This window comes from Plecotus auritus, assembly GCF_963455305.1.
Source record: "Plecotus auritus genome assembly, chromosome: 2".
NCBI lineage: Eukaryota > Metazoa > Chordata > Mammalia > Chiroptera > Vespertilionidae > Plecotus > Plecotus auritus.
Genome location: NC_137771.1, coordinates 155,641,435 through 155,785,613, shown reverse-complemented (window position 1 = coordinate 155,785,613; position 144,179 = coordinate 155,641,435). Strand labels below are relative to the sequence as shown.

The 144,179-nt window shown below is 40.9% G+C and overlaps 1 protein-coding gene across 1 annotated transcript; it reads left to right on the top strand.

The window, feature by feature from the left end:
• Positions 1-44,171: 44,171 nt before the first annotated feature.
• IFT57 (intraflagellar transport 57) lies at positions 44,172-118,148 on the top strand. Its single transcript, XM_080654748.1, has 11 exons — positions 44,172-44,496; positions 46,995-47,157; positions 48,014-48,132; positions 52,675-52,765; positions 60,599-60,667; positions 82,360-82,482; positions 108,493-108,564; positions 112,243-112,374; positions 113,950-114,012; positions 116,577-116,643; positions 117,709-118,148. Exons 1-11 carry the CDS (start codon positions 44,285-44,287, stop codon positions 117,885-117,887), a joined length of 1,290 nt encoding a protein of 429 aa, XP_080510874.1. The 5' UTR covers positions 44,172-44,284; the 3' UTR covers positions 117,888-118,148.
• Positions 118,149-144,179: the final 26,031 nt, after the last annotated feature.

Below are 144,179 nucleotides of genomic sequence, written 5' to 3'. Positions count from 1 at the left end.
AATGGTATCAGACAGTATATAACCTTTGGGATTGACTTTTTTAAACTCAGCATAATTCTCTAGAGGTTCATTCAGGTTTTGCATGTATCTATAGTTCTTTCCTTTGGATTGCTGAGTAGTATTCCATGGTATTGATATATATAATTTGTTTAATCATTTAGTAGTCAAAGGACAACAGGGCTATCTTTGTTTTATGACTGTTACAAATTGAGCTGCTATACATATCCATGCACAGGTTTCTGAGTGAACTCAGGTCTTCATTTCTCTGGGATAAATACCCAGGAATGCAATTGCTGGGATATTTAGTTTTCAAAGAAACTACCTTACTATTTCCCAGAATGGCTGTACCATTTCTATTCCCTCCAGCAATAAATTGATTCACTAGCAGTATGAGTGATCCAGTTTTTCTAAATCTTCACCAGCATTTGGTACTATCACTATTTAGCCATTTGGATACATGTATAGTTGTGGTTTTAATTGCATTTTTCCGATGTCTAGTAATATTGACCATCTTTTCTTGTGCTTTTTTACCATCTGTATATACCCTTGGGTGAAATTTCTGTTCATGTTTTTGCCAATTTTCTATTGGGATTGCCTTTTTGCTGTTGAGTTTGGTGAGTATTTTATATATTCTAGATACTAGTCCTTTGTCAGATCTGTGGTTTGCAAATCTTTTCTCTCAGTCTGTGGCTTGTCTTTTCATCTTCTTAACAGAGATTTTTGCAGAGAAAAAGCTTTTTATTTACAAGACTCTGGATCTTATTTCTTTATTATATTTTAGTGATTTTTCCTGCCACAGCTCCAGCAGAGAAGGCAGAGATGTCATTTCATCACTACTGACTGGGGGTGGAAGTCCAGACTCCCCAGATAGTCTCCACTGATGCTTGGGGAGGCAAGATTTGCCTTACTGCCTAGGAGGGATTAAAGTCCCAGTTTCCAATGTAGCTTTCTGATACCATCCCCATGGGAGGGTGTGGTACTTCCTTACAGTCTCTAAAAGATCAAAGTCTAAGCTCACCACCATAGCTTTTCTGTAATGTTTGGTATGAATAGAGAAGTTATTGTCTAAAAGTTTTCTGTCTCATCCTGACTGGTGTGGCACAATTGGCTGGGCATTGTCCCATGCACTGAAAGGTTGCTAGTTCAATTCCTGGTCAGGACACATATCTGGGTTTGGGGCTCCATCCCTAGTGTGGGGCTCCATCCCTAGTAGGAGGCAGCCAATTCCTGTTTCTCTCTCTGGCGCTCTTCCCTTCTCCCTTCCTCTCTCTCTAAAAATCAATTTTTAAAAAATCAAAAGTTTTCTGTCTTGCTAAGTTTTCCCCTTCCTGGTCTTCCTAGTAGAGAGAGAAAACTTTTGTTTGGGCCTTTTTGGTCTATGGCTGTTGGAATTTCCTGTTTGCCAACCCCTTCAGCTCCAAGTCTGGGATATGTGAGGCTGAAGGAAAACCCAGGGAACTCCTCAGTGTTCTCCTCAGGACCCAGGCTTCCTAGCCTGTTGGCTTTCTTCTCTCTACTTTTCAGAGCCTTATGTTTAATTTACATACAATGTCTGGGATTTTCACTGTACTTAGTGAGAGGAAAAGAGACAAGCACTTCTACTTGGTATTCCTGGAAGAAATTGAGACTAGCTACTTGACCTTTATACTGAAGTTTCTTCATCTGTGAAGTACGGAAAACATCTACCTCATAGGGTGGTGCAGAAGATTAAACAAAAAACATGTAAGGCATTTAACTCATTTTAAACACTGAAATATTGGCTTGCTTCTGTTTGCAATGAAATTATCAATCACCGGATTGTTCAAGTGCTTATTTTAAGACTTCCCCTGACTCTTTTAGTTCCAAGGAGACTCAATATCTGCCAGACCCCTCATATCCTCTCAATACATTAGGATCATTCCTGACTTCCCCCTTGGAGTTGGCTATTTTGCTCTGTACAGGAATGTGATTGCATTAGCAAAGCCTCTAGCACATATTAGACTTAAATGTCCATTCAAATGCAAGTTCCTCCTAAGCTATTGTGATGTTATAGTGTGCTTTGGGCCAAACCTCAGCAATATGGCCATTTTCTCAGTAACAGAACGGGATGACACCCAGACATCTACGTATCTCATAGGAACAAAATGGTTTACGTATCCAAATACTCTCTTCTGAATAATACCCTCAACTTTAACCAAAAAGGGGGGAGGGGCTATTATTCCAATGATGCAATAACATCCCACCACTATCACCAGTCTTGCCCTGGCTTTATTCCCAGTTTCCCATTGTTTTATAGCAGGGTGAAGGAGAATTATAGTGAGGCCAGCAGAATAACAGGGGGAGACAGTTATCAACAGAGCAAATGACTATTGTGTTAAGGGAATTACAGCCACCACAGGGGAAACTCAGGCCTCCATTCTAGCAGTCACAAATCCGGCTTTCCTTTACTATAAAACAGCAATATAGATACATAGCTAATGTAATGTACAGTACAGAGTCTTATTTCTCCTATGTTAAATTCTTGGATGAGCGCTACGCATAAGCAAATCTAAATAGTAACATTCCAGAAGCATATAACTTATTGGGTGAAGAATACTAACTTTTAATTAATTTTAGACCTCTATAACAATGGAGTACATAATGATAAATTCTTTAAATTATTAAATGGTTCAACGTTTTGGAGCTGGAGACAACTGTAATGTATACAATCACAACCCTGGGGTTAACTGGTTCAGCTTCTATATACTAACAAGTCAAAATGATCTGAAGGTAAAGATTCTTTTATGCATTTGGGGGAACCTTCCAGTGGTCTGTTTAAAATACTTAGATTTCCTTAAACATAGTAAATAAGTCCATCTAACTTTAACACATCCAGTTTTCTTTATTTTTCTGTAATTGTAAATTTTCTGGAGTCTCCTTCCCTATTTTGGAAGGGAATCACAGGATAAGATTCCTTAAGAACAGCCTATTTTGTGTGAAGACCAGATGTCTTCCTCTGTGGGAATGTATTTTGTCTCTGCTTGTCGCAGAAGGCACTACCAAACCCAGAAACATATGTTTGCCACCTCTACATGAGTCAGATGTACCCTCATATTTTCTCCTCCTATTCATCTGTAGAGGACAAGTGTACCAAAACTTAGGTTATATATATATTTCCTCAGTTACCAGGGGATGTGAAGAAATTCTCAAATCACAGGAGAACCATTTACTTTTCTAAAGGCTCCATGAAGACAAGGGTCATACTTATTTATCTTTGTCACTCTAGCACCCAGGCTTCTCATTGCCTAGCAACTATTAAACAGTTATTGAATGAAAAGGGTGTGAAAGTAGAAAACAACAACATACAAACAAAAGGAGTTAGCTCAAGCATTTATTTAAAGGTTGTAACATATGAGTGCTCAAGTTGAATGTTCCAGGGGGAATAATACACTTAAAGACTTTATAGGCTATGTTAAGGAAGATCAGATTTCATTGTTCAAATTCTTGAAAGGTATGGGGAAACAGAGGTTGTGTTAATCATAGGGTAAGAGGCAGGCACAACTAGATTAGGGCCATGACTTAGCAGCCATTGGTGGGACCACTGGGTTTAGCGAGGGATGTGATCAGTTGGGGCCAAGGTCTTGCAGGGGGCCAGTGGAAAATTTTTACTCCTTCAGCATCTTTCACAGGATTAATGTAAGTGGGATCCTTAGAATGGATGTTTTTACTTTCCAATGGATTGAATGCTGCTCAAACACAAGAGTATGAACAACAGAAGATGGAATTTTGACTCTAGAGAAAACAGAAAAGAGCAGGTCAGAGAAGATGCTCTAGAAGTAGAGCAGAATAAACCAGAAGAGGGTAAACTTTTGTTAACTTCAAGATTGTATTATATTAGATAACAAAGGCAAGCAGCAAGTTAGCTTTAAAACAAAAACCCTAAAAATTGGTTTTATTTAAAGTATCCAGTTACCAAAATATACAATTTTACTTCACAGGTAGAAACAATTGAAAAAAAATGTTTAGGATTTTATTAAAACCATCCTATCTAATAAAAGAGTAATATGCAAATTGACCTTACCTCCGCTACACCCCCAAGCCACATCCACCAGCCAATTGGGAGCAAGTATGAAAATTAACCCAACCAAGATGGCTGCGGCCACAGAGAGAGCAGGAGGCTTGGGTTTTCCCGGCAATGGAGGAAGCCAAGATTTCCACCTGCCCTGGCTTGCCTTGGCCTCCACTTAAGTTTCAATTATAGAAGATAAATAAATCCCAACAAAAATGGCAGCAGCCATGGAGCTGGAGAGAGCAGGAGGCTTGGCTCCACTGAAGGCTACAAAGTTTCAATTATAGAAGATAAATAAATCCCAGATACCAGGGAATCCACTTGGGTTGCTGGGGGGAATGGCCAGCCTGCAAACCAGCACAGGCCCCTCGCCCAGGCCACCCCACACCACAAAGGAACCCCCACCCTGATCTGGGACACCCTTCAGGGCAAACCAGCTGGCCCCCACCTGTACACCAAGCCTCTATCCTATCTAATCCTATATAATAAAAGAATAATATGCAAATTGACCATCACTCCAACACACAAGATGGCTGCCCCTATGTGGTCAAAGATGGCTGCCCCCATGTGGACACAAGATGGCTGCCACAAGATGGCCAGCAGGGGAGGGCAGTTGGGAGGGACCAGGCCTTCAAGGAAGTGCAGTTGGGGGTGATCAAACCTGCAGGGGAGGGCAGTTAGGGGTGCCCAGGCCAGCAGAGGAGGGAAGTTGGGCGGCGGGGCCTGCAGGGAAGGGCAGTTGGGGGGGACCCAGGCCTGCAGGGGAGAGCAGTTAGGGGTGACCAGGCCTTCAGGGGAGAGCAGTTGGGGGGGACCAGGCCTGAAGGGGAGGGCAGTTAGGAGTGACAAGGCCTGCAGGGGAGAGCAGTTAGGGGTGACCAGGCCTGCAGGGGAGGGTAGTTAGGGGCAAACAGGCTGGCAGGAGAGCAGTTAGGCATCAATCAGGCTGGCAGGGGAGTGGTTAGGGGGTGATCAGGCTGGCAGGCAGAAGCGGTTAGGGGCAATCAGGAAGCCAGGCAGGTGAGCAGTTGGGAGCCAGCAGTCCTGGATTGTGAGAGGGATCAGACCTAAATGGGCAGTTGGACATTCCTCGAGGGGTCCCAGATTGGAGAGGGTGCAGGCTGGGCTGAGGGACACACACCCCCATGCACGAATTTCGTGCACTGGGCCTCTAGTGACATATAAAGAGCTATGAATATTCATATTTTTAAAAGTATGATAGATTAAATATCCAAAACTACCCCTCCCAACTGAATCAAAGAGAACAAATCCTATGTAATAAAGAGGTAATATGCAAATTGATTGTCATGCCCTCGCACAAGATGGCTGCCCCCATGTGGTCACAAGATGGCCGTCACAAGTTGGCCGGCGGGGAGGGCAGTTGTGGGCAATCAGGCCAGCAGGGGAGGACAGTTAGGGGCAACCAGGCCAGCAGGGGAGGGCAGTTAGGGGTGACCCTACTGGCAGAGGAGGGCAGTTGAAGGCAACTGGGCTGGCAGGGGAGAGCAGTTGGGGCAACCAGGCCTGCAGGTGAGGGCAGTTGGGGGCAACTGGGCTGGCAGGGGAGGGCTGTTGGGGGCAATCGGGCTGGCAGGGGAGCAGTTAGGCATCAATCAGGCTGGCAAGGGAGCGGTTGGGGGGTGATCAGCCTGGCAGGCAGACGTGGTTAGGGGCAATCAGGCAGGCAGGCAGGTGAGCAGTTGGGAGCCAGCAGTCCTGGACTGTGAGAGGGATGTCCGACTGCCGGCAGTCAGACATTCCCCGAAAGGTCCCAGATTGGAGAGAGTACAGGCTGGGCTGAGGGACAACACCCCCCAGTGCATGAATTTTGTGCACTGGGCCTCTAGTAGAAATATAAAAAACATCTATAATAATAAAAGTGTAATATACTAATTAGACTGGATGTCCTTCTGGACAACGTTCTGGATGAAGCCTGGGCTGCAAGGGAAGCATGGGTTCCAGGTGCCAGAGGGAAGCCGGTGCTGGTAGCCGGCAGAGGGAAGGCCTACTCTTGCATGAATTTCATGCATCAGGCCTCTAGTATTTTATAAAGTGTCAATAAGCTGGTACAAAATTAAGAAATATGAAAGATTCCCCAGATTTTTTAAAGCCAGGAAGCTTAATGACAAAGCTGATACCAAACCAGTCTCTTGAAATCAGTTTTGGTGAACCCTGGGGATTCCTGAGCTTCCTCTTTGTGAGCAAATATGAGAAAAATAACGAAACCTCATGGCCCATCCATTAGGGTACCTTGCATAAGATTTTGACTCCTTCAGAATATAAGAGAAAAAAAGAACATTGCCAAAAAATATAATAGCAATGATACTTAGTGAAGGGAAAAGAAAACAAATTCTTCCCTGAAAACACATAAGCACAAACTAGTCTTCAACTTTACTGTCTACATTCAACTTACCTTTGTGGTCCAAGAAAACTCCAAACACAGAATTTAATTTGCATTTGTCCTGGATTAGGCATACCTCCAGGATACTGAGAAAAAAAAATACCAATCCTCTTTGAGAAACTTAACAACAACCCAGAACTCTAAGAATTTCCACAGATAAAACTCCAAGGAAACTGAGCAACTCCATATATACAACAAAATACAAGCCACAAACTAATAATGAAAACATGATACAAGTAAAAACCAGCAGAAGTAGACTCACAAACATTCCAGATATAAAAATGATCAATCAGAATAAAACAAAAATATTGTTTTAAAAATGAGATCCTTGAAGATGACCTCAAGGAAGAAGAGATTTTTAGAAAAAGAACCAACATATTTAAAACATAACCAAATAGCCCAGTCAGCATGGCTCAGTGGTTGAGCATCAACCTATGAAACAGGAAGTCATGGTTTGATTCCCAGTCAGGGCATATGCCCAGGTTGCAGTCTCAATCCCCAATGTGGGGTGTGCAGGAGGCAGCCAATCACTGATTCTCTTTCATCATTGATGTTTCTATCCCTCTTTCTCTCTCTCCCTTTCTATCTCCGAAATCAATAAAAATATATTTAAAAAATAAAATAAAAGGTAACCAAATAGAATATGTGAAAAGAAGAATACAGTACATAAAATGTAAAATTTAGAGTATGAATTTAAAAAATGATTAATTTTATTTGGCTTTATCTACACTGGAAGTAAAATTAGAAGAAAATTTCTGCAGTGCATCCTAGAAGAATCAATGTATAAATATAAAAGAGAAGGCAAGAGACGTGGAGAATAAAATGAAAAGTCTGTTGCCTACTCCAACCCCCACAATACAGAAGCATTGTTCATTTCAATACCTCCTCAAAATATATATACCCCAGTACATTAATGTCTAAAATTATGCAACAAAGGACAAACCCAAAAGGCTGCAGCCCTCGTTGCTGCAATGCAATTCCTTGAAAATTTCTGACTTTGCAAGCATCTATACCAGCCGTGGGCAAACTACAGCCCGTGGGCCGGATCCGGCCCGTTCGGCTGTTCTATCCGGCCCGTGGAGCTGAAAGAGCAGAGGGTTCTCTTGCTCTCCCCTCTGCTCCTTTACTTTGAATTTATATTAGTTCACACAAACACTCCATCCATGCTTTTGTTCTGGCCCTCCAGTTCAGTTTAAGAACCCATTGTGGCCCTCGAGTCAAAAAGTTTGCCCACCCCTGATCTAATAAAAGGGTAATATGCTAATTAAACTGAGAGACTGAATATCTTCTTACCAACTGGCTTCCTTCTGGACAAAGCCACGGTGGTGGGGGCCGAGGCGGAGGCGGTTAGGGTTGATCAGGCTGGCAGGGGAGGGCAGTTGGGGGCCATGAGGCCGGCTGGGAAGGGCAGTTAGGGGCCATCAGGCCAGCATGGGAACGGTTAGGTGGCAATCAAGCCGGTAGGCAGGCAAGTGGTTAGGAGCCAGCAGTCCCAGATTGGAGAGGGTGCAGGCCAGGCTGAGGAACCCCCTCCCCCGTGCACAAATTTCATGCACCAGACCTCTAGTCCTATATAATAAAAGTCTAATATGCTAAGTGTCTGGTTATCCAGTAGTCCATTCAACCAATCAAAGTGTAATAGACTAATGATATGCTAAGGCCACTCAACTGCTCACTATGATGTGCACTGACCACCAGGGGGCAGCTGACGGGTAGGTTAGCTTACTGCTGGGGTTTGGCCAATCAGGACTGAGCGAGATGGGCCGGACATGCCCTGGAGCCTTCCTGCAGTCCCTCCCTGGCTGGCCAACCTCCTGCATCCCTCCCCAGCCCTGATCGTGCACCGGTGGTGTCCCTTGGCCTGCCCTGCACCCTCTCGCAATCTGGGACCCCTCGGGCCAGTTTTGGTGAGCCAGGCCAGGCCGAGTGACCCACTGGTGCACGAATTCATGCACCGGGCCTCTAGTATTTTGATAAAAGATGGGTTTGCCTACTTATATATGCCAGTGTGAAAGGGTCAGACAAGAAGGCAAACTATATGAAGTTTATCCTCAAGATTGCTACAATTGTAGCAAAGGAGAAGAGAGATACTCAATATTTTAGTTTTAGATACTGATGTTTTAGATTTTTGTATTCATTGAATGGTACTTTACCATGCTTTATTTGATAACTGACTTAGAAATATTGGATCTTAAGAGAAATTGAACCAATTAATTGTCTTCTAACTCAGTAACACAGGGGAATATAGTCTGGTAAGCAGCAGGAGCTCCCAGTTACCAGCTATATTAATTACTCATCTTGGAGACAAGAATGCCTGGATCACTACACAAATAAGTACTTAGAAAAGGAGGTGTCACCATAACAAAAATCTCAGGTTATTTAGTTTAGGAGTTAGATAGCCAGAAAATAAATTTTGCAAGATGGAAGAATAGAATGAAAGGGAAGAGAAAGGATTCAGAAAGTCTAAGACTTGTAAGGTTGGGAAGTACTGCTTCTTATCCCCAGTTGGTAAAAGGTAAAAATAGATAGGCATTTTAGAAAAAAAAACCCAACTTATTAGAATTCAGCCTTACAGCAAGAACCAAAGTGAAGGCATGACTTTAGCTTAAAACTTCTGAATGTTTTGGTTATTTCACAGCACGGATCTAGTTAGGGTTATAGTACCTACTACATCACTTTAAGAGGACAAAGTGGCTCAGTTTTAAAAAGAGACAAAGGCTATCATTTTCCCACTAAATCCTTGTAGGTTTAAGCTGGGCATTTAATTAAATGTAGCCCAGTCTTTAAAATAATGTGGATGTGTCTTTTGGCATATGCTACTGATTAGAATCAAGCAGATGAGAGCCCAACTTGTAGTTGTAGTCCAAACAACAACAAGACAAGACCAAAATTTGATGACTTTTTGCAACTTAAAATGACTTGTGGGCCCTAAAGAACAAGCTGAGAAAACTTCTCAAGCTCCAAGGAGGGTATATTCTCCAAAGCACTCCTCAAATGTAATCAAGGAAGATAATGGAGAAAGAAAGAAACACCCCAGGTCTGATGTCAAGGACCTTGGAAAATGATAGACTAGGAAGTCCAAGTCCCTCATAGGAAGTAGGAATTAAGTCCTACTTAGAAACATCCTCTACTCACAGCATAAAGGACTCTCACAACACATTCTCAGAGTGATTTTAAGCATGCCATTGATTCCCAAATGTCCCTCTCTTTTCAAATCAGAATGACATTGTTGTCTCAGTTATGTTTTTTTATTCTACCAAAGTGTATTGGGTGGGTGCGAAACAAATACCTTGTGATCCTAAGTCTTAGGTTTCCAGATAATTAAGAACCAAACCTGGATCTGATATAGAAAATTTTATCACTCTGAGATGCTGGGCTTTGAGTTTGATGTACTGACTGGAATTGATTTTTGGATTGTATCTCTAAAGAAAGGCCAAAGTGTTTGGGATGCAGGAAAAAAAGTGATGACCTGCATATTTGGTGGTAGGAGGGCAGATGTTGTGATTTTTACTATTTGCATCTCTCTCTTTCTTGTACAATGGCAGAATTATACTTCCTGGTACCCTTGAAAATGGGTAAGGCCTCACGACTACTCTGAAACAATGAGTTGTAGACAACAGGGTCACTCCCAAGCCAAATACTTAACTGCCAGTGCTAGACCCTCCAGAATTTTATCTTTCCCTTTGTCTTAGCAACCAGCACAGCTTTGTGGAGTGGCTGATCCATCAGTCCCTGAGCAGCTGTGACAAGCAGTACTCCTCTGCTGATCCACAGTTGACATGTTCATTTCTCACTCAGGCATGTTGCCTGTTTTAAGCCACAAAGTTATGGGGATGTTTAGCATTGCAACATAATCTAATCCATCTTGACTGACTAAAGAACCAATAGGGAGGGTGGAGGGCAAGGTAATGGGCAGTTTTTTCTTGGCATACTATCACCAAAAGATATAAAATTATTGGCTTCTAATTTTAGGACCTGAATATTAAAGGTACTTACATTTGTTTCTCCAGATAAATTTTCAGTATATGAAATTGATCAAAAAACATATAGAGTGTATAATGCAGAAAGAGGAACTCTACAGGAGAAAATATATATTTGTGAAGTATATATCCACAGGCTACTTATGGGAAAGAAAACCACAAGCTAGCAAGTATATAACAAAATGCTCAAACTCATTAGTAATCAAAGCAATGTAGATTAAGAAAACAGATGATTTAATTCCTAGAAATAGAAAGCTAGATAATTTTCAAGTATTGGCAAGAATGTGGGAATACAAGAATGCTCAAGAACTATTGATGGGAAAGTGACTAGTGAAGTCTTTCCAGTGAACAACTAGTTACAACATAGTCAAATTAAGAATCCATAAAACTAGTTCTGGGTGTACAAGGTAAAAAGTAGAATAAAATATCCAGAGTGAGACAAAACCATTTCTGTAAGTTAATATATATATTTTGCAATATATATATATATACACATACATACATACATATATATATATATACATACATATATATATATATGTATATATATATATATATATATATATATATATTCCTATATAATAGGAGAGGAATATGCTAATTATCCATTATGCTGTGAGGCCTAACAACCGACCATGTAATGACTGGATCATGGATCTGCAGGAGGGTGGGGCAGCGAACTACAAGCAGGCGGCAGAGAGCTACAGGAGGGGGCAGGGCAGAAAGCTATGGCAGGGGGCATGGAGGGAGCTACAGGAGGGCGGAGCAGTGAGTGGAGAGCTACAGGAGGGCAGCAGCGACCTACTGGTGCACGAATTCATGTGCGGGGCTACTAGTGTATGTATATACTAGAGGCCCAGTGCATGAAAATTCATGCACTGGAGGGGGATCCCTCAGCCCGGCCTGCCCCCTCTCACAGCCGGGAGAACTCAGGAGTGGAAGGCAACCCAGCAATCAGGGAAAGGCGACACCCCATCACACCTCTGCTGCTGCCACTGCTGGCAGTGCAAGCCTCAGCTGGCCCTGGGCGGCTGGGGGGCTGAGGGGACTGGGGGACTCTGGAGGCAGGTGCACGGCAGGGCTGAGGGGACTGGGCACCGCCACCTTGTGGCTGTGGGTGCCGCCATCTTTGTGGGTGGGACAGTCAATTAGCATATTCCCTCTTTATCAGATAGGATATATATACTATCTAATAAAAGAGGAATATGCAAATTAACCATCACTCCACCACGCCCACAAACCACGCCCACCAGCCAATCAGGAGCAAGTATGCAAATCAACCCAACCAAGATGGCTGCTAATTTGCATATCCAGGAGTAGAGCAAAGACTGAAGACAGCGTAGAAGGAAGCCAAGCACTGCAGAAGGGAGCAAAGCTGCGGAGAAGCAAGCAAGTGGGGCTGCAGAGAAGGGAGGGAAGCAGGAGGGGCAGGGAAGAAGGGAGGGAAGCAGGCGGGGCAGGGAGAAGGGAGGGAAGCAGGTGGGGTGGGGGAGAAGGGAGGGAAGCAGACTGCCACAGGAAGCCCTATTGCAGGAATCATCCTGCAACGGGCCTCTAGTATATATATATATATATATATATATATATATATATATATATATATGCAGAACAGTACACATTTTCAAAGAACCTAGACATAAGTATAAACATTTTGTGAATTAAAATGTTTGCCAATATCAGCAGAGGGCAATGGGAGTAAAGAAATGAGGGTAAGAAAGGATATATGCACCCCTATGTTCATAGCAGCACAATTTACAATAGCTAAGATTTAGAAACAGCCTAGGTGCCTGTCAGCAGATGACTGGATCAGAAAACTATGGTACATCTACACAATGGAATACTATGCTGCCATAAAAAAGAAGGAATTACTACCATTTGTAGGCACCTGGATGGAATTAGAGAACATTATGCTAAGTGAAATAAGCCAGTCAATGAAAGAAAAATACCACATGATCTCACTCATTTGGGGATAATGAAAAACATTATAAACTGATGAACAAAAAGATAGATACAGAGGCAGTAAAGCATCAAACAGACTGTCAAATTACAGCGGTAAGGTTAGGGAGAGGTGGGGGAAATAAGAGATCAACTGAAGGACTTATATGCATGCATATAAGAGTAACCAACGGCTGCAAAACATTGGGGGGTGAGGGCATGTATGGGAGTGGGGTGGGGGGGCAATGGTCAGATATGCACACATATAATACCTTAATAAAAAAAATAAAAATAAAAAATAAAGAAATGAGGGTAAATGGAAATAGCAAAAGCCTTAATGATAATGATCCACAAACTGATTTACATCACCATCGGCACTAGAAATCTTTCCCCAAATAAGTAACTTTGTTACTTGCCTCATTCCAACTAAAAGTGGGTTATGGCAAAGGAGCAAATAATGGCCAAAGATGTCAAGCCCCAGAAAGATACCCTGAGACATTCAAGATCCTTTGAGCATCAGTAAGCGTCAATGGCCAGAGTGGACTCATTTTATAACTTTTAATGCAAATAAATGTTTAACAACTGGTTCTCAGATGCGGGAGTAGAGTCTTAAATGTTCCCACCATAGCTGATTTCAAAGTATCAACGATTTAAAAAACAAATGGCAAAATTCCTGAAAATTTAACAATTGGCCCTAATGAGAGCAGGATCTTGTTCCAAAGCACTGCCTCTGACATTCCAGAATTACAGCACAAGACCCACTGATTTAAATATAGATCTTGCCAAGGGTGGTACATAAAGTAAACACTTAAAAGTTTTCTGTCCATAATCTCTCAGAAAGTAACTCATTTTATTGAATCTTTAATATGAGCTAAGAGGAACTTCTCCCATCTTTCAGTTTGAAATCTTTGTCACAAAAAACAGACCTCATTATTTAATGGGGGGTCTAACTACAGCTAGACCTGAATCAAAAGGCTAAACCTTTGGTGGTATATTCTGTTCCTGCTTAGGGGATAGTCTTACCACTTGGACAAAAGACCTTAGATCAGGTTAGGTGATACACAGTTTCTGGACTTACCATTTCACAAAGGCTTTCTTTTTTCCCCAAACACTGATATCTTTCACCTAATGAACCTGCTTGCCTATTCAACAGCATGAGTATTCAAATCTGTTCTATTTCCAACATCCAATTTTCTCCTTGTTCCTCTTTTAAGCAGATACTCTTTTTCAACAGAGGTAGGAAAAGTTACATAATTTCTCAGGATCCAAGTTTCCTCTACTTTTAAGTGAGAAGAGTGAAACCTGCGCAGGGCTTTTATGAAGATTAGACTTGGAGGTATCAACAGTGCACTTGGGACATGGTACATGCTTGCATTTTAGTTTCCTTTTCTTCTTGGTTCTCGTGTCCTAACCCAGTTTTGTGGACTAATAAACAACAACAAATTGGGAGCAAGATTAGTTTCTGACCTTTCTTCTTTGCTAATAGTCAATTTACTCCTGTAGGGCATTTTTTGCACCCACCTTTGCAATATATGACATTTAAACTTTTCAACTCAGCTTTAAAACTCCCATGTCATGAAACATATGATGGCCTTGCCAGTAACCAGGAAATCATTACAGAATCCATTTGTCCAGACTTCAGTCTATAGGCTCAAATAGCTGAAACTTATAATACTCCTCCTAAATGGGCAGAAACCATCAATTTAGTTGAGGTTCTCAACAAGGCAGGTACTCTAGCCTAGGGTACCCCTTGGAAACATTTTTAAAAAAATATGTTGCTATTGATTTTAAAGAGAGGAAAGGAGAGGGACAGATAGAAACATAGATTCTAGAGAAACATCAATTGGCTGCCTCTTGCACTCCCTCTATTGGGGATTGAGCTCACAACCGGGTATGTGCCCTGACAGAAAATGAAACTGGAGACCTCCTGGTGCATGGGACAATGCTCAACTAACTGAGCCACACCTGCTGGGCCATGGGAACATTTTTGCTTGTCTGATGATTGGAGACAGAGACATGGAGTCTTAGGGTCCAGGGATGTTACATATTCTAAAACACACAGGACAATCTCATAAAGAAAGCATCTTCCTGAACAAATTTTAAAAAAATTTATAACTGATTTTATATTTTTCCAATATCACTATGTTCTGTTAAAAGCAAAGGAACAACAACTGGAAGAGGATAAGCAGCTTCATTCCACGATCCCTGCAGGAGACAATGATCAAGGAGTCCAAATGGCACTGTCAGGGAAGGTGTAGATTACTGACGAGGCTGCTGAACAAATGTTTATATCCATGGTGCCAATCTCACTACAAGTATCCTATATAATAAAAACCTAATGTGCAAATTGACTGTCACACCCCTCAAACAAGATTGCCGCCCCAATGTGGTCACAAGATGGCCACCCCCGTGTGGTCACAAAATGGCCACCACAAGATGGCTGGCAGGGGAGGGAAGTTGTGGGCCATCAGGCCAGCAGGGGAGGGCAGTTAGGGGTGACTGGGCTGGTAGGGGAGGGCAGTTGGGGGCAATCGGGTCAGCAGGGGAGGGAAGTAGGGAGTGATCGGGCTGGCAAGGGAGCAGTTAGGGGGTGATCAGGCTGGCAGGGGAGTGGTTAGGGGAAATCAGGCAGGCAGGCAGGAGAGCGTTTGGGAACCAGCAGTCCTGGATTGTGAGAGGGATGTCTGACTGCCAGTTTAGGCCTGACCCCACAGGGATTGGGCCTAAACTGGCAGTCGAACATCCCTTGAGGGGTCCCAGATTGGAGAGGGTGAAGGCTGGGATGAGGGATACCCACCCCCACTACATGAATTTCATGCACCAGGCCTCTAGTCCTATATAATAAGGAGCTAATATGCAAATGGTTGTCATGCCCTCATGCCTTCATGCTTGGACACTCAACACTGGGGAGAGAGGAATGGGGACCAGCCAGGCTGAGACCTGGGAGAGGGACAAGCCGCCCACCCCGTGGTCATGGGCGTCAGCACCTGTGGCTGCAGCCCAGGCAAAGCCAGCCCGGGTACTAGGTGCCTGCAGCCAGCCAGAAGGAGGAAAGCCCTGGTCCCAGGTTCCTGAAACTGACCAGAGGAGGGAATCCTGGATCCCGGGTGTGGGGCAAGCCAGAGGCGATTAGGGGTGATCAGGCCAGCAGGGGAGCAGTTAGAGATGATCAGGCCAGTCGGGGAGCAGTTAGGGGAAATCAGGCAGGCAGGCAGAGGTGGTTAGGGGCAATCAGGCAGGCAGGCAGAGGGGTTAGGCCCGATCAGGCAGGCAGGCAGGAGAGTGGTTAGGAGCCAGTCATCCTGGATTGAGAGAGGCAGTCAGACATCCCCTGAAGGGTCCTGGATTGGAGAGGGTGCAGGCCGGGCTGAGGGACACCCCACCCGTGCATGAATTTCATGCATTGGGCCTCTAGTAAATTAATAATACTTTAGTAGATGAGATACTGGAAATATTTTACATATGTTTATACAAAAAGTCAAAATAATTTAAGAGAAGCATGTTATAGAAAGAAAAGCTTAAGTGGGATAAAGACTATTCTAAAACTATTGAATAATTTACTTTCTCCACTAAATGCTGCATAGCATTTCAAGTGCATATTAGTCAAAATGGATTAAAGACTTAAATGTTAGATGCAAAACCAAAAAAATCCAAGAAGAAAACTTAGGCAGTAAAATCTCAGATATTTCTCATAGCAATATTTTTTCTGATATATCTCCTCAGGCAAGGGAAATAAAAGAAAAAAATAACAAATAGGTCTATATCAAACTAAAAAGTTTTTGCACAGCAAAGGAAACCATCAACAAAATAAAAGGACAACCCACTGTATGGGAGAACATACTCACTGATACATTTGATAAGGGGATAATATCCAAAATGTATAAAAAACTTATAAAACTCAATACTAGTAAACAATCCAACAAAAAAATGGGCAAAGAACCTAAATAGACTCTTCTCCAAAGAGGACATATAGAAGGCCAATAGATATAAGATGCTCAATGTCACTAATCATCAGATAAGTGCAAATTAAAACCACAATGAGATATCGCCTCACACCTGTCAGAATTGCTATCATCAATAAATCAACAAACAACAGTGTTGGTGAGGATGTGGAGAAAAGGGAACCCTCATGCACTGTTGGTTGGAATGAAGATTGGTACAGCCACTGTGGAAAGAAGTATGGAGATTCCTCAAAAAATAAAAAATAGAACTGCCTTAATGAACCAATGATTCCACTTCTGGAAATTTATCTGAAGAAACCCGAAACACTAAATGAATAGATGCACCCCTATTTCCATTGCAGCATTATTTACAATAGTATATATACTAGAGGACTGGGGCACAAAATTCATGCACAGGGGCGGGGGGGGGGGGGCGGTGTCCCTCAGCCTGGCCTGCACCCTCTCCAATCTGGGACCGCTGGCTCCTAACCACTTGCCTGCTTACTGGCTTGATAGCCACCTAACCACTCCCCAGCCGGCCTGATGGCCCCCAACTGCCCTCCCCAGCCAGCCTGATGGCCCCCAACTGCCCTCCCCTGCTGGACTGATCACCCCTAACCACCTCTGCCTCAGCCCCCACCACCGTGGCTTTGTCGGGAAGGAAGTCAGATGGTAGGAAGATGTCTAATCTCCCAGTCTAATATTAGCCTTTTATTAGTATAGATATTTTTACTGAAGGGAAAGGAGAGATATAAACATCAATGATGAGAGAGAATCATTGATCGGCTGCCTCCTGTATGCTCCTCACTGGGGATAGAGCCCACAACCCGGGCATGTGCCCTTGACCAGAATCAAACCCAGGACCCTTCAGTCTGCAGGCCAACACTCTATCCACTGAGGCAAACCAGCAAGGGATATATGTGTGTATATATAATCCTTACCCAGGGATATTTTTTCCAGAATTTTATTTATTTATTTATTTATGTATGTATGTATGTATGTATGTATGTATGTATGTATGTATGTATTTTTTGGAGAGAGTGGAGTTGGGGAGGAGAGACATTGAGAGAAACATCGACACCTCCATGTGAGAGAGAGACATTGATTTGTTGCCTCCCACACACAGTCTGACTAGGGCTGGTTATTTATTGAGCCTGCAACCGAGGTACATACACTTGGCCAGAATCGAACCAAGGACCCTTCAGTTTGTGGGCTGATGCTCCATTCACTAAGCCAAACTGGCTATGGCAATAGCCAAGATTTGGAAGCAGCCCAAGTGTCTACCATAGATGAGTGGATAAAAAGGAGTGGTACATTTATATAATGGAATACTACTTGGCTATAAAAAAGAAGGAAATTTGACCATTTATAACAGCATGGATGGACCTGGATAGCATTATGTAAATGAAATAAGCCAGTCAAACAAGGACAAGTACCATATAATTTCACTCATATGTGGAATCTAATGAACAAAATGAACTAACAAGCAAAATAGAGACAGACTCTATGAGTCTGTGTGACAGTTGTTGGTGGGGTGGTGGTGATGGTGGTGGTGGAAGGATTGAGAGGAGAGAGAGAGAGAGAGAGAGAGAGAGAGAGAGAGAACTTCTGGACACAGACAACAGTGTGGTGATTGCCAGGGTGAGAGGCGGTGGGGGGCGGTGGAGGAGTGTATAGGGAAATAAAGTAATGGATGGAGACTTGACTGGGCGTGGTGAGCACACAACACAGTGTACAGATGATATACTGTAGAATTGTGCACCCGAAAGCTATAGAATTTTGCTAACCAGTGTCACCCCAGTAAATTCAATAAAAAGGAAAAAGAAGGGTTTCAGTGCAGAAGTGCAATTACAGTACTGCAGAAATGAGGAGGCAGACTGCAACTATGTAATAGCTTTGGGACTCCTTTTAAGATACTTGATGCCAAATATTACTAAATTAGCAGAACATATGGGGACCTCACTACATTTCATTATAAAAATGTTTTTTAAATTTCACATTCTTACCATCTTACATTATGTTTATAGTACAAGGACAAAAACTTATGTTGTGAAAATAGCATTGTAATTATTGTGCGGTTGCCTGTTCTCAGCTCTTACCACAATGTTGTCCCTAATGGTTCATTACACAATGTCTCTATAGTCTCTTGTTTTATAGTTTATTTCCAATCCTTCCTATAGTCCCTATTGCTTACTGAGGAATATAGCTTCCCAGGCCATTTTCACTGAGACTGAATATATGCCCCAACAGGTAATGGAATTTCAAAATAGGATGAGATGTGACACTTTGTCACTATCATATCCTATGTCATAAGATAGGAAACTTTAACTCCATACTTGTAATGCTGGGTTCCTTTGCAAGAATCACATATCCCCCACTGTTTTCACTTCAATAATCTGTAATTTATTTTAGCACTAGAGGCTCGGTGCACAAAATTCATGCATGGGGGGGGGTGTCCCTCAGCTCGGCCTGCACCCTCTCGCAATCTGGGACCACTGGCTCCTACCCACGCACCTGCCTGCCTGATCACCCCTAACCATCTCTGCCTCCGCCCCCACCGCTGCAGCTTCGTCTGGAATGATTCTGGAAGGTCATTCGGCTATCCGGTCTAATTAGCATATTACACTTTTATCATTATAGATGTTATTCCTGCTTCAACTGGGGCTGTTTTCTCCCATTATATACAAATAAGTTCTCTTTCTCTTATACACAAGAGTAACACTAGATTTTATTCTAGTGTCCACCAGTATAACTGCTTCAGTTTCCCTATATGTCTTACATGGAATGACTCTGATCTTCTCACTCACCTATTCAAGAAGGTTCTAATACTTAACTATTTCATTGTCTGTTAATACAGTTATGACAATATTTTATGTGTTGGAATATATAATTTATTTTAAATTTTAAAAAGTTCTTCCTTATATTAAATTAAAAAGTGATAGCCAGAGGCAAAAGGGGGTGGGGAGTTGGTGGAGGTGGACAAAGGAGTGGGGAAATGGGGACAGAAAAAGACTTTGCTTGGAGCAATGGGTGCATGATATAGTGAGTTGTACACTTGAAACTTGTATGGTTTTGTGAACCAATGTCATCCCAACAAATTTAATAAAAAACTAGTTAGTTAGGTTATATTACTGATTAATTTCATTTTAGCATAGAAAAGAAGGCATTGCAAACATTTGTTGTAAGGGTAAGTTGGACGTGATAGGGCTAAGAACTATGAATTTAAGGGAGTGTTTACAAACATGGGCTCTTCTGGATCTTGAAGCAAATTTCTTAGCAGTGAGACCCCTCTTCAATTCTGTGAGGAGGCAAAGCCAATGGTTATTAGTGCCTTTAATTCTCCTGCGCTGCAAAATAATCTGTCTTCCAGTATATCTTTTAAAATGAAAATATACACATCTGCTACACATCTGTTTAATGGCAATTTTTTTTTAAACTGACAATACTAATTGCTTGTGAGGATACAGAGCAACAAGAACACTTGATCATTGCTGAGGGCAATGCAACAAGGTACAGTCACTTTAGAAGACAGTTTGGAAGTTCCTTACCATACAATCCAATAAGCAAACACCAAGATATTTACTCAACTGATCTGAAAATGTATGCCCACACAAAAATTTACTCATGAATGCATATTGCACCTTTATTGACAGTCACACACAAAAACTGAAAACAACCAAGGTGTCCCTAAATAAGTGAATGGAAAAACAAGATGTGTACATCTATACAGTGGAATAGTAGGCAGCTATATAAAAGGAAAGGAACTATCAAACCAATAAAAGACATGGATTAACTTTAAATGCATATTACAAAGTGAAAGAAGCAAGTCTGGAAAGGCTACATAATGTATGATTCCAATTATATGAGATTATGGAAAAGACACAACTATATAGTTCATATGTAGATCAGTGGTTGCCAGGGAGGAGGAAAAGAGGGAAGGTTGAACAGGCAAAGTACATGCATTCTATATTATAAGGTAATGGTGGATACATGAAATTATACATTCGTTGAAACCCATAGAAGTCTACAGCATAAAGAGGAAACTTAATCTGTGCAAATTTTTAAAAAATCACTTGGAAGAGCAGGGATTCCAGGATGGAATGCACACTGTGACAAAACAATCTAATTGTACTACAAATGCATGAAACAACTTCACTGATGGGTGTGGAGGGAAAGGTGCTGATTTAAATAACTCTGGAAATGAGTAGAGAATCTCCAACATTAAAGCTAAAGAAACCATACATAAGAATTATACTATAATTGGTAAATTGTTTCCCACTGGGGTACAGATGAACAATTCTGATACCACTATGCATGTATACTGGAACTAAACAATTAAGTAAATAGATGACTAATGATGAATGTCATATTTCCCACTGTTGGAAATTTACAAATAAGCTAGAATAACCCATATGTTAATGTATTAGAGTTAGAAATGTCACTATAAACTTGGGTTTAGCTTAATATAGCTATAGGTGGTTACATATAAAAATATTTATAGACTAGAAGCCCGGTGCATAAAAATTCGTGCACTGGAGGTGGTCCCTCAGCCCTGCCTGCCTCCTCTCACAGTCCGGGAGCCCTCAGGGGATGTCCTACTGATGGCTTAGGCCTGCTCCCCCCCTGGAGCGGGCCTAAAACACAGTCTGGCCTCCCTCTGCGGGAGGCAACCAGACAGATCACAGGAAGGCACCGCCCCCATCACCCCACTGCTGCTGCCACTGCTGGCCACAGCGGCTGAGAGGCCTGAGCCCCCGGCTTTGCAGCCACCAGGGCTCACAGCTGCCTGAGCCCTGGGCCTTGGAGCTGCTGTGGCTTTGTCTGGATGGATGTCTGGGAGACATCCACCCTAATTAGCATATTACCCTTTTATTAGTATAGATATGTATAGGAAAATTTTAGTACATGCTTTAGTGTAACACATACTTCCTTGCTCGGTAGGCTAAGAGTACCTAAAATCAATGACATTCCAGTAACCCGTACACCTAGTACCTAGGTCCTTGGTTTCTAATACAATTCTCCAATAAAAAAACCCAGAGCTCCTAGGACAGGGGCAGAAAATATCCTAGAGTGCTTGATTTTAGTACTGAGGCAGAAAATGAACCTGGACTTATATATAAACTGTAAACTTGTAAAACTTTCAGGAAAACATATAAGAGAAAATTTTTAGGAATTAGAGCTAGGGAAAAGTTCTTAGATTTGACACTAGAAGTATTCTTCATAAAAGGAAAAATTTACAAACTTGACTTCATCAAAATTTAAAGTCACACATCTAACAAAGAAGTTGTATCTAGAATACAGAAAGGACTTTGAAAGCTCAACAGTAAAAAAAACAAGGAATCCATAAGAAAAATAGACAAAGGACATTAAGAGACATTGCATCCAAAAGGATACATAGAAAGCAAATAAGCACATGAAGAGATGCTCATCATTAAACATGAGGGAAATGCAAATTAAAACTACAATAAGATAATCACTACACATCTATCAGGAAAAAAAAAACACAAAGAAAATTTAAAAGAAAATAAGTAAAAATTTAAAAATAGTGACCACTAAAATTTAAAAAATAATGACAATACCAAACACTGGTGAGGATAGGAAGAACTGAATCACTCATACATTGCTGATGGGAACATTAAATGGTAGAACCAGTTCAGATAACAGTTTGGCTGTTATTGTAAAAATTAAACATGCAACTATAATATGACTCAGCAATTACATCCCTGTGAATTTATCCCAGAGAATGAAAACTTACGTTTACACAAAAACTTAAAGAGTAATGTTCATAGCTGTTTTATTTGTAACAGTCAAAAATAGGAAATAACCCAGATGTTCTTTAGTGGGTGAATAGTTACACTGTGGTATATCTATAGCATTGAATACTCCTCAGTAGTAAAAAGGAACTAATTAATCATACATACAACAACGTGAATGACTCTTCAGAGAATTATTCTGAGTTTAAAATGCCAATCCTATTTATATAACATTCTTGAAATGACAAGTTATATAAAGAGAGAACCATTTCATAGTTGTCAGGAGTTACATGGGTAGGGAGTGAGATGGATGTGACTACAAAAGATCAACATGAGGGATTCTTGTGCTGATGTATTTTGACTCTATCAATGACAATATCCTGATTACCATATCCTATCTAATAAAAGAGTAATATGCCAATTAACCGTCACTCCATGACAAAAATGGCGGCCCCCATAGACACAAGATGGCGGCGCCCAGTCTTCTCAGGCCCGCTGGAGTCCCCCAGTCCCAGGGAGGGCTGCCAATGAGAGCTGGCAGCGTGTGGCCCGGGCTGTCGGCCTGTGAGGCGCCTGCACCCCCCACCCACCAGCGTGATCCGCTCCCAGCCGTGGCTCCGCGGCCACGCCCCTCCCCCCACAGCGATCAGCTCCCAGCCACAGCCAGGGGTGTAGGTCTGGGAGGCAGCTGTGCTCCCCAGAGCGATCCCCTTCCAGTGGCAGCCTGGGGTGTCAGCCGCCAAAGGGCCTGCGCCCCCATGGAGTGATCCCCCCCCCACACACCTATAGCCTTGGAACTTCCCTTGCCCCCAGCCAAGTGATTGGAGATGGGGGGTGATATCTGGGCAATGCTGCCCAGCAAACCTCTCCCATTGGGTAGAAACTTCTGAACAGGTTAGGGAGGTAAATGGATTTTGTTTAAAATCTTTAGAAACTGCAAAGGAAATATCTGAGGTAGGGTTTCACATCGGAAGTAACTTACAGCTAATTTCTGAAGGCAAATGGGGACATTGCGGTTACATTACTGGAGAATACCCCGAGGTCCGGACGTTGGCTCTGCAAGGGCGGTGGTGGGTGCTCCCCACCCTGGCTCCTCAGCACCTTGGGCAGGGCTTGAGCCCACCCAGGAAGGCCTTTTCCCCTACAGTTTTCACCAAGCCAGGGAGGTTTTGTAGACATGAATAAGAAGTGCCCACACACAAGTCCTGAAGATGCCAGGGCCAGCAGAAATGACAAACAAACCGGGAAAAGAGCAAAACCAGAAACACCACTGATCCCAACATAGATCATCTTTTTCTTCAGATGACGGTGTGTTTCCCTCTTCTTCGTCTTCTGGAAGCAAGACAGATTCAAGTACCGACGATTCTATCAATGAAAAAGTTAAGAGAAAGAGAGGACAGAAAAGGAATAAAAGGAGAAAAGAAAGGACAAAAGATGAAACATCAAGAAAAAGAAACAGAAGGAAGAAATGAAGAAACAACCACACAATATCACCTTTCCAAGGTCTCATGAAATTCCTGTTTAAGGAGTTTATTTTATGACACTTTTAGTTTGGGTTTACATTTTTACCTGTTTGTCAAGACCACGGCAGGTACACTGTCCAATATGTTAAAGAAAAAACCTTATCTAATAGAGAGGGAATATGCAGGGGAGGGCAGTTGGGGATGATCGGGCTGGCAGGGGAACAGTTAGGCGTCGATCAGGCTGGCAGGGGAGTGGTTAGGGGGTGATCAGGGTGGCAGGCAGAAGTGGTTAGGGGCAATCAAGCAGGCAGGCGAGCAGTTGGGAGCCAGCAGTCCCAGATTGTGAAAGGGATGTCTGGCTGCCTGTTTAGGGGATCGGGCCTAAATAGGCAGTTGGACATTCCCCGGGGGGTCCCAGATTGGAGAGGGTGCAGGTTGGGCTGAGGGACACCACTCCCCACAGTGCACAAATTTCGTGCACCAGGCCTCTAGTCCTATATAATAAAAGGCTAATATGCAAATAGACTGAACGGCAAAACAACCGAACAACCGGTTGCTATGATGTGCACTGACCACCAGGGGGCACACGCGGAACATGGCAGGTGTTGGCCACGGTGGGATGGTGGAGCAGGGGAGCGGGGGCACCAGACTAAGGTGAGGCACTGGTTGTTGTAATTAGGGAGAGCCTCTGGTGGTTACTGAAAATTCTTTGCTCCCATATGCCATGGTGGTCCTACCCAGCGCTTGCACCCGCTACTGGCACCAGAGCTGCCACTCGCACCCACTGCCAGCGCTGGCCCCGCTGACACTAGCAGCCGGCGTCGGAGCTGCCGGCGCCTGGAGCCAATCCAGATCACCCCTAAGGGCTTCTCCACTTCCCCCTGCTCCTGAGGGGTGATCAGGGCAGCAGCCATGGCTCACAACCGCTGACAGCTCTGGCCCCAATTGCTCTGTGCAGTCAGCGGGTGTGAGCAGGGCTGGCATCGTCAGCATGTGGGAGCAGTGGCAGTGGGAGTGGGGCTGCCGGCAGACAGGGGACTGGGAGCCGTGGCATGAGGGGCTGGGTGGGGGTGCAGAGTATAGGCCAAGACCCGCCACTGTGCCCACTGCAGCCTCACGGCCCACAGTTCCTTTCAAGGTGCATGAGTTCATGCACTGGACCCCTAGTTGTACTATACTTTTGCAAAATGTTACCATTGGAGTATACTAGGTAAAGGGTACATAGCTCTCTGCAACATTTCTTACAACTAACTGTGTGTAAATCCACAATTACCTCAAAACAAAAAGTTTAATTTAATTTGAAAAATCTAATTGAAGGCTGGATAATGGAGAAATTTTATTATAGACACAAATAATCCTGTTAGGGGCTGCTATATTATCCAAATGTTGTAGGACAAGCATGGTAATGTTCATTTTGTAATGGAAAAGAAAGATTATGAGCTTTGGTCAAATGCAACTCACCTACATATTAGTTGTATGACCTGGGACAGTCTCAGCATCTGTGTCCTCATATATAAAATACCAGATTTCTTTTAAGGCTTAATGAGGGTAGTGCCTAAATTAAATGCATAAAATGCTGTGTACTTCATACCCTTGACACTGTGCCTAGCACATGGTAAGTACAAATGCTAGCTATCATGAAGGAGAAAGAATCAAAACTTTATTTTGCAAGCAACTGTTTCCTCTGTCCTAGTATTATACCTGATGAGTGATCATTAAACAGATTCTAAAACAAGATGTGAAAGTGATAGAGAATCCCAACAAAGTAGTCATCCACTAAAGAAGTAGATGTATGATGTAAAAAAAAAAAAGGTCTAATAACAAATTTTTCTTATTTTTAAAGTAGTATATGATTATACTTTGGAAAATTAAAAAAGAAACAGATATTGCAATCATTGCAAAATAACTTTTGTTAATATGATAATATTATTTTATATGCATATATTTTTAGAATATATTATGTTCTCTGTACCGTTTCGCAAACCTACTTTTTGACTGCATGAGTATTTTCCCATGCCATTAAATATCTTCAACCATCTTTGTTTGAGGTTGCCTAAATTAGAACCCAATATACAATGGAATATTAATTATATTAATAATGGACTTCTCATGGTGGCAAGATGGGTGAGAGCAGGTCTAGGGCCAAATGCTCACAGTGAAGTTTAAGCACACATCCTGTCATGCTCATGCGCTCTAACTAGCTCACATGACTATTCTTGAGACAATCACTATGTCTCGGGGAATATAATGCTTGGAATGCCCAGGCATGATCATATGGTCACCCCAAAACTTTAGATGGGTAGAGATGGAAGAGGGCATAGAGATGATAAATGGTGATAGGGAAAAAATAATCTCCACAAGGACTCCCTCCAGCTTTGATGGAGTGGACCATGGCAGATACTAATTCCTGTGTTGCAAGGTCAAAAAGTACTGATCCATGAATTTCTGTTTTTCTTTTTAAAAGGCTCCCAAAATTATACCTCATTCACCTGTTTGAACACCCCAGTCTACAGGAGACCTCAAATTAGACTTACGCAGAGCTTGGCTTTTGCTTTGCTTGACAGTTTTACATTAAATATCTTATCGTTGAATCTGTATTTACCTTGCTGAAAGAGATCAGAAAATGTACTATTTGGTTGATATTATTTCTTAAGTAACTATTAATACCATTTTTATAAATGGATATCATTAACTAATAGACTGGCAGCTTTTGTTGAAAGTCTCTCTCTCTTCTCCTTTCTGAACTTATTCTAATCTCTGACTGGAACTTGTAAACATCTGTCTAGAATTGATGAAATGACCCTGTTTGGGTCCCAATCAGCTCAGCAACAAAGACTGTCATGCTTAGGAGCTGAATATCACGGTTATAAGGTAAAAGTAACAAATTCAAGTGTTGTAGAGGGAAAAGCTCACAGGCTAATCCCTCTAAAGATTCACTTTACACAGAGCTGAGACTTTAGGAGGGAAGTGCTAAAGGAAAATAATTACCAGAATAACATGTACATGTGATTAAAACACTCAATGAACTGAAAGAGCGAGGTTTCTTCGAAGATTAATTTGATATATAATATGCCAGAGGCTCACTCTAAGTATCCTCAAGCCTGCCTGCTCCCTCTCTGCTTCCAGAAAGAGAATTTGCCCCAACATGTTACCTGACCCTTGTACCCTGCAGAAATTCTTTCATCCAGAGATTTCAGTGTGTTTGCAAATGTAAATTACCAAGCCTCATCATCATTTCTCTCCTCAGAAATGGCTCATTTAAGTAACACAGAAATTTACCCAAATGGCCTGCTCAAGGTCACCTGAGAAGTCCTCTGTGTAATCTGTCATGGATATTCAAAGTGTAAAAATATGTTGCAGCCTCATTGCAGATCCAAATTCATTGCATCCTTTGGCAAGTACCATTGGAGGGATGACTCCTTTCCTTTATTCTTAACAGCAAGGCTTCTACCTGTTGGACTTTCCTCAGCCTCAGGGGATTCACATCAGGGGGGTACCCAGCAGCGCTGAGGTCTTCAGAAGCATCTTATCCAAAATACCTGCTGAGCTTGGAAGACTTCTTGGCACCCCCTGGAGGTCAAGAGGAAGTGCCCTCTCTGTGGGTCCACCCCTCAGCCCCCACCTGAATGAACTTCAGAGGCTGGACTTTTTCCTGGCTCCCTTTCCTCCCCTTCTCCTTTGCTCCCATGTTTGTGGGGCTTCTTATTAAAAAAGTATTTGGTTCTCTCAAATTTTGTAATAAACTTGATGCTCCAGAAAGAAAATAATAATTGACTTGTTAGTTGATTCCATTTTTTTTTCTATTGTAGAAATGAACAGAAATATTCTATTTACATAAAACTTCAGTTGACTATTGGTATAGGCATGGTTCCTTACCGAGGGGATATTGAGAAAAATACACTCTAAAATGCCTGACAAATACTTCTGAAATGATGAAGCAGGATTTTTAAGAAGCTACTTTTCTGGAAGAAAGTATTTGCTTCCCTTGAATTAATTTCACTCTGACCAACATAAATTAATGTTTTTTTGAAGTAGAAGTAGAAACTTCGGGAGAAAGTGAAAACACCTCAGAATCTATTCCAACCAAAGAAAAGAGCATCAAATACATTGTGAAAAGTGTGCCAGATATTAGGAAGGTTTATTTCAAAGCATTCAGAGCATTCACATACCAGACAATCCATTATTATGAAAGACAGTTTGGGCCTGATGGGAGGCTCAAACTAAACTCTGAGTCATTTGGGAGGCAACAGAGGAAAGAAAAAGGGAAACATACATAAATTCAACAACTCAGATTATACTTTCAGGGGACAGGTATATAATCAAAAACAGTAAAAGATTGCATCAGGAAGTCGAAATTCAATTGGCAAAGAAAAGTAATAAAGGCAGGCTAGACTCCACTGCTTGAAGAATATAATTTTTTAAAGCAATCATTCAGTTGAAGGCAGAACTACTTAATTTTGGTTTATTTCTTCTTCATAAAGGAGAAAATCTTTATTTTAGTACAACAGTATTAATAGGAAGTTGAAGTCCAAGATAGATGGAGAGAAGGGATAACTAAGGGAGGAAAATTCACATTCCAAAATGTCACAGAGCAGTGTGGTTAATCCGACAAGCAATATTTTGTGAAAAATAAAGAAGGTAGTTCTGAATTTTTATCTACAGAAACCTAATTGAAGATGGAAGCACTAACTTTCCTGAGAGGATGATATAACTATTAGATGCATTTCAGGTTCAACTGTGGAGATTTTATTTACTTATTATTATTTTTTTAAAATATATTTTTATTTATTTCAAAGAGGAAGGCAGAGGAAGAAACATGATATAGAAGCATCAGTGATGAGAGAGGATCATTGATTGGCTGCCTCCTGCACGCCCCACACCAGGGATCAAGCCCACAACCTGGGCATGTGCCCCGACAGAATCAAACCATGACCTCCTGGTTCACAGGTCAACGCTCATCCACTGAACCACACTGGCTGAACTGTGGAGATTTTAAATACATAAATGTACAGGTTTCATCAAATTGTAGTAAATCAGAACATTCTTATTGGTGGGGGATGGGCACCTTCAACGCAGCATAATTGTTGTTCAGTAAACTAATTTTTAATTTAAGAGGATCACGTACACCACATTGCCATTGCTAGCTTTGGCAATTCTAGACAGATGTTTACAAGTCCCAGTCATTGTTAGTCTTGATATGTAAAAGGATTAATCTTCAGTTAATTACCTTGACTTTATAGCCAGAAACTACCAATGACATATAGGTATCACAAAATGCATATATTATTGATGTGTATTGAATGATTAAGCTCTTTTAAGAATCCTGTAAGTTCAATTAACCTCTCAAACTAAAAGAATCTTCTCTTGCCCTGGCCAGGTGGCTCAGTTGGTTGAAGTATGTTCCATACACCCAAAGGTTGCAGGTTCAATCCGGGTCAGGGAGGCAATCGAACCATGCTTCTCTCTCACATCAATATTTCTCTCTCTTTCTCCCTTCCTCTCTCTCTAAAAATCAATAAAAATATATCATCCGGTGAAGATTAAAAAAAAAAAAGATCCTTCTATTTAGTTTTGTAGTCTTGAGATCAGACATCCCTCACTTCCCCTTTCTCCATAATTCTTAGAATTGGTCTCTAATCAGGATATAAGTATCCAATCAGATCTTTCTGGATTTATGGTACTCTTCACTATTATTTTCAGCTTTTAACTCAGTAGATTTTATGCTCAAACAAAATTAAAGAGCTACCTCCCATCTCCATATACATATTCTCTCTGTGGCCAGGCCTGCCAGAAGTGAGAGAGGGAGAACAGGGAGGGAGTAGTCCACTTTGTTCTACAAAAAACAAAGGAAATACAAGAAAGACAAAGGTATAATCACACCAATCTTGAGGAAGACAGTCCCAACTTCAATAATTAGATTCTATACAATTCAAAGTAAACCTATTGCTTCATCAAATCAACGATGAAAAAGCATGGATTGTCAGGAAAGCTGTTTCTAATGTCAATGGATATTTGTTCTTTTTAAAATTCTGTAAATTTTTTCTTAAGTTACCAAGATATGCAGATTGTTACGGGCAAAATAAAAGTAATAAATAAATGGGTATCTATTGCTGCACAAGAATGAAATAAGAATTTTATCTTCACTGTTAGGTCAAAACCAAGTTTCCAGTAAGGATTTCATTCATAATATAACTTTGTATTGAGTTTTAGCTGGTCTCTGAGCCAATTTATTTTAAATGGTGGATTTTCTTATCTTCCCAACTCATTTAGTTTGGAAAAACTGCCTTCACTCTGACACCTCTGAATTCTCCAAACAATACCACAAATTAGCTGGCTCTTCATGTATAAATCACATGGAGATTAAACAAACTCAAGGGTACTTTGACACAGCCATAGCAGTAGTTTGGCTTGGTCTTGTTCATTTCCATCTTGCTTCTTCTATTATTTTGCACTTAATTACTATGCAGATAAAGTTGAAATAATCTAATCCATTTTATTATCTAATATTTTCTAAGGAAGATATGAGTAGGGAAAGATTAAAGAATTGTTCTGAATGTCCTTCTTCCTAATTCTCTTACAGTTTTCCTAATTCTTTTTCTAAGAATGTTGTCATTATTTATAATTCTCTTACAGTTTTCTTACAGAGGTAAACACATTCACTTGAATGGACAAAGGACATCTTTAAGTAATTAATTACTTATTAAGGCCATTTAATTGCCTTTGGATAAGAAGTCAGCTCCCTAATTCCCAGTTAGAAAGGCCATTTCAGGAGGCAAGTTAGGATTTTATTATTTTGGAATTACAGATCAGACTGTAGTTGGAAGAATCCTGAAATAGCTCTCTGTAGTTTGTTATCTGGATAATTCCTGGTGTTCATTAACCTGAATTTAATTAGGAGGAGGGATAAAAGAAGATTTAACTCTTAGAGTACAACTTGAACCTCATAAACTTTATTGTAATTTTATTGTCCTACATTGTTACTAGTTTATATGTTAGTTTTGCTCCCAAAGTAGGTTTCAGGAAGGAACAGTTAATTGAATGCCTATTAAGCACCTGTGTGCTGAGTGCAGGAGAACAGGAAGACTGAAATAGAAGTAGACAGGCAAATACAAGTTGAAGAGCGTTATGATGAGTATAAATCCAGAAAGCTAGCAATGGCAATACATTAAGCTGCAGATTTTCTAAGCCTCCTTTACAGAAACCAACTAACCAGTTTGGTTAAAAAAAAAAAAAAAAAAAAAAAAGGCCAAAAATTATGTTACTCCTTCCATCAAGAGGGGGGGGGGGGAACACGGTAGGGGGGTTGTCCCCTTCCCATGAGACTGGATGGTCTCATGACTGCTTTGACCAATACAGTACAGTAGAGGTTGGATCATAAAAGGGATTCCTTGTTCACTAGAATGTTTACCCTTGGAGCCCCAAGCCACCCTGTAAGAAGTTTGACTACCCTGAGATAGTCCTGTTGTGAGGAAGCGAGGCCACATGCAGAGGCCATGTGTAGGCATTTAGCCCACCCTAATCCTCTCACCATCCCAATCCAGGCGCCTGTTATGAGTGAATAACCCTTCAGAGGAATCCAGCCCCAAACCATGGAGTCACCCCAGCCTTCAAGTGTTCCTTAGTTGAGGCCCTAAACATTACAGGGCAAAGACAAGCCATGCTTGATATGCTCTGTTTGAGTTCTGGACCCATAGAATCTACTGCCCAAAGAAAATCCAGAGAGCATTATTTGATATGAATATTTTATTGCAAAAACAAACACACAAACAAACAGTTTGCACACAGGGTGACAAACCAAAATCGGTATGAAGCTCAGGTCTCAGCAGTTACAGCTCAGTTTACAAGTCATGGATGAGAAAGTACAGTTTTCTATTGCAATTGGTTACCAGAAAATTACATTCCTTTCAGGGTGTGACACTGTATAAGTTTATTTGTAGCTGATTGGCTAGAAAGCTATAAGGCCACTCTGACATGAAGCTTAAGTTTTGTTTAAGGTCAGAGTCAGCATTTTAGGAAAATCAGCACAGTTTAAATTTTGGTTACATGTCCATGAGTTTTGGTCTACGGGTATATTGAAGTTGTGGTCTCCAACTTGGAGTACAAGCATAATAGAAAGGTGCCAAGCTTCCAAGTTTTGGTGTATGTTGTTATGCATAAATAGTAACTAAAACACATTAAGCCATGGTGGCCATGAGAATGAGCCAAATTGACCAAAGGCTCCGACTGCTACCCTCTGAAAATCCACTGCCTGGTTTGTGCAGAGGCAATGCTTCAGAAGGGCTGCTTCCAGGCAACAGCAGAGTGACCTGGGAGACATGGGACTCCAGGTCATTTGGTCTTGGTTTGAGGACTTCTTGATGGCCTTGCTGAGTCTTCCTCAAATTGGAACCACATGTTCCACTCAGACTTCCTTCTACCTCTTCCTCACTCAGGTCAGACTTGCCCATGTGTCAGCTCTTCTAGTCTTTTCCATCCCCCTCATCCTTTTTTTTCTCATACAGGCATTTTCTCTAATAAAATCATTTTATATTTAATCCAGTCTTGGTCTCAGAGGGCTCAAACGAACACCAGTGGTACCAGGAGTGGTCCAAAAAACAGGCAGCAAGATGGGGGTTTGGTAATGACTTACCGCCTACCAGGCAGTGACAAAATTGCTAGACTTCAGGGACCTCTGACCCAGGTGTTCCTGAGGGCCTTGGTGCATGGTGTGCTCTTTGGAAAACATTCCAGTGGAGGTGAATACTGTGACATGAGGGGATGACACTGGCATCTGAAAAACATGACGGGAACAATGCTTACAAAGAGAGGGGAGTTGGCTGGTTAGTACTAAGTTGTATTGACACCCTGCAGAGGAATAGTAGGAGATGTGGGCTGTAAATAAGCAATTAGGAGCTAAATAAGAGAGCCAGAGAGCCCAGGTAGTAGCTTACAAAGAGGCCCATCTCCTGCTGGGAGGCCAAATTTGTGCAGAGAACCCAGACATTTTAATTCTCAGACAAGGAAGGTCAGTTGTGTGACGGTCAGGGATGCACTGGTGAGAGGGGCACCAGCACTACTAAGAAATTCTGTGGTGCCTTTCTTCTACCAGCCAATGATGTTAATACTGGAAGCAGTTACATAGCTGGACTGGTTACTATCTTTGGAGACAATGGGGCATTGCTGCTCAAGGATGCAGCAATGTTAGCTCCTATCATATCTCCATTAAACTTGATTCTCTGGCCTCTTCAAAAGCCAGAAGGATCCTGGAGGCCAGGTGGCAGTGCTTATCTGTCAGGAGCCAAGAGGCTATTACCATGATGACTGGCAAGGCCAGAGGGCAAATGAGGTTGCTTGACCCATAGGGAGTTGTAAAGATAGAGCATAGTGTTGCTAGGGGCAGGTAACAAGGGTGGTGTTGCTTAATACCACAACCAAAGAAAGACAAGAATGAAGGAGCAGGATGCTGAGAGTGGTTGTCCAATCACTTGCTCATTTCCAAGACCAGGACAAATGTTTACATCTGTACTCCATTAACAAAAGAAGGGATTGGAGCTCTGAAAGGAAGGATACCATGGCAAGTATGTGCCATGACCATACTGTGTCTATATGCATGATTCCAATTGATACACTTGGTAGTTGGAGCAATCCCCACATTAAGTCCCTGGTCTCTGGAATAAGAGCCAATATAATGGGAACAGTCAAATGAAAACCTCTGAAATTGCCTCCACCAAGATAGTAAATCAAGAACATTATCATGTCCTATGGCAAATACAAGTACCAACATTAAATATCTCAAGGATGCAGCAATGGTGGCTCTTATCATATCTCCATTAAACTTGATTCTCTGGCCTCTTCAAAAGCCAGAAGGATCCTAGAGAATTACTGTAGACTATCCCAATGTCAGCCAAGATGTATATTAATTATAGCTATTATACCAGGCATAGTATGGTTGTTAGAGCAAATTAATATAGCATCAGATACACAATATATAGTGTTAACCTAGTGAACATATTCTATTCAATCCCTATCATGAAAGAGGATCAGAAAGAGTTTGCATTCACATGGATGGACAACAACATCCATTTAAAAATTTCCGTCAGGGCTATGTTAACTCTTCTGCCCTCAGTTTTAGCCTTAAAGGACATCTCACAGAACATCACACCTATCCATCACATCCATGATATAATGGTGACTGCCTGGCAGTGTAGAGTGAACTCTTCCATTCCTTTATTTTTCACTTGGGGTCAGTCTTGCACCCCAGGTTTTGCAAGCTCCCTTCCCATTTTCCATCCCTGGCATATAACCTAATAAAATTCTTGCATGTCTAATCCCATTTCAGCCTCTGATCCTTAGAAGATTTGGACTAACACAAGTGCTTTAGAGAAAAGTCACCTAAAGAATAAGGAAATATTACCATCTTTAAAAAGTGGCTCTAGAGGAAATAAAAGGGAGAAACCAGATTTACAGAGCTATGGCCTTAATATTCTCCTACTGTGGTGACTATAAAAAGGGCTCAACATCACTATCTCAGGTTAGGGAGAACCATCCTGGTCATAGGTAGCCACCTGGTCTTCCAATATAATCAGAGATCTCTACGCTAACAGTGATATAGAGTATGCCATGTGAAAATACGCCACATTGGCATAAGAATTATTTTGAGTTGAAGACAACTGAGAAATAGCAAATACCCCCCAAAAATATCTGCCCTCCCCCACATTTGTTTAAAAATCAAACTAAGACTCTTAATCATCAGAGACTCTTACCAGCCCAGAGACAGTACTGGGAGAAATCTATGTAATAGGCCTTACCAAAACAATCCTTATTTTCCATTAGTTTTTCCTATATAGTTACCTTGGAAGCCTAAAACCCTTTTTCTTTGTCTTGCCATTTTTCTACACATTTATTGTTCTTGATTAAGTTGCTATCCTATATAATAAAGAGGTAATATGCAAATTAACCCTCAAACCCTCACAAGATGGCTGCCTATGACCAGGCCAGCAGGGGTTTAGTGAGGGACGACCAAACGACTGAACAGCAGGCTGCATGGGGCGACCAGGCCAACGGGGGGGCCGTGAGGGGCGACCAGGCTGGCGAGGGGGGGCAGTAAGGGGTGACCAGGCCGGCAGGGGGGGGGGCAGTTAGGAGCGACCAGGCTGGCAGGGAGGGGACAGTTGGGGGCAACCTGGCCAGCAGCAGGGGGCAGTTAGGGGTGACCAGGCAGGCAGGCAGGTAAGCAATTAGGAGCCACTGGTCCAGAATTGTGAGAGGGATGTCCAACTGCCGGTTTAGGCCCAATCGGGCCTAAACCGGCAGTTGGACATCCTTCAAGGGGTCCCGGATTGGAAAGGGTGCAGGCTGGGCTGAGGGAACCCTCCCATCCCATGCACGAATTTCGTGCACCAGGCCTCTAATACATTATAAGCCCAGGTCCTAACCACCCCTTTGAGTTACTACACATCACTGAGTATCCCCACAAATAATCTCACTGCACTTATTAATTAATAAACTCTTTGTTTGTATTTTGTTAATCTGTTTTTTGCCAGTTTAATTTGCAGAGCTCCAGCCATAAAATGTAGAAGAGTAGAAAGAAAAATTTTTTTTTCAATTTCAGTGGGTTGGATACTTTATCTTGGTCATTATATATTGACCCAGGGACCTCATCTCATTTGGGATAAACCAATTCCCTTTGTAGAGGAAGATAGAGCAGGAAATTAGTGAAATTTATGCTCCAGGGAGCCTCACTTGCATTGCCCATTTAAAAGCCCTGTAGCTAATTTTGAATTCAAAATTTTGCATTTATTCTTATTAAAAAGGACCTCCACCCCCAATTGCATAAGCCTCAGGTCCCCGAAAGCCTGGATCTGTCCCTGGAGGCCTGTATAGCAGGATAGAAAATTTGGATGTTTTCCTGAAATGGGAATCTATGTATGAATGTCAGATAAGTCGATGATGTGTCCACATTTGCATTTTAGAAAGATTACTCTGGGAACAACATAGACAAAAGTATAAAAGGGGACCAGATCTGCAGGGAAAACTGTAAGGAAGCTGTCATTGTATTTCAAGCAAGAATAAAGGCCATTTTCATTTTATTTCATAAAAGGACTTGGTGTTTCCTTTGAAAGAGCAAGATCTTCTGGGGCAGTTCTAATTTTACTTACAAAAGCTTCAGCATACTATTTCAGAAGTATTATTCTTCCTCCAAGAAGCTGTGGAGACTCAAATCTGTTGCAGTGCAACAATTTGTCCTTGCCTTCAGAAAATAAAATATGGAGTTTTCATACTCAACAGTGCTAAGTTACTAGCATAAGAAAAATAGCAAGAATTTCTGTTTAAAAATTGACTGTCAGATTGAAAATAGAAAAGTTTTTCAAAGATATTTTTAACCCAATAAGAGATTCAAGTAGAGAATATGCTATATCCCTGGAAGGTAAATTCTAAGAATACATATTTTAACAATAAATAAACTTGGAGTTCATCTGGAGGAACAATTATATGATAACCAAGAAGATTGAGAGGAATAGAGAAATGGCTTGTTCTACCAGAGTAAATATCATTTTAAAGCCACACAAACAAAAACAATTTAACAGGCATGAGAATAAGGAAAGAGACGACTGTTCAAAGTTTAAAGTCTGGAAATGGACAAAGTAAGTATAAGCATTTCACATCAATAGGAAAAGAATGGGCTGGTAGATGGTTAGTCATTTTTTCACAGCACTACGGGGTGAAAGGAAAACCATTAATTCCTAGTCTCTGGGGGAACAGTGAGGAAGATCTTTCCTTCTTCCTCGGGGCTTAGACCACCACACAGCCTATGTTCCAACAATTGTCTCCTCTTCCTCAGAAAGTAACTATGACAAATTCACACTATGCCGTGGGGTACTGGGGAGAAGGAAGAAAAGTTTTACACAGAGTTTATGAGTATTCCTTTGAACTCTAAAGCTAACATTTAAAAAAATGTATATGAGGCATATAGATCAAGCACAAAGACTTACTGAAAATGATAAGCTGTGAAAAGGTAATAAAAATAATCTTTAGGCTATGCTCTTGATTTAGGGCTATTTTAGGGTGAGTTCTTTGTAATCAACTTAAACACATTCCAATTTGAATTCTTAGCAGATGGGCCCCAGATGCATATTCTTCTTCAGATTCTGGAAATATCTGACTATATATGCAGAGCCCTTGCTAATGATCCTAGGCAGAAAGTTAGCTTAGGCTCCTGCATACTGAAAAAGCTAAAGGGCATCAGACCCCACATTAGATACAAAGGAGAGGAGCCATCATCTTCACTCTGAAGCTTGGCTCTTCAGGTAAGAGATCTACCTTAATAATGTTGGTGCCCCTCACTAATTCTTCCTACCCCTTCAGAGCCCAGGAGAAACATGGGACTCGAGAAAGAGAAGGTATAATAGACTACGGGGATACAGAAGAGGCCCAACCAACTGGGGAAGGGTAGGAAGAAAAGTCTGGAGAGCCGTCCTCCAAAACACATGTATACCCTGCACTAGAGCATGAGGTATTTAAGCACAGACACCAGGCTCACAAGTCTTTGTAGCACCAGGCCCGAGAATAGTGCCTAACACATTATATGGACTCAAATATTTGCTGTGCAAAAAACTAGAAAATACTCTCTGTGGTTGTCAAAAGCAAAACACTGATCTCTGGATCTAGTAGTTTGGGCTTTCACATTCACACTTTCAGAAAGAAAATAGTTTTCTCATTGTCCAAATCTCACTAGATGCAAACAAAGGCAGAATGGGTTCCTTGTTCTATTCATGAAGCAAAATATGTAGGTATGGAGTATGAAAGCATCTCTACTAAATAGTGGAAATAAAAATAAGGCATTTGGATTTAATGTTTTATTACCATGTAATAGTCTGGGCAACAAGTTCCAAAGCCTCACGACAAGATTCCAATAAACATTTGGGAAACGGGACATCAGAAAGCCTGGTGTACTGTGCACTGAGATGCAGAGTTATATCATAAAAGTGGTGCATCTAGCAGATTTGGATTTTATTAGGCTGAAGCCCCATTAAGAAATCTTTTTCTTATAACATTTATTGTTTAGTTTCCATCTTGAATCTAATTTTTCCTTGGGGGAAAAAATGCCATCCCAGACTGTATAATAAGTTCAATTTTTGTAATCTTAAAGAATAAACCCATTTCTATTTAATATTCAAAACTCTGACAAACAAGATCAATTCTTTTTGTTATTACCAAATATGTATCAAACCAAAGTGTTACTAACATATATGATGGAATAGAACTCTTATCAAGAAACTAGACTGAATGTTTCAATGTTTGCAGGTACTTATCTGCTATTTCCCCATATGATACTGTACTGTAACTGAGCAATGGTTTATACATTTACCAAGCTTACTTTCTTTCTTTCTTTTTTTTTTTTTTTTAGCTTAGTTTATGGCCATCTTCATTACTTCAGTACACATCCCACATAATGAAACTCAGAAGTATGGCAGTTATTGTAGCAAAAGCTGCTGGTGTCTACCTAGATCCCCTTTTACCAGGCTGATGTACCAGTTCCCCAGTTGCTTTAAGAACTGGCTGCTCAGTATTCACAGCTGTATCCATCTCCAAAAAATTACCTGGGGCCAACAGAAGCAACCTCACCCAGAGATGCCTGAGGTAGCCCACAGCCAATGACTGAGTGGGATGGGACATCAATGCCCCAGAGAACATATCATGGTGCCCATTGCTAAGATCTGTTGAATTCCCTTCCTAATATCTACCATTTTTTCACCATTCTAATTGCTACCTCCTAGTTAAGGAGCTATCACCTAACTCTTCAAATTGCCTTCTGAATCAATTTTCAACTTACTATCTAGTCCTTTCTCTACAATACTGCCAGAACATGCTAAGATGCAAATTTAATAATCTTCCACCCCCATACCCTACACACACCACACACACACACACACACACAAACACACACACACACACACACAAACACACACACTTGAAACCTTTCAATAACCATCCTGAATCACTTGCTAGAGGCAGTAAGCTAAACTCAGTTCACACATGCACTTTGCTTCTCTACTCTCCCCTCAAAAATGAGGCCATGAAGCAAAGCAAAGCCTTGAAATATATACAGTATAATTAAATGGCATTCATCTCCCATGAGAGCCAGTTAGCTGAAGCAGTTAACTGTAATTTTAGTGGAGTTAGAAGACTTTGATTAGTAGAGAAGAACTACAAAACAAAGTAAATCCAGGAGAATGGGTTACAAAACTATGTCCCTTTCTAATTTAAGGGGTTTGTTACAGCAAATTAGGGCTTAGTGTGTCCCTTTGATATTTCTGGCAAAAATCTCTTCTACCTCTGGCCCAGGAATCTCGTGGTATATTGGATGGCAAACTTCACAGGTTCAGGCTGGGATGATGAATAGTTCCAGGTGGGTGACTACATTTTAATCCTGGAAAATTGCAATACTAAATACAGTAATGATAAAGTCAAACCCATGGTAGTAGTAATTATGTTAAATAATAATTTGTACATATTTAATACTTAAGTATCTAATATTTGAAAATTTGGCCTATTAGAGAAGCAGACTAACTTGTGATTCTAACTTATAATATGTAACTGAATAACGAATTTAGACAGATTTGGTTTTACATTGATATCTATGTTTTCAAACAGTATTTGAATACTTAATAGATCTTATTTCTTTCTCCTCCTACTTTTTAAAAACAAACTTTTAGCTTCAGGAGATTTAACTATCTGGAATGGTTTGTCAACAATATTAAAACAAATATAGTAAGTTTATGAACAGTTTTAAACCTCTATAGGAATTTAACTTGTAAATTCCCATGTCCCCTTAAACTTGACTCTAACAAACTTACAACATTTACAAATTGAATACAATTTTAATATAAAAAGAAAAGTGAAGAACAAGGCTTCTCAATTTTGAACTTCAGTGTATTAATAAATCAAATATCTTTAACAACTAAAGTATCCTCTGAAATAATATTTTCTGTGTAGAAAGGTCACTCTCAAGAATATTAGCATCTTATACTGACATGCAAATCTAGGTTCAGATCCTTATAAAATCATAACATATGACAACATTGGCCAAATTCTTGCATGGCAGAAATGTCCCCTCCTTGAAATGGTGCATTAATTTGCTAGTTCACCATAGTCATTCCTTCCTCCCCCGCAACCCCCTTGTCCCTCAGTCACTAATTTATCTTTACATTCCTGGTCTTTATAAAGGCATTTGCATTTCAACTCAGGCATCTAAAGCAGTGATTCTCTACCAGGGGTGATATGTCCCCCAGGGGCCAGTTGGCAATGTCTGAAGATATTTTGGGTTGTTACAACTATGGATGGGTGCTACTGGCATCTAGTGGGTAAAGGCCAGGAATGCTGTTAAACATCCTACAATGCACAGAACAGGCTCTAACTATAGAAAATTATCCAGTCTAAAATGTCAATAGTGCTAAGGCTGAGCAATGTTCACCTAGAAAAACTTCTATAAATCCTGTGTATCCTGGAGACTAATCCACTGACATTATATGGGTCACAAATGACTTTTTTCTTCACTTTTTATGAGGGGGAATATAAGACAATTGGGGGAGGGGGAGGCTAGCAATCTGAATCTGTGCCAGTAACCAGTATTCTGACGCACATTCTTGCTAGTATAATTAAGCCCCGTTCTTATGTGTAAAGCTTGTCCAGCCTTGCAGAACCTGTTTCCCAGAATACTCCCATTTACAGAGGCCATAAACCATGAGCCATACACAACCCCCGGAGTGGGTTGGCAGTGCTTGTGTCAGTCAGGCCAGGCCTTTGGGTGTAATCTCACTTCCCCCATCCCAACCCATGGGGGGCTGCAAAGCCCACGGAAAGTTTGGAAGCCTGGTCCATATTTGGGGGACAAAGAAACTAAGGGGATAAAAGGAAAGCTTCCTCCATATTCATCATAGTGCATATCCCCTGAGTCACTGCACTAGTGCATCTGCAAATAAAGAGTTTTTCCTGAGTCTTCTGAGTACCCTTTGTTTGTTTTCCAGTCGCCTGGTAATTTCTGCAACATTTTTTTGTATCTTAGTTCTTAAATTTTGATGAGTTTCTCTTTTCTTTAAAATTTGTTCCTTCTTTCCTTCAAGAAATCCTTCCTTACATTGAGGTTTAAGGTACTCTACTTTGTTTCCATCTACACATCCTACCACTATTTCACATTTATGTCTTTATTCCATCTGGAATTTACGTGCTGGCATTTAGAGATATAATTTGGTTTCCACATGAATAGTCCATAGCTTCAATAGCATTTATTGAGTAGTTCATCTTTCTCTAATAATTGATAACACTAACTTTGTTGTATACTGAATTTTAAAATAAACTTTCACCTATTTCCAGGCTATTTTCTACTTATTCCTGTGATGTCATTTTAAATTATACTTTTATTAGGAAACTTATTAATATTATAACTCCTTCCTCATGCTTCTTTAAATTTACTTTTATGTACAAATTTCAGTATCAGCCCTCTTGGAATTTTAGTTGAAATTGTATTGAGTTTATAGATTGGATAAATATAACTGATTTTTCTCATTCATGAACATTGTATCCTTATTTGGATTTTTCCATGACTTTCAGGAAAGTTTAACAATTTCTCCCTAATGATGATAGACTTATTCCTGGGTGCTATATTTGGTTTGTTTTTGTTTTTCTAGTGACTTTTCTTTAATTTGGATCTCATATATGGCACACTTGCTGAGGTATCTTAAGAGCTTGTCTATAGATTCTCTTGGATTTTTACTTAATCTTATCATCTATGATAGTTACTTCTGCAATACTTACTAATTTTTGTCTCAGTATACTGGCTCTGATATCTAGTTCCGTTTCAAAGAGTGCATGCCTTTGCCTTGTTTGTGGCTTTACAAGGCACTGCTTCTATACTTCACATTTAAATATGGCTTTTTTCTTTCTATATTTTTGGCAAATACTTTTTATTAGGTTAAGGAAGTTTTATTCAATTAGTGGTTTTCTAAGTTTTTAACATACCGAATGAATGGTACTACGTCATTTATAACAAAAAGTGGCTTTGTTTGTTAAGCCTGCCCAGTCTTCTTGGAGGACTTGTTCTTCTATTTGGAGACACAACTGGAAAGCCTTCCTCCATCTTTGAACCTGCTTCCTTTTCCTCCTCAGCCTTGCTCAGAATCTCTCAGGGAAAGCCCTTTAACTTAAATCACCTTTGATTGGGATGCTGTTCAGTTTTCAGAGATTAGCCCAATCACAGAACGATCTTAAGGGCCTTAAAAATTACCTCCAATTATTTCACAGACAGTTTACAAGAGATAAAAATCAAAATCAGAAGCCAGGCTATAACTGTGGTCAACACACAGAGCAAGGGATAAAGCTCTCTCAAGATTCTTGAAAAGAAGTGTGAACATGTCTCAACATTCCATTCTCTTCAAGCTCTTATCTATCTCCTTAGTCAACAAATGAGCTCATCCTGCAAAAATACTAACAAAATGTATCCTAAAGCTTCCAAGTGGCTGAGACAGATAGAAGAGTATTTGGGTGTGCATTCTTACACATGTGAAGAAAACTACTTCCATCAGGGAAAAGGCCTCTGAAAGTGTTAACTATAGTAGACTTATGAACAAAGATTCAGCAAAAGTAATTCCTGGGGCCTTATAAAAACGAAATGACATCTCAGTGTTCTTTCTGTGGTAAATGCAGTGCTGAACAGGTGGCTTTTCCTTCATTATTTCTGTGCCACAGCGACTGGGGGGCACTTTATATTTTAGTCTTTTTCTTCTTCTTTACAGCAATTAAGCGGGGGGATAGTTCTTCAGACTGCTTTTAAGACACCTTACATCACTAGTGTAGCTGGGAAAGAAATGGCTAGGTTGTGGGAGAGTTGTCCCTTCCCCCCACCGCCCAAGACAAAGAACATATGTTGCTGGAGGATTTCTCTCAGCCAAAAGACAATGCTTGACTTTCATTCTGAGTGCTTTATATAATTTCTAAAATGTCAGAATGTCTTATGTAGGCAGCATCTCCATGTGTGTAACCAATTAACCTGTCAAGTCCAACACCTTTTTGAGAGTCATTTTAAAGCATGGTTTAGAACTTTAATCTTTTTCAATCCTAAAAAGTGACACATCATCTTGTACTCTGAAAGTTTTACAGGCATGCCACAATGTGGGGGTTGGAGTGGGGATGTATGGGGAAGAAACACTGTTCTAAGGAGGCAAAGAAAAAGACCAATTTGGCAATGGGGTAGAGTCAAATCCAATTTTCCCATTCATCTTTATTAAAAGCAGTTGGTTAATGACTTGTAGTAGGCAAACAAACAACATCATTTATTTAAAAAGTAATTCTCAATGGCCTTCCCCTTTTGGTTGTTTTCTACACAAATTCGTTATTTTATGTATTTCCTTTCTTTCATAAATAGAAAGGTATTTGCCTTTCTGATTTTTCACTTTGATACCTTTATTAGTATCAGAAACAAGGTAGTTCTAAGACTGATATTAAAATGAAAAGTGCTCATCTGCCCATTTTTCTAACAAAACCCAAGAGATATTACAGATAAAATTCAAACTTCAGCTATGTCCCCAACTGTGACTCTTCCATATTCCCTAGTAGCAGATACAAGAGATCAGAGATCTCTCAAAAACCACATTATAAACACAAACACATGCTCAACTTCTTGCCATAAGTTTTCTTCTCCCAGGAAACCTCCAAGCATCTACTACTTACCTCATTTTTTACGTAGCTGTTAGGAAAACTTCTTCATACACAGGATTTCTTTGAGAACTATAAAGCTCTGGTTAGATTTGTCCCCTATCTTGTATTTTCTAGGTCAATAGCTGCAAAGTTCAGTAATAATACTGTCTTTAGCTACATTTAGAGCTATAGCGCAGGGAAATACATTCCTTTCAAGATTATCTTCTCTATTTTAACAAGGAACACCAAAACGTTATACTGCATTGTAATGGGCTTGAAACACATTAGGAGCAGAAGCATGTGAGTTTAGAATTCTTGTTTCTGAGGTAGAACACATCCTTCCCAATGGCTCCTTTTTTGCTCATCCTCTGCCATTCTTTCCCCCCACTGCCTCCCAACCACCCCTTTCCTAGCCTTGGAGTAATACTAGCAGGGGATGATAATACTTCCAGTCCTGTAATACACTGTTAAACCAAACATCATTCCCTAGAGAAAGACTGTTTAAGGGGAAAAAAGAAAGACTCCTTTGGAAAGTTGCTGTGTGGTAAAGGGAAGCATCAGGATATCGACTATCTTTACAACTGTGAAAACTTTCAACTTTGAGAAGAAAAAGAAAACAGAAAACAGTGGGCTAGAACAACCTTCAATACTGCTAGTCTTCCTTGTTCTTTAATCTTTTAAGCTGCTACTAGTTGACTCAGATGCCCGCTCAGCTGCCCTTGGTAATCACTAGGTCAGCCTCAAGCCAACTGAGGGCCAGCGGAAAAGCCCAGCGGACCCTCCTCCACTTTCCAACAGCAGCAGGAGGAGGCAAGGCACAACGTGGGTTGCTGGACGCCACGCCCCCACGAGGGGCGGGGCTGCCTCCGAGCCACTTCCTCCGCAGAGGCAGGGGAAGGGGCGGGCCTTACGTGACGTAATCCAGAAAGCCCGCTCTGGTTGGAGAAAATTTAGAAGCGATCTGGGCGGGAAGGAGGCGGAGTCTAGTTTCCCTGGGGACGGGTTGCTTGGCGGTCGCCTAGTAACCGGTCGCGGCAGTCCGGGCTGCTGCGGCGCAGGCCGAGGAAATCTGTGTGCTGGAGCTCACGCTGGGCTCTTTCTGTCTGTGGTGCGATGGCGGCCGCCGCGGCAGTGGTCACGCCGTCGGGTTTAGAGGATGCGGTATCTCGGTCCCATGGCGAAGGGGCTGGGGAGGCGGTCGTGGAGCGGGGGCCCGGCGCGGCCTACCACATGTTCGTGGTGATGGAGGACCTGGTGGAGAAGCTGAAGTTGCTCCGCTATGAGGAGGAACTCCTCCGGAAGAACAACCTGAAGCCCCCATCCAGGTGGGTGCCCTCGTCCCTGGCACCTGGGTGCCTCCTGGGAAGATGCCTCCCTTCGGCCATTTGGGGAGTGCCAAGCGCGGGTTAGCAAGCACTTGCCTCCATCTTCCTATCCTGGAAGGGGCACTTCACCCCAAACTTGGCGACAGAGGGCCGCCGTGGAGCTCAAGGAGTTTTGACTTGCTTTTTAGTAGAAAGAATAAAGTTTTGAAACAGCAGAAAGGATTGGGAAACAGCTTGCCTGGTCTTTAAAGCACAAACGCACCTCCACAAAATAACAAACTTTTTTTTTTTCCTGGTTATAAAAGTGATAAAATACATTGTAGAGAACGCAGAAAAACACAAGAAAATTTGTAGAAAAATACCAAAATCACCCATAATCTCATTCCCAAAGATGATTGCCGTTACCGTTTTAGATCTATCTCTAGTTTTTGTTTTCCTTTGGAAGAACCTGCCCCTACAGCTGGTAACCATGGGTACCCAGGACCTTGCTGAGCAGTTTATATGCAGTTTAGTAAACTTGTTGACTAATAGTTGTGCTCTAAAGGACTGCTGCCTTTGCAATAACAGTACTCTCAGAAACTGAGAAGTGGAAAGACAAATGAAATGGCAACGGCTGGAATTGTCTCTTTGTCATAGAACCTAAAGTTCTGTCGTTCTGGTGCCCTTGGTTGCTGAGGATAATGGGCAGCTAGCACTTTCTCCTCCCATCAATGTAGCTTAGCGATTGACAGATAAATCAGTTTTATAGCTTTTCCTTCACATTAATACATTTGTTTGTATAATAGACACTTTAGGTTAAAATCTGTAGTACTTTCTCTTAAAGGCCAGAGGGAGGGTCAAATAGTTTCCCTTAACAGTTTTGATCTCATTCCCTGCTCTCTTTTAATAACTTGAATTATAAGATGTGCAGACTTTAGGTAAACTGTCCAAATTGCTAAGTCTGTCCATAATAGAAGAAAAGTTAGAGGGAGAGGTAGTATTGTTTGATCCATGATAGAAATTGCAGAATTGGGAGTTATTACTTAAATGAATTGATCAGGATAATATAAAGAAGCAACATTTTATGTTAAATATGCATATTTTCTCTAGTATATTTTTTAAACTAAAAGAAAATGTCCTAAAGGTTCTATGATATAACCTCTGTGCTATTTCCTCAGGAGTGCCCTGTGATACTTTGAATCATAGATTTTCATGGAGATAACTTAATGATTTTCAACATGTGGTTTTCAGGGCAGCAGCGGCAGCATCACCTGGGAATTTATTAGAAATGCAATCCCACAGGCCCCTTCTGGGGTCTCCTGTATCAGAAATTCTAGGGGTGGCACCTATAAGTCTGTGTTTTGACAAATCTTCCAAGTGATTCTGAGCGTGCTAAAGTTTAAGAACCACAGCCATAGGTCTACAGAATGTGTCAGAATCCATTTCTCTTTTCTGGAATTATCAGTCAATAAGGAAAAGATGAGTTGTTACCAGTAGGTGCTTCAAAAAGATTGTAAATGTATACCTGCCAGGACTTCCTGGGGTTACCTGCACAGATTTTATGACCTTTATTTCTTCACAACTTTCTGTTATCTTCCAGGACATTTATACTTATACTGCAGGAAAAAAATTGGGAAACATGAAGTGGACTTCTAATTCTTATGAAAAATAGCTATAAATACAATTAGAAACATAATAGTAATAGCTACACATAAAAAAAACAAAATAAGGTCTTTAATTAAACTGAATTGAATATTGTTGCTAGCAAATTTTATTCCTAACATGTTTAGGTATAAATCATATTGATCCTCATAATACTGTTTTTAGTTAGCTAGATGATGTGGCAAAAGTCAACAAATGTTCTTAGATTGGGGATGTGATATTCAGTGGTTCTTCATCCTGGCTATATCTTAGATCTATCTAGGATGGTTTTGAAGTATACAAATATTGGGGCTTCACTCCCAGAAGTCCTGATTTAATTCATGAGAAAAGAACTGTTTGGTCAGGTAGCAATAGTTTGAGGAGTTTCTTGGATGATTCAAATATGCAACCAAGATGAGAACAACTGTTGAATGGAGCTGATAGAGTAGAAACAGTAAGTAAAGTTACCAGTGACATTGTAAAAAATGTAAAAATGCATAGTGAATAATCATTAAGGTCTTGTTTTAAAATTCTGAGATTCTCTTAATTTCAAATTACCATTTTCAGTAAGTATTCATTAATTATTCCTGACATAAATTATTTTGGCAAACGTTCTATATGCTATGTTTTATAACATGCCCTGCATTTTCTGATGTAAGGTATTTGATCTTATATTTTTTTGTACAGTAGTTATTGCCCTAATCCTGTTGATTAAAAACTTCAATGTGAGTACTTCGGATTCCCAGAAACTTCAGAGTATCTTTTGATTTTAAAGCCATTTAAAAAAAAAGGCTTTTGGCAATTTTGGACTCCACTCTTTTAGTTATTATAGATTTTGCAACATTTCATATTCCATCCTCCCCTCTTGTTTTGAACAGACACTATTTTGCACTGCCTACCAACCCTGGTGAACAGTTCTACTTGTTTTGCACTCTTGCTGCTTGGTTGATTAACAAAGCAGGACGCCACTTTGAGCAGCCTCAGGAATATGATGATCCTAATGCAACAATATCTAACATATTATCTGAGCTTCGATCATTTGTAAGTGTAAACAACTCTCTTCTTTCTGCATGCTCTCAAGTTATGAATTTTAATATTGATAATTCAACAACATAAATGCTAGCCTTTTAGATGAACTCTCTGTGAAAAACTGTCTATCTATACACACACATTTATATGCATACATAAATCCATACATATAACATTACATCTGGATTTATTTTCTGGTAAAACCTAAGAATAGTTGATATCACATTAATGCCACTTCTAAAAATGCTCAGCGTATACCCTTTATAGCCCAAAGTAATAATATTTTTCTTAATCTTGATAAGTCTCAGAGATAAATTTGTGGATACTTAATTCTCCTTAAAAATTATTTAAAAAACCACAACTAGGAAGCTGAAACACTATTTTGAAAGAGAACTTTGATTTAATAGACCATGATATCAGTTGTACTTTCCATTTCTGACTTTTCCTGGGTACTCTTCATTTCTAATTTTTTCTGGGGATGTGCAATAAGAATTTTTGTCAAGCATGTTGTGTGTTTTTGACAAGTGAATCATTCTGTCCTTCATATGGTTGTTTGATGATAGGATACCAAGCTAGTAGTTTTATTGGTTTTGACCCTAACAGTATCAATGATTTGTTCTGCCATCATGAGGTCTTATTGCCTTTTAACTTGATACTTTTGACAATAAAAAGTCTTCATTTTTCTTCAGTGTTTTATGCATCAATGGCTATAGAGATGGATTTTTAAGAAACAATGTAATTACAGTTATTTTAATCATATTTGTAAAATAGAGAAATGATTAATTTATTCAGCAGTACTTTGCTTAAAATATTTTGACATTTAGAATATAAATAACAAGTAATATCCTGTTTATCTTTTGTATTTCAGGGGAGATCTGCAGATTTTCCTCCTTCAAAATTAAAGTCTGGTTATGGAGAGCATGTATGCTATGTTCTTGACTGTTTAGCTGAAGAAGCATTAAAATATATTGGTTTCTCGTGGAAAAGGTAAAAATTAACCAACCTGGCAATCGTAGTTTTATGTGTATAGCTTTTTCCTATAAGGGTACATAGTTATTTAATAGAACAGATAAGAAGTATTTACTCTTAATATTTCTAAACTGAAAATGCCACGGGTGATTAAAAAAATTAGTATAGACAAAAATTGGAATATCTGGTGTCTTCAAAGCCAATTCTGATGTTATTGCATCCCTCCCCTGTTCAAATATACAGTATAATTATTAAAGGTTTAACTGTTTATCTTTGTCAATTTAGGAGTTTTTTTTTAATCCTCACCCAAGGATATATTTTTTATTGATTTGAGAGAGAGAGAGAGAGAGAGAGAGAGAGAGAGAGAAACATCAATGTGAGAGGGGAACATCAATAGGTTGCCTCCCGTACTAGCCCTGACTGGGGATCGAACCCCCAACCTAGGTATGTGTATTGACCAGGAATCGAACCTGCAACCTTCTGGTGTATGGGATGATACTCGAACCAGCTGAACCACCCACTTAGGACAATTTAGGAAATTTTTTAGAAGTCATTTGCATATATTTATTTCTATAACCAAACATGGTATATGCATGCAGATAACTGATAGCTGCAGATTTAAGAAAAAAAAAAAATGGAAATCAATATAGTACTTTAACTGGGATTTTTTTACCTTTGCTTAAAGTGACTAGGCAAGAATAATACTGCAGAAGCCGACTGATACTCTTCTTAGACATTGTTCATTGCTTCTTTTTCTGACCTGACAGTATTTTGTTTATATATCTATTATTGTAGTTATCAGATAGTATTAAAGTCAATTGTTTATAGGTTTGGCTTTATTGCTAGAAATTATTATATATTCATGTGTACTATATGGCTAGTAGCATAGCACTTGGTATATTATAGATGCTCAGTAAATGGATGAAAAATAAAATATTCTGAAACTGTCAATTTATATAGTTATAACTAGTAAATATAAATTTATTCTGATGAAGATTGAGATTATTGATAGGTAGAGATTGTGAAAGGCGTTACTCAGGTAAAACGAGCAAGCAGGGATTTTGATTAGAATTAACTTCTGCAGAAAGGTGTTTATTTTATTTCCTGTTAATAGTTCAGTGTGTTTTCAATTACATTCTTTCAGGTAGATAATCTATCCCATTAATAGATACTTTTAAAAACTTACTCAACTTGGGTTATCATCTGGTTGAAGCCTATGAAATTACTGATATTCATTTATTTTTGAACTAAAAAATGGCTGTTTCAATTCTCAACCCAAACATTATCATATAGTACAACATAAAGAATGACTACATGATCCACATTACTTTTTTTGCATTCTCAACCCAAGGAAATGTTTCCATTGATTTTTAGAGAGAGAGAGGAAGGGAGGGAGAGAAAGAGAGAGAGAAACATTGATATGAAAGAGAAACATCAATTGGTTACTTCTTTTATGTGCCTCAACTAGGGATCGAACCTACAACCTAGGTATATGCCCTGACTGGAAATCAAACCTGCAACCTTTTGGTGTACAGGATGATGCTCCAACCAACTGAGCACCTAGCCAGGGCCACATTATTTCTTTATTAGAATCCAAGAAGGTGTAAATTGTCCTGCTCCATTTAACATTTAAAAAAATTATTAAATCTATTGCCCAATGTATTCTAAATTCAACAGAAGCTATTGATTTCTCATCCACAATTCAATTTTGTAATTTCTTTGCTTTTGGGCTTATCTTATTCATGGCCATATATTGTGATTTGGAATATATATATATTTTCTTTCATATATATATGAAAGAAAAAGGGGAAATATTGAAGATAGGAAGGAGAGAATATATTAGCTATGCAATATGTAAATTACATAGAATTTACATATTTATAGGTGCTTATTTTATGTATCTAAATATACCAAAATGAATCTTACAAGAATATTGCTTATGAGATTTCTATAAAAAATGGGAAATTTATTTTTTAGAAGATTGATTTGGTTTTCAGTAGTTTCCTTTCTTAATATTAAATATTGATTTTTATATTTTGTTAACCTGTTCAGGTATGAACTTATTTTAAAATAAGTTTCCAGTACTTTTAATATGGGAAATACATGTTGTTAATCTTGATGGAGAAATAATTGTCCAATCCTTAGTGTTAGGAGCACTGATTAGATTTTGGAAATAAGAATAAAGCTGGAGCCTTAGCTGGTTTGGCTCAGTGGATAGAGCGTTGGCCTACGGACTGAAGGGTCCCGGGTTCGATTCCAGTCAAGGGCACATCCCAGGTTATGGGCTCAATCCCTAGTAGGGGGCGAGCAGGAGGCAGCTGATCAATGATTCTTTCTCATCATTGATGTTTCTAACTCTCTCTCCCTCTCCCTTCCTCTCTGAAATCAATAAAAAATATATTTTAAAAAAAGAATAAAGGTGGAGCTCTTTTTATTCTACAGAAATATATTTCAGATTGATCAAAGATGTAAATATGAAAAATGAAACTATAAATGGTAGTACTAAAAGACCAAAGCGTTTAGCATGTGTTGTGTGATTTTAAAACTAGGATCCATGCACAAAAAGGTTGCAAAGTCAATGTAATAAGAATTGTAACAGTTGTAAATAGCCAAGATTATCCTATACTGGAGGCCCGGTGCATGAAAATTCATGTACTGGATTTGGGGGGCGGGGCTCCCTCAGCTTGGCCTACTCCCTCTCACAGTCCGAGAACCCTCAGGGGTGGGAGGTGACCCGGCGATCAGGGGAAGACAACACCCCCATCATACCTCTCCTGCTGACATTGCAGGCAGCACAAGCCTTGTTTAGCCCTGGTTACCTGAGCCTCAGGCAGCCCTGGGTGGCTGGGCAGCCGACATCCGAGGCTTGCCTGCGCCTCAGGCTGGCCCTAGGTGGCTGGGCAGCTGATGTCCGAGGCTTGTCTGCGCCTTAGGCATCGGCTGGGCAGCTGACATCTCGAGGCTTGCCTGTGCCTCAGGCCGGCCCTAGGTGGCTGGGCAGCTGACGTCCGAGGCTTGTCTGCGCCTTAGGCATCGGCTGGGCAGCTGACATCTCGAGGCTTGCCTGTGCCTCAGGCCGGCCCTGGGCCGCTGGGGGCTGAGGGCGGGTCTAGCCGCACCGCACGCCTGCCACCCCCCTTCAGCGGGGCTGAAAGGACTGGGGGACTCCGGCAGGGCTGAGGGCACTGGGCACTGCCATCTTGTAGCTATGGGCGCCACCATCCTTGTGATGGTGTGATGGTCAATTTGCATATTCCCTCTTTATTAGATAGGATACTAAAAGATAATATGCAAATTGACCCTAATGGAGGAATGATTCAGAACAGCCAGTTGCTATGACGTGCACTGACCACCAGGGGGCAGACGCTTAATGCAAGAGCTGCCCCCTGATGGTCAGTGTGCTCCCACAGGGGGAGCACCGCTCAGCCATAAGCTGGGCTGACGGCTGCAAGCTCAGGGGTGGTGGCAGGAGCCTCTCCTGCCTCCTCTGCAGTGCTAAGGATGTCTGACTGTGGTTTAGGCCCACTCCCCTCAGGCCTAAACTGCAGTCTGACATCCCCTGAGGGCTCCCAGGCTGCCAGAGGGATGTCTGACTGCCAGCTTAGGCCCGATCTCCCGGGGAGTGGGCCTAAGCCGGAAGGTGGACATCCCCCAAGGGGTCCAGGACTGTGAAAGGGCGCTGGCCGGGCTGAGGGAACCCCCGAGTGCACAAATTTTTATGCACCAGGCCTCTAGTATATAATAAACTAGGAAAACATTTTTAATACAGGTTAGGGTATACATTAATTTTCTTCATATATAAAATGTCAAAGGACATAAATAGGCCTTTCCCTGAAAAAGAAACACATATAATCAATTAAAACATTAAAAGGTATTCAACCACTTCAATGTAAAAAAATACAATTAAAATAAGAATGAGATATTTCACTTAAATGATTGGCAAATATTAAAGTTTGTTTACCATATTGGTGAACATATGGAAATGGAGTCACTGTTGTTGGAAGTGCAACATTATAAACAATAGATTTTGGCAATATTTAACAAAACAATAAAATGTACAAAGTTGTTGATCCAGCCATTCTATGTGTACAATTTATTCTAATGAAATACACAATGGAAAATATACAATGATGACCTTTGCAATATTGTCTAGTTAGGAAACTGGAAACAAAATCAATGTTCAGCCGTATGTTGTTAGTTAAATTAATATTATGGCACTGCTGTTAAGTGGAATACATGCAGAGAGAGGGAGAGATATATGTATAAGTACTTACATGTGGTATATTAGTAAATGAAGAAAGTACATTGGGTAACAGTATGCATGGTATTAGCCTATTTGTGTAAATTTATTCTTTAAATTTGGAGATAAGTATTTTGCTTCTTTACATAGAAAGTTTCAGGAAGAATACATGAATCATTTAACAGTGATTATGTAAGTGGGGTGGAAAAGGACAAAATCTGTTGTAGAGGAGATCCTTAATATTCATATTGTATATACGTTTTTGTCCTGCTAGAGTGTTTGTTTTCAATTCTCAACTCATATTAGCTTTATTATTTTAGACCAACATACCCAGTGGAAGAATTAGAAGAAGAAACTGTTCCAGAAGATGATGCAGAATTAACATTAAATAAAATGGATGAAGAATTTGTGGTATGAGTGTTACTGAACTTATTGTTCATTTTCACCTTTGAATTCTTTTTTCTTCTTTTAATTCTCCCAGGTTTCCATTTTCTGACATATATTTCATTTCATTTTTCTAGAGACGAGAAGCTTATACAGTACTATGTTCAGTTGTTTAGATGTTTGCTTAAGTTAATGCTCATGTTCTCTAGTGACTGAGATCTGGATTTTAACAGAGGTTCTTAAATTATAGACAGGAAATAGTAGACCCCCTAGTTATATGAGCAAACACTTTATTAACAAGTGTTCATGATCTCTAATAGGTCATAAATAATAAACAATTTAAAACAGAACAATAGAATTTAAGATTAATACATTCTTTTTAATAAGAGCACCATTCATTTCTCAGAAACTCCCATTATGCTTCTAAAATAAGGATAAATACTAATATTAGAACTTTAAAATTTTAAATGCAGGAACTTTAAAAAATACTCATAAATATCAACATTATTTAAATTGTTGGCAGCAACCGGGGTTTTTTCCAGTCAACATCCTATCCATAGTGTGAAGCTAAATGATCAAGTCTTTACAACAGACTAGACTAGTAAAATGATAGAAGTAAAGCACTCTTAGAATCAGACTTGGATTAACCCTGGTTTTTAGGAAGTATAGATATGATATAAAATTAAAATCCCCTGTATTTTACTCTCATAAACCAGTTGAATTTTCCAGGTAATTGTAAAAATCTCTATATATAAAAGCCTAAGTGACTGAACGACTGGTCAACTGGTCGCTATGATGTGCACTGACTACCAGGGGGCAGATGCTCAACACAGAAGCTGCCCCCTGGTGGTCAGTGCGCTCCCACAGCCAACCTCCTGCGGTCCCTCTCCCCAGCTGGCCAACCTCCCATGATCCCTCCCCCTGGCCAGCTGGCCTGATGAACCCGATGGGGGCCACCAGCCAACCTCCTGCACCCCCTCCCCCTGGCCAACCTCCCATGGCCCCAATCGGCCTCAATTGCCAGTGAGGCTGAGGGACTCCACCCATGCACAAATTCATGCACCAGGCCTCTAATTAATATATAACAAGTATAGTTTATATTTAAACTTAAAGTAATTTATTTAGCTAGTATATGATACAAAGATATTAGTCACTGCATTGTTTTATAACAAGTGCTGGAAATAACCATAAAAGAACTTAGGTTATATCTAAATAGTAGAATGTAATGTCTCCATGAAAAAATTTTTAAAAATATGTTTTTATGGATTTCAGAGAGTGAGAGGGAGAGAGAGATAAAAACATCAATGATGAGAGAGAATCATTGGTCAACTGCCTCCTGCATGCCCCACTGGGAGTCAAACAGTGACTTCCTGGTTTATAGGTTGAAGCTCAACCACTGAGCAACACTGGCTGGGCTAAAATTTTAACACTTATTTGTAAGAAGTGCAAACTTCTAGTTATAAAATAAGTTATAAGGATGTATTGTACAGCATAGGGCATCCTATCTAATAAAAGGGTAATATGCAAATTGTCACTCCAACATACAAGATGGCTGCCCCCATGTGGTCAAAGATCCTGCCCCCATGTGGACACAAGATGGCCGCCCCCATGTGGACACAAGATGGCCAGGAAGGGAGGGCAGTTGTGGTTGATCAGGCCAGCAGGGGAGGGCAGTTGGGGGTGACCAGGCCTGCAGCAGAGGGAAGTTGGGGGCAGCCAGGCTTGCAGGGGACGGCAGTTAGGGGCAATTGGGCTGGCAGGGGAGGGCAGTTAGGGGCAATCGGGCCGGCAAGGGAGCAGTTAGGCATTGACCAGGCTGGCAGGGGAGTGGTTAGGGGGTGATCAGGCTGGCAGGCAGAAGCAGTTAGGGGCAATCAGGCAGGCAGGCAGGTGAGCGGTTGGGAGCCAGCAGTCCTGGATTGTGAGAGGGATGTCCGACTGCCTTTTTAGGCCCGATCCTGGTAGGACATCCCTCTAGGTGTCCCAGATTGGAGAGGGTGCAGGCTTGGCTGAGGGACACCCCCCTCCCCTGTGCATGAATTTCTTGCACTGGGCCTCTAGTCCTATATAATAAAAGGGTAATATGCAAATTGACCCTAATGGTGGAACGACTGGGAACGACCAGTTGCTATGACACGCACCGACCATCAGGGGGCAGATGTTCAATGCAGGAGCTGCCCCCTGGTGGTCAATGCACTTCCACAGGGGGAGCGCCGCTCAGTCAGAAGCTGGCTCATGGCTGGCCAGCGGAGCAGTGGTGGCAAGGAGCCTCTCCAGCCTCTGCGACAGTGCTAAAGATGTCTGACTAATGGTTAAAATTTTAGCCATTGGACAACCCCCAAGGGCTCCTCGGCTGCCAGAGGGATGTCTGCCTGTCAGCTTAGGCCCAATCCCCCGGAGAGCGGGCCTAAGCTGGCAGGTGGACATCCCCTGAGGGGTCCTGCACTGCGAGAGGGTGCAGGCCAGGCTGAGGGAACCCCCTGAGTGCATGAATTTTTGTGCACCGGGCCTCTAGTATAGTTAATAGTATTATAACTATGTAGTGACAGATGATTCCTAGACTTACTGTGGTGATCTCTTCCTAAGGTATGTAAATGTTGAATCACTATGTTGTACACCTGAAACTAGTATAATATTGTATCTATATATATAAAAGCCCAGTGAATGGAACAGTGGAACGACCAGAATGACCAGAATGACGGGTGGCTATGACGTGCATTGCGGCAGCCAACCAGCCTGATCTGGGCCCAATTGGCCCTATCCCTGGCCGGCCCAGTCCCCGATTGGCCCCCAACTGCCTGAGGCCCCTCCCCCTGGCCAGCCTCAGCCCCTCCCTCCAGCCGGTCCTGCCCCGATTGGCCCCCAACACCCTGATTGGGGGTGGGGCTGGCTGGCCAACCACCCGCTGCCTCTCCCCCTTGCCAGCCTGGCCTGATGGGCCCCCATTGGGGCAGGCCGGCCAGATTTCACCCATGCACGAATTCATGCACTGGGCCTCTAGTGCAGGCGTCCTCAAACTGCGGCCCGCGGGCCACATGCGGTCCGCCGGGTACCACTGCCTGTCCTACTTAGCAGCCGACTCGTCCTGGGCCCGCAGTGCGCATAGGAATTTGTTCATAGTTTTTTTTTAAACTATAGTCCGGCCCTCCAACGGTCTGAGGGGCAGTGAACTGGCACCCTGTTTAAAAAGTTTGAGGACCCCTGCTCTAGTGTCAACTGTAAAACCGCTAGGTACATATAGTCAAATTGCTGGGTTTAAAAGTCATGTGAAATGAAATACTTCTTCACTGTGTGGCTATTTCACAAGCTGAATATACATTTTAAAATAAATAAATACTATTTAACTGAAAAAAATTTGTTTACAAAGAATTGTTACTTACATGGGCATGATATTACAATATACATAAATTCAGCTATGAAAAATGTGCAAATAAAGAAAAATATTATCAATAGGTTAATATTAGTTACATATGAGTAGCAGTATTATGAGTAATAATTTTATTTTCTATGTTTTGTATTTTCAGAATATTTAACATGTTTTATAGAAGGAAAAAGAACATTGTAAAACTAACCAATTTAAAAGATTATTTTTTCACAAGAATTCTTATATTTTAAAAGTTAAGGTAAAAATGTATTCATTCATTCTACATGTGTTTATTGAGCACCTGTTGTGTGGCAGGCATTGGGTGAGACCCTAGTTGTACTGCATGTACAAAAGCTCTGAGGCAGGAAGGAATTTAGCCTGATCAAGGAACTAAGAGAAAACTTGTGGTCAGATCTCCTGAATGAGGGGTGTAAGAAGGGTGGCTTAAGATGAACTGGGGAGATTGGCCAAGTCCTTATCATTTGAGGCATTTTTATGAGTTTAAATTTTATTCTTTCTGTAAAAGATCTTTTTATTCAGATTTAGAAAAGTTTTAAAACTTCACATATTCCCCTTTGTTCACTTATTTTACTCAGGATATTTCTCATCTTGTTTCTTTTCTTTTTAATCTTTATTGTTGAAAGTATTACATATGTCCTCCTTTTTCCCCATTGAGCTCTTCTAGCTCATCCTGACCCCTGTCATCTTGTCTTCTTAATACCTGTTTGTTAGTTACTAGCTTATTGACAGATACCTGGTCCTAGTGCATCAACATTTAGCTTTAAAGTCATATAACTTGAAACTGCTATAAATGTTCAGAAAAAAAGTACAAAAACATACTCATCAGCCCTGGCCATGTGGCTTACTTGGTTCGAGCATCATCCATATACCAGGAGGTTGCAGGTTTGATTGCCGGTCAAGGCACATACTTTGGTTTCTGTTTGACCCCTGGTCGGGATGCATGCAGGAGGCAACCAATCAATGTGGATGTTTCTCTCTCACATTGATGTTTCTCTCTTTCACTCTCCCCCTTCCTCTCTCTAAAATCAATAATAATGATAAAAAAAAATATCCTTGGGTGAGGATTAAAACAAACTAACAAAATGTACTCATCCAAAAGATAACCCCCTGAGGGCAGAAATAATTTTGTGCTTTTTTTTTTTTTGCATCTCTAATTTATTGTGCAGTATCTGATGCATAGTAGGTGTTCATTAAATATTTGACCACAAAATCATCTGTCAGCACATAGCTGTGTAACTTTAAAAAATGATAGGTAATTTTTTTCTGAGAACCTTGAAAGTTCAAAGCAGCATTATTAGGCATGTAAATTAGAGAAACAAACTAGAAAGCAGCCCATCATGTATTTCTTCCCAACTGTGAGGTAAAGAACTTCTATAGTCTTAAGTCCAAACTCAAGGCTTTCCTCAAAGGGTTGCCTCTGAAGCTATTAGTTCTCTTAGTCATGTCTCTTGAAGTTATTTTTCTTTCCTTTCTTCCTTACTGTCATTATATTATTTTAAGGGGTCCTCTTACCTCTCCCATTCCTCTGGCTGAGGATAACTACATCATCACTAAAAAGCCTGTAGGCCCTGGCTGATGTGGTTCAGTTGTCCCATGCAACCAAGGGTCTCGGGTTTGATTCCCAGTCAGGGCACATACCCAGGTTGTGAATTCAATCCCAGGTCGGGGTGTGTATGGGAGGCAACCAATCAGTGTTTCTTTTTCTCCCTTCCTCTCTCTCTACAATTAATGAAAAATATATTCTCAGGTGAGAATTAAAAAAAAAAAAAAAAAAAAAAAAAAAAAGAGAAGGGCTTTGGGTGGTTAGATGTTACTTCAATTTGTTTCCAGAGTTTGTGGGGTGGCTCAAGGATGGATGATGATAATTTGTGACAGAATAAAGTCCTGCTATAATCATCTACTAGGAGAAACTAGAAACCTTTAGTTTTAGCCTGTCCAGATCATGATAGGACACATTGATAACTGTTAAGGAAAAAGTAAGTGTTGGTCACAACAGAATATTCTCACCTGCTATGTATAATCATATCCTTAGTAACTGGCAGTAAGAGAATTAGGAGGGTGCATATTAGGCAAAGAAATGATAGGAAATGGTTAGTGCCTTCTAAATTACTGAGATTAGAATCCTCAGTTTATTTTAAAGCTATGTTTTCTATTTATATTCGAATTCCTTTTGAATGCTCCCTTAATAATGTTTAGTAACTTGAGTCCTTTGTCTAGTACCTACTATTAAAGTTTTTTACCTATTAGTGCTCAATCCGGTAAAATTCAACAAGTATTTATTGATTGCCTATGTAAACTGTACTGATTAGGTTATTGCAAAAACATAAACTTGTCTCTTCTCCCATGGGCGTTGAGTCATTGGCATTTCAATCATTTACTCCTTGTTAAAAAGACCATCATTAGTGCAAACACAGAATAGACTGAGCTGCTTTTCAAAAGTGTGCATCTGCATACATGCTGAGGATTTAAGATGTAAACAGATCAGTTTTATCTACACCTCCATGCCCCACTGCCCCCTCCCTAAAAAAGTAAATGTCACTTGAGTGTATGGAAACTTTATTTACATTGTTTTATATTTTACTAAAAGCTTCCAGTTCCCCAAAGATTAGCATAGTTCTCACATCTAATGTTAGTGGCCTCGCCCCCAGAGATTCTGAGCAGATCGAGGATGGAGCCTTAGAATTTGAATTCTTACAAGCTCCCATGTCATGCTGACGCTGCTGGTCTCAGAACCATCTTTTGAGAACCACTGTCTTACATACTTTTAAATTCTTGCAGAAAAGGATTATCTTTGAAATTTTCCATTGCAGCTTTTGTATAACTGCATGTGGAAGTGCCCACTGAACAACACCCACGTATTTTCTTTCTTTATAAGACTTGAGGACCAAGCTTCATTGGCTTTATTACCATACTAGAGGCCTGTTGCATGAAGAGATTCGTGCAATAGGCCTTTCTTCCCTTGGCTTCCAGCACCGCCACCCGGGACCCAGGCCTTCGCTCTGGCTGGAGTCTGCCACCTTTGCTGCAGACTCCGGCCAGAGTCTGCCATCTTTGTCTTTGCTGCGGCCGGAGTGCTGCTCCTGTAGATCCCTTCGCCCCCCCCCGACCCTCCCTCTCATAGCAGGTGTCCTACCCCGCCTGGCCACTCCATGCCTGGAGCAGCTGGGCAGCTGCTATCTTTGTCCTTCTAATTTGCATATTCCCTCCTGATTGGCTGGTGGGCATAGCGGAGGTATGGTCAATTTACATGTTCGTCTATTATTAGGTAAGATTCTTAAGTTTGGGATATTCTTGTTAAATTTCTTTCACCCAGTATGTCATTTGTCACCACAAAGACATTTGAAGAGAAAAGGGAGTTAATGTTTTGTCCTTATACATGCTTATAGAACCTGCTCAGATTCTGTATTTACTGTATATTGAGAAAAGGATTACCTCTCAAAGGGTCACTTCTGACCCCCCCTTCCATAGCAATTGGTCCAGGGATCAGGATCAGCTTGGAATCTACCTGAACTATCCTTTTAGATCAGGGTGGGGAACCTTTTTTCTGCCAAGGGCCATTTGGATATTTATAACATCATTCACGGGCCATACAAAATTATCGACTAAAAATTAGCCTGCTATATTTGGTCAAACATTTAATTAACTCACCCTTAATACTTCGGCAGGGCCAGATCAAATGACTTCTCAGGCCTTATATGGCCCTGGGGCCAGACATTCCCCATCCCTGTTTTAGATAGTTAATATCTAAGACACAAAGTTAGTATCTTAAGTAAATATATATTTCATTATCATTAAATAGATTTAATACTTAATATCTTTAAATAGATTTAGGGGCCATGGGCCAGGCAGTACAATACTGGTGACTTAACTAATTAACTGATTAAATTTGAGCATGTAAGAGATATCAAAAACATTCATTAATGTGATTGGTCCCTGGAGTAGATAAGAATATTTTGTCTGTCAACCTGTCATTTTTGTCATGTTACTCAAAATTTCCATTAACTTTTTCCACTATCTGTTTCAGATATGCTATTTGGGACTGTTTCTTGTTCTGTTCTTATGCATATTTATCTCTAGTTCTATGGTAATGGCATACTTCCTTTTTTTTTTCTTCATTCAATGACTTTTAAAAAAAAGGCCCATTTTATTTATTTTTTAAAAATTTATCTTTATTGTTGAAATTATTACAGCTGTTTCCTTTCACCCCCCCCCCCCCGCCATTAACACCTCTCTACCCCACTCCAATCCCTCCCCAGGCCTTTACTGCACTATTTTCTGCCCATTTTAAATGGCACCGTCAAAACCTCATAAAACAGATGAGCTGCTAATAACTTTTACACACATTACTAGACTTTTAAATACCCTTTCCTGAATTAGTCTATATATATGGTTTAATATGTATGTGAAAGTTGGAAATACTTTTTTAAATGGTAACTTCATAATTATTAACTTTTAAAACTTTTTGTTTTCCTAAGGAAGAAGAGACAGATAATGAAGAAAACTTTATTGATCTCAATGTTTTAAAAGCTCAGACCTATCGCTTGGTAAGTTGCATGGTATATACACAGGACCAATAAGCAATATGTATACTTTTTCTGCTGGGAATTGAAACAAGTAGAAACCATTGTTGGCCATTGTTTAGTGCAGGAGTCTGGAACCTTTTTTCTGCTAAGGGCCATTTGGATATTTATAACATCAATCGAGGGCCATACAAAATTATCAACTTAAAAATTAGCCTGCTATATTTGATCAAATATTAATTAGCTCACCACTCATGACTTGGCAGTGCCAGACCAAATGATTTCTCAGGCCTTATGTAACCCTCGGGCAGGCCTTCCTCACTCCTTCTTTAGTGTGTCATTTGAAAAGTAGATCTGAAAATTGTTATTCTATATATAAAATGCAATAGCAAATATAAAAATCCAGCGGTGCAAGTAGGGCCAGAAGCCTGCTGTCTATACTATGGAAAAGCAACACAGTGCTTCTCTGTACACTGAAAATATTTTGCCTTCTGTCATTTTTTATTATAGAAACATATATTATTTGATTTAAAGTTCTTCTTCTTAGTAATGGACCTGTGTTGAAGTGTTGAATTGTCTTGATAATAGGAAAATGGCAATTAAATGGTAATTCTTTGAAATGAAATGGATTATATTGAGATTGGTATATAGATACATAGACATTGCTGTAAGTCAGTTTTTGCTCTATTTCAATTAGGAAGTAAATCCAGTCTATAAAAGAGAACTTACTGAATGAGATATTTCACAAGTTAATATGGGATTTTTATATTTTCCTATATGTATATTATATTTAAACTAGTGCCCTGGTGCATGGATTTGTGCACATTGAAAGGATATTACAAGTAATTAGAAGGTGGCTGGTGGGGTGGGACTAGGTGAGACAGGCTGGACAGGCCCTGGAGCCAACCTCCTGCCGTCCTTCCCTGGCCGGCTGCACCTGGGGCAGCACCGCGGCTGGAAGGGCGTCTATGGAGTGAGCGGGGGTCCCTTGGCCTGGCCTGTGAGATTCAGGCTGAAACTGGCTCTCTGACATCCCCCAAGGGGTCCCGGATTGCGAAAGGGTGGTTCTCGGGTGACGCACCCCCCGGAATTGAGCTCCTTCCTCTCTGGTTCTGGGGTGCATCACCTGAGAACTGCAGCTGCTAAGTCACTACAGTTCAGCAGCTCCTGCGTTGAGCGTCTACCCCCTAGTGGTCATTGCATGTCATAGCTACTGGTCAGACAGTCACAAAGCCTTTGATATATATAGACTAGTGGCCCGGTGCATGAAATTTGTGCATGGGGTGGGGGGGGGAGAGGTGTCCCTTAGCCTGGCCTGCACCCTCTCCAATTTGGGACCCCTCGAAGGATGTCCTACTGCCGGTTTACAGGGATTGGACCTAAACCGGCAGTTGGACATCCCTCTTGCAATCCGGGACTGCTGGTGCCTAACCGCTCATCTGCCTGCCTGCCTGATTGCCCCTAACCACACTGCCTGCCAGCCTGCTTGCCCCCAACTGCCCCCGGCCGCTGGCCTGCTTGCCCCCAAATGCCCTCCCCCTGCCAGCCTGATCACCCCCAACTGCCCCCCTGCTGGCCTGCTCACCCCAAACTGACCCCCACTGATGGCTTGCTCACCCCACCTGGCCCCCCTGCTGGTCTGCTCACCCCCAATGCCCTCCCCCCACTGGCCTGATCACCCACAACTGCCCTCCCCTCTTGGCCTCTAACTGCCTCTACCTCGGCCCCGCCACCATGGCTTTGTCCAGAAGAATGTCTGGAAGGTCTCCTGGAAGGTCTCCCAGTGTAATAGCATATTACCCTTTTATTAGTATAGATAGAGGCCTGGTGCATGGGTGGGGGCCAGCTGGTTTGCCCTGAAGGGTGTCCTGGATCAGGGTGGGGGTCCCCTTGGGGTGTAGGGCAGCCTGGGTGAGGGGCCTGTGGTGATTTGCAGGCTGGCCACACCCCCATGGGGTGAGGGTCCCCGCTGGGCGGGGATGGCCAGGCTGGGTGAGGGGCTGAGGGCTGTTATCAAGCTGGCCACACCCCCCAGTGGGGACTCTTACTCCATGGGGGCGTGGCCAGCCTGGGTAAGGGGCTGAGGGTCGTTTTCAGGCTGGCCACACCCCCTTCAGGGTGGGGGTCCCTGCTGGGAGCCTGGCCAGCCTGGGTAGGGGTCTGAGGGCCTCCTTGAGTGGAGGTCAGGGTGGGCTGGAAGCTTGGCTTCCTCTGTTGCCAGGGGCAACCCAAGCCTCCTGCTCGCTCCAGCTCCATGGCTGCTGCTATCTTTGTTGGGTTAATTTGCATACTCACTCCTGATTGGCTGGTGGGCGTAGTGGAGGGACAGTCAATTTGCATGTTTCTCTTTTATTAGTGTAGATGATGTGTGTGTGTTCTGCCCAACTTGAGATATAACATAGCATAAATATATAACTAACTTGCATGAGCCTGTGAGTTGACTCTAATATTTTTAATACTAAGTATCTGACCTTGTGCAGGTTTCCAAACTGACTGTGCCTATCTTTCTCATCTGCAAAATGAGGATTAAAATATTACCTTTTTTATAGGGGTTTTAAAGATTAAAAGAATTACTTCTTGTAAAGTATTTATTATGATGTCTGGCACATAGAAAATGCTGAATAAGTGTTGGCAAAAACCAAAATCACATCTTCCCCTCCCCTTCTCTGAAAACAGGGATAGCTGTCATTTTTATATTCTCTATAGTGTAACACAGAGGATACTGAATAAATAATTCCTAAATGAATGAATATATTTTTATTACTCTATTCAAAATCATATCAGAATAATATGTTAACATTGAAATCTAAACAAACTCCAGTTATAACAATACATTTGCAGGTCACTTTATAGTTTTCAAATTACTTCAAAACACATACTTTTACTGACCTTGTGAGGTAATTGGGTGTTGTTATCTCCATTTTACAGGTACAAAAACTGAAATTTATAACCTTAAGACAATTCATCTTTTAAAAAGCTAATAAATTACAAAAGCTAAGTTTGAACTAATTTTCTTCAAACTCTCAAATCTATTTTTTTTCCCTTTGCCTCATAGCAAGAGTTCAACAGGGTAGGTATGGTTTGATTTCTGCCTTAAGCAAGGACAGAGGTGGTGCTTGGTATTCCTGTGTGTGTTGAAGATGATGATGACAAAGTTCTCTTAAAGTATGAGGAAGAAAACAAAAGTAGAGATGCAAACAGTTATTCTCAAAAAGGAACTGTCATTTGTGTTATTCATTTATATTGATGATGTAATTGGAGGCCTTTAAAGGCTATCCTGGGATTCCCTCTGGACCAAGTGGTTTTGAGTATTGGGAGCACAGTAATTTAATTTGCCTCTATCTCTACTCAAATTCACTAGTGGTCCTGATTTTGAATTTTCACCTCAATTAAACTGTATAAGGAAGGGTTTTCCCCCTACCTATATCTTTACAAATTATCAAAGTATTAGGTCCTTTGGATAAAGATCCTATCTAATAAAAGAGTAATATGCAAATTAACCATTATACCCACAAGCCACGCCCAAAAGTCACACCCACCAGCCAATCAGGAGCGAATATTCAAATAAACCCAACCAAGATGGCTACGGCCACAGAGAGCAGGAGGGAGGCTTGGGTTTCCCTGGCAATGAAGCCAAGCTTTCCGCCTGCCCTTGCCGGCCTAGGCCTCCACTCAAGGCTACAAAGTTTCAATGATAGAAGATACATAAACCCAAACAAATGGCGGCAGCCACGGAGCTGGAAAGAGCAGGAGGCTAGGGTTGCCTGTGGCGATGGAGGAAGCCAAGCTTTCTGCACAACCTGGCCAGCCCAGGCTTCGCTTAAGGCTACAAAGTTTCAATTATAGAAGATACATAAACCCCCATAGAAATGGCTGCCGCCACAGAGCAAGCAGAAGGCTTGGCTCCACTCCAGGCTACAAAGTTTCAATTGTAGAAGATAAATAAACCCCAGATACCAGGGCCTCCGCTTGGGTCGCTGGGGGGGCGTGGCCTGCCTGCAAACCACCATAGGCCCCTCCCCCAGGCCGCCCCATGCCCCAAGGGAACCCCCACCCTGATCCGGGACACCCTTCAGGGCAAACCAGCTGGCCCCCACCTATGCACCAGGCCTCTATCCTATCTAATAAAAGTAATATGCAGATTGACCATCACTCCAACACACCAGATGGCTGCCCCCATGTGGTCAAAGATCCTGCCCCCATCACAAGATGGCCACCACAAGATGGCCAGCAAGGGAGGGCAGTTGGGGGGGGACCAGGCCTGCAAGAAGGGAGGGCAGTTGTGGGCGATCAGGCCAGCAGGGGAGGGCAGTTTGGAGGAACCAGGCCTTCAAGGGAGGGCAGTTGGGGGCAATCAAGCCTGCAGGGGAGGGCAGTTAGGGGTGACCAAGCCAGCAGAGGAGGGAAGTTGGGGGTGACCAGGCCTTCAGGGAAAGGCAGTTGAGAGGGACTCAGGTCTGTAGGGGAGAGCAGTTGGGGGGGACCAGGCCTGCAAGGGAGGGCAGTTAGGGGTGACCAGGCCTGCAGGGGAGGGCAGTTAGGGGCAAACAGGCTGGCAGGGGAGCAGTTAGGGGCAAACAGGCTGGCAGGGGGGTGGTTAGGGGGTGATCAGGCTGGCAGGCAGAAGTGGTTAGGGGCAATCAGGAAGGCAGGCAGGCGAGCACTTGGTAGCCAGCAGTCCTGGATTGTGAGAGGGATGTCCGACTGCCCATTTAGGCCCGATCCCAACGGGCAGTCAGACATCCCTCAAGGGGTCCCAGATTGAAGAGGGTGCAGGCTGGGCTGAGGGACACCCCTCCCCCCCCCGCCCCCATGCACGAATTTCGTGCACCGGGCCTCTAGTTATGTAATAAAGATTTATTGATTTTTTGTTTTCTTTTAGAGAGAGAGAGGGAAAGAGATAGAAACATTAATTGGCTGCCTCCTGCACGCCCTCTACTATGGATGGAGCCCACAACCCAGGCATGTGCTCTGACCTAGAATCGAACTTGTGACTCTTGGTTCATGGATCGACACTCAACCACTGTGCAACACCTGCCAGACTAATGTGTAACCTTTTGAATTAAGACTATGCATGGTTGCATTTTCACAAGAGGAAGAAGTTTGACCAGGTGTTTGTGAATGGTCAGCCATGAAGTACTAATGAGGCAGAAAACCCTTCATATTTTAAAAAATCTGGCAAGCTTATGATCTTGCCCATAAAGCCATCTGCCTGAGACAGCTGTGTCTGACCACAGCTTATGATGTCTCAGGCTGTTCTTTCTCTGAGACAGATCTGCTGGGCAGATTAGTAACATAGAGCTAAGAGTTTATGTTTCATGCAGCAGGTGGACTTACAATGTAGAAATGTTATTTTAGTAAAGCTGAATGTGATGAATTCTTCACTAGAACAGGAATGATGTATACTCTCTAGGAAACTGATGTACTAAGTGTATATGTGACTGTGCCAGTCCAGCGATGTGTGGATTACTGCAATCCCTCTCCACCTGTGGCTATGAAACAATAGATGCTTCTGCAGTCATTCTCTATCCCCTCACCCTGCTTTATTTTTCTACACAGACCCTGGCATTGTATTACTTTCTGATTTGTTTATTGTCTATTTAAACCACTAGAATGCAAACTCCTCCAGAGTGGCAGCCTTTTTTCACCTGTGCCTGGTGTGTAGAAAGTGCTCAGTATTGAAAAATGTTGAATGAATACATATATGCACAAATGCTATTTTATATTTAGAATTTTACAGGCAAGATATATTTTTATCTTCATGGAGAAAAGAACTTCTCAACACTAATTGCTTCTCCTATGCACCATGTAGGAGAAATCTACTTATATTCCTTCTTTTTTTTCCCTTTCTTTCATTAAAATCTAGAACCTGAAAAGTATGTCTTTAAGTATCATGATAATTCCAGAAAATGGGTATACACAAGCATTTTCCTGAGATTTGTGGTAAATGGAGCAAGAGAGAATGTAATGAAAAAGACGTATGTTGCACATTGTGGCCTCTGGAATTGGACACTGAGACAGTTTGGGGTGCATGACGTTTACTGTAAAAGGAAGTGGGAAGAAAGCAGGTTGGGCCAAGGGAGAAGTGTAATTGATTCAGGCCTGACATAGGCTTGGCCAGTGTAGTGAGGAGCACTAGAGAAAGTGTTGCCTGCTTGGCTCAGTGCCTGGAGGCAGGCTGCCCAGGGGAGGACATAGCTCCAGGTAAGGTGGCTTTCTACAGGTAAGGCAGAGCCTGAGGAGCTGACAGCAGGAAACACTTTGCTGGCCACCTTCCCTGCAGCTGAGCAGCAAGTTCTTCCTTGAAAGGTGACCTGGTGATCCATCTTCCTGACTTTTGAAACATATTTGAAGCCTGTAACTGCTAATGTGAGGAATTTGTAAAGAGACAGTGTGTGGCCATTGACTAAACTTTGAAATGTCTTCCTAATTGGATATGGATACAGCAGTAGTGTTTCATGAACATTGAAACTGTGCTAAGAAAATAGTTCCTCCTATGGAAGTGAATCCTTTACAGTGATTAAATTGGTTTGTTTTGAAAGCAGTTGGTTTTCAGAACATTTATTTATTTTAAAAGTTAAAAAAATACAGGGTGGGGCAAAAATAAGTCTACACTATCTAATAAAAGAGTAATATGTAAATTAATCATCACTTCATTACACCCACAAGTCATGCCCACCAGCCAATCAGGAGAGAGTATGCAAATTAATCCAACCAAGATGGCTGCAGCCATGGAGCGAGCAGGAGGCTTGGGTTTCCCTGGCAATGGAGGAAGCCAAGCTTTCTGCACACCCTGGCGGGCCCAGGCCTCCACTCAAGGCTACAAAGTTTCAATTATAGAAGATAAATAAATCCCAACAAAAATGGTGGCAGCCACGGAGCTGGAGAGAGCAGGAGGCTTGAGTTGCCCCCAGTGATGGAGGAAGCCAAGCTCCTGCAGCTCTGTCCTGCCTTGGCCTCCACTTAAGGCTACAAAGTTTCAATTATATAAGATAAGTAAATTCCAACAAAAATGGCAGCGGCCAGGCCATGGAACAAGCAGGAGGCTTGGCTCCGCTCAAGGCTACAAAGTTTCAATTATAGAAGATAAATAAATGCCAGATACCAGGGCCTCAGCTTGGGTTGCCGGAGATGTGTGGCCGGCCTGCAAACCACCACAGGCCCCTCACCCAGGCCACTCCATGCCCCAAGGGAACCCCCACCCTGATCTGGGACACCCTTCAGGGCAAACCAGCTGGCCCCCACCCTTGCACCAGGCCTCTATCCTATCTAATCCTATCTAATAAAACAGTAATATGCAAATTGACTGTCACTCCAACACACAAGATGGTTGCCCCTATGTGGTCAAAGATCCTGCCCCCATGTGGACACAAGATGGCCACCACAAGATGGCCAGCAGGGGAGGGCAGTTGGGAGGGATCAGGCCTGCAAGGGTGGGCAGTTGGGGGTGTTCAGGCCAGCAGGGGAGGGCAGTTGGGAGGGACCAGGCCTGCAAGGGAGGGCCTTTGGGGGCGATCAAACCTGCAGAGGAGGGCAGTTGTGGGGGGACAAGGCCTGCAGAGGAGTGAAGTTCAGGGCGACTGGGCCTGCAGGGAAGGGCAGTTGGGGAGGACCCAGGCCTGCAGGGGAAAGCAGTTAGGCGTAACCAGGCCTGTAGGGGAGGGCAGTTAGAGGCAATCGGGCTGGAAGGGGAGCAGTTAGGCATCAATCAGGCTGGCAGGGGAGTGGTTTGAGGGTGATCAGGCTGGCAGGCAGAAGCGGTTAGGAGCAATCAGGAAAGCAGGCAGGCAAACAGTTGGGAGCCAGCAGTCCTGGACTGTGAGAGGGATGTCCAACTGCTCGTTTAGGCCCGATCCCGGTAGGATCGGGCCTAAACGGGCAGTCGGACATCCCTCTGAGGGGTCCCATATTGGAGAGGGTGCAGGCTGGGCTGAGGGACATACCCCCTCCCCCTGTGCACGAATTTCATGCGCCGGGCCTCTAGTGGAAAACAATACAATAATCAATGAATAATAATAATACAAGAATAAATTGTGTTTTGTGTTCTCACAATTGTAAACCTACTTTTGCCCCACCCTATGTATTTAAAACCATTCTTATTGGATGGTTTTCCGCTCTAATTCTCTTATCCCAATTATGGTTTTGCCAAATAAAATTATCAAGAAGATAACTCCTACAATTAGTGAGGGATTGTTTTATCTTCCAAAATTTCATTTGCAGGTTAGTTATTTTAATTTTGATATAGCTTTTCTTAGAAGGAAAAATTATTATGGATGGATATTAGGCTTTAAGACTAGCCCAGAAAGTTTTATATTCACTCTTTCCCTCTGATTCCTGCGTGTTTTTGAAATCTGCATTTAGCCAAAGCCTCCCTCAGTGATCATGGGGAGGACACTGGCTCGGTATTGAAGCTCTGACAGTTGGGCAGGGCCTGTAATGGTTAGGGGTGCGGTGGAATGTTCAGAGATGTGAAGGGTGGGGACAGGGAAGGGAGGCTCTGGTGTTAGGGGTGTCCTGTCATTTCTGTTTCTAACTTGAGTATGTGTACTGGAAACTGCCTGCATGTTTAGCAACGATGATGTAATTATGAGTGGTCTTTGTAGCTCCCCTCCATTCTGAAGCTCCATAGAATCACAGCAACAGTGTTCTGGCAGCTTCACACAGATGTGTCATTCTCCTCCCCCAGTGAAGGATGGGAGGAAAGCTGCACGCTCTCTGAATTCTATTTTTAAATGCCCATCACTTCATTTCAAAACATTTTTTTAAACATGCCATAGATACCATTCTTCCTTGAGATGCTAAATTTGAGGTTTTAGAAACCAACTCCTGAGTTAGACAGCATAAAACCAACTATCTGAAAAGGTTTAAGCACAATTGGTTTTTAATTACTTAGCAAAAAATGCATTGTACCGAGAATGAGAGAATATTTAGCTTAAAAAGCAAAGCTGTAAGGATGTAAAAATCTAGGCTTAGAATAAAAAGTGTCATCGTAGCAAGTTTGCAACATTGTAATCAAAAAGAGGAAGAAAATGGATCTACTTTGCTTAATATCTTAAATACTTTAAATTTTCTTCATTTTACATATTATTTACAATTCTCGACAAAATTTCCTTTCTGAGTAATATAGGGGAAAAATACTGTTCTACAATATAACTTGCCCCATAAGTTAGCACAGTTTCCTGTTTGAGGAAAATGTTTTTTTCTTCTTCCTTCCTAAAGCAGTTGAATGTTAGTCCTACTGTGAGAAATCTATTATTTCCCAGGGGAAACAATGAAAACATGACATGTTTAAGTGTGATGGAACACAGTATGACTGAGTAGGTGCTTTTATTTCTCTAGTGACTAACCTGCACCAACCCATCAGTTGTACATCTGGAGGTGAATAGGAAATGTAGGTTAGAGGGAAAAACCTGTACTCACTGCTCAGAAGGAGGCTCAAACAGCAGCTCTTGCTGGGTGTAAAAGAGAGTTTTGCTTGATCTTTAGTGTAATTTTTAAACCTACACTTGAAATAAGAAAGATCCTTATTTTCATCCTGGTTTTATTGCGAGTCTATCCAGAAGTAGGGCAAGGACTTTTCAAGGTTCCTTCCAAATAAGTGTCCATAACTTCAAGGTTTGTAGATTCTGTGGCTGAAATAGTAGTCACAGATGAAATCCTGACTGCATAACTCTAGCCACATGACTAGAGTAAATTAACTTCTCTATGATTCCGCTTTCTTATCTGTAAAATGGGGACAGGATTCTTCCCAGGGTTGTTTAGAGATTACCATAATAACTTGTGGACAGCACCTGTTATGGGGCTGGCATAGATTTTACCCTTGATGCATTTCTTATTTTGTGCAACTTTCTCCTTTCCTGGAGATTGGGATTAGTTACTGACATTCTTATTGCTATAGAAGAATAAAAAAGAGCCACATTCTCTCAATACTAATCAGTTTCTAGATTGCCATGAGTATTTTTGTGTTAGAAGCTTACATAAGATGTAAGTTTACCAAGAAGTTTGATTTTGATGTAAATTGGAAGCCCTGATGATACCATGATTTTATTTTCATAATCTGTGACATGGATTATTATTGAAGGCCCACTATACTAAATCTGCTGTCACATAAGGTCTCTCCTACAGAAATAAATAAGGGGAATTTGAAGAAAAGTGATATAATGATTTTCCCCAGCAATTATTTGAGAGTTGTCATTTTATAAATAGACTAGAGGCCTGGTGCACAAAATTCGTGCACGGGGATGTGTGTCCCTCAGCCCAGCCTGCACCCTCTCCAATCTGGGACCCCTCGAGGGATGTCCAACTGCCCGTTTAGGCACGATCCCGGTAGGATCGTGTCTAAATGGGCAGTCGGACATCCCTCTCACAATCCAGGACTGCTGGCTCCCAACTGCTAGCCTGCCTGCCTTCCTGATTGTCCCTAACTGCTTCTGCCTGCCAGCTTGATCACCCCCTAACCACTCCCCTGCCAGCCTGATAGATGCCTAACTGCTCCCCTTCCAACTTGATTGCCCCTAACTGCCCTCCCCTGCAGGCCTGGTCACCCCTAACTGCCCTCCCCTGCAGGCCTGGGTCCCCTCAAACTGTCCTTCCTTACAGGCCTGGTCGCCCCCGACTTCCCTCCATGCCGGCCTGGTCACCCCTAACTGCCTTCCCCTGCAGGCTTGATTGCCCCCAACTGCCCTCCCTTGCAGGCCTGGTCCCTCCCAACTGTCCCCTCCTGCTGGCCATCTTGTGGTGGCCATCTTGTGCCCACATGGGGGCAGGATCTTTGACCACACGGGGGCAGCCATCTTGTGTGTTGGAGTGATGGTCAATTTGCATATTACTCTTATTAAATAGTATAGAGGCCTGATGCACGGGTGGGGGCCAGCTGGTTTGCCCTGAAGGGTGTCCCGGATCAGGGTGGGGGTTCCCTTGGGGCGTGGGGCGGCCTGGGCGAGGGGCCTGTGGTGGTTTTCAGGCCAGCCACACCCCCTGGCGACCCAAGTGGAGGCCCTGGTATCTGGCATTTATTTAACTTCTATAATTGAAACTTTGTATCCTTGAGCAGAGGCCAGGGCCGGCCAGAGCGGGCGGGAAGCTTGGCTTCCTCAATTGCCGGGGAAACCCAAGCTTCCTGCTTGCTCCATGGCTGCAGCCATCTTGGTTGGGTTAATTAGCGTATTTGCTCCAGATTGGCTGGTGGGCATAGTGGAGGTACTGTCAATTTGCATGTTTCTCTTTTATTAGTGTAGATAGGTTATATTTTCCAAATCAACTCTGATAGGAGATATTTATTATGTAACTCAACATTTTATATGGGCACCTAGAGTATGTGTTTGTTTGTTTTTTTCAGTCCTCTATAAACCTATAATGTTTAAACCCACACACACCCATAACCTCTCACCCCTACCTGTGTTAGTGCTTTGAATGTGTGATTCATGATTCATTTTCATCCAGGGGTTGTAGCCACTAATACCTATGGATGCTGCCTTTGAAATATCTCTCATATCCATCCCTTCAGCTGTGTTTCAAAGTTAGGTATTCTTCCTCTCTGAATTATGTAACAGTAATTTCCTAAATGGTCGTTAGTCGTTATCTTTTAATCCTATGCTCCCACCCCACCCCTTTTATTGAAAATATATTTTACCATACTCCTCTGTCTTACCAAAATGTGACTTTTACCAGGGCATTCTGACATCAGTAACTTCTGATAGTTTTCAATGCCTACAGGTTCATTTATATAGATTATAAAACAATAAATTTGGGGTCTGGCTTTCAAGATCCTTTGCATTTGAATAACTGTCCACATAGCCAACCTTATTTTTTTCCACTGAAATAATTATATTACAGGTAAACAGATCCTTTTATAGGTTTCCAAACACCTCATGAACACAGCTGTTCCCATCCATCCCTTCCTATCCTTCCTCTTTTGTCTCTTAAATAAAACTAGAGGCCTGGTGCACAAAATTCATGCACTGGGGGGTGGGTGGTGTCCCTCAGCCCTGCCTGCACCCTCTCCAATCTGGGATCCCTTGGGGGATGTCCAACTCACAAATTGGGACTGCTGGCTCCCAACCACTTGCCTGCCTGCCTGCCTGATTGTCCCTAACCCAGTGGTTGGCAAACTGCGGCTCGTGAGCCACATGCAGCTCTTTGGCCCCTTGAGTGTGGCTCTGCCACAAAATACCATGGCCTGGGTGAGTCTATTTTGAAGAAGTGGTGTTAGAAGAAGTTTAAGTTTAAAAAATTTGGCTCTCAAAAGAAATTTCAATCGTTGTACTGTTGATATTTGGCTCTGTTGACTAAAGAGTTTGCTGACCACTGCCCAAATCTTCTGCCTGCTAGCCTGATCACCCCCAACCACTTCCCTGCCAGCCTGATCAATGCCTCACTGCTCTCCTGCAGGCCCGATTGCCCCCAACTGCCCTCCCCTGCCAGCCTGGTTACCCCTAACTGCCCTCCCCTGCTGGCCTGGTCCCCCCCAACTGCCCTCCCCTGGTGGCCTGGTTGCCCTCAACTGCCGGCCATCTTGTGACCACATGAGGGTGGCCACCTTGTGACCACATGGGGGCGGCCATCTTGTGCGAGGGCATGGTGGTCAATTTGCATATTACGTCTTTATTATATAGGATATCTTGACATTATCTCTGTACCCGACTCATACTAGTAAATGTTCAAGGTTTAGCTCAAATTCTGCTTCTTACATAACATCTTACTTTATCATCCCAATCCCATTTAATTCTATGACCCATAAATCTTCATAAGACATCACTAGAATGTTTTTTATGAGAATTTTTATCATTTTATTTCCTGTTCTTAGAACAGTACTTGGGTTATAGTAGGGACTAAACAAAGATCTCTTGCATAAAAAAAGGCATTGCACCTTCCTTATGAGTTTTTGCCTCCCCTCTGGCTTAGAGGACAATGTTCACATTCCTGAGCCTTGCTTCTAAGGTTTTTCACATGGTATTCAACTTTTTTTGCTCTGCAATATTTACCTTGCTAAGCCCCTAGTCTCTCTCCTCATTGTGATCTTCACAAGTCATGTTTATACCTATTTTGGCTTTATGATGCTTTCTTGATTATAAACACTTGGCTTGTCTCTTTTCTACCTATTGTTCCATATATCTTTGTGAGGTTACACTGAAACCTCATGTTGCCATTACAATGCACTTCCGTCTCTTACTCAGATACCTATAGCATTTACCACCTGTGCCCTCTAATTTTTGGAAGTTAATCAAACTTATAATTTTACCTGCTCTTATTGAAAAAAAAGTACAAATAAAAATGTGAAAATGTCCACAAATCTTAGCATGCAGATATGAACATTATATTCCTTTATGCATAATTGCTCTGAGATTATATAAGATGCTATTATTTGGTGAATCTGTTGAAGGATATATCGGAATTTTTTGTTCTATCAGTGTAATTTTTTTCTAAGTCTGAAAAAACATACACAGAAATAGATTAATGAAATAGTGCAGAGTTCATAAAATAATCCAAATGTACAGTGATATTAATACATGAAACAATGCAAATCATTGTGGAAAATGGAACTATTCCATTAAATGGTTATAGGATTACAAACTATCAGTTTAGGAAAAAAGGTGGACTCTTCCCTCATATCTTATGCACAAATAAAGCCCCATAGATCAACAAATTAAAAAATGATGAACAAAATCAAAAACATGAGTGACAAGTGTTATATTCATGAGTTGAAATGGGCATGATTAAGCATGGCAAGAAAACCAAAAACCATGAAAGAAAACTACTGGTAAATCTGAATTACATAAAAATTAAAACCTTATATATAGAGGGGTGTGTTGGAGTGGGGAACACCATAAAGTAAATGACAAGAGATAAACCAGGGGAATATAGTTGTAACCTACATGACAAAGGATTGATAGGCATATAGAAGATGTTTCAGCATCTGTGCTCTAGAGTAACAGAGCCTACGGCCTGACAGTAATGATGCGACATTGGGAAAATTCCCTAACTACTCTTTACCTCACTTTACTTATTTGCAAAAATGGGAATAAGACTTCCTTGATTCATGATGTTACTATTGGGCACCTAACCCATATGTGAAACAAAGTACCATGCTTGGCATATAAAAAGAATAACTGCTTTAATATATTGGGGGCGTGCTATGTATTAGGTACTGTGCAAGCCTTTTACATGCTTCATCTACCTTAACCCACACATCAGCCCTTCCAATGAGAGCGATACTAGTATCATCCCCATTTTACAGACAAGAACCCTGAGATTTAGAAAGGTTAAGTAACTTGACCAATAGCAAATAAGTGATGGAGGTGGGATTTGAGCAGAGATGGAACCCATCCTTCTACCATTTACACCATCCTGTGGTGATTCTCAATTCAACTTAATTCCCTCTTCCTTGAGTCTTGGGACTACATATTTAATCTTGACAGTTAGTTGGACTTTCATGTACCTTTCAGAAGGTATATTAATTGAGCCCTTCAAAGGTATTGGGCATTGGCATATCCATGAAGTTGCCATTTCAAAGAAAACAAATTTTATAGAATTAAGGCCATAAATAATTAAACTTATTTTGCATAATCTACAACACCAAGATAATGTCTATAGTAGTTTCTCCATACATACTTCTTAGGGTAGTTTATTTTGGTTTTATTTTGAGAAAAGTAAAAATTCAGAGATGATTTCACCTTACCACTGAGTGTACATTAAAGTAGCTAAAGCAGTAACAAAGGTAGGTGTTTGATAAGTTAAAGAGAAATAATATTGGAAGTTAAATTCTCATTCAAAAGTAATTTCAGATTTCTTATTGGAAAATTAAATTGATTTTGTTTGAATTTGGGGAGCTTTCTTTTTATTTTATTTATAGGAGCATAATTTATTCAAATCTTAGTTCACATTATAAGTCAGGATACATTTTTTTATAGCCTTAAAATTGAACTTAAAAGACCTTTATGAACTTAATATATTCACAGACAGAAGCTATCATCTATTACTTTTGATAGATAATAGCCAGGGTTTAATTTAGTTATTCAGAACAAATGTGAAAATACTTTTTGTATGGTATTAAACATTTTTCTTCATAGTAATGTTATTAAATCATATAAAACCTAATTTGGAAAGATAATAGTGAATCACACTCATGAGTTATGCTGCTTTAATCATGAAGAATAATTAACTTGTAGGGACGTGAAAGGAGTTCACTCTCTGCCTTAACTATGATTTGCTAAAATCATGGGATTTTGAGGGAACACTGTTCTTGATTGAAAGAACTGTGGTTTATCCCTCTATCTAGCTTTTCTAGATTGTCTTTTATTGATAGATGCTAAAGAAAGAGGGACACTAGATACCCTTAGGAGAAATCCTGTTTAATTTATGGTAATACCATATATACTATATTTACTTCTTAGCTTCTTGGCCACCTATCCTGTCTTTAACAAAGCATGAAATTAGGAAGAATGAAAAAAAAAAAAAAAAGCCTCTGAGCAACCAAAATAAGTATATATAACCACTTCCATTTTTTAAAATTTCTATGAAGAGTCCCAACTTGCTCGAGTTCTCACTTTCCGCCCTCTCCTCCTGTATTCTTTCTTTGCCTAAATTCTAACAATCCTAGATATTAGGTTTCCAAACCCACAGCTGTTTAGGAGAAGGAAGAGCTACACCAGGCAATCAAGGAAATATCCAAAGGTGATCCCTTGGCATCTTGATAACAAGAGAAGCTATTGGAATGCTTTAAAAATAGACAAGAATGCATAAAGTTGTGGCTGTCTGTTATCATTTTGCCTAAGATCAGTCATATCCAGTATCCAGTCTGACAGTGGTGCCTCATCCTCCTAGTAAGAGATAGGGATGGGCTTGGTAATTGAAGACTCAAGCATCTCCACTTGCTCTTGCTTCATTACTAGTTTAGTGCTGGGATCTTCTGGCCCTCCCTTCATCTCCCATTTTCACCTGGAAGTCTGTGAATTCTGTTTCTGTCCTGGCCCTTGTGATCTACGTTCTACTGGCCCCAACTGAACTTGTGATTTCTCTGTAACTTCCGACTTGGGATCTTCATTTCCAAGGAAATGTCTTCTCAAGGATGCATGAGCCTTGAGCTTCACTCTTGGGTTCGCCCATGCAGCCATATACACTGAGTGGCCAGATTATTATGATCTCTGAACACATAATAATCTGGCCACTCAGTTGTATAGCCTATGTAATAAAAGGCTAATATGCAAATTGTCCCCTCGACCAGGAGTTCGACCACCAGGCAGGCCAGCCAACCGCCCATGTCCCCTTCCCCTCCCCATTGCCAGGCTGGCCGGACCCCACCCATGCATGAATTCATACACTGGGCCTGTAATATATATGTAAACTGAGTGGCCAGATTATTATCAGAGATCATAGTAATCTGGCCACTTAGTGTATTTTCCCTTTACTAACAGGTTGTTTCTCAATCAGTGATCAAGGAAAGTGTTGTAGGGTATTCATAATTAGACAAGTTTTGGAAATACTTTCATTTATATATGCATACACACACAGAGAACATAGTATTTCTTTAGATGCTTAATCATCCCATTAATATTACCTGGGAAAAGAGGAGATTACTTTACTGGAAAGGATTCTGAGCAGGCCAGTAACACTGCATGCTTGATTCTGGAACATGCCCCACTATTGTAGTCCAAGGTTGTTATGGGATGGTTTACACTGTTGTCTTTAATTCTTCCTTTGGCAGTATTAGAGTCAGTTCTCATCAGTTTCTTTTTCTTAGGACCAATTTTTACCCCCATTAACTAGCCTCAGACTCGTCCTAATAGGCTGTAAACTCTATGCAGGCCTGGATTAAATCCTTTTATCTTTCCACACTGAGCACAGTGCCTGGATTCTCACCTTGCATATTATGGTGAGCTTAACAAATAGCTTATTGGTAAATTAATTAATTATAAATGAGACTTCTGGATAGCCTGTGTATTATTGAGCTTCTAATTGTTTCTTCAGCAGCATTAACTGGAAAACGCAATTTCCCCAGAGCTATTCTTTATCTTAGTTAATGTTATTTCAGAGAGGGACTGTGTCATGATGATATAAAATTTTGATTAAATGGAAACAGCAGTTTATTTCTCTTTTACTAATAGCTTCACATAAAATACCATTTATTAAATGGAGAAACAGTTGGAAAGGAAAGGTTTTCCCAAAGTATGTATTATAACCAAGGCATGGTATATAGCTTTAAAATGATTTATACTTTGTAGGGCTTGCTCAGTCAATGTATCCACTTATCAGGCACTAGGAAATTTTGAGTGAGGAATGAGGTTATGAAATAGATGTGTAACATGGAAGTAGAAAGAGGCTATATAGTTTGAACCAGTTAATGCTGCTCCATCAAGCTTAATGTTCTCTTTTTGACTTTTCTTCACTTAGTAACTGGGCTATTTCCCCCAGTGTGTTAACTGTGGCCTAGGAGTGAAGAAAACTGCTACATCAAAACATTTTAGAACATTGGGAATAGGAGAGAGCAAATCATTGCTTAAGGGACCAGATAATAAGCTAAAAAGAGTAAATGCAACTTACTAAAGGGCCCCATATAAAAACAAAGAACGTATACACAGGGATATCTTAATGGAGAGTTTGATCTCCATGTACCCTACTCTTAGAGTATGAGTCAGATTCATACAGGGTCACTGCTAACCCATTTGCATTTGTGAATATTAGGGAAATGTGCCCTTCCTTGAGTAAAATTTTTGAGTATGTTATGCCAACTTGAACAATTCTATGTTCAAGCCTGAAGAAAGTGAGAATGTGGATGGGTACCCTCTCTGGCCTAGTTTGGGGATTCTGGACTCCACCTTCCTGGTTGAATGAAAGAAGAAGAGGTGGGAATGAGGGCATGGGGTTGGAAGCATTGGCTCAGGGATTTAATCAGTAATAACCAACTTCAATTCACCCAAAGAGTGGCTCCATAAATCAAACCTATTTTTTCTTTTCTTTTTTTTAAGACCTGCAATCAATTTTTAGAGAAGAAAGGAGAGGGAGAGAGAGAAACATCAATGTGAGAGCAGAACATACCATAGATGGGCTGCCTCCTGCACACCCCTTACTGGGGATCAAGCCTAAAACCTGGGCAGGTGCTCAGACTGGGAATTGAACCAACAACCTTTCAGTGCATGGGACAATGCCCAACCAACTGAGCCACACCAGCCAGGGCAAATAAAACGTATTTTTAAATCAGTGCCTAGAATATCTACATTCTGTTAAGAATCATACAAAACTGCTGCTCAGAGGATATGCCCCTTTGGCTTAGCCTGGCTCTGTTGGATTGAGACATGGGGGTCCATAATCCTGGCAGGAGCAAACCTGTGTATATACCACACACCTGCACCAGATGTCAGGCTTTATACCACTAGCAGTGCATACATCCTCCCACCCCTGCCCCCATACCCATAAATCTACCCTGTTTGCTATAGAAAATGAGCCAGTGAAAATTCAGCTTCCTAGAGCTGGGAACAAGTAATGGGATGTGCCATTAAGATGCAATTACCTGGCTCCTCAAAGTATATGCATGCTCAAGGGTGTCAATGTGGAGTTTTATGACTAAGACCTTTCGCCATGGCTCTACGTTTCAACTGGGAGATCCAGCATCTCTCCTTCTGCCATCACATATACTCTCAAATAACTTCACACATGTCTACTTAGTGAACACTGTCGCCCCTTCCTAGCTGTGGTGCTCTTATGCTACCCTGGATTCAATTTATATATAGGTGTACATAGCATTCTATTAAGTAATCAAAATAATACAATGTTTCTGTATTTAAAGGAGCACTGAAATGTTTACAGTAGAATATTGAACATTTTTTATTTAGAGTTTCCACATTCTACTTCTCTTAAATTAATCTTCTATTTTTTATTCTTCTGGTTGTTTAAATAGAATAACAATAAATTCAGACCACATATTGTAAAATGTAAAAGCATATATTAGTTATCCATCTTTTAATTGTGGTTAGACTATAAAGCTCCCTGAATTTCTGAACTAAAAGTAATATATGTCCCTTTGAAGGCTCTGAGTCTATTTAGAACCTGCTAATCTGAGCTAGGAGGTAGAAGAAAGAGGCTTTCTTGTGTCAGCAGTGCCCTGGAGACTCAATTGGGAATGAGTTCAAAGTCCCTGAAGACCTCAGGCTCCCACTAAAATATAAATTCCAATAGAAGGTTATTCTTATACTTAGTTTTAGACTAGATTAGAAAGATTAGTCTAATGAGCTTTCATTTGAGAAGTGTGTTAGTGACATAAATTAACATTGGGAATGTAATTTCACCATGAGGTTGTTGATATAGTATATATAGTCTTTTATTTTTAAATTTTGTATTATGGTATATTTCAAACATATACCAAATTAGAGAGAATATGATAATGAACTCCTATGCAACATTACCCAGTTTCAATGGCTAACATTTTGTCAATTGTGCTTTCTTTAAAGCACCCCTCCTTTATTTGCCCTATAATTTTATTTTATTATTTTTAATTAATTAATTAATTAATTTTTAATTGTTTGAAGTATTACAATAGTAGTACATATGTCTCTTTTTTTTCCCCCATTGACCTCCCCCCCAGGTCCCCCTACCCCCCAGTACATGCCTTTACCTGCCCCCTCCCCCCCCGTGTCTTGTATCCATTGGTTATGCTTATATGCATGCATACAAGTCCTTCAGTTGATCTCTTGCAGCCACCCCCCTCCCCCAACCTCCCCTGCCTTCCCGCTGTAGTTTGACAGTCTGTTCAATGCTTCTTTGCCTCTGTATCTATTTTTCCCCCATTTCTTTCCTTTAAAAAATCTTGCCTCTGCAGACTAGAAATAAACATATAATAACAAAAAATGTTTGAATCCCAATTTCAGTGTCCAACAGTTCTGAGTCCCCGTTTCAATGTCAAACAGTTCCTTACGTGTACATGTCAGCAATGATATCTGGATGGTGGGCACATGGTGGCAATGCAGATCCGACCCTCTCTGGTTGGTCCTAGGCAACCTGCTGCAACGCACAGATGCTGACTGCTAGTGTGGCAAGGCGTCGTCAGCGTCTTCCATCTCTGGACTGTTTCTAATAATCAAGTTTTCAGATTAATTTAAATAGGCTAATTGAAATAAGTGAATATTCAAGAAAATTTAATTGTACTGGACAAAAAATTTTCCTAAATTAGTAACTAAAATTTCTATTGGTAGTTCATCTCATGGTAAAATTCCTGAACATGCAATGAACCTAAAGCAGTCATATTTTTGTGCAAAAAATTAAAATTTAAAGTTATCAAGACTGCATTATAAAATTTACAAAAGCCTCCATTAATCAAAAAAGGGGGGATAGTAGGGTAATATCATGTAAGGAAAAATATCCTATAAGTAAATTATATCTAGAAAATTTTTACTTTACAAAATTAATTTTCATTTGTTATGCTAACAGCAAGACACCCATGAAAAACACACATGGTGTCTAAATAAGACAAAGGAAAATCGTTTGGGTAAAAATAAAAAGGATCCCAAATCAATTATACAGAAAAGATTCCTTTATTAACTTTTGGTCAAGAATATTTTTGTATATTTTCAGAAAACAACTCCAAGACCATGTGGATTCCTGCAACAGAGAGGAATTGACAGGTCTGCCCTATAATTTTAAAGTTAAATTTCAGACATCTTGCCAATTTTTCCTGGAATATTTCAACTTTTATCTCTAGTTTATAAGGCCTTTTTAAAAACAACCACCATGACATTATCATATCTATAAAATTAATAGTTCCTTAATATTGTCTAATGCTCTTCCACATTCAGATTTCCCTGATTGTCTCAACAACATCTTTTTACAGATTGCTTGTTCAAATTAGAATCTATGTAAGTTTTATATACTGTATTTGGCTGCTTATGTCTCTTGGGTTTCTTTTCTTCTATATTAATAAATTTTCATGTTTTTCCTCACATTTTCTTGTAATTTATTGAGGGAGCTTAAGTGGAAAACTTGCTACTAAAACTAATGCATTAGGCTTTATCTTGAAATCATTAATTTATACATTTTTTACTTTTTCAGATTTCTACACACTAGGTGCTAAAATTTGAAGGGCTGGGAAAATGGGGAGCGGGGGGAGAAAGATTTTCTTTTTTATTCAAAAACAGGCATGAATTGATTTTCTTACTCAGCAGCAGAAACCAAATGCAGAAATATGGCCCCACCCTATTAGAGTCAAATAGGTCTGTATTAAATCACATTTGTGAGCTACATTATAGTTTGACCTAACAAAAATATTACTTTAATTCTGAATCCAAAGTCTATAAATGATAAGCCCTTTGCCTCTGGGATCTTATCTTTTTTGTCTTTCAGATTTGGTGTTGTATTGTTAGTAAGACAATGTTTTCTTACCAAACATGTGTTTGTATCTCCTCTACTGTTACCAATTAACATACCTGCATGGCTTGTCCATTTGAAATTATTTCCCATTGAGTTCACTCTGATATCTCAAAAACACTGTCCTTTGTAAAAATAATTGAATCATATATTTGCATCTTTTAAAAAATATTTATTTTGCTATTCTACCAAGTTGGTGCATTATTTTCTTTGAGCATGGATTAGGACAGAAAAGAATTTCTTCTGTCACTGTAATTTTAACACTACCATGCTTGATATAAATTGTGTAGTCCTGCTAAAATGCCTCAAAATTTTACCACTTCTTTTAATAAACTCTCAATCTTGTGATATCTTTCTTTTCTTAGGATTTGAACGAGTCTGCCAAACAAGAAGATATTTTAGAATCTACAACAGATGCTGCAGAATGGAGTTTAGAAGTGGAACGTGTACTACCACAACTGAAAGTCACGATTAGGACTGACAATAAGGTATAGAAGAGAGAACACATTTTGTTCAAATAGAATTTTATAAGGCAATTTCAGGATCAGGCGTACTCCCATGATAACAGAGATTTAAGAAGGGTGTTAGGGCTCAGTTTCCAGTGTTTTGTCTTACTAAAGATTTAATAAATTGTCGTCGAATGAATAAAAAATAATGTAATAAGTCTTTAAAATTATTTGGAAAACATCATGTTTCCCTGGGATTGGAAGTTATTTTCTCAATATATTTTGATATATGTTTTTTTGCAATCCTATTTTATTTACGTGTATAGTGAATGAAATTGAAATGCCATGACTATATACCAACTGAATAGAGTTAGAAGATGATTAAGAACTCTGTTGAAAGACAAAATAGAAGGCATCCTAGAAGCTGCCTTACATTTTCTGTTAACTACATGTAATTATAAGTTAAATATTAAAATAATCAAAAATCATATGCAATACTAGTAAGATGTGGGAATTAAGCCAGATGAACTGGCCCATTTAATGAAGTTTCTGCTTCTTTTTTACAGTTTACAAGTAAGAACTTCAGAACAAGCAAATAGCTGACTAGACAATACTATTCTCAGTTGTACTCTAGTACAGTAATCTTTACAAAAGGGGCTAGAGAGACATCTAGGTAAAGAAATGAAAGAATGTTCTTCCTTGGAGGCTGGAGATGAATCCCAGCATTATGCAGTAAGACTCTAGGGAAGGGTGTCACTCTGAAAATGAGGTCCTGTGTCTGTCCCCAAAGTAGAAACCTACAAAGATTGCAGTTTTCAGGGTGCCCTGGAAGCTAATTCATTCTTAGACTGACTGGGTTTGGGCTTGTAGAACTGTACCCTAGAGAAAGTAAGAAGTAGACTGGACTACTAGGGCAGTCTTAGAACAGGATAAGGATGGATAGCAGAGGTATAACTAGACTGTGAACAGCTGTGGAACAAACTTTATTTAAAAGAAGTGGACAAGTCTCATAGCCTGTTTGCCATATATTTATTCAGTCATTATGGAGGACAGCTATTATTTAACTGCATTGGGGGTGAATTAATTTTTTACATATCTTTTACCTATAAATACACATTAATAAGAATTTCTTCACTGATTAGATCTCTGCTGAAAGTTATAATTTGCAAAAAAATGTATTTTTTTACATAAAAATCCAATTTCTGATTCTCTCATTTTGTTAGGACAAAGTCTCTTCATAAAATTAAAAACCACTGTTATTGTGAATCTAGTTAGAATGACATGTTAAAATAATTGTGTGGTTGGGAACTCTCAAGTACACCTTAATCCCACATGGAACAAGTTTAATTTGTTTACTTTCAAGCTAAGTAAACTCTTGAAATCAAACATCTCATTTAGAACTTAATAGGTTTTTTAAGTAAACACTGTTATTGATTTCTACATAATAGAAGTAACTGAATAAAGAAAGAGTGTAAGTGTAATTGCCAGCACGCACATTTTTACAAAACTAAGTGTAGGTCAGATTCTGTTACAAACCAATATATACTATAGTAATCAAAATCATGGATTCTTAGAGAATCAGTGTTCTGCTTTGGGGAAGAATTAACCATTTGAAAGTTGGACTCTTAGTCTCATGCCACAGGTTATCAGCCTTAATCTTATGAGGACATATGGTGCCAAATTAATTATGCAATCAGACTTTATAGGCAACATTCCAAAATGTCAGATAAAGTTTTGGGTATTTTTTAGTATTTTTTAGAATATGTGAATATCACTTTGAATTTTTGTGGTAAAACATACTGATCTGAAGTCGTATAGTATTGCTTTTTCAGAATTCTGTAGATCATTTGATCTTTGTGTCCAGTATTTCACAAACTTATTTTTGCTAAGTATTTCAGATGTAGCAAATGGGAAATACAGTTTTAGGGTCAATTCTTTATTCAGCTTCTTTAAGAAAAATAAAATTATACATTGAATTGAGAAAATAAGGTAACTACTGAATAGAGAAATATTTTTTATGATTCAGAAATAAAAATAATCTGCTTACATATGAGGTTTCTCACGGAGTCATTACCCTCATTCTTCAGAGGTTGACCCCAGCATCATGGTATATCCCATTCTTCCTCAACTTTTCACTCTACCAAAACCAAACTCTCTTCTTTATTTTGGCCAAAACAATAACCTTTCACTCAAAACAGGTTGTTTTGGGACATACAGAGATTTCAATTTTGTGTTTGAGGGAAAAAAAATTATTTTCAGATCAATATGTTTTACTAATCACTGTTAGATTAATTTTGAAGGAGCATAGATATGTCAGAGATAAGTAATAAAGGGCCTTCATTATTTAAATCCATTATAAATTTCTTTTAAATGACCTCATGTTAGTAGTAAATAAGTCCCATATTTATTTGGCACTAAATCAAATGTTTGTTTTGCTTTTTTTCCTCTCAAGTTCAGTTTATTCCTTATATGTTTCCTAGCAGAGAACTGCAGAAAAGCAAATCTCCTTTTCTGTGGGTTTTGTGTGTGTGTGTGTGTGTGTGTGTGTGTGTGTGTGTGTGTGTTTTGCATATTATACTATGTATGATTTGATGAGATACTATGATATACCAATATTTTATTTTGTGTATTCTCCATGAGGTTGCAGTAAGGTTTTTATTGTGGGCCAGATTGTCCCTGTTTCTGGCATCACTTGTTACTGTTTCCAGTTCTCAAAGAATATAAACAAATTTTAATATTAGCTTAAACAAATTGCAATTAGGAAAATAAATATGCAGCCAAAAATACAAATAGTATGTTCTGAAATGGAGATAAAAGATTTTGTCATATGCTAGCTTGAATGGACTATATTAGTAGTTCCTTTTTTAGAGTTGCTTATAGGGAATACTCCTGGTGATTACTTCTAGAGCAATTATACACTCAGGGACCAACTCAGATCTGCCCCAACTAGGAATAATGTGGCTAAAGCTTCAGTAAGATGTTTTCGTGGGAGTCAATAAATTTAGCCAAATCCTACTCATTCCACTCTAGTTAGTGCCTCAGTTATCGCCAAGTGAGTAAGGCTCAAGAATTAATGCCTTAGAAGGGCAGTCTGAGGACAACTAGAGTAGATATTGGTACCACCTAATAAAAACCATCTATAAGAATTGTTGCTACACTGTGATCCTGTATCGTGTACTTTTGTTCTTTCCTTCCTTATTTTTTACTGTTTATTTCTCTTACCCTTTTCTACTGTGTTTTTTTTATCTTTCGTATTGTTCTTTGCTAAACCAAATAGTGCTCACAAGTGTTATATAACTACTCTGGTGAAATTTGAAACTAAGAGCGAACATCTGTGATTATTATCAGATTTAAATCTGTAACTAGTCAAGAATTATTTTAATCTCTGAGTCTTCTTAAAATACATTTTTGTGCCCGGATATCGTGGTTAGGTTCCTAGTCAGGGCACATGCCTGAGGTGCAGACTCAATTCCCAGTAGGGGGTGTACAGGAAGCAACTAATCAATGATTCTATCTCATCATTGATGTTTCTATTAGTCTCTCCTTCCCCCTTCCTCTCTCTGAAATCAATAAAAGCATATTAAAATTATTTTAAAATATACTTTTTTATTTTAATTATTAAAATAACTAGAGGCCTGGTGCACGAAATTTGTGCACAGCAGGGGTGTGTCCCTCAGCCCAGCTTGCACCCTCTCCAATCTGGGACCCCTCGAGGGATGTCCAACTGCCCATTTAGGCCTAATCCCACTGAGATTGGGCCTAAACGGGCAGTAGGACATCCCTCTCACAATCCAGGACTGCTGGCTCCCAACCACTCACCTGCCTGCCTGCCTGCCTGATTGCCCCTAACTGCTTCTGCCTGTGAGCCTGATCACCCCCTAGCCACTCACCTGCTAGCCTGATTGACACCTAACTGCTCCCTTGCTGGCCTGATTGCCCCTAACTGCCCTTTCCTGCCAGCCTGGTCACCCCTAACTGCCCTCCCCTGCAGGCCTTGTCCCTCCCAACTGCCCTCACCTGCAGGCCTGGTCGCTCCCAACTGCCCTCCCCTGCCAGCCTGGTCGCCCCTAACTGCCCTCCCCTGCCGGCCTGGTCACCCCCAACTGCCCTCCCCTGCAGGCCTGGTCCACCCCAACTGCCCTCCCCTGCATGCCTGGTCCCCCCAACTGCCCTCCCCTGCTGGCCTGATCACCCACAACTGCCCTCCCTTGCAGGCCTGGTCGCTCCCAACTGCCTTCCCCTGCTGGCCTGGTTGCCCCTAACTGCCCTCCCCTGCCGGCCTGGTCACTCCCAACTGCCCTCCCCTGCAGGCCTGGTCCCCCCCAACTTCCCTCCCCTGCTGGCCTCGTTGCCCCCAACTGCCCTCCCCTGCAGGCCTGGTCCACCCCAACTGCCCTCCCCTGCTGGCCTGATCACCCACAACTGCCCTCCCCTGCCAGCCATCTGTGGCAGCCATCTTGTGTCCACATGGGGGCAGCCATCTTGTGTGTTGGAGTGATGGTCAATGTGCATATTACCTCCTTATTATATAGGATATGAAAGCATTATTTCAAAGGAAGAGGGTCCAGTCAGTATGCTGTGAATTAGAAGGTAGCAATCACACATTTAGTCCAACTATCAATTTCTAATTTATTCAGCCAAAGTTTTAGAAACTTAGTGGAAATGTGGTAGCCATAAAGACCCAGAAAAGATGTAGTGTATCTCACACACCTTCCCTTAGCACCCAGAATTTATATTTACACCACTTACTAGTTGTGTGACCCAGGGCAAGCTATGATACCTCTCTGTTCTCCTTTCCCCATCTATAAAATGGGACTCATTATATTACTTACCTCACAGAATTGTTGTGAATTACCAAAAACAATGTCTGACAAATAGTTAATACCTAATAAATGTTAATTATTGTTATGTTACAATATTGTTACGATAATATTGCTTTCTATCATTGCCCTCTTATATTCATTTTCTATATCAGTATTCAGGAAGAATTCACAAAATTTCTTCCTGAAATTTTGCTTCCATCCCTTAAGGGAATATTTATAAATATCAGACTTATATTCTTACATGTAGATATAATCAGATTCATGTTAATATCACTTTGGTCAATCTTCCTAGTTCTTTCTAGGACTAAAAGTACATATAATACGATGATAATAACAGTAATAACTGACATTTACTGAGTGGTCACTGTGTGCCAAGTGCTCTTCTTAGCACTTCACATACATTAACTCATTTGATCCTTTCCACTGCCCTTTGAGATGCAGATACCTTCTACTACAGATAAAGAAACTGAAACATAGAGAAGTAATTTGCTTTTGGTACTTGAACCTACAACCCAGGCTCTTCCCTATTTGGTTAGTAACAATATAGCATACTAGTTAAAAGCACAAATTCTGAGTTCAGTTTGCTTGAGTACAAATTCTGGCTCTAATTCTTATTAACTATTGGACTCAACCACTCTGTGCCTCAGTTTCCTAATCTATAAAGTGGAGTTCAATATAAAACCTACCTCAAAGAGTTATTAAAAGGATGAAAGGAATTAACATATCTAAAGGACTTAGAATGATGCCAGAAGACTTAAAATATTTTAACCATTATTTCTGTGTGCTTTTATCTATATAGTTGAAATTGTACCTCGTTTTTGTGACATGATGTAACATCATGGGCATTTCCACATATCCCTAAAAATTATAAACCATAGTTTTAGATGCTGTCTGTAGTGCTGAAAGGTTACTATTAATCTCCATCTGAGTACCAGGTGGCACAGAGATGGCTTGGCCAACCTCAGCAGGTTGGCGTCAGAACAGGAAGTCCAGGGTCTGGGTACAGCAATGACAGGGTAGAGTCATGGTTAATATGGGCAAGCATAAGGACCATAAGATCTGAGAACACGTACCAAAGGCAAGAAATGGAATTTGCTGATGTGTCTTTTTAGAGAAACAAGTGGTTGTTGAAGGTAGAAGTCCATTTGAAAGGCAAAACATGAGAGCAGGAAGCAGAAATGAAGGTTAAAATAAAATTAGATTTAGAAATCTTGTGTAATTACTCATCGCTGCAAGAATTTACAGCAATAAATTCTTTTAAACCTATAGTCAGATCTGCCTGTAGGTTGTAGCTGCTGTTACCTTTTCAACCATGTGAAATACCCTTCTCCAGGGTATTTTATGACAGTTATTGAAGGGTAATATTTTCCTACATGATTGAAATATTCTTAACTCTATTATAGTATTATTTTTTTTAACTCAAGTGAATCATCGACAGTTGCGAAGTTAAATTATAATACTAGTTGAAACTGAGCTGCCAAAGAATTCTACATGTCTTCTATTTCTGGGGCAATAGAAAATGTGTGTGTGTGTGTGTGTGTGTGTGTGTGTGTGTGTGTGTGTGTATTCACTTTTTGTATTTGATTAATTTTGCATCACTAAATATTTAATGCTGTTTCTTGAGGAAAATTATTCTATCTCTTTGAGTTTTCTTTTTACTGTGAGAAAAGCCTTTATATGACTGTGTGGAAATAAACAGAGACCACCTAAATGAGAGCAAAAGCTGTTTATTCAGAGCTTGCTATAGCAAGGGAGCCAGCCACATTCACTTGCATTTGGCAGAGACTCAAAGGCAGACAGAAAAACTTAGAGGGCAGGGGAGTGGGGGGGGGGGGGAGGAGGAGGGAAGAGGAAGCTTTAGATATGTTCAGATGGCTGGAAATTTGGAAGCAGGCTCTGTAGAGACGGGACCTCCAATGTGATTGATTAGGGGAAGATATTTGGCTTTGTCTGATTGGTTTTACACTGGAAGTGGGGGTAGGGAAAAGCTGGCAGTTATTAAGTCTTGACCATTTTGGGCAGATTGCTACAGACTTTAGCTTCCAGGATTAGTTGCTGCAGATTGTGGGTCAGAATTCTGTTTTGAATAATGGTCTGGCTGTTGTGTGTTGTCCATTTGTATACAGTCATGTGCCTCATAAAGATGTTTTAGTAAATGACGAACTTCATCTAAGATGGTGGTCCCATAAAATTACAATGGAGCTAAAAAATTTCTATAGCCCAGTGACCTTGTAGCTGACATTAATAGAGAGTAATGTTCATGATGCATTACTTGCTTACAAGCAAATATATGATGAAAATAAAAAACAAAGCAAATCACCATGGACATATTTCTGAAAAGAGTGACACCTCCTTAAAGAAGAGCCTCAGGCATGTCCTTCAGGAGGTTTTCCAGAAAAGCACTGTTACCATAAGAGATGATAGCTCCATGTGTGTTACTGCCCCTGAAGACCTTACAGTGGGATAAGATGGGAAGGTGGGAGACACTGATACTGATGGTCCTGACCTTGTGTGGAGGCCTAGGCTAATCTGTGTTTGTGTTTTAGTTTTTAACAAAGAAGTTTAAAAAGTAAAAAAAGAAAAAAACTTATAGAATAAGAATTTTTATTTAAAAATTTTGTATAGCTATACTGTGTGTTTCTGTTTTAAGCTGTATTATTTCAAGAGTTGGAAAGTTAAAAATTTTATAAGTTTATAAAGTAAAAAGTTATAGTAAGCTAAGGTTAATTTATTATAAAGAAAAATACTGTTTTTATCTTTATTGTTCAAAATATTACAGATGTCTCCTTTGTGTTTTTCCCCATTGCCCCCCTCCAGCCCACACCTGCCCCTTCCAGGCCTTCACCACATTATTGTCTGTAGTGTAGCCTAATTGTACAGTATTTATAAAATTTGCTGTAAAACAGTACGTTATGCTACAACAGCAGCAGCCTCATACATCTTGCTCTTGATTTAATCTCATGTTGTCTTGTAAATTTAGTGTAACCTAAGCTTACAGTATTCATAAAGTCTACAGTAGTTCTAGGCTTTCTCACTCACCACTCACTCCAGTCCTGCAAGCTCCATTTGTAAGTGTCTTGTAGAGATATATAATTTTTTATCTTTTTTACCATATTTTTACTGTACCTTTCCATTGTTTAGATACACAAATACCATTGTGTTACAGTTGCCTACAGTATTCAGTACAGTAATATTGCTGTGTAGGCTTATAGCCTAGGTCCTAGGAGCAATAGGACTATACTGGATAGCCTAGGCATGTAGTAGGCTATACCATCTAGGCTTGTGTAAGTGTACTCTATGATGTTCACACAATGATGAAATCCCCTAACAACACATTTCTCAGAATGTATCTCTTGCATTAAGCACGTCAAGACTATATATTCAGTCTCTCAACTTCATGCATTGAACCAAGGGAAAGTGGCTGCTTAAAATAATCAATCTTATTAGTCTTTATCAGGAGAATGAATTTTTTCAAGTCCAGGGTTTTTACCATAATATAAACCAAGTAAACATTAATATACAGTATATTTCTCTTCCCCAGAAATAAGAGCAGAAAGTGTGAAATCAGTTTTCAACTAAACCTTACATAGGTCTCTTTCTTCAATTTTACAGTATTTAGTCTTAAATATTGTATAATGATTTAATATTAGGTATTTAATGCAATGAACAAATGTTCTATCATGCTTTAATGCCGTATGGATATTGTAATTAAAATTTTGATTAATAACTTAGATTTTTTTCAAATTATAATTAAATGTTTCCTGCTTTGTTGTTTTAAAAGACAGTTGGCTAGGTACCTCCTTCATTTCACCAAAAAGTCTCTAGTCATTATGTAAATCTTTACTACATTACAGGGGATTTAAATCGAGATTTTTTTTTTAAGGCTTTGGAAGTACCAAAGCATGTGTTTCTAATTATTTCAAGCCTTTGATTCACCAAACAGATTTTTTTTTTTTTTACATCCTTACCTGTTCTTCAGTGTCTGACTTTTTCAGGGTGGAGTTGTAAAAAGAACCTTAAACTTTAAATTTCAACTCTAAGCAATTGGATTTTGTTTTAACATAAATAAACTGTATAGGTAGTGCCTTGGTTGATTCACAGCAAGAAACCTTTTGGGAAGTGTCATTGTGCTAAGGAAAAAATCATTGCAGTAGTCTTGAGCCTTTGGGCTCTCTAGTCACTTTGAGAGCTAAAACCTAGGAGGGAGGAGCGAAGCCTTCTTTAATCAGCAGATGGAATTCCATTTGAATGAACCTAGAGGGACTACAGAATTACTGTATTAGATCTAAGTCTCTTCAAATTAGAAGCCAAATCCTGCAGAAATGTACAATGGTAGGCTTTCTCTTTTTACTATTGTAGACAAATCTGTATCTGGAAGAAATAGAAGATATTTTTCTTATTCCAAAACACTGAAGAGAGTAACTTGCTTTGACCTTCTCCCATCACTGCATTTGGATGCAGTGTAAGAAGAGTGATAATAAAATTTAGCTTTCTTAATATTTCTGACCTGAAATGATTTATAAATTGTTACAGTTTGAGCATAAAGAGTATTTCTTAAGATTTGTGCTCTGGTTGTTGAGTAGGCTCTATTGATAGGATTCTTGTATCCATGAGCAAAAGATATAATATATTGTGTGGGCTAGGATACAGGAATACATATATATATGTAAGTCATTACAATGAGATTCTATTATATGAATAATGGAGACACTACATTTATCATTCTTATAGATTTTCTAATAGACCTTTCATTGAAAAATATACTTTTTAAAGTAAGGCATCACATTTTAAAAAAAACACAACAGCTTTTACAATTACCAGTAACAAATGTAAATACAGGTGGCAATACGTTGGTCTCCATGAGGCTCTATGCAAGAGTAATAGCTCCAATTACTGTCATAAATGTTTGTAATTATATCTATTGCTGCCTGGCAATAAATGCTTTTTAATATAGTAAGGCCATAAATGTACCTGCTGCTGTTGTTTAAACAAAATACAATTTTCAGCAAATTTATCCTTGAAACACCTGCTATAATCAAAAAGAGGTGAATGCTATCAAAATAAACTGCCTAAATTAACTAGACACATATACATTTTTAGAGCAGCCTGCATGATTACTCAACTGCTACATCGTCTCAGAGAATGAGGGGAAATAGTCACTGATGGACTTATGCAAGCAAGCTTTCTTTAAAGGAGACTATACAAAACAAAATACTGTTTTGGATTTTTAAAATATTGTGTCATTTTGTTGACTTCAAGTTGTATTCACAAATTCAGCTGTTGTTTTTCTCTTTCCTTTGTAGCATGTGGGTCAAGGACAAATATCAGAGTTGTAGGGAAAAATACTGTGCTTAAAAATTATACACATAAAAATACTGCAAATGGGTGCAGAAAAACCCAGCCATTCTTAAGTAATTGGAAAGGATTTTTAGCTGCTGCTGTCACAGTCTTGTTGAACATTCAGGATATTCTGTATTTAAAGGTAGTTGATGATGACTTCCTTGTTATTTACCCTCCTGTGATAAATGTTGCAACTGGATCAGGGAAAGGTTTCATTTATCACAGTGGAAATAGAACAAGTGTTTGTGCTTCAGAGATTACTATTAGCTCTAACTGAAAGAACATCAGTGGTAGCAGATTTTAAGAAAATAACCAATAAAGACTGCATGCTACATAAATACTGCAGAGGGGAGTTACTAATGCCTTATAGTAGATATACCTCAAATAGACATTTGTGATTAAGAGCAGTGAATTAATACATATTGATTATAATTAAAATTTCTACACTGCCTAAATATTTCATTATTGCAAAGTATAATTTAATGTTTCCTTTAAATTACTTAATATAAAATATGAATTGAAGCAGAAACCATTTATCATTGGGCTGCCCTATAAAATGTACTTTTTAATTGGCTTGATTCATTTTCTTAATCAACGATACTAGAGTAGTTCTCACTATCACTGTGTTTTATTACAAATTTCTCATAGGGTGTCCCAAAATAATTACACACACTTTGAATAATTATGAATTCTAGTGGGTTAAATCTGAAAAGAAAGAAACATCAACTGAGCTATCAAAAATGTATGTGTATACATATATATTTGGACACCCTATATTTGGACAAATTTTGCTCCCATAGTTTTTATCCCATTATATTTGTTAACTTATGCCAAGGTAAAACTTATGTTTCTTGGTTCTTCATATATGCAGATGACTTTTATATTTTAAGTCTTTTGTTTGTTTTTTGAGCATCAGTATGAAATCAAAGTTTTGATTAGTAGATTCTTGAAATTGAGAGGAACTGTCAAGGTTGTTCCTTCTGTAACTGAACAACCGAGGGGTCCAGGCTGCCTGTCACTACTTGAGCCAATTAAGCAGAGACAGAATTGAATCATATATGAGCAGGCAGTATGGGAGAGCAGCAGGTCATCCACAAAAATCTGCTCTGACCCCCCTTATCAGTTGGCTGGTTATATACAAAGGAGAAGATAGTTACATGCAGCTGCAAACTGCAAGTGTAACATGGAAAGGGAGGGTAGAGTCTGCAGTCTGGCCTTCAGGAGCTCAAAGTCTGATAAGGTGGCTAATCTTCTATGATGTTACAAACAGCTCAGCCCATTCCTGGGATCAAAGAATGGTCAGTATTTTTTGGAAAAAAAAACAAAAAAAAACAAAAAAAAAACTCCCAGAGGGGGTCAAGGTCTTGGCACAGAAACCAAATCAAAGCATATCCTGTCCTTGGTCTATTCTCAAAATGTATTTCTTTTCTATGTAATGGACCCATCAAGGCATCTTATCATTTTACATCCTGTTTCATCTTCCTGTTTCCCAGGGTCTGTAAGAAAACTTATTATTTATAGTTAGTAAGGTGAATAATTACTAGACAACTGTGACTCTGTTCTCATTACATGCCCTGCCCTTCCCCACTATCACTTCCAACTGTCCGCCATGGTTACTCACCATCCTGTGAAATAGTCACATTCTGACTTGTGCCTGCATTCTCAGAAGGAAGGCTCCATTCACTCCCTGTCTGCCTTGCCAGATCTCTTCTCTGGGCATGTGACTCCTAAAGTCTGGAAAACCTCACTCAGAAGATTTGTGGTCATATAATAAGGGTGTGTATGGAATAAGCATGAATAATAAGTCTACATACGAAAACGCTTTAGTAACAGATGGTAAATTAGAAATGTATTTAACTAACAGGGTACTTTACTTAGAGATTATGGATCTCCGGTTTCAGATCAATTACAGGCAGGTGTGAGAATACCAGTGATTGTTATGATAGCCTTTGCTTGTAACTCTGTGCACACTGTCTTATTTTCCTCTACAACCAGAGGAATATCTGGAAAGCAGGAACTTTCCTGAGGAAACATGTATTTGCAGCAATAATGATGCCTACCTCTCCCCCCGCCCACAACAAATACACACATACAACATATACCACACAAACACACTCAACTCTTCTTAAGTCCTATGTTTAGCTCTTTGAACATTATAAAGAAAAATCATGCTTTCACATCACAAGTGTATGCCACAGAAGTATTTAAGCTTCTGGCAATGAAAGAAAAATGTCTCATTTAAAAATTCAGAAAGCCACAATCTGTAATTATCTCACAACCTGATGGGCATTTTTCATTAAGAAAGTAATTCAATCTCATGAAAAAGTTATTTAATTTAATGGACAATCTCTTTTTCTCTTTCTCTCACACACATACATACAAATGTAGAAATGTGAGCAGTGATGAAGCTGAAAATTAATAGAATAAGAAGGGATTGCAAAACTGTACAAAGTGGCAAAAAGGGAATACAGATAATGTTCTGTTACTAGGAAAGGGAGTGTTTTCCATGGAGGAGGGAAATATATATACACTACTTATATCTTTGCAGAAAGCAGGACCTATCTCAGAAATATTTGCTATGATGAACTTAGACATACAGTACTTCCTCTATCAAGCTATCTTCTCTGCCTCTTCCACTTAACCTGATTTCCTGCCATCATATTTCTGAAGAATTTTATCATTGACCATGTCTGGGGTATTAAACATTCACAGGAACAACAATATTCCACATTGAAATCTTGAGAGTGATCACTTCTGGACTGCAGCATACACTTGGCCTTACCTCTCTATCACTGCAGCTACAGTCATAATTTTAATCACTGGTTGAAACATGTAAGCTGTCCAGATACCCTTGTAAGCAAGTACTTGCTGCCCAGCTATAGTTAGTAGACAATCTTCAGCTGTCTGTGCCTACAGTGGCAGAGAGTTGCCTAACCCACGGTCATGCCCTTTCAGAGTACCCTGCATCTGGACTTACATGAACTAAAGTTTGGGACTTATTATAAACTAGAGGCCCGGTGCACAATTTTGTGCACCAGTGGGATCCCTTGGCCTGGCCTGCGGGATTGGACCGAAACCGGCTCTCCAACATTGCCCGTGGGGTCCCGGATTGCACAGGCCAGGCCGAGGGACCCCACCGGTGCACGATCAGGGCCGGGGAGGGATGCAGGAAGTTGGCCAGCCAGGGAGGGTCCGCGGGAGGGCATGTCTGGCCTGTCTCGCTCAGTCCTAATCAGCCAGACCCCAGCAGCAAGCTCACCTACCAGTCAGAGCATCTTCTCCCTGGTGGTCAGTGCACGTCTAGCAAGTGGTTGAGCGGTCTTAGCATATCATTAGCATATTACACTTTGATTGGTTGACTGGCCAACCAGATGACTGGACACTTAGCATATTAGGCTTTTATTATAAAGGATAACTAGAGGCCTGGAGCATGAATTCATGCATGGGTGGGGTCCCTCGGTCTGGCTGGTGATTGGGGCTGGCCACCAGGAATGGGGGAGGGATCGCAGGAGGTTCTGATGGGGGCGGTTGGGGCTGGCTAGCATGGGGGGTAGGGACCATGGAGGTTGGCCAGCAGCCTGGGGGAGGGGCTGCAGGAGGTTGACTGGCCAGGGGGAGGGGCTGCGGGAGGTTGGCTGTGGGAGCACACTGACTACCAGGGGGCAGCTCCTGCGTTGAGCATCTGCCCCCTGGTGGTCAGTGCATGTCATAGCGACCAGTTGACTGGTCATTCTGGTCATTCAGTCATAATGGTCACTTTGGCTTTTATATATACAGATACTGCTTTGAAAATTCTTGGACATATCTCTTGGTAAACATGTACACTACATTTCTACTAAAATTTCTACCAGAAGTTGAATTGCTAAGTCATAATGTATGTGTATATTCAGCTTCAGCATACTCTGCCAAATAGTTTTTGCAAGTGGATATACAAATTTATTCTCCCGGCAGTGTATGAAAGTTCCATTTATTCCACATCTTTATCAACATTCAGCATTGTCTTGGTCTTTTTAATTTTGTCATCACAGTAGATATGTTGTGATGTCTCCTTGTCATTTTAATTTACATTTCCTGATGTTCATATCCCATATGCTTATTTGGCATTTGGATATCCTCTGTGGTCTTTTGTTATTGGATTGTCTACTTTTTCTTTTGACTTATAGAAGTTCTTTATATATTCTGGGTATGAGTCCTTTGATATATGTATTGCAAATATCTACTCTTTAGCTTCCCTTTTCACTTTTATTGGTGTATTATGATAAACAGTGGCTAAACTTTAATACTATACTCAAAATGATCATTTGGGGGGAGGGTATTATAGCTTATATTTATGATTTATTTAAGAACCTTTACTCCAGTGCTAGGAAGATATCCTCCTATGTTTTCTTCTTTTTTAAAAAAATATATTTTTATTTCAGAGAGGAAGGGAGAGGGGGAGAGAGAGAGAAACATCAGTGATGATAGAGAACCATTGATTGGCTGCCTCCTCCACACTCCACACTGGGGAAGGAGCCCACAAACCGTGACCTCCTGGTTTATAGGTTGATACTCAACTACTGAGCCACGCTGGCTGGGCCTGTGTTTTCTTCTTGAATCTTTATTGTTTTACCTTTTGCATTGATTTCTGCATCTAGCACTGATTCTTGTGTATGGTGTGAGGTAGAACTTAAGATTTATTTGATTTTCATATGTATGTGTAATTTACCCAGTTTACAGAAATGTCAAGTGTACTACTTTGTCATATAAAAGAAGCATGTATGTGGGGATCTATATCTGGATACTGTTTTATTACTTTGGTCTATTTGTTGTTTATTATTTTGGTCTACTTGATGCTATTAAATATGGTATCTTTTTAGATTTTATTTCTGTTTATTTGTGGCTGGTAGATAAAAATGCAATTCTCTGTGCATGTGTTGTGTATGGTATACATATACATCTCCAGCAAACTTGCTAAATTCATTTATTCATTCTACAATAGGCTTATAGATTCTTTTGCATTTATGTATGTATAATTATACTAGGGGCCCAGTGCACAAATTCATGCACCTTGAAAGGAACTGTGGGCCGGTAGGCTGCAGTGGGCACAGGGGCAGCCCTGCTGATGGAGTGGAGTGATTGGGGCAGGTACCAGCAGCAGGTGTGAGCAGCAGCTCTAGTGCCCGCTGCAGGTGTGAGTGGGACTGTCGCCGGCAGCGGGTGCAAGAGGCTGCTGCCGGCTCCAATCGCCCCTCAGGAGCAGGGGGAGGTGGGGAAGCCCTGAAGGGCAATTGGGGCCGGCAGCCACCGCTCACACCCGCTGACAGCGCTGAGCGATCAGGGCCAGAAGCGGGTGCGAGTGCCAGGTGGGACTGCGGCACATGGAGCAAAGAATCTTCAATAACCACTAGAGGCTTGCCCCAATAACAGTGACCGGTGACCCGCCTTAGTCTGGCACCCCCACTCACCTGCTTCACCATCCCGCCTTGGCCTATGCCCGCCATGTTCCACGCTCTGCTGCCTGCTGCCAACGCCAGCCATGTTCCGTGCACACCCCCTGGTGATTAGTGCACGTCATAGCGACCAGTTGTTCGGTTGTTCCGCCATTGGTCTATTTGCATTTTAGCCTTTTATTATATAGGATCATCTGCAGATAAATCATGTCAATTTTATTTATTTATTTATTTACAAGCTTTTCTCTTTCTCTCTTATTTATTTTATCTTACCTGATTGATTGGCTAAGAATTCTATATTGGAAATAAGTGGTATTAGCAGGGGGAGAGCTTTCAGTATTACAATTTTATCATTATAATGATGTTAGGTTTGTGACTTTTATAAATGTCCTTTAATAGACTACAGAACTTCCGTTTTTCTAGTTTGCTAAGAGTTATTATGAATGGATATTAAGTTTTTCAAATGACTTTTTCTTAACCTATTGAGATGATCATATGATTTATCTCCTTTTCTCTCTCTCTTGTTATGGGAATTATGTTGATTGATTTTTGAGTAACTAACCTTGCATTTTGAATAAATGCACCTTAATCATGATATAGTATCATTTTGATATATTACTAGATTTGATTTGCTGGTATTTTGTTGAGGATTTTTATACTTATGCTTATAAAAGATATCTGTAATTTTTCTCGTGGTTTTTTTTTTTTAAGGTGTCTTTGTCAGGTTTCAGTGTAATGCTATGCAAGCCTCATAAAACAAGTTGGCAATTGCTTCCCCTCCCCCCTTTTTTTCTGTTTTCTGATAGAGTTTGTATAGTTTGTTACTTCTTTCTTAAATATTTGGGAAAATGCACTGATGAAGTCATCTGAGTCTAGATATTTCTTTGTGAGAAAATTTTTTATTACACGTTTATCCTAAAAGTGCTTTAAATTCATTGTTTCATTATACAGTTTATACTTAAATATATTATTGTAAAAATTCAAACATTACAGGTAAAACTAAAGTCTCCTTTAACCATTACCTCTTCCAAATTTTTAGTTATACTTTACTACATTCATCAGGGAAATGATACGTTATGATATAGCAGACTTGGGCTCTACTATGCATTTGCCTATTTGAGCCTGGGCAGTCTACTGAAAAGTAGCCATGCCTCAATTTTCTCATCTTAAGAGAATTATATGTGATGGTGTATGGATAGTGCTTCTTAGCATAGTGCCTGACACACACTAAGCATTCCTTGAATATTAACATTGAAGTTGTTATTATTAGACTTTAAAAGATCTCAGAGTAGATGTGTCTATTGGGGGACTACTCTGTACCTAAGCCAGTGGAAACAGACAGCCAAGGGTTCTGGGCTGCCTGTCACTACTTGAGCCAATTAAGCAGAGGCAGGGTTGAATCATACATGAGTGTTTATCCCAATAATGCGGCAGTATGGGGAAAGCAGTTGGTCACCCACAAACATCTGCACTCACCCCACTCACCAGTTGGAGAAGATAGCTACATGCAGCTGGGAGCTGCAAGTATAATATGGAAAGGGAGGGTAGAATCTGCAGTCTGGCCTTTAGGAGCTCAAAGTTCGATAACAAGGTGGCTAATCTATGATGTTACAAACTGCTGAGCCCATTCCTGGGACTGGAGAATCATTAGTTTCTTGAGAAAAACTCCCGGAGAGGGTCAGGGTCTTGGCACAGCAGTCAAATCAAAGCATGTCTTGTCCTTGGTCTTGTCCTTGGTCTGTTCGCAAAATGTATTTCTTTTCTGAGTAATGGGCCGATCAAGGCATCTTATCTTTTTACAGCCTTGTTTCATCCTCCAGTTTCCCAGAATCTGTAAGAAAACTTCTTATCTATAGTTAGTAAGGTGAATAATTATTAGACAACTGTGGCTCTATTCTCATTACATGCCCTGCCCTTCCCCACTATCACTAGGAGCTAAAAAAAGTTTCTGGTAGCCAAAATAGATATTACAAAAAACAATGTAGTAAAGCGCATGCATTTTATTTATAGGAGAGCATTCCCCCTGTAAATCCTTCTCTGGAGCTTACATGTACTTGTTTTAGAGATTACTCTAACAATGTAGCTCCCCGGATTCTTCGTCCACAGAAGATAAGAAGCAACAAATCTCTATAGCATCTAGGCTTTAGCAAAACAGCCAAGCTAAGAAACATTTATTTAATGTGCAAACTTGAATTGGGAGTTGTCAGAGTTTCTTGTGTCTCTCACTGAAATTGGGTGACAAAGGAAGGAAAGAAAAGTGGTAGTTGTGTAATGGAAAAATCTGTAAGTGAGAGAAAGGATGTTTGGTTTCCTATTTTGTGATTGACACTGTAAAAATCACACAATCTCAGTTTGCTACCCAATCTGTGAAATGGAGGTGCAGGGTTTTCTCCCCAGAGTGATCTTGAGAATCCCTGGAGAAAGTGAATTCAGAGTTGAAACAAAGGCCTAATGACAAAAATGGGGTTAAGTATTTTAAATGGAGGAAGCCCATAAAAGCCTTTGTATATATTTATATTCACTAAAATAAGACTATAAAAATGGAACATTGAATTAAGATTTCATTAGTAATTATTAATAACAGAATTGAGAAAGAAGCAGTAAGAATAGAGGAGAAAGGTAGAGTAGATGGCGGAAGTAACATTTCTGTGATGTAAGCAATCAGAGCCCTGGGCCCCTGCTCTTCGGAGCTGGAGCAGAAGGGGCCAGTAGCCTGGAACTGCTAGAGTCAGTGTGCTGTGGCATGGACTGCTCCTAGGCCAGGAAGAAGCATCCTAGTACACACGGAGGTGCCTTTTTTCTACCAAGAGTCCTTTCGCACTCTGCCTCTCCACCCATAAAGAGGCTCAAACTGGGGTGAAAAATACTGACAGCTTGACATTTTAAAAGTTGTAAATTAGTGAAACTTCTACAGAGAATAAGTTCCATTTGCCATCCCTAGCTCATGTTTCAGTCTCTCCCTGCAGAGTCAGAGGAGCTTTGAGTCTTGAGTTGGTGCTTTAAACAAAGAAGCAAAATGTCTGCATATGCAAAGGAAATTACTCAGGTGTTATTCTGTGAAAGTAAAACCCAGAGACCATATAGTCCTGCCAGTCACCTTAACAGGTGCAAGTAGATTTCATACATATTGATTTTATGGTATGCTGTGAATCACCATCTGCAGATATATCATCACAATTCTCCCGTTTCTGAAAAAGAGAGATTTATAATTTGGTGCTAAAGAATTTAGAGTGGGGAAGGGCTTATGGTGATGTTGCCTTTGCTACCTACCTCCCAAGTGACAGAGAGAATTATACATGAGATTTTGCATGAAAGGATTTTGAAAAATAGAAAGTCTGAAGAAAGGATAATCTGTGTTATTATTAGTCTTCTCATTTCCATAGAGAGGTGAAAAACTCAATTTCAATAGAAAGGAGAAATGATGCTTAATGAACACACTTAGAGCACTTTGAAATAGGTGACCAGTAAGCTCCAGTGACCAGTGGGGTCTCACTTGATATATAACAAAAAAGAATTTTTGGTTTACCTTAGATACTGTTTGATAATTCATTTTTGTACAAAGAACAACAGCATGTAATATGTGGAAAATACACTGGTTTGGGAGTGCTTTCCATTTCCCAGACATGAAACTTTGGAAAGGTCATTAACCTATCTGATTCTTGGCTTTCCTACTATAAAATTTATGTACATGTTCAGTTTTTTGTATCACAAACAAACTCAAAATTGTAGTGGTTTATTTATTTTTATTTTTTAAATATATATTTATTGATTTCAGAGCAGAAGAGAGAGGGATAGAGAGAGAGAGAAACATCAATGATGAGAGAGAATCATTGATCTGGCTTCATGCCCCACACTGGGGCTCGAGCCCTCAACCTGGAAATATGCCCTGACTGGGAATCAAACTGTGACCTCCTAGTTCATAGGTCAGTGCTCAACCACTGACCCATGCTGGCTGGGCCATTTTTACTTAAGATACATGTCTGCTGATGTGTGGCTCAGCTGCAGCTCTACTCCAGCTGTGTTCCCTATTTCTTATTCCCAGACCCAGACTGAAAGGATAACCCTTATATGGGTCATGCCTGGTATCATGGCTGAAAGAAAGGGCAGGAGAGCGGGCGGATGCCTCATAGCTTTTGCATAGTCCTGGCATAGGCCATGTCCTATGCCACCATCATTCCATGACCAAAGAGAATCACATGGCTAAGGACAGCATTAGTGGAGCAGGGAAAAACACTCCTCCCACAACCAGCCAGCAAATCACATAATCCTCTTAGAGAGGAGGGTAGAGGTGAAAAAGAAGCATGGTACTGACAGGACAGACACACAGACCAATGGAACAGGAGTGAGAGCCCAGAAATAAACCCACATATAATAAGGCAAATAATTTTTGACAAGTGCCAAAAACATACAATGAAGAAAAGAAAGCCTCTTCAGTAAATGGTGCTGGAAAAATTGGAAAGCCACATGCAAAAGAATGAAACTAGATGGCTATTTGCACCATACACAAAAATTAACTCAAAATGGATCAAAGGCCTAAAGGTAAGACCTGAAACAATAAAATACATAGAAGAAATAATGGTTACCAAATTTGGACCTTAGTCTTAGAGAGAATTTTATGAATTTGACCTCAAAGGCAAAGGGAGTAAAAGCAAAAATTAATAAATGGGACTATATCAAACTAAAAAGCTTCTGCACTGCAAAAGAGACTATCATCAAAACAAAAAGGTAACCAATAGAATGGGAGAAGATATTTGCAAACAACACCTTTGAAGTGTCCAAAATATATAAAGAGCTCATACAATTCAACAGCAAACACAAACAATCCAATTAAAATGGACAGAGGACCTGTACAGATATATATATATATATATATATATATATATATATATATATATATATATATATGAATAATACTGCCATTTGCAACAACATGGATGGAACTTGAAAATATCATGCTAAATGAAATAAGTCAGACAGAAAAAGTCCAGAACCATGTGATTTCACTCATCCTAATATATAAAAACCCTGGGTCCGTCACATCCACAACGACAAGGAGGCTCGACCAACCAAAAGTCAGTCCTGCAGTCAGTGCAGGGTTGCCATGGTGAGCCAGCAATGATTGCTATGGCTGCAGGCACGGTGACCCAGCACTGACTGCTGAGGGGGCTGCAAATCAGGCCTGGAGAGAGGCCTGAAGAGAGAAGCAGGGTCTGATCCATAGCCTCTGTGGCAGCTGTTGATCAGCACTTGCCTCTCTCTTTAGCTCCAGGCCTGGTCAGCAGCTGCACCTCCATTTCTCTCCAGGCCTCCATGGGCTGCTGCTCAGCCCCACCTTTCTGATCAGGCCCCATTGATAGGCCCAGAGATGCTGACTGGCATAGAAACCAACCAATCAGAACCAAATTGGCTGGCAGAGGAGGGCAGTTGGGGGTGAGATCAGGCCTGCAGTGAAGGGCAGTTGGGGGTGATCAGGCAGGCAGATGCAGTTAGGGGTGATCAGGTCAGGGAAGGGCCGTTGGGGGCAAGATCAGGTTGGCAGGGTAGGGCATTTGGGGGGGATCAGGCCTGCAGGGGAGGGCAGTTGGGGGTCTTCAGTCCAGCAGGGGAGGGCAGTTGGGGGAGAGATCAGGTTGGCAGGGGAGGGCAATTGGGGGTGAGATCAGGCTGGCAGGGGAGGGCAGTTGGGGGTGATTGGGCCGGCAGGGGAGCAGTTAGGTGTTAATCAGGCCGGCAGGGGAGCGGTTAAGGGGTGATCAGGCTGGCAGGCAGAAGTGGTTAGGGGCAATCAGGCAGGCAGGCAGGTGAGCGGTTAGGAGCCAGCAGTCCCAGGTTGTGAGAGGGATGTCTGACTGCTGGTTTAGGCCCGATCCCTGTAAGATCGGGCCTAAACCGGCAGTCCCCTGAGTGGTCCCAGATTGGAGAGGGTGCAGGCTGGGCTGAGGGACACCACCCCCAGTGCACGAATTTCATGCACCGGGCCTCTAGTGTGGTATATAAAACTGAAAGTAACAAACAATACAAACAAACAAAAACTCATAAGTACAGCATTATGGTGGTTACCAGTGGGAAAGGGGAGTGAAGGGTTGGTGGAAAAGATTAAAGAGACTCAAATATATGGTGACAGGAGACTTGGCTTTGGGTGGTAAACACACAATGCAATATACAGATGATCTATCATAGAATTGTACATTTGAAACATAATTTTATTAACCATTGTCATCCCAATAAATTTAAAATCAATTTTAGAAAGAAAAGCAAAAAAAATAAAAATAAAAAATGAAGGGATGCATATACCTACTTAGTGACTCAAACCTTTGTGGTTATCAAATAAAGAAAGATTTATGAAAGTGTTGCAACCTAGTGGATTCTCTACTAATGTAAGATTATCTTTGTTGAACAGTTTCTTTTTACTATTACTTATTTGGGTGATCAATTCCTTACATATTATTAAAACCCATCACTTCTTCATTCTTACCACAAACCTTTATAAAGTTTTTAACCATTCCAGTTGTAGTTTTTTTTAAAGCTGTGTATTTTGCCTTTTTGCATTCATGTTTTTAAAATGTTACAAATATAGCCCTATCTGGTTTGGCTCTGTGGATGGAGCATCAGCTTGCAGACTGAAGGGTCCCAGGTTCATTTCTGGTCAAGGGCACATAGGGCTCCATTCCCAGTAGGGAGTGTGCAGGAAGCAGCCGATCAATGATTCTCTCTCATCATTGATGTTTCTATCTCTCTCCCTCTCCTTTCCTCTCTGAAATCAATAAAAAGATATTTTAAAAATAAAATGTTACAAGTATAATTATTTATATTTTCCACTATAACTATATTAAACCTCTTTCAAGAACTTCTTGGGTATCCAGAAGGTTATTGATTATTTTCCCCTTCTGACTAAAGTGATAAAGTTCTCATGTAGGAAATGTGGAAAATTTTGGAAAAATAAAGAAGAAATTTAAAACAACAATATTCAACTATCTTAATACACACATTTGTACAGACATACAAATACTAATTTTTACCAAATTGGCCACCTAATAAATATATTCTTTTGGGAATGTTTTCCCACTTTACTATATGCTGGTAGCATGTGTTTTTGTAGATTATTAAATATATTTTTTGAAAACATGAATTTTACATTTTAATATGCAATACATACATAATTATGAAGTCCAACAGTAAAGCAAGCATTCATACATGCACTACATTACCCAACCTGAGAATTAGGGAATTGCAACACCCTGGAAGTCACCTGTGTGCTTCTCTGCTGCTGCCCCTTCCCACCCATGGGGACCCCTGGCCTCAAGGTTGTGTATTGTCAATTGCTTGTGTGTGTGTGTGTGTGTGTGTGTGTGTGTGTGTGTGTGTGTGTTCACATATATATCTCCAAACAGCATATTGCTATAGCTTGGTTTAGAGCTTTATACAAATGGTATTATACTGCATTATACTTAGCAGTGAAATGAGTATTACAAAATAGTTTAAACTGACCTCTACTGTTAGGTATTTAGAGATTTTTCTGCTTTTTTATCTTTATAAAGAAGTTGTTCATTAATCTGTGTGTGTATACCCAATTATTTTCTTGGGAATAATTTCTAGAAATGAAATTGCTGGGTTAAAGTGTCAACACTTTTAAGGATTTTTTATAACGGTACATCAGAAAATATGTCCAGCCGAAACCGGTTTGGCTCAGTGGATAGAGCGTCGGCCTGCGGACTGAAAGGTCCCAGGTTCGATTCCGGTCAAGGGCATGTACCTTGGTTGCGGGCACATCCCCAGTGGGGGGTGTGCAGGAGGCAGCTGATCGATGTTTCTCTCTCATCGATGTTTCTGACTCTCTATCCCTCTCTCTTCCTCTCTGTAAAAAATCAATAAAATATATTTTAAAAAAAAAGAAAATATGTCCATGTTGAAGATTTTAATAAAACAATTCAAACTTACCTGGCAGGTAATTATAACAGTACATCCTAAATAGCTTTCCATTTTAAATGGCAACAAGAAACACAAATGTCCCAGTGGCTTATCAAGTTAAATATCCAAAACAAACTTCCTCAGTATGTCTGACTCCCTGAAATATTTTCTGTTCTGTCACAGCGTGATATTACTATCCTCTTAGTTCCTAAGGCTAGAAACCTTAAAGGCACCTTCTCTCTACTTCCCACCTCCACTTTAGCCACCCCACACTTCCCCTCAGTCAGTCCTCAAGTCCTGCTAGTTCTGTCTCTACACTGTTCCTCAAATCAATTCCTTCCCTTCCATTCTTACAAGCATTGCTGTGATTCAAACCCTGCTAATCTATCATATGGACCATTATGCAGCCTCTTAACTGGTCTCCAACCTGTCTTTAGTCTCATGCCTCTCTAATATGTCCTTCATGCTGTTACTTTCTCAAAACACAGACTTGTCTTTAAAACTGATACCCAAAATCTCTGATAGCTCTCCATTATCCACATGATAAAATCCATACTTCTTAGTTAAAGCCCTTGATCTAATTTAAGGTGTCCTTGAGATTCACCCTCCCCACCCGACCCCATTCCAAAAACTTTGTGTTTTATATTCTAGCCACCCTGGCTTACTTGCTCCCTATATATTTTCCTATTTTCTCCTTGTATTTGTTTCTTCCTCAACCCACAATACTCCTCCTCTTCTATCCTCCCTGTTGAAATGCTACTCATGCTTCAAGGTTCCACTGAAATGCCAGGTTCTCCATGGAATTTAACGTCAATGTAAGTTATCATAGTTATACATAGATGAGTCAGGCATGCTTGTGTCTCTTGAAGTACTTTGAATGTCAAATTGTGAAAACAATATTTTATTTGCTGGATAGAAAATGCTGGGTAGAAAAAGCAGAGCACCAACTATTTTAAACACATCACTTACAATAAATAAAAGAACTAAAGAGTGTGTGTGTGTGTGTGTGTGTGTGTGTGTTTTTATATGTACATATGGACATATACAGAGACTGATAGGAATACTTGAGCTACAATTCTTTTTGGAATCAGGCAGGATGAGTACTTTAAAAATTAATTATATAATTAAACATCAGGTTTATTTTATCTGTGAAGATGCTTGCTTGGACTTTAACAGATGTCCATTTTGAGACTTAACCCCCATTTGGTCCAGCTGTAGCCTCTTCCCTGTTACGGTGTTGACTGCTGAGTTGGAGGGGCCTATTCCTTTCCAGATCTATCTAGTCAAAGTGACAGGGGGTGGACAGTCCCTTGAACTGTAAAAGGAAAATACTGCACTAGATGACTATTAAATGGATGGTAGATGATCTTTAAGGTCCTTTCCAGCTCTCATATTCTGAGATACCTTTTGATCATGAGACAGAAAAATGCTTAAGGACAAAGAAAAGTACTGATTTGTTCTCTGTTTTAGCACCTTCACTGATGTCAAATAGCCAATTGTTCCTTTTATTAACTCTGAACTGCCAAAATGTGCTGTGTGAGGATTTAGTACATTTGGCTCTGGACCCAAGTGTACCACTATCTTTGTGGCCTGGGCATGCCGCTTTCTGTCATTGGGCCTCTATTTGCTTACCTGAGAAGTGATAAAGGTGAGACTAGATGCTCTGTGAGGTTCCTTGCAGCTTTCCTATAATTTTATAACTGGTATGTGTGACATGCCCAAGGATTTTTACCCTATAATCACTTTCCCATATTTCAAAGTTAAGATATCAGTAGAATGGAACTAGTCACAAAATATTTTTCTCTTCACAAAATACTGTACATAGCGAAGTGGAGTGGGTATGTGTGATAGAGGAGTATCTTGGTTCCATCACTTCTGCTTACCATAATATTTGTTCTCTTATAGTGGCTATTTCTCAAGTCTTAAAATTATTACCAGTGGTATGGTAAACCAAAAATTTTGAAGATACCTTGTAGGAAATTAAGATTTTTGGAGTAGGTTTCAAATATGCACACTAATTCAGATCAGTCTAGTAGTAGTACAAAATATCTCAAAATATATGAACTCTAAAAATCATTATAGACTTCCTTTCTTAAGACAGACTCCAAAGTTTTACTGAAGAAGAGGGCCCCATTTTATTTCCAAGGGACAAGCTAATAATTGATATATGAGACTTTATTCCAGCATTACTTCTAGCAAACATAATTGTTACTGCTTAAACAAACAAGTATTTCTTTTCTAGTTATTAGATTTCTTTTTCATTTTGATGGATAGTCATAAATATTAACCACCAGCAGTGCAGGAATAATTTATATTCAAATTGTCAGACATCACTCTGTGAACACATAAAATAATTTACATTTATTTAGACCCTTTTATCCTAAAGTGCTCTACACGTATTTCTTTATAATCTGATTGCAGTCTATATATAGGACTCCCACCTGAAATAAGGCAGCAACCAAAGTAATTAAAATAAAGTATATAACTTCAAAAAAAGTAGACAAAAGAAAGAAATGTTTTTCATTTGTTCCTATATGCTCTTCTGCCTATAGGATTGGAGAATCCATGTTGACCAAATGCACCAGCACAAAAGTGGAATTGAATCTGCTCTAAAGGAGACCAAGGTATGTGAATATACATTGACTCTTCTGTGGAACACCTATTAAGGGAGAACATGAAAGAAAAAAGACACAGATCTTGCCCTTGAGGAGCTTACTTATTTGAATGTATCATATTATATTTCCACAGCCCTAAACACTTAAACCAACTGAAGAAAGGTAACTTTATATAAAAGGGGTATAATATATATTACATTACATATATTAGATATGTAGTTAATTTATATCTATACTAATAAAAGAGTAATATGCTAATTAGACCGGGAGACCTTCCGGACGTCCTTCCAGACAAAGCCATGGTGGTGGGGCCAACTCAGAGGTAATTAGGGGTGATCAGGCTACCACGGGGGTGGCAGTTGGGATCAAGCAGGCCAGCAGGGGGGCAGTTGGGGGCCATCAGGCTGGTGGGGGGGCATTGGGGGCGATCAGGCTGGCAGGTGGAGCAGTTGGGGGCAAGCAGGCTGGCAGGGGTAGAAGTTGTGAGCGAGCAGGCCAGCGGGGGAGGGGGCAGTTGGGGGCGAGCAGGCCAGCGGGGGGGGGCAGTTGGGGACAATCAGGCTGGCGGGGGGGCATTTGGGGGCAATCAGGCTGGCAGGGGGAGCAGTTGGGGGCAAGCAGGCCGGCAGGGGGGGAAGTTGTGAGCAAGCAGACTGGTGGGGGGGGCAGTTGGAGACTATCAGGCCAGCGGGGGGGGGGGGCCAGTTGATGGGGGACCTGAGGCTGCGCCCCCCTCCTGGTGCTTGACGTGGGACCTGAGTCTGTGCCCCCCTCCTGGTGCTGGGCCGGGGGACCTGAGGCTGCGCCCCCGCCCCCTGCCTGGTGGGGCTTGACGGGGGACCTCAGGCCATGCCCCCCACCCAGTGGGGCTTGACAGGGGATCTCAGGTCGTGTCCCCCACCTGGCAGGGCTTGATGGAGGACCTCAAGGCACACCCCCTGCCCAGGTCTGGGTTGGGGGACCTCAGGCCACGCCCCCTGTCCTGGCGCCTGGCCAGGGGACCTGAGGCTATGCCTCTGCCCGGCAGGGCTTGACAAGTGTAGGACTGGCCAGGTCTGGATCTAGCCTAATGGGGGCGGGGGGCTGGCTGGGTCTGGGTCTCACGTGATTTTGAGGTGCATGTGGGTGGGCGGGGACTTGACTCTGGGTCCCGTGGTATGCCCCAGACTCTGACAGGAGGAAGGTTTTCATATACATTTTACTAATTTTCTTTCATCTCTAACACTTCTATTATAGAGAAAGGGCAAATGGCAATATTAAATTATTTCCTCTAATCCCCTTTTAATGTGCATGAATTTCGTGCACTGGGTCACTAGTGTATATATATATATATATATTATTAATACACATATATATATTATTAACCCAATATAATAGTTAATATGCAAATTGACCATCACGCCCTCGCACAATATGACCGTCCCCATGTGGTGACAAGATGGCCACGCCCATGTTGTCACAAGATGGCCAGAAGGGGAGGGCAGTTGTGGGCTACCAGGCCAGCAGAGGAGGGCAGTTAGGGGTGACCAGGCCAGCAGGGAAGGGCAGTTGGGGGCGGCCAGTCTGGCAGGGGAGGGCAGTTGGGGGTGACCGGGCCTGCAGGGGAGGGAAGTTGGGGGCGATCAGGCCAGCAGGAAAGGGCAGTTGGGGGTGACCAGGCCTGCAGGGGAGGGAGGGCAGTGGGGGGAACCAGGCCTGCAACGGAGGGCAGTTGTGGGCAACCCAGTCAGCAGGGAGGCAGTTGGGGGTGACCGGGCCTGCAGGGGAGGGAAGTTGGGGGCGATCAGGCTGGCAGGGGAGGGCAGTTGGGGGCGACCAGGCCAGCAGGGAAGGGCAGTTGGGGGAGACCAGGCCAGCCAGGGAGGGCAGTTGGGGGTGACCAGGATGGCAGGGGAGGGTAGTTGGGGGCAATTGGGCCGGCAGGGGAGGGCAATTGGGGGCGACCAGGCTGGCATGGGAGCAGTTTGTCATCGATCAGGCTAGCAGGGAGTGGTTAGGGGGTGATCAGGCTGCCAAACAGAAGCAGTTAGGGGAAATCAGGCAGGCAGGCAGGCAGGCGAGTGGTTAGGAGCCAGCAGTCCCGGATTGTGAGAGGGATGTCCAACTGCCGGTTCCCGTTCCCTGTGGGATCGGGCCTAAACCGGCAGTCGGACATCCCCCAAGGGGTTCCAGATTGGAGAGGGTGCAGGCTGGGCTGAGGGAAACCTCCCCCTCCCCAGTGTACAAATTTCATGCACCAGGCCTCTAGTATATATCTGTATATCACTTGCTATGATGTGCGCTGACCACCAGGGGGCAGTGGGAAATGAAGGAAGGCCCCAGCCAGCAGCAAGCAGCCAGAGAAGGGAGACCCAAGACAGTAGCCTGCAGCTAGGTAATGGAGGCCCTTCCTGGCACCCGACAGCTGGGAAGGGAGGCCCTGGCTGGCAGCCATAAGGAAGGCCCCAGCCAGCAGCTGGAAGGCCCTAATCGGCCCTGATTGCTGGCCAGGCCTAGGGATCTGCCCGTGCACGAATTTCATGCACTGGGCCTCTAGTATAATAATAAAAGTGTAACATGCTTATTAGATTGGACGTCCTTCCTTCTGGACAAATCCGCAGAAGACAGGGGCTGAGGCAGAGGCTGCAGAGATCCCTGGCCATGACAGCAGGTGGCAGACGTGGGCTGAGGCCTAAGCCGTCAGTCGGACATCCTCCGAGGGCTCCCGGACTGTGAGAGGGCACAGGCCAGGCTGAAGGACCCCCATCCTAGTGCACGAATTTCATGCACTGGGCCTCTAGTACATATATATATATACACACACTCTAATAAAAGGACAGATGCAAATTGACCGTACCTTCGCAATGCCCACCAGCCAATCAGGAGTGAGTATGCAAATTAACCCAACAAAGATGGGTTAATTTGCATACACAGTCGCCGGGTGGCCGAGGGCAGGCATTCTGCATTGCCCCAGCCACTCCAGGCCTCTGGGAAGCGTGGAAAGGTGTAAAGGCGACTCTGGGTCGGAGCAAAGGCAGAAACGTGGCTCTAGGCCAGAGTGAAGGCGGTGCCGGCAGCCAGGGGAAGGAAAGCCCATTCTTGCATGAATCTTTGTGCATCAGGCGTCTATATATATGTATATGTAATCAGAGAGAAACATTTCATCATTCTTTCCTCTCTGAATCCCAAAGAATAACAGAGTGCCAGGCCAGTCAGGCCTAGAATCCACAGCTTCCCCAGGCTTGCTGCCGTTCCAGAAATAAGGACTTTTAGAGTATACCACAAAGAAACAAAATTTGAATGAGAATTTTTGGGTCTCAGACTTGAGCTATGTTTAATGATCTACTTCCAACTGGACTATTCCAGCCTTGTTTGAATTGTGCTAGAATAAAGTCATGTTATTCCCTTACCTACTTGTATTATGAACTTCACATAAAGCAAATTTCACTCACATCTATTCTAGATATGCATAGAAATGAATGAATTGACGAACACTGCCAGGTGCCATTTTATTTTAATATTCTGAAAATTGACTATATTTCACACTGCACACTTCTTTTGTTATTAAAAATTTCAAACTGTCTTCCTTATCACAAGTGGTTAAGGATTTGTGGGATGGATTGAGGGAAATTTAATCCATTTTAAACTTTTTTAGTTTTGAAAAATATGTGAAATTTTTTATCTACTGAAGTCACATGGAATTTCTAGGGATTTTTGGACAAACTCCATAATGAAATTGGAAGGACTCTGGAGAAGATCGGCAGCCGAGAAAAGTACATCAATAGTCAGCTTGAGCACTTGGTTCAAGAATATCGTGCAGCTCAAGCTCAGCTGAGTGAGGTAACTTAAGAGTGATATCCAGGGATTTATTCCAATTAAAAACCCTAATCCTTAAGCTTGACACAGCACTTTTCGTCGGAAAATTGCAAAATGTATTTCACAAACATCAATGCAGTATGTCCATACTTAACATTGTTGACAGCTTCTTGAAAACTGCAATTTTAAGCAAAATGATGTGTAAACAAAACCAATTTTTTTACCATAGGCTAATTGATGTACAGAACTGTGCCGTAGAACTTAACTCTTGTTTCTATCAATTAGCTTAGGGTAAAATTGGTTAAGACCATAGTTTCCAAGAACCTATTGATGGACAACATTGAGGACTTACTGTATACTGATTCTCTGCCCACTTTAGAAAGCAAGTGAGGCAGAGAAAAAAAAAAACTTGTCATTTCCATATTACATGTGATAGAAATGATCTCCTAGAAGTCTTTAAATGAATTTCTTCATTTGATTTAAAGAAATGAAAGCATATATTTTGGGGAATATGACTTAGAACAGGAACAGGCTATTAGGACACCTAGTTTTGTTTCTATCTGCTGTTAATTTACCATATGAGTGGGAGGATGAAGAATAGTATGCATTTACATATGTCAGAGGGAAAAGACATTCTTGCCATAATGACTTACAACCATGTAATAAGCAATATGAAAGCAAGACACATTCAAAGACAAGCAGCTTAATTAATGAAATGAGCAAATTATTTAATCCTTTCAAAGTTTTAGAATTTCAACCAAAAAAATAAAGCCTTCAGCCTTTGAAAGAAGCAGTTATTGTCCCAGAAGTGGGGATCTAAAGGCTTTCCTCTGAGATTTATGCCCCCTCCTTCCTGATGTTGAAGAAGAATAGTAAGAACACTTGCAAATGTTGGTAGAAGGCATATTTTTTTTTTCTTTCTGCAGACAAGGTTAAGGGAGAAAAATATGGAAATAAACTTAACATACTTCTGTACTTTCAGAAGTTCTCAAAGACCAAGCAGAAAGTAATCTTTACCTTTTTATTGTTATTTGTTTAATTATTTCTTCATATACACATCTATTCATGGATACTTTTACTTTTAAAATGCTGTAAAAGTCTGACTAAAGCCACCATGTATCTCTCAAACTTTGCTATTAAATAATTGATTGTTAAATTAGCTCCCCCAAACATATTGCATTCTGTCATACTGTTTGTTAATCCTTATTAATTGCTGATCCTGATGCTCTATTATGATTGATTTTTAAAAACTGGTTTTCTCTACATAGCACACAAATTAGATCGACCAAGAGCCTCTCTCCTAAACTGTAAAATAATGGCTGAGGACAGTTTTTATTGTGAACCATGCCTGCACCAGTTACACAGACAATATGTGAAGGTTAAAGTAGTTTATCATTTTATAGTGCTTTATTTAAATACATGGTGCCTATTAAGGACATAAAATAACTACAGTTAAATGTCACTTCCACAAATGTGTTCACAAATGAGGGGAGGGTTGTCACAAAATGATATGCAGAAATAGCAAACACCGGGAGGTCATATTTAAGTAATCTGTTTCTGTGGTGAATTTGTCATTAAACAAAATGTTTTCTCTCTCAGGCAAGGGAGCGATACCAGCAAGGAAATGGCGGAGTGACTGAGAGGACCAGACTGCTGTCTGAGGTACATGCTGTGTGCTCTTGCAGACTCCTCACCTATCACCTGAGCCAGCTGTTCAGAGCCCTGATGCTTTAATACTGCTACACCTTGTGTTGTTTCAATAATTATTTCTGTGGCTTTGAATTTTTTCTTTAGGAGAAAATTTCTAATTTTTTTAATCAATGAGTCAATTATGTATATATATTCTACTTGTTTCCATAAACTGCCTGAAGTTCTTTTAAATTGAACATAAAACCTGATAATATTAGCAAATTTGTAACCTTCCTTAACTTTCTTAAACATAATGATTATACTAGATATATAGAAGAGTACGTAGAGCATTGGCTTAAATATCTATAACAGTTTTTAATGTTAGTCTGCGATATCCAAGATTTGTTTTTAGTGATCATTGATAATGTGTATGTGATACTGAGTATTTCTCTCTCTACAAATTGGGAGTGGCATGGAACCCTTGCCTTCTGAGAACTCTTGAAAAAAAATAGTATATTTTCATCATCTTGAAAGAGAACTAAAACCTAATATCCCCATTTTTTCACTGAAGAGCAGAGAGAGAAAAAAAATACCTTTAATAAGGTCAGTAGCCAATGTGGGACTAAAATCCAGGATTATCTTTTATTACAATCCAGTATAATTGTCACAAAATTTTCTATATAATACAATTAAGCTTCTTTTATAGACATTATTTGAGAAGTAAATGGTTATTTTAAAATATAAAAAATATCACTTGGAAAATATTTATACTTTAATCCTGTGGAGCTTCTAGGCAAATTAAATATTATATAGAAATGAAGTGCTCACTGAGGTTGAGTAAATTAACACTTGAAGGGAGTCCAGGGAGTCATTCAATTTTTTCAGAGTGGATAGTTATCCTCAGTTGTAACATTTCAGGTGCTAGAAAAAATTAATTTGCTTTACTTGGATGATTACCTTCTTCCCAAGGAAGTTTTTACTCACTAGTATGATAAAAAATAAAGCCCACTAAGTTATAATAATTATGCTTAGTTCTAGATTATATAAAAATTTTTCATTTTGTTCAAGATGGTATTTCCTACCTATATCAATGCTATTTTGGATGTTTGTTAATAACAGTTGTATAATTTTGAGGATGTAGTTGTATAATTTTTAGTATCATGTGGAGTACAGATAAGAACCAGTATGATAGCAGAGTATGTCTCTTGGAGTTCATGGTTTGGATAGAGCCGATAGAATATTTTTATACATAGCCATATGATATACACATTATTTTTAGTGTGCTATAGAGATAAAGGTGGCATATTCTCTTATAAAACTGTAATGTTAAGAAAGATATCTCGTAAACCTTTAGAAATCCAAAATCTTTTTAGACTATTTATGCTATTTTAATTAATAACTGATTATTAGAGACTGGCGGGGTAGATGCTATGAGATAACTACACTGAGTGGCCAGATTATTATGATCTCTGAACGCTTAATAATCTGGCCACTCAGTGTGTGTGTGTGTGTGTGTGTGTGTGTGTGTGTATATTAGAGGCCCGGTGCATGAATTCGTGCATGGGTGGAGTCTGGCCAGCCTGGCTAGGGGGAGGGGACATGGGAGGTTAGCCGGCCTGCCTGCTGGTCGAACTCCTGGTCGATGGGACAATTTGCATATTAGCCTTTTATTATATAGGATATACACTGAGTGGCCAGATTATTATGCATTCAGAGATCATAATAATCTGGCCACTCAGTGTATAAGGTTTGAGACAACAGTTTAGTTTTTATTATTCTACTAGAGGCCAGGTGCATGAAAATTCATGCACTGGAGGGGGGGTCACTCAGCCCAGCCTGCCCCCTCTCACAGTCCAGGACCCCTCAGGGGCAGGAGGTGACATGGCAATCAGGGGAAGGCGATGCCCCCATAACACCACTGCTGCTGACACTGCCGGCAGCGCAAGCCTTGGCCAGCCCTGGTTACCTGAGCCTCGGGCGGCCCTGGGCGGTGGGGCAGCTGTCATCTGAGGTATGCCTGTGCCTTAGGTGTCGGCTGGGCAGCCGCCATCCGAGGCTTGCCTGCGCCTCGGGCCAGCCCAGGGTGGCTGAGGGGCTGAGGAAACTGGGGGACTCTGGAGGCAGGAGTGCGGAGCAGCTGGGCCCACCTGGGGGCAGGCCCGGCCTTGCCGTGCACCTGCCACCCCGGCGGGGCTGAGGGGACTGGGTGCCACCATCTTGTGGCTGTGGACACCAACATTTTTGAGGGCGTGACAGTCAATTAGCATATTCCCTCCTTTTTGGCTGTGGGCACCACCATCTTTGTGATGGCATAAGAGTCAATTAGCATATTCCCTCTTTATTAGATAGGATCATGTTATCCCCTGCGAAAGTTACTGAGGAAGTAATTTCGTGTACTTAACGTTAGGAGCACTCTCAGAAGATAAAAAGCTTTGTATGGCTGCATACTTTATCTTATTCAAATTATATCCAGAATACTCCTAATATCTCTATAGTCTTTATATGTATGTTATTTCTAAGTTTTTTAATGCAGCCTTTAAAAATTTTGAAAGTTTACTAAAATTCATTGCTCATAAAAAATTTTTTTTCAATGAAAGGTTACTGAAGAACTAGAAAAGGTAAAGCAAGAAATGGAAGAAAAAGGTAGCAGTATGACTGATGGTGGTAAGTACACACTCATTTTAAGAAGAAAATGAGCAAGAGAAGATGGTAGTAATAAGTAGGGCATCTGCTTTTTAAAATGAATGTTTAGGGGGAGGGACATGGTGCCAAAATGATGTCTGATAGTATACTGTTTTCCTTATAAATCAGCTGAGAAGAGCCATTTTAACTGTATGTAGGGTTTTTTCTATTCAAATGAAGTGGGAAATATTTATGCACTTTGTTGTGTCAATTTAAAAAAAATATTTTGGTCTGTTTTCATCAAATGAGCTTCATTATCCCATTTTATGTACAAAAGAGCACTAAGTGTATGCCCAAATGACACACAGGCAGTGATCTGATGACCTGTGGTTTTTTTTTTTTACTCTTCCCCAGTAGACCTGACTGGACAGAGGTCAAATAGAGAAGAATTAATAATCCTTCAGTAATCATCCTCCATCATGAGCTAGTTATTTTGACCTGGCCCAGTAGTGATTGCCTAAGGCCTTTCTATGCTCTAGAAAGATTTTCTAGTGATACTAGAGGCCCTATGCACGAAATTCATGCAAGAGGCTTGGCCCTCGCAGCCCCGGCTTCGTCGAGAAGGTGGTCCGGATGGTCGTTCTTCTGTTAGATCTAATTAACATATTAGCTCTTTATTATATAGGATATACTGAGCCATCTTTCAAAAGGGGATACATAGGGGTTTTGCAGTATGGTTGAATGAATCCATTATATCTCAAAGATAATTCTTTCTTTTCTTTTTCTTCCACTGTATCCCTTTCCCTTCAGACATATGTACCAATCCATAAAAAAATTTAAGACATCCATAAACCACCTGTTTAGCAACTCTTTCCATAGAAAAGACAGGAAGTTCAGCCTCAGTACTTCAAATCCTGTTTCATTTCCCATCCTATAAATCTCAGGTGGTTAAAATGCCACAGCAAAATGGTGTGAATGTCAGTAAGTTGTTGGCTGTTTTTAACCCTATTTTTGGCTTAAGACAAAGTGGGGGAAGTGTTATACAACTCTGAAATATGATGCTACTCCAAATAAATATTTTTATTCCATGTTATTTTCATTCTGCAGCTCCTTTGGTAAAGATTAAACAGAGCTTAACAAAGCTGAAACAGGAAACTGTTCAGATGGACATTAGAATCGGTGTTGTGGAACACACATTACTCCAATCACAGCTGAAGGAGAAATCGAACATGACTAGGGACATGCATGCAACAATCATTCCAGAATCTGCAATGGGTTCTTATTAAAACATATTAGTGTGGTGTTTTTTGTGTGCTTCTGATTAGTTGTTTTTTTTTTTATATCAAATCATATTACATGTTGCATATTTCAAAACACAATTATAACTCTTAAAGCATGTTCAATGAGTTTATATAAACACACATATTGTATCATGGTGATTATGGATGGTTAAAACCTTTAAAATGAATGTAGTATTTAATAAAGTAATGAAAAATTATCACTTTCAAAGCAGCTTTAATTAATCATTAAATATGTTAAAATCCCCACTCATTGGTTCGTTTTTTTTCTTGTTCCTGTGTAAGCCGGTATATGTGACCCATGCTTTCTGTAGCTCTGTTGCTGCTCTCACTACATGGACCTTCTACACAGCCTGACCAACTTTAGGTTGGTCACCTCTGCGGAGATCACAAGTGCGTCTGCACCTAGAGGCAGCTAACAATGGCCGAAGACTCTTTCCAACAACTCAGACTACCATTGCATCAGATTTATGGTTACTTGAAATTACTTAAGAAAAAAAAAGCTTAAGAAAAAACTTCAGTGTCCTTATTAACATTTGAAGTTTATTACTTATGAGTGTTTCATGACTAAAGGGATATTTTCTATGATTTAAGGCCACCTAATGAGTAAATATTTCAGTCATGTTGACTCTTTTTTATAGTGACAGAGAGGTATATACATCTCACTTTGTTCTGTGGTATTGGAATAATTTTGTAGTTGAAGGAGAGACAGTAAGTCACATGCAGATCAGTATCCTAGTCTTGGTGATGGTTACACACTCTACTGAGCAGTTCTGTAGACCAGGACTTCTAAATGGCAAAATAAGCAACATTAGAGTGAGCAGATTTACAACGAAGGGAAACTGGTAGAGGAGCACAACCAGGAGATAGCCCACATTTATTTATTTAGAAAGCTCTGGTGGTAAATTTCGATAAAAAATACTATGTATTGAACAACAAAAATAATAAAATCCCTTTCTCATTCTTTATCCTACCTCAATTTTTTTTTAGCCTTTACTTTCTAGACATATACTCTAACACTCTTTTTCTTTCCTTCAAACTTTAAATTTGATAAAAGAAAATTTATGTATAAGTTCTGTTAGTCAAGAGGGTGGCATTCAATACAATGGCAAATAATCTGGTTTATTTAATGTATAAAGAAGAGGGGGAATCCATCATGTGATAACAGGCAGTTTGAGAGAGTCCAAACTTTTCCCCTTTTTTTGTGGTTATTGGGAGGGAAATAGTAAAATGGAACTTAACTTTGGTCCCACAAGCAAACATTGATTTCCCTAGAGTTTATTTGCATAGGTATTGTCACAGCTAAGCAGTTTTTTGATGAATTCAATCAATGTAGAGGACCCTTCTAGATAAATCAGAGCTCTCCATAAAATGTATGTTTGCCCAGAAGCAAATTGTGTTCTTCATTTAATGCAAATGCACAGTAATCTAAGCACTCTTCCAGTGAGTAGTGTGAGCAGCCCATTTTTGCTTCCTTCTCTGAAATAATCCAGTTTCCTCAGTTTGCTCTGGGGGCCCCCCTCTCTGTTCCCATAGAATACTGTGAATACCTCTAAAGTAGAACTTACTGTACTGCATTAGAATTATTTCTTTCTTCTGCCCTCTCTTCTAGATTAATCTGCTTGAGTATAGGGAGAAAGTCTTTTTTACTCCCATATTTGTAGCCAAGTACCTAGCCCAGTGGTTGGCAAACTCATTAGTCAACAGAGCCAAATATCAACAGTACAACGATTGAAATTTCTTTTGAGAGCCAAATTTTTTAAACTTCTTCTAACGCCACTTCTTCAAAATAGACTCGCCCAGGCCGTGGTATTTTGTGGAAGAGCCACACTCGGGGCCAAAGAGCCGCATGTGGCTCGCGAGCCGCAGTTTGCCGACCACTGACCTAGCAGATAGAGTGTGAATTGGTAAGTGGATGGGTTATGCCATTCCAGAGTATCTCATAGCTCCTATTCTACAGCCTGGCAAGTGTAATGACTATGAGCTTGAAATAGTTTCAAGATAGTAATTATAAATGATAGGTTTTTCCCTGTGGTGGTAGATTGGAATTGAAATATTAATATGAACTCATGTTTTTTTCATACATATAGGTTAATAGAAATAACTAGAAATTCATGTACACATATATACATATATTTACTTTTGTCCTCTGAGGGCCTAGAAGCAGTGACAGCCCAGTAACAATGAGAATACCTAGCGTTCAGATCTTGTTTTCTAAATTTTCTACTTAAAAAAAGGAGGGTGCTTCTTAGAAAAATTACTGATTCCTAGCCTGGGGCAGAGAAAGGACAAAATGAGCCTCAAATATCTTGTTCTGTTAAAAAGTAAGGTAATGCTCAAAGAATGATGGGGAAATGACAAAAAAAATTAACATTGAGGTATATTCCACCATCCTATCTGGGATAATTAAGCATGAAAGTAAAGGATTACAGTAATGAATTCCAACCCATAGAATAAAACAAGAAACCATGCTTCTATACAGATAGAAATAAATGAATCAGTGGGAGAAGAATCTTACAATAAAAAGACAACTAATGTAAGAGGGATACTATATTTAGAAATCATCATCTGGCAACTACTATAGTGGTAATTGTTTTGAGCAAGAATCATCAATGGATACTAAAACTAGTAGATAAAAGTTTAATGGAAAGATAAATATCTACATTGTCTCAGAGTAAATTGTACACTTTAAAGCAGAAAATCCTGGCAAACACCACTTAACTTAGTGATCAAAAGTTAACATCACTAGTAGTGAACAAATAGGCATCACGTGTCTCGTGAAAAGGGTACACACACTTGTGTAGTTACTGCTGAAAGTGCATAACCTGAATCTCATCATGGAGAAGCATCAGGTGAATCCAGTGGAAGGACACTGTAGAAAATGGCCTGTATTCTTAGAAAATGATAATAAGGTCATAAAAAAAAAACTCTCAAATTAGAGGAGACTAAAGAGACATTATTAGTTTCTGCGCGAGGAACAAAATATTTTTCGCTGTTATAAAGGACATTCTTGGGACAATAGGTAAAATTTGAATAAGTTCTATAGATTAATAGATTTAATAGTGTGAAATCAGTGTTAATTTTTTATACTTGTACTGTGGTCATGTAAGAAAATATTGAAACAAAGTAGAATTGTGTCAGCAGTTTATTCCCAAATGGTTCAGGGAAAAATACGTGTGTGTGTGTGTGTGTGTGTGTGTGTGTGTTTAACACATGTATACAGAGAAAATGAGAATGATAAAGAAAATGTGAATCGTTAACATTTTGGGAATCTGGAGGAAGAATATATAGAAATCCATTGAACATGTAAATAATTTTTTAAAATATGTACTTGTTGATTTCAGAGAGAGGAAAGGATAGGGCGAGAGAGAAACATCAATGATGAGAGAGAATAATTGATCAGCTGCCTCCTGCATGCCCCCAACCAGGGAGCTAGCCTGCAACCTGGACATGTGCCCTGCCCAAGAATTGAACCATGACCTCCTAGTTCATGGGTTGATGCTCAACCATTGAGCAACACTGGCCAGGCTCCATTGCACATTTTAAAATAATTTTTGTAAGTCTGAAATTATTTCAAAATGTAAATCTTAAAAAATAATGGTTCTTAGAAAGTATATACTCAATATAGAAGTTATTCTCCTTTCGATTCAAATAATCAACTTGTTGAAATAATATGACTGTTTGAATAAAATTATATAGCCCATTGAATACATCTTAAACGTACAATTTTATAATCATTGATTCATTGATTATAAAACCAAGTAGAAACAATTTTTTGACAATTCTAAGGAAGTTTTTTTTCCTACTGCCCTTTAATTTATCTATGTCAGCATTTACCATGACTTTTACACAAAAGCAAAAGTTTCTGTAACCAGCAAATTTGAGAAATGCTGTACAAGTTTCATTTTCTTCATGTCTTCCCTCCTACATTGTGAATCTACAAACAGCAAAGGTAGTTCCATTATTTTTTTACAAATAGGTAACCACAGACTCTTAACAATGGAGAATGCAGATTCAGATAAATAAGCGTGTAAAATCAGTATACAAATCTGAGATTATTTTCCAAACTTTTATTAGAACCAGCGGACCTACTTAGGAAGATACGAGACACATGCCACACTGATTCATAACCCCCCTTGCTTGACAAGCAGGCAGTGATCCTTGAATGGTTGGGAAACTTTGTACAGAACCTAGGATTTCATGGCCAAATGTTTTTCTTCTTAAGACATTTCTATGCCAGCTAAAAAAAAAATTTTTTTCTCAAAGGCAGTCTTTATTATAACAATGCAGTTAAATGTAGTTAGAATGCACTGCCCTATTTTGAGGTCAGCTAGCATTGTCATCTTCTTACCTAATAATAGACAAACATGTAAAATGACTGTACCTCTGCAATGCCCACCAGCCAAAGATGGCGGGTTAATTTGCATAACCAGGCACCAAGTGGCCGGGTGTGGGGCGGGATGCCTGGCTTCCTGGCCAAGTGCCTGGTTGCTCTGACCTGGATGGCTGGGCTGGGGGCACGCCACCAGTCCAGAGGACAAAAGATGGGGCTGCCGGGCCGCGGTCCTGGTCCATGCCCCCAGCCCTGGCTGATCCCTCCCTCCCTCCCACATCCCCCGTTCTAGGGCCAAGCCCCAACCCTGAATGGAACCTGCAGCCTCACATCCCATTGTGCCCTCAGAGCATCCCCTTCACGTGGCCCGCCCACCCGTTTCCAAGCTGCCGCCCCCGCCCCTCCAAGTGCACCTAGCCTCTCAGTCCTGCAGAGACGCTGTCCTTCACCTCCACTCTCCACCAGCGCCCTGAGCATCAGAGCTGGCCACGGACACCCGCCCTCCTCCCGCACCGTGGACTGAAGCCCCAGGAATCTGAGCTGTGGGTCCCTGCCCTCCGTCTTTGTGCAACCCCTGGGAGGCCTCTAACTCTTCCCCAGGGGCCCGGCTCTCAGGGCTTCCTACACCTCCCAAGTCAGGTCTGTGGCCTAATGGGTCCCGATGTGCAAAGCTGGGTTGTGAGTGGCCCGCACTGTGCCCGTCCTGGGGATTTGAAGAGTGGACCACAGGTGGTTCAGGAGCTTCGGAGTTCGGCTCTAGACCTGAGAGGATGCTCTCTCCACGTCCAGCACGCTGCCCTCCGAGGGCCGCAGGGCCGCACCGCACTCTGCGGCGGCCTGAGGGCCCTGAGTGGCCCTGGTGCATCTTCTTAGAAAGGGAAAGCCCACCAAGTGCGAGTCCGTGTTCACCAAGGGAGCCGAGCCGTGAGCCTCTCAATGTGACCACCTTATATTTGTAGACTTTGTGTGTAAACACACTAGCAAATCCAGCAGCCACCAGGGGCTGATTTTCACTTTAAAAACAGAGACCCCATAATAAAAATTACTTCTGAAAATGGGCCTCTGTAGCACACGCCCATGCCAGGCACATAGCTGACGCTGTCAGAGTGTATCTGTGTACATGTAACGCTCATACCACGTGCATTTGTAACCTTTGAGACTTATGAACTTTAGAAACTATAAAGATTCAAATACAAATCGGCCAGGGGTTCACTGGGTCGCGAGGACTAGAACCCCTGAAGGCTGGCAGGGAGGGCGCTGAGCCCCTGTCTCCCGCCTGAGGCCAGAGGCCCGTGCACCTGCAGGAAGCTAGCTGGGGCTGCGCGGGGGGGGGGGGGGGGGGGGGGGGGGGGGGCGGTGGGCGGGCGGGGTGGAGGCGGGCCCCTGCACTGGGAAGCAGGGCCTGGCTTTGTGGGTACCTGTGGGTGTCGCGCAGGAAGAAAGAGACCTTTAAGGAAGGTGTAGGTGTGACCCCACTGGCACAGCCACAGTGAGGAGAGGACACACTGGGCTCATGAAAACGAAAACCGTCTGTGCATCAGAGGACACTGTCCACGGCGTGAAAATGCCCGGGAAGTGCCTGCAGGTCCCCCGTCTGTGAAGGGACCGACACCTGGGACCTGGAAGCGCTCTCCTTACTCAACCCCAGCACCAACCTGACAGAATGTGGGCAAGGGCCTCGGATGGACATTTCTCTTAAGAAAAGATGCAAATAGCCGATGAGAAGCTGAACAGACGCTCAACACTCACCCTCAGGGAAACGCAGTCAAACGAGAGATGAGATGCCACTGGCACCCGCTCCCTGGCTGTGATGAAGCCCCTCCCCTGAAACAACAGTGCCGGTGGGATGCAGAGAAACCGGCGTCTGCACCGCTGGTGGGAAGTTAAAGGGAGGCAGCCACTGTGCAAACGGCCTGGTGATTCCTTAAAAAGTGAAACATAGCCCAGCTGGTGAGCTCGGTGGTTATCATCCTGTGCACCCGGAGGTCACGGTTTGATATCCAGTCAGGGCGCATGCCTGGGGTGCAGGCTTGATACCCAGTGGGGGACGTGCAGGAGGCAGCTGATCAATGATGTTTCTATCTCTCACTATTGATGTTTCTCTCTCTCTCCCTCTCCCTCTCTGAAATCAAGAAAAAAAAATCCTATCTAATAAATCCTTCCCCTGGTCACCGGATTGCCTCCCGCCCCTGAGGGCTCCTGGACTGTGAGAGGGGGCAGGCTGGGCTGGGGGACGCCCCCTCCAGTGCATGAATTTTCATGCACCGGGCCTCTAGTAGCTATATATTTTTGAAAAGTTAATGTGACCAACAACCAAGTCATAAATCCTTAATTTTTATATTTAAAAAGGAAGAATGGCATTTTAAAGGGTAAAAGCAAACTTGGATGCACTAGATTATTGGTGGTTTTTAACAAGCTTTTTTTTTTTTTTTTTTACAGAAGAGAGGAGAGCAAGAACCATGCTCATCTTAATGTCTCCTAAATTACATATCTCAAGCATCAGCTTTCCATAATGTGTGCTTTTAATACAGCTTTGGAGAGTTCAAATCTGTGATTCGCTGACTCACCATCAGTGCCTTATTTCAGGGTCCCCTTAGGCCCCTCCATGTCTTGCTCTGACACTACTAAGTAGTACTACAAGGACACCTCCAGTTGACAATCAGATCATATCCTGCAGCCTACCACCCGCTCCTTCCCATCCTCAACTTGGCAAATTGCCCCACAGGCTTAAAGATCCATACATAGCCCTTTCTCTATGGGTCAGTGTAGTTAACAACTAGTTAGTGGAAAGCATTCTCTAGGCTAGCAACTTCTGAAGTTCCTAACTCTGGCTGGGCATCAAAATCAAGTAGGAAAATTTTTTTAACAACACCCAATTTCCTAGCACTCTTCCCCCTCAATTTTTATTAAAGAGATTCTGAGTGGGACTAGGGGGTGGTGTAAGAAATTTTAAAAAGCTCCTCTGGTGGTTGCTCCAGCTAATCTAAGAATTCATTTGAGGACCTACCCTCTAGAAATTTTCTCTGGTTACAAGTACACAGACATAGCATCTTAGATTTGAAAAGTTCTTTAAAGAGGATCTAAACTAGTGTTACTTAAAGTGTGGCCTATAGACTGTCTTAGCCCCACCTGGGGCGATTTTTAATAAATGCCCTAGATTACTTAATACATGCTAGAGTTTGAGACATGCTAATATTAAAAACTGATACACACACAAAATCAATAGAAAGTGCTCCAAAAGTTTAGCTGGCTTGCTTACTTACAAACCAAAGTTACAAACCGCATGGTTCTCTGTAGTTCTCAGTGAAGTTTATAGCAGTTCTGTAGGAATTTCATGTCCATAACACCTGTCACCCATTTTGTCCCATCTGCATTCCAAAGCAGTATGACACAGTCATGTTTCCAGTCAGGTCCAATGTCTATTTCCCCCCCACCCCCTGTATAAAGGCTTTTGCATAGAATAGTGCATGGCGAGTCCAGACACCTTGATTCCTCCCAAATCTGCTAGGAACTTTCTGCATGACTTTTAGGACAGCACTTATCCTCAGTGTCAAGATTTTTCTCCTGCAAAGTTAGGAAAAGACTAGAATATTTTGAATGCTTCCAGTCCCAAAATTGTGTGATTTAAATTTTTAGCAGGCTCTCCTCCACTGTTTGTAATAACTTGCAATGGAGTACCAGTACCTAATTGCTGATTGTCAGAGATCCAGAAACTTTGAGAGCAGTTAAACTGTTAGTAGCTTAAAACCAGCCCATAATGGGAATATTTACACCATGAAAATAGGAAACCACTAAAAATTAGGGTTTAAAAAAAAGCAAAAACAAAACAGAGAGCTAGTTTACCTGCATAATATGTATTATAATGTAACAGAGACCAGAACCAAATGTACTAAATATATAACGGAATGTTCCACCATAGTTTAAGGTAGATTATTATGGTACTAACTGAGTTACATCAGATTTCCAAATTGTTCTCAAAATCATTAAGTCTCCATTAAGCTACTCAGGGTGTCACATGTGCATCCCCTGCACCGTTTTATTGATGTTACTTGACTGTCTTCCTAACTAAACCCGGGTCCCTTTAGTGCTTCTCAAATCAATAGACTAAAGCAGCCCGAGCATCTTCCTACTCGATAGATTCAAAGGTCATGCTTGTATGACTGAAAAAATGTGGAATGCATAGCTAGTTCAATTACTTGACTATAAAAAAACAACTAATTCAGTTCACTGCATCATTGATCCATTTAATTGTATAGCAGCTTCCTATTGATAATAGGAAATGTCCCTGAGACAGCCATGCTGAAACAGAAACTGGCCAGTTTTCCAAAGCCATAAATTTCAATAAGGATTCTACATAATACACAGGGACTAAAAATCACAGCCAGAGTTTATTTGATTTTTAAAAAATTTCACTGACCTATTTCCCCTGCATGTGACCCAATTTCTCTTATGCTTCCTGGACTTTGTCGTTAAATGTTAGCCTATACTTATGTTCATGCCTGGATGTTTTATTTCACGTAGAGATTGTGATAAATTTTAAACCATCTATTCATTTGGTTTTTGGACACCACGCAGCAACCCATGAGCTTTACAAAAGGTGCTGCTGACCCAGAAGAGGTACCTTCAGTAATTTTTCTGACTTCTGGGTTTAGGAAGGTGCTGTAAATTAGTACATCTTTGTAGGGCAAATACAAAAATTTGATCAATAACTACTATATTTTGAGCACAGTATTAAGTACTGAAGGAAACAAATATGAATAAGGTATAATAACCCTTCCCTTCAGGAGCTCACAGTCTAATGGGAAAGATATGTGATATAAATAAAAGGTTATAATGGTAAGCTTCATAATAGAGAACAAGCAGTGTTTTTGAAGCTTGGTGAAGAAATAATTCTGACTTGGATAAAACAGAAGAATTTATACATGGATGAGTAAGAATCCCATAGCAAAAATAAAAATAAAAATAAATGGGAAAGGCCATTCCAGACAGAGGAAAAAGAAACAGGACACAAACCCAGTCATGGGGAAGGGTATGCAGGTGTCCAGGGGTGAAGAGAAAGTGTTATGGAGTGTAGTTGTTTTTATGGCAACATTTATATTTATTTTTGCAATGCCTTGGATAAACCAAACAATGTTGGGTAAAGTGTTATTTCCATAAAAGCATCCTCTTTCAAAACAAAAGTATTTCTTTTTCCCATAAGAGTTTAAATTACATGCTAAAACAGAGTTAATCACTGAGACAACATGAAACAATATCAGGAGACTTATAGAGCAAGACCAGACAATGAACTATATCATTAAACTAAACAATTACACAGAACTAGAAACTGACTCATTAGTAAAAATATAAAAATCTACAATTATTAAATTAAATTTGGTCCATGGAGACACTAAAGCAGTATTTACAGTAAGTATCAGGTTATTTCCTACTTTAGGTGAATGCTGCAGTTGTAAAATGTTGGATATCACATTTTATTTTACAGTCTCCTGTATTAAAAGTTATGTTTCCAGCAAACCTGGTGATTGCTACAAACACAGCTGAAAATTTGACACTAAAAACAAACTTGTTTTCTGTTCTTGGGAATTCCTAATCCCTATAAATTGAAAATTTCTATTAAAATCAATACAAAAAATACACCTCATAATCCCATTCTTAGAAATACTGTAAATTCAATCATTTTGGTTTAAAAACAATAAGTGAATTACAGTAAGTTTTGCAAAAAGGCACACATTGTTAATGATATAAGTTTGGCAGCAGAATCCTATGTCCTGAAAGTTACTGTCAGGTGGTGGGGGGAAAAACAACACATAAAACACCGAACTGATTTTCCAGTCTAATCTTGGAAAGAGGAAGCAAGGCTCAGATATGGACTTTCCTCTCTGTGTTAAGCTAAAGCCTCTAAGCTCTCTGCTATGCTTCCATCTGGCCATGCTGCGCCATTACTGTCCAGAAGGTGGATGGGTTCTCTTCCTGCCTGGTGCTCTCAAGGCCATAGAGAAGCTGATACCGCTCAATGTCAGCAAAGACTCCTGGCCTCATCCAGTTAATCATCTTGCTACCTGGTAAACATCCATGGAATTCTCTTTTACTAGTTGGTGCATATGGGTTGTCAGAGCAAAGAAACTTCCTGCTGTCACTCCTCCATGGTCATTGTGAACGATCATGGGCCCGTCCCTGCTGCAGCTTCTTCTTTGATAACACTTAGAAGTTCAAAAGTTTTACCTAATGGGGCTATCTGGGTTTGGACATTTGGGAAACTGAAAATGCCTCACTTCAAGTACATAATTATCCATGACATAGGAGGCATTGATGTGGTCATGCCCAGCCAGGAATGAAATGTCCACCCTTGCTCTTTCCACAGGGATGATGGAAGAGGTTCTGTCACTGCTTTAAACCTGTAGGACAGTCACTCTGCTGTGTGTTTGATTGACCCAGGAGCTCAAATTGTTTCTCTAGCTTTGTTTAGCCTGTGGGTCCAGGAATGAGGAAAGCATTAATATAGGCGTGAATGTGACTGTCTGGCACCTCAGACTCTTTACTAAGTATGGCCTCAACCAGTGCATCATGAATAAAGACACACTGTTTCTCAGTTTGCACCAAATAGTTTATTTGCAAATAAATGTGTTTTAAAAAGGCAAATATGTTGACAGTGCCTTTGTGTTGAATTTGCTGCAACATACCGTCTAGCACTGTGTATGTGCCTATTCTTCCCACTCCAGCACTGCAGTGGACAACAGTAGGCCCACCACGTGGAGCATGGTGCGTGGCATGGGACGCCTTTCTCATGGAGGTCAGCACTGGCAGAGAGTACTCTGGTACTCTCATGTAGGCCATGCGTGTAGTGGTACTGTGTAACCACGCACCAAATGGGTCTTCCTTTCTGGGACCCCTTTTTTATCTTTGTGTTTCTTAGAGCAAAATTCCTTGCAGTATAATAGGCAAGCATTTGAACACTGTACTGAGTGACAGGAAGCTCCCATACTCTTCATTACCATTGGCAGGCCAGTAATGGTCACATTCTCCTTCCTTTCTCCTTTCTCACAAGGTTTGTGATCATGGCAATGACTTCCACATTATGCTCCCATACTATTCTCCAGAAATCTTCGGCTATGGATTTCAGTGGGCCTTGGCAGCAATATAAGCTTTAAGCCTGTTGTAACTATCAACATTCTTTCTTGCTTTTTTTAAAAAAAAATATTTCTTTATTGATTTCAGAGAGGAAAGAAGAGGGAGAGAGAGATAGAAACATCAATAATGAGAGAGAATCATTGATTAGCTGTCTCCTGCATGCTCCCCACTGGGGATCGAGCCTACAACCCAGGCATGTGCCCTTGGCCAGAATTGAACCCGGGACCCTTCAGTCTGCAGGCCAACACTCTATCCACTGGGCCAAGCTGGCTAGGGCTCAACATGATTTCATTGCTGTAATCAGTCAGTTTGCTATCATTTTCAGCAAGTTGTGCAAGCTTAACCTTACTATGATCATCTGGTAAAACTCTTTCAGTGTCCCAAATTCTTGATGTAAGTCACTACTTGCATGTAAGTCTACAACATGCTTTGGAAAGTGCTTTATTGGAATTGCTCCAATATAATCTGAAATTGGAACTGTAAGTGTGGAGGTGTGGATATAACTCAAAGGGAAGTGACTGTCCTCTAAATAAAAGTATGCAGCCTGGGAGGGAGGGCAGAGTGAACTAGAGTCACATGAGGAGAATCTGGGGTTGGTGGCTCTGAGGAGAGAGCTGAAGGGACAGCTGCCAGGATCCCTGTGCTGAGTCACTTTCCCATACTGCAGATGTCATCTTTATCAGGTCAAAAATGGAATATTTTGAATGCAAGAATAGAGTCAAGCTGGAAGAGTGGTAATTCAAATATGCACAAAACAATAAAATATAACAATAGGCCTGAATGCAGTAGAACACAGTTAAGGAAACATAAATTCACTGAGAGGAAAGGGTATTTCAACTAGGTCTTCTAGAACTTTGCAAAATGGGAAAGAGGACAAACAACATTCTAAGAAGAGGGACTAACATGAGCAAAGGCATAAAGACAAAGGTAATGATCATTATCACTGTGTGTGCCAGGCACTGTGCTAAGCATTCTTTCTATATTATCACACTTTATTTTGCAACGAGTGGAAAGATATCATTTCCATTTTACAAATATGAAACTGAGATCCAGAAGAGCTAAGTAACATGACCAAGGCCATATAACAGTAGACTCAGGATTTAAACTCATTGTACCAAAAACCTTCAATATGAGAAAAGTAAAGATATATGATGTAATAACACAACAGTAAATCAAGTTATTATGTAATATATACATTATAATGTATATGATGATAATGTATACATAATCATTTAAAAAATTGTAAAATTCCTTTATTGAGTAGTTACTATTGTGCAAGAAAGTTAATATATGTATTAAATCATCACAACAGCTTGAAGAAAAAAATTGACCAAGGTCATCATTCAGTGGCAAAGCTAGAAATTCTTGTCACACAGAAAGGACAGAGGGAGCTGGGGAGGGGAGGAAGAGAGAATGACAGTCATGACTTTCCAGAGAGGTATCAGTGGAGAGAAGGCAAGGAAGTTTTGGTAACAATGAATGACATCTACATGATTCTAAGCCTGCTGCCATTCACCCTTCTTATTTAATTCACATAGAGAAGGAATCAGATTCAAGGTCTAGAGAAAGACCATATTTGATTTAAACTGCTGAATTGGAAACATGTTTAAAACATCCACGTGGATACACTCAAATAGCCACAAATACTGGCAGTCAAGATTTGGTATGGGATATTTTGTAATGAAGATAGTGGAGGAACCTGACTAGAAACTAAAATAGAATATAAGAAAATGGACCAAGCTTCTATTTCCTTATTGGATGAAGCAAAAATTACAAAAACACAGTCTGCCCAGGGATGTCATGATTTAGTCCAGCTTGGAATCAGGACATAGCAATCCTGGAGTTTCAGTCCAGGGGCTGCTGGCCAGAGATCAGAGCAGAGTTGATATGATACCACGTGCTAGGCTAGGTAATGATGCCAAGTCGTGCAGAATGGCAGTAACATCTGGTCTTCCCAGGAAATAGGATGTAGGTAGAGATACTGAATGGGATCCCACCTGCAGTGACCATACCTTAGAGGGGATCCAAAATCCAGGGCACAAGAAAACTACATGACCCTTAGAAACCATTCAGTGTCCCTCCCCCTTTTTGGTCATATTTCTGATCTCTTAGTTTAGGCAAATGTTACTTAGTCCCAATTTCATTGAAATTCTGAAATGGACTGAAGTGACTCTGGCCCAACACATAGCCATTGGTCATAAGCAATGCAGCTCCACTCATTTATGTGTACAGGTGGCAATCTGGGAGCTGGCCAGGCTGGCATGGTTCTGGAATGTAGGACAGAATTGGACTAGAGATAGGAGCCATCTACCAGGAGGTTGTACCTCAAGCCTGCAGTTGGTAAGATCATTCAGAAACAGAGACTGGGAAAGGACCAAGGATTGGAAATGCTTACCCTTAAAGACCAGGCAGAGAAAGGAAAGAAAGAAGGATTAATCAGACAAGTTAAAGGCAAGTGAGAAGAATGTAGCTTCCAATCTTCCTTTCTTTTCATTTTTCCTTCATTTCCCATGTAAAACTTTTATTTTCTACTTTGATCTGTAATTGGAAAACACCTTCAAAAAGAAAACTCACTGCATTGTAACAGGGTGGTAATGGTTCCTCCCTCTGAGGATGTTGTGTGTTAAATGGGATAATGTATGACTGCATCCGCTGGGTGCTCCACGTATGTTGATTCTCAACACCACTGGCTGTTGGCCACCCTCCCCCTCTCCTGGCTCCTAAGTCCTTTGATTTCACCATCAAAATAGAAACTGCTGTGATTAAATTAGGTATGGCCAATTTTTACAGACAAGCTTCACAGTGAGAGAAAAAGAAAGAACCAAGCATTTGTTTTTCATCGTGTATTGAAAAGGTGCTCTTTGGCTACCCCTTATCATGGATGAGAAAATTGAAATAATCAACTGAAGAAAAGTACCTACTCCAAAGTCATAGTTGTAGTCTGTACCCTGGCAGACTGTTTCTTGTCAGTTGCTTAGCATTTGGACAATTTCAGGGATTTGAAAGAAGCAAGACAATGAATCACATGGTAGTGCTTATTCTTCCAATGCTGGAGCAAACCAGTTCCCCAGAATCACCTTATTGGTGGTCTATGGCTTAGCTATTATATTTCAGCACTGTCATTATACACGTGCAAAAATGATGAATGGTGGGCTGTTACCTTTCCCTTTATTAGAAAGAAATAGATGGGTACAATGTGATTAAGTGAGATTTACTCCAGGGATACAAGGTTGGTACAATATCCACAAATCAATAAACATGATACACTACATAAACAAAATGAAAGATAAAAACAATATTATAATATAAATAGATGTAGAAAAAACATCTGATACAACCAAGGACCCATTTGTTATAAAACTCTCAACACAGTGTGAATAGAGGGCACATACCTTAATGTAATAAAGGCCATATATGACAAACCAACAGCCAATATCATACTCAATGAGCAAAAACCAAAAGCATTTCCCTTAAGATTGGGAACAAGACAGAGATGTCTGCTTTCATCACTCTTATTCAACATAATACAGGAAGTCCTATCCACAGCAATCAGATAAGAAGAAGAAATAAAATGTATCCAAATTGGAAAGGAAGATGTAAAACTGTCATTTGCAGGTGACAATATTATATATAAAGAACCATAAAGATTCCATAAAAAAACTACTAAAACTGATATATGAATTCAGTAAAGTAGCAGGATGCAAAATAAATATTCAGAAATCAGTTACATTTCTATATACCAATAATGAACTATCAAAAAGGGAAACTTTAAATAAATCATATTCACAAGTGCTTCAAAAAAATTAAATACCTAGCAATACATTTAACCAAGCATATAAAAGACCTATAACCCAGAAAAGTATAAGACACTGAAGAATGACATTGAAGAAGATACAAGTAAGTGGAAGCATATACCATGTTCATGTATAGGTAGAATTAATATCATTAATTTGTGCATATTAACCAAAGCAATCCATAGATTCAGCACAATTCCTATCAAGATGCCAATCATATTTTTCACAGAAATAGAACAAATATTCCAAAAATGTATATGTCACCACAAAAGACCCAAATAGCAACAGTGCTCTTGAGAAAGAAGAACAAAGTTGGAAGAATCATGCTACATATGAGACCATAGTAATCAAACAGAATGGTCCTGGCATAAAAGCAGACACATAGATCAATGAAACAGAATACAGAACCCAGAAATAAACCCACAAATTTATAGTCAATTAATATTTGAAAAAGGAGATAAGAACATACAATGGGTTAAAGACAGTCTATTCAATAAATGGTGTTGGGAATATTGGGCAAGTACATATAAAAATAATGAAACTAGACCACCTTCTTATACCTTCTTTACATAAGATTATGCTCAAAATGGATTAAAGACTTAAATGTTAGACTTAAAATCATAAAAATCCTGGAAGAAAACATAGACAATAAAATCTTGGACATTTCTTGTAGCAATTTTTTTCTGATATACTTCCAAGGGAAACAAAAGAAAAATAAAGAAATAGGACTGCATCAAAATAAAAAGTTTTTTCACAGCGACGGAAACAACCAACAGAATCAAAAGACAGCCCACTTAATGGGAGAACATATTTGCCAATGATACATCTGATAAGGGATTAATATCTAATATTTATAAAAACCTTATAAAACTCAACACCAAGAAAACATACAATCCAATTAAAAAATGGGCAAAGGACCTGAATAAACACTTTTCCAAAGATGCTCAGCATCACTAATCATCGGAGAAATGCAAATTAAAAACACAATGAGATATCACATCAAACTTGTCAGAATGGCATCAATAAATCAACAAACAAGTATTGGTGAGGATGTGGAGAAAAGGGCACTCTTGTGCACTGTTGATGGGAATGCAGATTGGTGCAGCCACTGTGGACAAGAGTATGAAGTTTTCTCAAAAAATTAAAAATGGAAAAAGAAACCAAGATGGCAGCAGAGGAAAACACCTGACTGCTGCCTCACACAACAACTTCAAAACTACAACTAAAAGACAAAATAGACATCATCCAGAACCACAGGAAGGCTGGCTGAGTGGAAATTCTACAACTAGAAGGAAAGAAAAGCACACTGAGACTCAGAGGAGCTGCGGAAGTAAAGGCAGAGGTACGGAGGCGCACGTGCGGAGAGGGCTGGCAACTGAGTACGCGGCTGTCTTTTTCAAGCGGGAGGGAGACAAAAGTTCCCGATTGCTCTGAACTCAAGTTCTAGGCAAGACTCTGGGGACCCAGACTCATATGGGGAGAAACTGGATTGTCTGGCAGCAGGTGGAACTCAAGGGTGGCTTTCTCTCAGAGGTGGTTGCAGCAATTACCAAGGGACACCGAGACCCTGGGGGCCTCTTAGGGCAGAGCTGATGGGAAGCCATTGCTGTTTGCTCCACCCTGAGACTCCGCCCCATCCAAGCTGAGAGCAGAGGCTTTTGCATATGAATGGTCTGGTCCTTTGAAATCTAAACTTACCTAACAAACTGCAGCTGAGTCAGTGAGACCCAGAACATCCAAAAGAGGGCCCAAGGCCCCACAGCAGCTTGCATTGCTTCACAGCTGGGCCTCATCTGGGCACCTCCAAAACCCAAACAAAGAAGAGGAATCTGCAGATCTCTCCATAGCTCCTGCTGGGTGGCCTCAGGCAGAGGCTAAATTAGCACCTCCTTGGAGATCCAAGAGCCAGTGTACCCAGGGGTCAGAGTGGGACCATCCAGATTACAACTCCTCAGATCCACAAGGGACACACTCAGGGGGCAGACTCAGTGAGCACCAAAGCCCCACTGAAGCAAGTCTTGCCTCATAAGGGTGTCTCCAGCACAGAAGTTCTCCCATCATAGACACAGCTGATCCTCACAGCCAGTTGGCCTGGAGGTCAATTCCTCCCAGTGATACCAACAACAATCAAGGCTTAACTACAACAAGACTGTGCACACAGTCCACAAAGGGGTGTACCAAGAGTGTCCACCTCAGGTAACTGGGGAGGCTGAGCTACTGGGCCCTATAGGACACCTAGCACACAAAGCCACTCTATCAACACAGGGAAGCAGCCAAAATGTGGAGACAAAGAAACAGGTCACAAATGAAAGAAATGGAGGAAAGCAAACGACTGTATATAGAGTTCAAAACCACAGTTATAAGTGTTTTCAAGAATTTTCTAGAAAAGGCCAATAAATTTAGTGAGACCCTCGAGGATATGAAAAAGGACCCACTAGAAATTAAGCATACACTGACTGAAATAAAAAATAATATACTCCAACAGCAGACTAGAGGATCACAAGAATCAAGTCAAAGATTTGAAAAACCAAGAAGTAAAAAACACCCAACCGGAAAAGCAAAAAGAAAAAAGAATCCACCATCTCACACCTGTCAGAATGGCTATTATCAACAAATCAACAAATGACAAGTGCTGGCGAGGATGCGGAGAAAAAGGAACCCTCGTGCACCGCTGGTGGGAATGCAGACTGGTGCAGCCACTGTGGAGAACAGTATGGAGTTTCCTCAAAAAACTAAAAATGAAACTCCCATTTGACCCAGTGATCCCACTTCTAGGAATATATCCCAAGAAACTAGAAACACGAATCAGGAAGGATATATGCACCCCTATGTTCATAGCAGCACAATTCCCCATAGCTAAGATTTGGAAACAGCCTAAGTGCCCATCAGCAGATGAGTGGATTAAAAAAACTGTGGTATATCTACACAATGGAATACTACGCTGTGGTAAAAAAGTTCTTACCATTTGCAACAACATGGATGGAGATGGAGAACATTATGTTAAGTGAAATAAGCCAGGCTGAGAAAGATAAATATCACATGATCTCACTCATTTGTGGAATATAATGAACAACATAAACTGATGAACAAAAATAGATCCAGAGACAGAGAAATATCACTCAGAACATCAAACCTCAGGGAAGGTAGGGGATGGTGGGGGTAAGGGGGAGAGATCAACCAAAGGACTTATATGCATGCATATAAGCCTAATCAATGGACACATACAACAGGGGGGTGGGAGCATGAATGGGAGATGGGGGGTAATGGGGGAATAAGGACACATATGTAATACCTTAATCAATAAAGAAATTAAAAAAAATAAAATAAATAAAAACACAAAAACTCAAAAAAAGAAAAAAGAATCCAAAAATATAAAGATAGTGTAAGGAGCCTCTGGGACAACTTCAAGCATACCAACATCCAAATTATGAGTGTGCCAGAAGAAGAGAGAGAGCAAGATACTGGAAACCTATTTGAAGAAATAATGACAGAAAACTTCCCCCACCTGGTGAAAGAAATAGACTTACAAGTCCAGGAAAGAAATAGACTTACAAGTCCAGGAAAGAAATAGACTTACAAGCCCAGGAAGCACAGAGAACCCCAAACAAAAGGAATCCAAAGAGGACCACACCAAGAAACATCATAATTAAAATGCCAAGAGCAAAAGACAAAGAGAGAATATTAAAAGCAGCAAGAGAAATACAGTTAGTTACCTACAAGAGAGCACCCATATGATTGTCAGCTGATTTCTCAACAGAAACTATGCAGGCCAGACAGGAGTGGCAAGTGATGAACAGCAAGAACCTACAACCAAGATTACTCTACCCAGCAAAGCTATCATTCAGAATTGAAGGTCAGATAAAGAGCTTCACAGATAAAGAAAAGCTAAAGGAGTTCATCACCACCAAACCAGTATTATATGAAATGCTGAAAAGTATTCTTTAAGAAGAGGAAGAAGAAGAAAAAGGTAAAGATAAAAATTATGAACAACAAATACATGTCTATCAACAAGTGAATATGAATAAAAAATCTGATGAACAGAATAAACTGGTGAATATAATAGAATCAGGGGCATAGAAAGGAGTGGACTGACAATTCTCGGGGGGAAGTGTGGGGAATGTGGGAAGAGACTGGATAAAAATCGTACACCTATGGATGAGGACAGTGTGTGTGGGGGGTAAGGGCAGAGGGTGGGGTTGGAACCGGGTGAAGGGGAGCTTTGGGGGGAAAAAAGAGGAACAATGGTAATAATCTGAACAATAAAGATTTATTAAAAAAATTAAAAATGGAACTGCCTTATTACCCAGCGATTACACTTTGGAAATATATTCATAGAAACCCAAAACACTAATTCAAAAGAATATATGCACCCCTATGTTCATTGCAATGTTACTTATAATAACCAAGATCTGGAAGCAGTCCAAGTGCCCATCAGTAGATGAGTAGAGAAAAAGGCAGTGATATATTTATACAATGGGATAATAATTAGCCATAAAAAAAGGAAGGAAATCTCACCCTTTGCTACATCATGGATGAACCTAGAGAGCATTATGCTAAATGAAATTCTGTAAACCAGTCAAAGAACAAATACCATACGATTTCACTCATATGTGGAATCTAATGAATAAAATGAACTAACAGACAAACTAGAGACAGACTCATAGAGAGTAGGCTGACAGCTGTCAGGGAGAGGGTTTGTGTGTGGGGGTCGGGGGCAGATTGAGCAAAACAGAGAAAGAAAATCATGGACAGGGACAACAGTATGGTTGCTGGGAGGAGGCATGGATGGGAGGAGGTGGAGGAGGCTAGAGAGATGATAAATAGTGTTGGATGAAGACCTAACTTGGGGTGGTAAACACACAGATATGTTGTATAATTGTGCACCTGAAACCTATATAAATTTCTTAACCAGTGTCACCCTAATAAATTCAATAAAAAGGAAAAAAGAGAAAGAGACCCCAAAGAGCTGCCTTATCCTATCCACTAAGTGAGGATATAATAAGAAACCTGCTACTTGAAAGAGAGCCCTCATCTGACCATGTTGGCACTCTCATCTTGGAATTGCGGATTCCAGAACTGTGAGAAATACAATTCTCTTGTTTATAAGCTAAAAAGAAAGAAAGAGAGAAAGGAAGGAAGGAAGGAAGGGAGGAAGGAAGGAAGGAAGGAAGGAAGGAAGGAAGGAAGGAAGGAAGGAAGGAAGAAACGAAGGAAGGAAGAAAGAGAGAGAAAAGTCCATATTTATGATTATGAGTCATACAGTTTATCTAGAAACTCACACAGATATCAAAGTCTAGTTCCATTGTCTATATGTTAACTCCTTTAGGGGGGGAGCATGATCTTTAACAAACAAAATGGAGAACCTAAAACAAATAGTTCCAAAGTAGTCTTTCTGAACTGCCCGTCCCTAGGAAATTGATAGATGTTTAGGTCATGGCCCAAAAGCCTCTCTGCCCCCACTTTGGAGGTCGGGCTGAGCTCCAGAAGGGGATATCATGATAGTGTTGCCACTGTGCTATGTTATAATTCTCTCCTGCTCCTGCCTGGTGCCAACCTTTCCTCTCAACCTGACGTACAAGGACCCCCAGGGAGAATTTGTCGCACATAATGATATGTACATGTTTGTGTGAGTGTGTGTATAGACACACCAACACTCAAAAATGAGAGGAATCCTATATAATAAAAGCCTAGGTGGCATCACGCCCTCGTGCGACATCATCATAAGATGGCCACCACAAGATGGCTACCACAAAATGGCTGCCACAAAGATGGCCACAACAAGATGGCTGCCTGCACAGAGGAGGAGGGACCTGGCAGCCGCTCCATGTGGTGAGGCCTGGGGGTCCCATGGCTCCACGTGGCTCAGAGGAGGCAGGTTCTGGTGGAGGAGGCAAGTCGCGGCAGGGGAGGGCAGTTGTGGGTGATCAGGCCGGCATGGGAGGGCAGTTGGGAGTGATCAGGCCAGCTGGGGAGTAGTTAGGTGTCAATTAGGCTGGCAAGGGAGTGGTTAGGGGACAACCAGGCTGGCAGGCAGAAATGGTTAGGGGCTATCAGGCAAGCAGGCAGGCAGGCAAGCGGTTAGGAGCCAGCGGTCCCGGATTGTGAGAGGGATGTCTGACTGCTAGTTGATCAGGCCTAAACCAGCAGTCAGAGATACCCGAAGGGGTCCCAGATTGGAGAGGGTGCAGGCCAGGTTCAGGGACAACCCTCTTCCAGTGCACAAATTTCATGCACCAGGCCTCTAGTTTTACATAAAATGAAAATTTAGACCTCAACTTAAAATCAGAGAATGCCACCACACAAAGCCTAATCTCCCATCTTGACAGTCAGATCCAGTGGAGTATGCTCTCCCTTGTGCTTCAGTCCCCACACTCCTGGTTGGGGCCATCAGTAGCTGTTCTAAGTGCTAATTATGATGACACTGGAGTATAAGAATACTTACCTTGGCTGCTTCACTCTTTTGCATTACCTGCTTGGCCCAGTAGATATTTAAGAAAAGACTGGTGAATTCTTGCTGCCTTCCAGACTCTAATCACCACCACAAGTACCAGCATCTCCAGTACCCACTGGCTATCCACTTTCAGGGAGAAAAAGAAATCAACAGGTTTATTTCCTCTCCATGAGTGTCCAGAGCTCTTGAATAGGATCTGTTCCAGACTCCTAATGCCACCGAAAGGCCACAGGGCAGTTCCCAGGGCTGGAACGCAAGCTGGCAGGACAATGAGTTTGACATTGGGCCCCTTTGACACATCCTGGCTCTTCCAACTCCCCTGTAGGACAGTTCAATGTGAGCCTACTGAAAAGATTTTTGTTGTTGTTTTTATTGAAATACTAAAGGCCTGGTGCAGAAATTCATGCACGGGTGGGGTCCCTCAGCCTGGCTGGCAATTGGGCCAATCTGGGCCTATCAGGGTCGATCAAGTCTGATTTAGGCCGGCAAGCCAGGGGAGAGACCGTGGGAGGTTGGCCGGCCACATGAGGTTGGCTGTGGGAGTGCACTGACCACCAGAGGGCAGCTCCTGTGTTGAGCGTCTGGCCCCTGGTGGTCAGTGCATCGTCATAGCAACTGGTAGACTGGTCGTAATGGTTACTTAGACTTTTCTATATATAGATTGATGTCCATATTATAATATATCCATAAGCATATTTGACACATGTATAGGCCTATATGATTTTGAAATATCATAGTGGGAAATTTAGATCTGTTATTGATCTACTAGGGCCCAGTGTGTGAAATCACAGGAGACCTAGACCCAGTGCGCCGCGGGACCCAGAGTCAAGTCCCGCTGGCACTGCGGGACCCAGCGTCAAGTCCCACCGGAGCCACAGGATGTAGCATCAAGTCACCTCCTGGTGACCGGTCTTTGGTCATTACGACATTATAACCACTGGATTTTTATTATATAGACTAGAGGCCCAGTGCACAAAATTCATGCACGGGGGGGGGGTGCACCCTTTCCAATCTGGGACCCCTCGGGGGGTGTCCGACTGCCGGTTTAGGCCTGATTCCTGTGGATCGACAGTCAGACATCCCTCTTGCAATCCGGAATTACTGGCTCCTAACCACTCACCTGCCTGCGTGCCTGATCGCCCCTAACCCCTCTACCTGCCTGCCTCATTGCCCCTAACCCCTCTGCCTGCCAGCCTGATTGCCCCTACCTTTCCCCCCTGCTGGCCTGATTGCCCCGACCTTGCCCCCCTGCCTGCCTGATTGCCCCTAAATGCCTCTGCCTGCCTACCCGATTGCCCCTAACTGCCCTCCCCTGCCGGCCTGATCGCCTTTAACTGCCTCTGCCTCAGCTCCCACCACTATGGCTTTGTCTAGAAGGAAGTCGGACATCTGGAAGATAGCTGGTTGACCCAGTCTAATTAGCATATTACCCTTTTATTAGTATAGATAGATTATATAGGATAGGATTGCTTAAATGGGGGAGAAAAACCTTTTTCAACAGGAGGAGATGCTCTTGGCCGACAAAAACACATAATCCCTATATCTGGACTGATAGCCAGCCATATGCATTATACTGCCAAACCAGTCATTAAAAAATTGAATCACCTTTTTACACCTTACACCAAACAGCTGTTTCCCTTAAAACCCCTCCTCAACCCCCACCTTAGGTTCTACCTTCGCAGTTCACCCAGATTTGATTCTGATTGGTAAGTTTCTATGCCAGTCAGAATCTCTGGGCCTATCTACAAGCCTGATCATAGAGGCAGGGCTGATCAGCAGCAGCCCCAGGCTGCTGGCGAGTGGCTGAACTGCTGACCTCTGGGAGAGAGAGAGGCTTGGCTGCTGGTGAGGCCTGGAGAGAGAAGCAGGATCACCCTGCTTCTCTCTCCCGGCCTCGTCAGCAGCTGCTGTGCTATTGATCAGCCCTGCCTCTCTCTCTCTGAGAGGTCAGCAGTTCAGCCTGCTCGCCTGCTGCATGTGCAGCCTGGTAATCGGTCAAGCATCTGGTCGTTGTGGATAGTACAACCCTGGCTCTTTATATATATAGACTATAGGCCTGGTGCATGAAATTCATGCACAGGGGGTGTGTGTGTGTCCCTCAGCCCAGCCTGCACCCTCTCCAATCTGGGACCCCTTGAGGGATGTTCAATTGCTGTTTAGGCCCAATCCTGATGGGATTGGGCCTAAATGGGCAGTCAGACATCCCTCTCACAATCCAGGACTGCTGGCTCTTAACCACTCACCTGCCTGCCTGCCTGATTGCCCCTAACCACTTCTGCCTGCCAGCCTGATCACCCCTAACCACTCCCCTGCCAGCCTGATCAATGATGAACTGCTCCCCTGCCAGCCCGATTGCCCCCAACTGCCCTCCCCTGCCCGCCTGCTATCCTCCCTGCAGGCCTGGTCACCCCCAACTGTCCTCTCCTGCTGGCCTGGTTTCCCCCAACTGCCTTCCCCTGATGGTTCGGTCACCCCTTACTGCCCTCCCTTGCCAGCCTGGTTGCCCCTAACTGCCCTCCCCTGCTGGCCTGGTCATCACCAACAACCCTCCCCTGCAGGCCTGGTTACCCCCAACTGCCCTCCCCTGATGGCCTGATCACCCACAACTGCCCTCCCCGGCTGGCCATCTTGTGGTGGCCATCTTTGGCCGCATGTGGGCGGCCATCTTGAGTGTTGGAGTGATGGTCAATTTGCATATTACTCTTTTATTAGATAGGATAGTTCAGTTGAGACAGGGAAGTCCTGGCCTAGGGTATGTGGACCTGTTTCCTGATATCTCCATTTTCTTTCCAATTTGAGAAAGTACCCTGTATTGACATTAATGACCATTTTAATCTTTAATGGGCCTTATTCTACTGAACCTGCTTGTACATGCATTCTCACTGCACTTTCCCATTCATCCACAGAGGTGATGGGTAGAAATCATTACTCTCTACAGTGAAAGAGAAGCTGGGGCTCAGGGGAAGTGAGCTGCTGGAGGGCATCAGGTAGGTGGGGTCGAGTCAGAAAGCCCACCTCCTGGCCGGCAGCCCAGGGCTCTTTCTGAGGCTGACACCTCCATCAGAATCCAGTTAACATTTAAAACATATCTGTGACTGAATAAACTATCCACAGTTCTAGGCATTCAGTGCATAGAAAGATAAAGCAGAATATTAAACAGACATGCACTGTACTGGAAGTTCCCAGGCATTGTATTGGAGTAAGAGGCTTAGAGCAGTTGTCAAGGTACTCTATAATGAAAAATGGTCATGGTTGGAGTGTGCTCCTTTATCTCACTAATTCTATAACTCCTTTTTTATCAAGAACCTCAGACATGAAGAGCTCAAACTGCATTTTGAAGCTTATCTCATTAAAATGCACCACCACACCCTCAAAGGGTGTAGGGCATGTATCATTATCTGCAGGTTTCAGGTGGAAATATGGCAGTGGGAGGAAGCCTGGCCATTTATGTCTGGGTTAAGGATCAGAGCCTGTTACCTTTTAGCACCATCATCCATGTCTGATTCGGCTTTGCCCTCGCCTGTAAGAAACAACACTGAGATAAACCAACTGGGATGCTGTCATTTCAGCCTGATGTCCCCCGTGTCACTGTCTGACCAAAATAATAAGATCAAAGCCCTAAGGCTATGATGAAAATGAAAAGCTATGATGATAGGCAAAGAAGCCATTATGAATTGGCCTGAGCACTCAAATGTCCTTAGAAAAATATGAAAAAACACAGATGTGAATATTAAACAGTAATGATTAAAACCAGCTTAGATCCAAGCAGTGGTCACACAAGAGCTGGAATTTTAAATTTGATTCCAGTGAGATCTTTTGGCATGACCTTGGGCATCCATGTGTCAATTTTATGGCTTCCAACACGGCTTAATGTTTCTCATTCTGCAAATCTCTCTGCATTTTTTTTTTTAAAGCAGGCCAAAGACTACTGTCATTAGTAACCCTAGTGACCACTAAAACAAACATGAGCCCTGGCCAAGTAGCTTGGTTGGTTGGAGCATTGTCCCTTACACAAAAGAGTTGAGAGTTTGATTCCCAGTCAGGACACATACCTAGATTGCAGGTTGGATCCCTGGTCTGGGCGAACATGGGAAACAACCAATCTCTCTCTCTCTCTCTCTCTCTCTCCCCCAAATCAATGAAAACATATCCTTTGGTGAGGATAATAAAAAATAAAGAACATGAGAAATGTCATCATGGACACAGACAATAGTATGATAAAGGCCTGGGAGGGGCCAGGTGCTGAGTGGAAGGGTCAATGGCAAATAAGGGGAGACATCTGTAATACTTTCAACAGTGAAGATAAATTAAAAAAAAAGAAATGTCATGCTGGGAAATCTAATCAAGAATTCTGTCATCTAATCAAGAATTCTGTCATAATCTGAGCCATGTGGGAGAAGACATGGCTTCTTAAAAACTGGTGTTGCACTTCTGAGAATTTACCCTATAGATACAAAAATCTCACAAGGTTATTCACTGCAGTAATGTTTGTAATAGTAAACATTTGGGAACAAGCTAAGTGGCCATTAATAAGAGATAGGTTGAATAAATTATGGTACATCCATACAATGGAA

Coding starts and splice junctions, on each gene's coding strand:
- IFT57 (XM_080654748.1), top strand. CDS start 44,285: ATGGCGGCCGCCGCGGCAGTGGTCACGCCGTCGGGTTTAGAGGATGCG. Junction 44,497..46,994: donor AACCTGAAGCCCCCATCCAG/GTGGGTGCCCTC, acceptor TGTTTTGAACAG/ACACTATTTTGCACTGCCTA. Junction 48,133..52,674: donor ATTGGTTTCTCGTGGAAAAG/GTAAAAATTAAC, acceptor TTATTATTTTAG/ACCAACATACCCAGTGGAAG.